General features: G+C 48.6%; 4 protein-coding genes and 1 non-coding gene across 16 annotated transcripts; 3 read left to right on the top strand and 2 right to left on the bottom strand.

Annotated features, from left to right (window-relative positions):
* The first annotated feature begins 5,795 nt into the window (after window positions 1-5,795).
* CDIP1 (cell death inducing p53 target 1) lies at window positions 5,796-30,696 on the top strand. 4 transcript variants are annotated; one of them, XM_043560682.1, is made up of 6 exons: window positions 5,796-5,915; window positions 27,229-27,306; window positions 27,776-27,880; window positions 27,982-28,137; window positions 28,966-29,239; window positions 29,349-30,696. In XM_043560682.1, exons 3-6 carry the CDS (start codon window positions 27,796-27,798, stop codon window positions 29,458-29,460), a joined length of 627 nt encoding a protein of 208 aa, XP_043416617.1. In that variant the 5' UTR covers window positions 5,796-5,915; window positions 27,229-27,306; window positions 27,776-27,795; the 3' UTR covers window positions 29,461-30,696. The 4 variants fall into 4 exon arrangements, with proteins under 4 accessions (XP_043416617.1, XP_043416618.1, XP_043416619.1 ...); XM_043560683.1 differs by lacking the exon at window positions 5,796-5,915 and adding an exon at window positions 6,146-6,254; XM_043560684.1 differs by lacking the exon at window positions 5,796-5,915 and adding an exon at window positions 6,816-6,840.
* Window positions 30,697-31,534: 838 nt separating this feature from the next.
* HMOX2 (heme oxygenase 2) lies at window positions 31,535-65,804 on the bottom strand. Of its 6 annotated transcripts, XM_043560674.1 has the most exons (7): window positions 61,920-62,022; window positions 46,904-47,100; window positions 35,602-35,728; window positions 34,272-34,389; window positions 33,366-33,857; window positions 32,380-32,506; window positions 31,535-32,289 (listed from the first exon to the last, which is right to left on the bottom strand). In XM_043560674.1, the coding sequence occupies exons 3-7, from the start codon at window positions 35,685-35,687 to the stop codon at window positions 32,162-32,164; spliced, it is 951 nt and encodes a 316-aa protein (XP_043416609.1). In that variant the 5' UTR covers window positions 35,688-35,728; window positions 46,904-47,100; window positions 61,920-62,022; the 3' UTR covers window positions 31,535-32,161. The 6 variants fall into 6 exon arrangements, with proteins under 6 accessions (XP_043416609.1, XP_043416610.1, XP_043416612.1 ...); XM_043560675.1 differs by lacking the exons at window positions 46,904-47,100; window positions 61,920-62,022 and adding an exon at window positions 65,692-65,804; XM_043560677.1 differs by lacking the exons at window positions 46,904-47,100; window positions 61,920-62,022 and adding an exon at window positions 62,290-62,309.
* A 186-nt stretch (window positions 65,805-65,990) lies between these two features.
* On the top strand, window positions 65,991-75,656 carry NMRAL1 (NmrA like redox sensor 1). Of its 3 annotated transcripts, none has more exons than XM_043560679.1 (6): window positions 66,264-66,282; window positions 66,816-66,888; window positions 69,867-70,105; window positions 72,476-72,725; window positions 73,774-73,964; window positions 75,370-75,656. In XM_043560679.1, exons 2-6 carry the CDS (start codon window positions 66,849-66,851, stop codon window positions 75,547-75,549), a joined length of 900 nt encoding a protein of 299 aa, XP_043416614.1. In that variant the 5' UTR covers window positions 66,264-66,282; window positions 66,816-66,848; the 3' UTR covers window positions 75,550-75,656. The 3 variants fall into 3 exon arrangements, with proteins under 3 accessions (XP_043416615.1, XP_043416614.1, XP_043416616.1); XM_043560681.1 differs by lacking the exon at window positions 66,264-66,282 and adding an exon at window positions 66,412-66,520; XM_043560680.1 differs by lacking the exon at window positions 69,867-70,105 and having other exon boundaries at window positions 65,991-66,282.
* A 3,995-nt stretch (window positions 75,657-79,651) lies between these two features.
* On the top strand, window positions 79,652-79,723 carry TRNAR-CCU. The gene has a single exon. It is a non-coding gene; the product is annotated as a tRNA-Arg (tRNA).
* Window positions 79,724-81,219: 1,496 nt separating this feature from the next.
* On the bottom strand, window positions 81,220-110,493 carry DNAJA3 (DnaJ heat shock protein family (Hsp40) member A3). Of its 2 annotated transcripts, XM_043560686.1 has the most exons (12): window positions 110,217-110,462; window positions 104,279-104,412; window positions 99,972-100,055; window positions 99,043-99,237; window positions 97,830-97,982; window positions 94,826-94,973; window positions 93,716-93,780; window positions 91,638-91,766; window positions 90,986-91,101; window positions 89,633-89,730; window positions 83,096-83,212; window positions 81,220-82,443 (listed from the first exon to the last, which is right to left on the bottom strand). In XM_043560686.1, the coding sequence occupies exons 1-11, from the start codon at window positions 110,425-110,427 to the stop codon at window positions 83,109-83,111; spliced, it is 1,437 nt and encodes a 478-aa protein (XP_043416621.1). In that variant the 5' UTR covers window positions 110,428-110,462; the 3' UTR covers window positions 81,220-82,443; window positions 83,096-83,108. The 2 variants fall into 2 exon arrangements, with proteins under 2 accessions (XP_043416621.1, XP_043416622.1); XM_043560687.1 differs by lacking the exon at window positions 83,096-83,212 and having other exon boundaries at window positions 110,217-110,493.
* Window positions 110,494-119,842: the final 9,349 nt, after the last annotated feature.

The following is a 119,842-nucleotide window of genomic DNA, read 5'->3' on the forward strand; positions in this document are numbered from 1 at the left end:
CAGTTTCCTGGCTCATGCTGTCTCTGGAGAACAGCTTGGGTGGTGAGGAGACCACTGGTCTAGAGTCACGTCTGCCAGCCACCGGCGTTGCAACTCTCTACTTAGGTTTAGGTAAGTGTGTGCAGGCTCTTTGTGGGGTCAAGAGAGGTGTGCGTGCAGAGTGCTTAGCACAGGACTTGGCACCAAGTAAGTGCTCAGTGATTGTTGGTTGAGTCTCCCAAAACGATCACATGATTTTGTTTGAGGCTTTTGAGCCAATGATGGGAGAGAGGGTGAAGGAGGAGGCAGAGGGTTGTGGCAGGAGGGCAGGGAGGTACCCTTGGTGATGCCTGGGGTTTGCTCCATTGGAGAGAACTGCACTGAAAATGCCCTTGGTCACTTGGGAGTGTTTGCTGCATGACAAAAACTGCACACTGCATGCTCCAACCGGCTCCAACTTGCAATGAAGATACAAATGCATGCAAACGAATCTACTCTTAGGAGTCGGGCTGGTGACTTCCTTGTGGGTGGACAGTGAATGGTGGGAGGGGGCACAGAGGAGCTTGCTGGGGATGGTCACTCTCTGTGTCTTCACTTGGTGTCTGCTGCACTAAGAGTGAGGTTCACGAAAACGCGTCAGCCTCAACAGGTAAGACACGGGCACTTTTCTGGGTCTCAATGTGAGAATGAGGTCTGGCTTAAACTCTGGTCTAAGAGAACTATGAGGGATGAACTTTACCTCCAGGACTCTGTAATGCAGGCTCCAAGTCCGGGGAGGAAAGGCAAGCAGAGGAGACACCATGTCCCCTGCACCACCATTTGGCCAGCAGATGGCAGTGGTTGTAGAGAGGATAGAGGAGCTCCCACTTTCCCCACCTTTGGGCTGATTCTGTAAAACGTGGGAACGCGCGGCGGGCTGGGTGGCGGGGAGGACAGTCCAGTTGAAAGCCGACAGGTGTCCATCTGGAGGCAAGGGCCAGCAGAAGGACCACTGAAGCTATGCGCTCCGGCTGACCCAGTTAGGGTATAATCTGGACTAAAAATAAAGTGCTGCTGGCTTTGCAGTACAGGTGTGAGAACAGGTGTGAGGCTCAGGGGCTGGAGGAGGGGGCAGTAGGTGATGTAGAAGCAGCCTCGTGTGTGCGTCTGTGAGAAAGGCAGGTGTCAGCAGAAAGCAAACACTCCTGGGAAAAGGTGAGATCACCAGTTATGCTGCAAGGCCACAAGTGACAGCTCCTGACGCTTCCTGGGACAGTCCTGGGATTCTGGTCTCAGATGCGCCCCATGAGGATTCGAGAGCAAATAACACGGATAACATCACTCTCCACAGAGGTGTGTCTTATGATGTGTCTGATTCTTCCTGATTTGCTTTGGGTAGAGTCTCTCCCTGGTTGTTTGTTTGTTTGTTTTGGTAACTGCTTTAAGATATAATCCACATTCATCCATTTAAATGTACAATTCAGTGGCTTTAGTACCTTCACTACGTTATGCAACAACCATCATGACAGTCAATCTTAGAACATTTTCATCACCCCAAAAAGAAAATCTGCACCCATTAGCCATCACCCCCTGCCGTTTTCCCTGCACTCCCCCAGCCCTAGGCAACCACTGATCTTCCCATCTCTACTGACCAGCCTGTTCTGAACATTTCATACAAATGGAATCATACAATATGCATGGTCTTATTGTCTGGTTTCTTTCACTTATGCATGATGTTCTCAGGGTTCATCCACGGTGTAGCCTGTGTGATCACATCATTCCTTTTTTTAAAAAAATTTATTCATGCATTTTGAGAGAGACAGAGAGAGAGAGAGAGAGAGAGAGAGAGAGTGTGTGTGTGTGTGTGTGTGTGTGCATGCATGCGCGTGTGAGCAGCGGAGGGGCAGAGTGAGAGGGAGACAGAGAATCCCAAGCAGGCTCTGTACTGACAGTGGGCCTTAAACCCACGAATTGTGATATCGTGACCTGAGCCAAAATCAAGAGTTGGACACTTAACCAACTGTGCCACCCGGGTACCCCAACACTACATTCCTTTTTATGGCTGACTAATACTCTACTGTATGGATAAGCCATGGTGTATTTATTTGTTGGTGGGTTGTTCCCACTTTTTTGGCTCGAGTGAATGTGAACATTCGTGCTATGCATATGAACAAATGCTATGGACGTTTGTATACAGGTTTGTGTGTGACCATACATTTTCATTTTTTCTTGGCCATATTCCTAGGAGTAGAATTGTTAGTGGCTCAGTTTAATCTTCTGAGGAATATTTGCCTTTAGTTTTTGTGTTTTTTTTTGTATGTATTTATTTTTGAGAGAGAGAGAAAGAGACAGAGACAAAGACAGAGTGTAAACTGGGGAGGTTCAGAGACAGAGGGAGACATAGAATCTGAAACAGGCTCCAGGCTCTGAGCTGCTGGCACAGAGCCCGATGTGGGGCTTTGAACTCATGAACCATGAGATCATGAGCTGAGCCGAAGTTCGATGCTTAACCGAATGAGCCACCTGGGCACCCCACCTTTAGTTTTTGTTTTTTTTTAAATATAAACTCTGCACCCAACGTTAGGCTCAAACTCACACCCCGAGATCAAGACTCACACATTCTACCCCCTGTGCCAGCCAGGTGCCCCTGCCTTTAGTTTTAAGTGCAAATACAGTTCATGGGAACGCAAGCTGGTGCAGCCACTCTGGAAAACAGTATGGAGGTTCCACAAAACACTAAACACAGAACAACCCTATGACCCAGCAATGGCACTATGAGGCATTTATCCATGGGATACAGGTGTGCTGTTTCGAAGGGACACATGCACCCCCATGTTTATGGCAGCACTATCAACAACCAAAGTATGGAAAGAGCCCAAATGTCCATCGATGGATGAATGGATAAAGAAGATGGGGTATATATTTATGATGGAGTATTACTCGGCAATCAAAAAGAATGAAATGTTGCCATTTGCAACTACGTGGATGGAATTGGAGGGTATTATGCTAAGTGAAATTAGTCAGAGAAAGACAAATATCAAGGATTTCACTCATATGAGGCCTTTAAGAGACAAAACAGATGAACATAAGGGAAGGGAAGCAAAAATAATATAAAAACAGGGAGGGGGACAAAACAGAAGAGACTCATAAATATGGAGAACAAACAGAGGGTTACTGGAGGGGCTGTGGGGGGGGATGGGCTAAATGGGGAAGGGGCACTAAGGAATCTACTCCTGAAATCATTGTTGTACTGTATGCTAATTTGGATGTAAATTTAAAAAAATAAAAAGTAACATTAAAAAAATACAGTTCAATAATCTCTTTTATTCTTTGATTCCTTTAACAGCAAGTTGGAGATGGAAGTTCCAATTTTGTAAGCAGGGGAACTGGGGCCCAGGGCACTCTAAGGAGAGCAAATAATAATAGCTACCATCTGGGTCAAGTGCCAGCCTGTGCCAAGCACTGTGCAAAGGGACCTAGCTACAGTAAGCCATTCCATCCTTATGAGAGTCCTAGGGGGCTACTATTATGTTTATCCCCACTTCCCGGTCAGAAGATTAAGTGTTCTCAACAAGGCCATGCATTGGTGTGGTCCAAGACTTGACTCTAGTTTGATCTTACTCAATTTTAGGCTCTCACTGGCCCCCTCTGCTATCGGGTGGACTCTGGAGGGTCAGAGCATCTCTCCTGAGCCTCTAGCATAGTGAGGTTTACCTGCCATCTTCTACTTGACCTGTATCACACAGGATACTCTAGACCACCCTTTGCCCTCCTTTCTCTCTGATCGTCCTCTTAGTGTCCCTGGATTTTCCTCTGGATCCTGCCTACAGCCCCTTCTCTTCCTAATGGCTCTTCCTGCCCACAATTTCCACCCCTTGCACATTGCCAGATGATTTGTAGAAAATGCAGGTCTGGTCATATCACTCAAGATACAATGCTTCACATCCCCCATTACTACGGAAGTGGATAAAGTTCTGTTTTCCATAGACTCGTCTATAAGACCCTCCTCATCTTTTCCCACCCACTACTCTCCCTTTTCACACCCTACAATCCAGCCATAAAGAATTGCTTGCATTTCCCCAGAAGCACCTCCATATGTCATTTCTCTGGGACTTTGCATAAGCAACTCTCACTGCTAGGAGTGCCCTTCTAACTTCTTTTACCTGGGGAATTCTTACACATCCTTCAAGTCCTATCTTAAATGTCTATCTCCTCTCTGAAGCTTTCCTCATCTGATTGCTCCCTCCCTGACCTCTCAGAGCACCTTGTTTTGATGTCTTCGATGTCTTCAACACAGACTATTATATTCGTCTCCCTAGCTGGGCTATGTGCACTTTGAGAACGGATATTGGGCTTTATTCCATTCTGTATATTTCCAGGCAGAGACCAAAACTTTGCACGGTTGAACAAGCAAATGAATAAATGTTCCATATCTGCACTGTTCAATATGGCATCTACAAGCTACATGTGGCTACTGAGCCCTGGGAATCTGGCTGATCCCAAATGAGATCTGTTTCAAGTCTAAAAACACACTGGATTTCCAATACTTAGGGTTGGAAAAAAACCCATAAAATATCTCATGGATAATTTTTTATACTGACTAAATACTGAAAAATAGTATTTTGCACGCATATTGGCTTAAATGAAATATATTAGTAAAATTAACACCACCTGTTTCTTTCTACTTTAAAAAAAGTTGATTTATTTATTTTGAGAGAGTCAGAGACAGAGTGAGTAGGGGAGGGACAGAGAGAGAGGGAGAGAGAGAATCCCAAGCAGGTTCTGTCCACACTGTCAGAGCACAGGCCGACATGGGGTTCGAACCCATGAAACTGTGAGGTCACAACCTGAGCTGAAACCAAGAGTAAGATGCTTAACTGACTGAGCCACCCAGGCACCCCACTTTCTACTTTTTTTTTTAATATGGTTAGAACTTTTAGAATTACATATGTGCTTGTTTCTCAGCTTCTTTTGGTATAAACCATTTTCCACATGGCAATCATAATGATTCCTTAAAATGTCAACTGATCATAAACAGTGGAGTCTCATTATTAGTGCTAGTTATATTGTATGAAGTCACTGTAACACTGGATTAGCGAGTAGTGAACTACCACTCCTAGGAGAAATACAGGGTAGGGTTCCTGCCAGCATCCGGTCACATTTGCATTAACCAATCAGTACATAACCATGTTTTATGAGTGTTTCTATCTAAAGACATCTTATTTACTCTATGCTGCTGATTCAGTAACACTGAACTAACAGCCAACACCACTGTAACATAACCGTAACAGTTTTTCTAACACAGGTATTTTCTCCTGAAGGCACATAACAGCCTTTCTGTGCTTAGGAACACTGGACGGTGCTTTGGGGCTATGCTCAGACACCATTTTAAACAGGAAAATCAACAAAAAGCGCAAGAAGGCAAAAGACGTGGTACTAAACATACACAAAGACACGACTTCACGGTATGAGAGCTAAAATAGGGCAGAATGTTGCCTTAACTGACCTCAGCTTGGCCCCTCCACACCAGGCATCTAAAGCTTCTCCCATTCTGCGCACATTCGCAGAACTCACAGCACCTCCTCTCAATAAGCATTTGTTGACTAAATAATGGAAGGAAGGTGCACCTTGCTTGGACGGATGCCCTGGTGCCCAGAAGGTGGGAGGGAGCGCTAATTGGGTCCTTCCCTTAGCTTCCGGCTCCTCTTTTGCTGGACACATTTATCCCGGCCCTCCCACGTGTCCAGCCTTCGCCGAAGCGCCTCTGCTCACCCTGACTTCACCAGGGATCGTCACGTGTTGCCAGAAGCCCCGCCCCCGAGCTGACCTCATGGCTCCGCCTCTCACCGTGACGCCCTGCTCCAAAGCCTACCCACCTCCTTCTGACAGACGCGCGACGGCGAGCTGCGGAGGTGGCCGTTCCTGCTGCTGCGGCCGCAGCGGGTGCCGCGGGGTCGGTGAGTCGCCTCGGCTACTGGAGACAGCTTCCCAGGGAGCCTCCCCCAGGAGCAGGGCTGGGCGTTTGCGGCCCCCGGGGGGAGGGGGGATGACCTCGGACCGCGGAGCCCCCAGCCCCCGCCTGCGGCGCCTGCGCGGTGCATGTCGGGCACTGTGGTCTCCCCGGCCCGCGGAGCGCGCCTCAGGCGCACAGACGGACTACATCTCCCAGAGACCTTTGGGCGGGCGGGGGGCGGCGTGCGCGCAAAGCCCCGCGGGGCTGAGGGTCTCGTCCTCCCAGCGCCTGGACCCCGGCCTGTTTAGGCGTTCGCTCGGCCTCGGGCGCCCGGCCTCCCGAGGTAAAGGGTCCCCGGGGGCGGCGCAGCGGGAGCTGATGCGATCCAGAGCGGCCCTCGGGGTTTTGACGTCGCACCGTCGCTGGGTTGGCCGGCTCCCCGCGGGGCTGTGGTTCCAGCTTCTCCAGGCCCGGGCGGGCGCCGGGGCCCGGTGCCCTGGGGGCTGCCGGCCCGCTCCTCGGGGTCCTGCTCGCTCATCACCTCTCGCACATCCCCAGTAGGGAAGGTCGGGGAAATACCGTCTCCAGCTTTACGCGGCGGCTGTGTCCTCGAGGAAAGGGGGTCGGGGGCAGGGTCCTTGTGACGGAAGCCCCTGCTGAGCTCCTCGGTGACCTTGGCAGGCCCGAGGGGCCCGCGCGCCTCTCCCTCCCCCGCCCGTCCCCGCTCGCCGACGTCTGTAGGTCTCCGCGTCCGCGCCCGGCCGGAGGCAGTGACCTGGCCTGGCTTTGAGCCCGGCTTCGTGCCGTCGAGGACCTCGGTGTAGTTGAACTCTCACAGCTTTTTCTAGCCCGGCTTTGGGCACTTGTTCGTGGGTGTGCGTTTCTGTTTTCCTCTAAATGTTCCCAGGAGGCTTCTCAACAGGTGTCAGGTAAGGAGCTAGCGACTCTTGAGTTTCTCCTGTGTGGGTTTGAGATCCTCTGCCTCAGAATCACCAGGGCAGGGCCTTTGTTAAAAGGGTTGGTTCCTGGGGGCAGCCCCCCCTCCCCCGGGTTCTGATTCAGCAGTTATGGGATGTGCCCAGGACTGTTTAATAAGCTCCCCAGCTAATTCTCAGTCACATTTGGGGTTGAGAAGCTTTATCAAAGTGAAGGACGGAGGTCCTGGGGCAGAGCATTTATACCAGGTTTGTATGTAACCTGGTCCCTCCTGCAAGGCGGGCAGTGCCAGGATAAGTGTGACCTCTCTCCTTGGCACTTGGTTTCTTATCTCCGGGCTGACTTAGGAGTTGGGTGGGAGGAGGTGTGCCAGCTCTGCCTTGCCCTCAATTCCCACATTTAATTATGAAGATTTTGAAAGATACCTAAAAGTTGAGAGAACTTTACGCTGAATGCCCATAGGCCACCACCTAAAATTTAGAATATTTTATTGGATTTTATCACAAATCTAAGCAACAGGCCACCTTGTTTGTTTATGTATGTCATAGTCAGTGTGGACATCAGTCTGTGTCCCTCCCAAATAGTTAAACACGTATATAATAGAGTCGTAGAATCTTGCGTGTTGTTTTTTAACTAACAGAAGCCCTGGGTGTTGAAGGTTTATCTCTCTGTCTCCCACCCCTGTGGAGCTGAAGGAGTTTCGAGGTTTTTCCTTAGGATAGGCCCGTGGAACCAGGAAAGAACTTTACACGTGCTCTTACAAAGACTTGGAAAACAGCGGCCCATGGCTCCAAAATCACTAAGAGCAGAAACATGGAGTGTGGGACGTAGAGTAATATGTCAGGGACCAAAACTGTTTTGAGGGGCCACGAATGAAATGTATCCTAATAGATTGCTCCGGCATATCATGCCAGCCATAGTGATAGGTTGTCAGCCTGAATACTCTGTCTCTGCTCTTCACAGAGTAAGCTTGCTTGGTTTGAGCCTGCCTGTTTGGTGTATTTTCTAAAGCTCCAAGGGAACAGCGCTGCATAGCCCAGTTGACAAGCTTTGAGTCCCCTGGGCTGAGTACTTTGTTCTGTAGCCACAAACACCAACCCTTAATCCTTTCTGGTTGTCTTGAGAGGGAGAGAAGTGACCAGTCCTGTGGAAATTTGTCTCCAGTTTCAGAAACACCATTCAAAGGGCATGCACATCTTTTTATCCATGTAGGACACAGGGGACTGTGGCGGTTAGAGTCACGGCACCTTGTATTGATGTTTGTGTCCTTACATGAATGGAAGCGGTCACGCTGGTGGGAAGGCAGCATGCAGGGGGAGCTTCGCAGCTAATGTTGGCCTTCAGTGGGGAGGAGAGAGGAGAGCCAGGCTCACAGGGGTGGCGTGAGGTTTATTATGCCTCCACAAAGGGATTTGGAAATGGAGTGTACAGAGGGGGAGCGTGCCAGTTTCTAGAACCCCACACACGGCTTCCGGCTTCTCATCCTTGCAGTCGGGACTCTCCCAGGCACGTCTCCCCAGGAGATGGGAATACTGCATTGCAATTTAGTGCTGCAGAGGAGAGGGGTGCTGGGCCTGGGCCTGTGGCAAAGCGTCTCCCCGGAGAGGGCAGCCCACCCAGGGAGAGGCAGGTCTGGTTGCTCTTGAGCCTGCAGACCAAGCACCTCTCCTGCTCTGTGAGTCATCAGGTTCTGGTGACAATGGTGGGGTTCTGGGGCCAGTACTGTCTAGACTCGGCAGACCGTGCTGGGGACACTTCTGTCGCTTCCAAGCTGTGTGACCGGGCATTTGCCCTCCCAGAACCTCACTTGCTACATCTGTGATAGGTGAAAAGCAACACCCAGGTGAGATAGTCCTGTGTCTGTTCTCACTAAAAGATTAGTGTCCCCTCATGTCGGACGAACTAAAACCAGCACAGAACCATGCAGTGCAGGGTAAGGAAGTCCAGTGACCTGATTGCTTCCATAAAAGTGGTTGTGATGTTTTTTGGGAATGTCGGATCAATTTTCCAGAAAGCGTTTGTCATCGTCATTTTGGTGCTCCTTATCCATGGGTACTATGAGCCCCTTCGTGTCCCCTTTGTGGTCTGGCCACTGGGAGTCCCAGCACCATTGATTCTTACCACGAGTTCTCATGAAAGTCCAGTAAAAACTGGGGATGTGCTGGATACATGATGTGTCCAATAAGTGTTGATTCAGTCTGAATTCACACCTTTTCAATGTCTTTGTTTTCCCTTGAAGGAGAAATAGAGGCCAGGGAAGGCAGAGGAGGTAGAGAGGGCTGAAGGTGTGTCCGGGGTGGGGTCTGGGGAGAATTCGAACCCTCTGTTCCTCCGGGAGGAAGTGAAACTTGTCACAGTCCTAATCAGTATTAAGGGCAAAGGTCTTAGAGGCTGGGGAGGCAGCAGCGAATGCAGCTGTGTTTGCAGGGAGTTCTCTCTGCACCTGCTTTGGGCCCACCTGGCAGCGTCCTCACCTGTGTTGCGTCTCACAGCTGAGGGATGATTCGGAAGATGGCCAGATAGTGGCACAGCAGGGCTGAAGGGGGTGATGCTGAGGGGAACATGGGCTGTCCTGGCCTCATAGTGAAAAGTGCTCCAGGGCATTGCCTGTGACTCTAGAAAAGGGGTCTTTTGGATTTTTGACCATAAACAAAGGCGCTTTCATCAGGAAATCAGGGACTCTATCTCTGCTACGGCTGTGTTCTGGCCCCGTGGCTGTGGGTGGTGGGCATTTGGGCCAGGAATAGCACAGGAAACCTGATTAGGCTGACCTCAACCCTCACGGACTCGCTTATTTTGTATACCCATGCCAGGGGCTGGGCAAGGCCTGTGGGGACCCAAGTGGGAGAGCCCCCCCAGTTGCTCTGGTTGGGAGATGAGTAAAGTGTGAAGGGAGTCACAGGGAAGGCAAGGGGTCCGGGGAGGTGTGTGGAGGTTGAGGGAGGGTTCTGGGTAGGGTCCTTTCGTAGGGGTGGGGTTTGCTTTGTTTGGAGAAGAGCGCATTGCAATCTGGGTGGCTGCAGTAGAGTGCAGTGGAGAGACAGGAAACATGGGGCCAGGTCTAGACTCTTCCCCCTTAGACCTTGACCAGTAGGTGACAAAGTGTATCTCAGACCTTTCTGAACCATGACATTGGCAGGGCTTGCCAGAGCAGGGCCAGAAAAGAGTCTGGAACACCTCTCAGACATCCGTCTTGGGGACGGGGGCACTGCTAATGACATAGGGCCTATGGGATGGGGAAGAGCCCCTGCCCAGAGTACCAGCCAGGCTGCATTACTTATCCACCGAGTCAGCCAGTATTTGACGTGCTTCCCAGAGCTGCGGAGATACTGGCCCCAGACCCTGTCTGTGCTATCCGGGAGCTGCTGGTTCTGCTGGGGAAGCTGAGCCCTTGACCCTAGTGTTCTGTTTCCCCTCTGCTCATGGTGACTCTGGTGTCCCAGGCCTGGAATCCCTACCCTCCTTCCTGCAGGGCCCACATGGCCTGAAGCCTCTCCAGTGCCCTGACCCACAGAAGCCCCTTCTCACCTGGAGCACCTGCTGTCCTGGGTTCTCATCTGGGTTTTGCTCAGTATCTTTTGCAAATTCTTCCTGAGTGTGAGCTGGCTTGGTCGCAGGATGTGCAGCTCCCTGAGGGCGGGGACCACAAGATGAGTGACCTCCATGGAGGGGCCCATGAAATGTTGGCTGAATTAAGGAGTGAAGAATCTAAGTCCCTTGAAAGAAAGAAAAGACAGACTTAGATAGTGACAGCTGTGCTGGTAACGCTGGCCCTCGCCGGTCCTGGGAGAGTTCCGCACTGCTCCAGGCTGGAAGGCCCCCTCGGACCCCTTCTCACCTCTTGGACTCTTGGGGCATTCTCTGCTGTCTGAGACTCAGGCCTCGGTTTCTGTCCTGTATAGACAAGCTGTGGTTATGTGTATTTCTGTGTGCATTTACCTGCTTTGCCTGTCCCATTTCTCTGTGGCCCCACTCAAACTGGCCAAAAAGAAGGCATGCCTCCTACAGGTGGGGGCTGAGTGCTAAGGGTTCCCAACCTCTAGCAGCCCCCTGTTGATGTCAGGACTTTGGGGACCCACATTAGTACACCAGGCATCGTGCAGGAAGTAGAGAGCCGTGGGACAAACGGACAACCTGATTTTCCAAGCCCTCCATCTCACTTGGAATAAAAGTGGATTTCCTCTAGCTGCCTGAGGACCTGGCCTGCCGAGGGCCGGTCTCTCTGCCCTCAGCTCCTCCCACTCTGTGGGCACACCGCAGGTCTCTGCACTTAACCCTCTTTGCTTGGACCTTCTTTGCACAGCTGTGCATGTGGCCTGTCCCATCTTTGGCCTGAGGGCTGCCCACTCTGAGAAACCCTCCCTGTTTAAAATTGCATCCCTGTAGCACTTCCTTCCCTGTTCTGTGTGCCTCCATGGCATGCATCACTGTCTGACAACTGTAATCTTTACCTGTTTCTGTGTTCTATCTCCCCCCAAATGTAAGGTCTGTTAGACATGTCTTTCCCCATCTTCAGGGCGTAGGTAGTGCCTGGCTTATAGGTGTGCTGGGTGTTTATGTATTGAAGAAAGTTGCATAGTGTGTCTGCATTTCAGCTGTCCTGTCTTTGTAAGGGCTGGGCTGGTAAAGTCCTGAGGTGTAGGGACCGTGGTCTGCGTGTGCCCTGGTGCTCCGTGAAGTACAGGTAATACATTGTTGAATACAGGGTTGAATTCCCAACTGAACATTCAGTGGCTGGGTTCTAAAGTCAGCTGGTGGAGCAGACACCTCATGGTCCACCTGCCCTGGAGAGGCCTTGAGTTGTCTGTGAGCTCAGAGGCTTGCAGGAACTGGGCTCCTAACGAGGCCGCGCGTGCTCCCACGTTCTGGTCCTCCCCAGCCCAGCCTTCACTGAGGGAAAAGCAGGGGGACTGGTCAGCTCACTTGAGTTGTTTTCTCTTTCAGTTCTGGGTGAGTGAAATCCCTGTAAACTCATGGTGGCATCCCTGTGTGCGCAGCCCTCTGTGGGAGTGTGGGATCCGCTGGAGCATACTTTTGAGTACGTGTGAGAAAAGAGACTGGGCTGAGACCAGTGCGTCGAATGCACATCGGGCACAAGGCCGGACCCCTCTCCGAGAAGCTGGGCCGGCTCGCAGTCCGAGAGCAGCTGGGGGGGGGGGTGGGCGCTGCCTGTCCTTGCCCATCACTAGCTGCGGCACTGCCCCCTGCCTCTGGTGGGTGTTTAGGCGATGTTTGAAGAGTAACGAATGTCAGCTGAGACTCTGGACTTTGTGATCTGTGATGATATTTCTCGCCTGAAAGGTGGTCTCTAGATGTGTGACTCATAGAGAAGTATGCACATGGCCATAAATAAGGCAACTCCAGATATAGTGTGAGCTCCCATTTTCCCAAGGAGAAGATCGAAAATAGTTCTTCTGTCCCAAGTGGCATGAGTAAACTCTTTGGGCCAGATGTCCGTTGACAGTGATAGGAATTTCGTTAACCTTCCATATACTGTTTCTTGTAAGGTAATTCAGAATACGGGTTAGGTGTATTCCTCACTCACGAGCGGAGCACTTTTGTTCCCACTCTTCCCTTTCACCTTTGTGGACATCATGTCGTCGTGGACACCAGCTCCGCCTGACTGGAACGCTTCAACTGGAGAGCGTATCCCTGGACTGTTCTGGTTTCTCAGCTTTTTCCATTGATCCTGCAACATAGCTTCTTACTGTGTGCTCCTCAGATGCTTGTCTCTGACAACATCCAACCATTGCAGTGGTCTCCAGGAAGAATTGCTCATCTGCGACATGTCGACTGGTTTTGGCTTTTTTCACTTGGTGCCATCCAGACGACCTCTAGCAGCATGTCACGCTGGCACTGGTGAGGTTGTTGCAACTCCTGTTCTGCACCCAGCAGTGCTTTGTTTAAGATAATTGGGAGAATGCCCTGGAACAGGAAGGATGTAAATGATGTACGAATACTTCCTCACTGCTCTGGGCAGGGAGACCTGGATAAGGTCTGGTTAAGCTCCCCTGCTGGGCCAGCAACGACGCTATAGTCATTTGTGTCTGAAGTAAGATTCTTCCAGCCAGGTGGCCGTGACTGTCGTGGCCATGTGGCTTGGTTGCACGTAGGGCCTCGTGCTTTTACACGGATCAGAATGGTATGTCTTGATCTGAGATAACTGATTAAAATGGAGTCAATGCAAAGACTGCTTTGTGTCAGCTCAGTGCAGGCAGAGGTAAGGATTCTTTCTTTTCAGGGCTTCATGGTTGTCTAAGTGATGGTTCTGTAGATTCTTCCTGCTTCTAAAATTAGCTGGCCCTTTAGTTCACAAGCCCTGCCTGTCGGACAGGTGCAGATGACTTGTTTATTCATTGGGGGCTGCGGCTCTGTTTTCCACCCTCGTTCCATCCTCCTTCTCCTCTGGTCTGCGTTTCCTCCTCCTCCTCTGTCAGGCTCCGGAGGCCCATCCTGCCGGGGGGCACCTTTGAAGGCGGAGGAGATGCTGGACCACAGGTCAGAGGCCTGGCCTGCACTACCAGCGCCTGCCCCAGCTGCTGGCCTCAGGCGAGCCCAGTAACCTTGTCCGTCTCGGTTTTACATGCGTCCATTGGGCTCTTCTTCCTGCCCTCCTCTGCCACGTGACCTGCTGGCTCCCCAGGCAGGGTCTCTGAGGTTAGAACTCCCTTGGATAGCCTTTATGTTCCAGCTTACGGGTCCGGACCCTCAGTTTTACTGGAGGACGCAAGGTGCCCTGGTCCAGAGAACCGGCTCCTGCTAGCAGACTCTTATGGGACCAGCGTGAAGACCGTCACACCGCTTCTGAGAGGAGAGCTGGGAAATCGACAGTCCTCGGGTGTGCTTCTTGGACTATTGCTTTTCCTGTAGGCAAAATTCAATTACAATTGGAGGTATCTTTCAGGATTGAGGAGGAATATGCCTACATTTATGAGCCTTTTGGGGAAGGAACCAGTCAAAGGAGCCGCTCATCCTAGAAAAATTAGAAACTACAGGTAAAACTTTCAGTATGTGTGTTTGTTTATAAACAAGTGATCCAAAATCTTATTACCTAGAGAAAACAATTCTTCACATTTGGTGTGTAATTTGTATGTAAATATATATCTTTAAAGTAGAATCACAGGGTGCCTGGGTGGCTCAGTTGGTTAAGCATCCGACTTCGGCTCAGGTCATGATCTCACAGTTCTTGGTTCGAGCTCTGCTCTGTGCTGACAACTCAGAGTCTGGAGCCCGCATTGGATTCTGTGTCTCCCTCTCTCTCTGCTCCTCCCCCACTCATACTCTGTCTCCCTCTCTCTTTCTCTCAAAAATAAACATTAAAAACTTAAAAAAAAAAAAAAGACAACCTTTCTACCTCTGAAATGGGTCTGTATCATGTTCTGGGGCGAAAAATATTATGCTGTATGGATAAACCACGTGGGTAACCAGTCCCTTGGGTGGAACACAAGATGTTGATACATACAAACACTTTGCATGTGACTCTTTGCTCACGTGTTCACTTATCTCTAGGACAAGTGCCTTGAAATGGAATTAGTCAAATAGAATGAAGAGGTAGCAAAATTGTCCTCCAGACAAGCCCTACTAACCTGCTCTGCTGTGGCCCGCGTGCTCCTGACACTCGGGGACTCAGAGTGGTTTGCCAAGGCTTTGACAAGAATTCAGCATGATGTAAATTGTACAGTTATTACCGTTGTCATCGTCACAGCTCCTGAAGATCTTACTGCTTTTTAGTTTAGACCCATTCTTTGAGTCGTGTCTGTCTGCCTTTTGATTTTGCTTCTAAGAGCAACCAGTGTATTTTCTCTCTTTTAATTGTGGACTTCTCATGCTCTGCTTGCGGCTCCATAAATACAAGTGACATGAGCAAGAATTTGCGTTGAGCACCGTGTGACAGGCTCTGAGCTGTGTGCTCCTCCCAGCCTCATTTATGCCTCTGCACACGTCTGCGGGGGCAGGGGCGGCTGCTGCCATGTTACACATGAGAAAGCTGGGGGACCAGACGGTTGGTGTGGGGTCTGGCGCCCGGGCACCGGGTGAGGATTCTGTCCTTTCAGCTCAACCTGGGACTTGAGGGCGCAGACCTCCCTGTGAAAGGGCACCGGTGATGGCTCGTGGGGCCATTGGCTTGGGCTGATGTACTAGCTGTTTGGCGCGGTGATCGTGATCAGGGAGGAGCGTGCAGGCTGGGTGGGATGAGAGAGGCAGATGGGAAAACCAGATCTGCTTTCTGGTCCTTTCCGTGTCTTTAGCTTGTTTTGAATATTTAGAATTCCCCTGGCATCAGATAAGCCCCTGTTCACGTGTAAAAATACGTCGTTCGCAGCCACCAGCGATGCTATCTGAGGGAAGGATTGTCTGTCATCCCGCCTCCATCGGTAAGAACAATGGAAATGGGCCACAGGCAGGATTTCCCAGGCCCTCTGGGGCTAGAACTTGGCAGCTCAAGGGCCTGCTTGGTGAACCTGTGCAGAGGCTAGAGAAAGCCAAGTCCATGGGAAGTCCACGATGGGAGCTTTTCAGCTATGGACCACTTGTCGACATACCTTCAGCCTAACTAGCACTGTACCTTCTTTTAAAGCATTTTTAATGTTTATTTTTTGAGAGAGAGAGAGAGAGAGCGAGTGCACGCATGAGCCAGGGAGGGGCAGAGAGAGAGGGAGACACAGAGTCTGAAGCGGGCTCCAGGCTCTGAGCTGTCAGCACAGAGCCCGACACGGGGCTTGAACCCACGAACCATGACATCATGACCTGACCCCAAGTCAGATAGTTAACTGACAGAGCCACCCAGGTGCCCCTAGCACTGTACACTTTTTTTTTTAATTTTTTTTAACATTTATTTATTTTTGAGAGACAGAGAGAGACAGAGCATGAGCAGGGGAGGGGCAGAGAGGGAGAGAGGGAGAGAGACACAGAATCCACAGCAGGCTCCAGGCTCTGAGCTGTCAGCACAGAGCCAGATGTGGGGTTTGAACCCATCAACTGTGAGATCATGACCTGAGCCAAAGTCGGATGCTCAACCGACTGAGCCACCCAGGCACCCCAGCACTGTATACTTTTAATGACACTTGTATTCCTTCCTTGAGAATAATCAACTTGAAATTTACCAGTCACAAGTAATTTCTGACTGTAGTATGAGAATTGCTGGAAAACTAGCACTTCTGTTTCTCTTTGATTACTGGAATTAGGTCTGGCTGCATTTACGAGGAAACCCAAAGAAACCAACTTAAAGCAAGTTTGTTTCTTTCTCACACGGAAGAGACGGGAAGTGGTAATCTCAGTGCCTGCATGGTGTCTCTGGGCTTCCATGCCCAGGGTCACCTCGTGGTCAAGCATGGCTCTGGGAGCTGCTGCATCCATATTCCAGGCAGCGGACAGGAGGGCAGGAGGACGAAAGGTGGCTCCCTTCTAGCACCTTCCTGCCAGTCCTTACATACATCACTACTCTATGACTCACTGGCCAGAGTGTAGTCGTGTGGTCACAGGTGACTGGACAAAAGGCTTGGGAGTATCTTAGCTAAGACGTTGTTGCCCTGAATAAAAATGGAGTGTGGTGGTCCACATAAGGAAACTGAGGCTCAGAGAGATTCAGTAACTTGTCCAAGGTCCTACAGTCTGTCATAGTGGGCAGGATGCCATTGAACCCTGTGCTCTCAAAACTTTATTGCTGGTTGAGAAAGAAAGTTGACATCTTTGTTCCTGAAGACTGAGTGGTTGGGGATGCGGGGCACCATTTAGGATCACAGGCCAGGAAAGAAGAGGCCAGGGCGCTGCTGTGGAGGTGCTGTGGGCTTCCCGGCCCTTGACCCTGCCTGTTGGTGCAGCTCCCCCATGGGGGTCCACCGTCTGTGTGCTCCGGCAGAGCAGCCCCCTGTGGCCGTGCAGCTTGAATAGGGGCTCCAGGCTGGGATCTGGCCACCCACAGCGGTGCGGCCTCTGTCCTTCACCTGTCACTCCCCATCCAGCCACTGCTCCCATCCCCTCCTTGGCCTGCTGGTCTCATTAACTCCACCTCCTCCTGGCCTGCTCGGAGAGCCATTCCCTGACCCCCAGAATGTGTCCAGTTTTTCTGTGCTTTCAAAGTCCCCTAGACTACACTGCACACTTTGTAATTAGGTTTGGCGTTTGGTGTGGTTATTTAATGCCTGTCCTCCCCGGTTGATTGTGAGCTTCTGGAAGGCAGGGACTGTGCCGTCACTTCCTGCATGCTACACAACTACCGTTGTGAACCAACAGTTGGTTACTCCCAGAAGAAGCACCGTCCCACCCTGCAAGGACCTCTGTGAAGTGGGGATCACACAGACTGTTAAGCCCAGCCCGGGGGGCTTGGGATAACAGAACAGTGCATGGTGTTGCCCCGGAAGTCTGTGACTGTCCCTGGCAAGTAAGTCCCCCGGTCATTGACACCTCCCGTTGGCCTCGTCCTTCCGTGGCTTCTCCATATCCATGTCTCAGTTCTCACACAGCCTCCAGGGAGGGCAGGTAAGGTTGGGATGATGCACTCACATGTGGGCCGGGCCTCCTGTGAGGGGGTTCAACAGGGGGCAACGCAGGCTCTCCTTCCCCCTTTTCTGGGTGGCTCTTGGACACCGAGAGGGTGTTTGGCTTGTGTACCCCAGGCCTCTAACCTTCCTGGGCAGCGGGTGCCCATCTGTCCAGCACGTGGGAGGCTGTGGGCAACGTGGAAAGCTGAGTTTCCCCAACAAATCCCAAAGTCCTGCTCCAAGCCAGGTACCTGGAACATGCATCCTGGGGACAGAGGAGCCCCTCTGGGGCCAGCTGGCTTCCTAGTGCCACTGCTGCCAGGAAGGTGGTTCCTCCAGAGGGGGGCAGTGTGCAGGCCAGCCCGCCTTCAGAAAGGTCCCGCAGCTGCTGCCGCCCGGCCACCTTGCCCCAGGCTTTCGGGCAGATGCCCAGAGTGTCCGGGCTGAGCACCCTTTCCAGGGGCGTCACTGCCTGTGAAGGTGGGCCCTTTGGGAGCAGCCGTCTGGTACCTCGTACATAGCATCTCTTCAGGAGTCCCACGGAGCAAGTGGCCTCAACTTGGCTCTGTCACCAAGGAACTCTGCGGGGCTGAGCTACTCAGAGGGGGTTTGATTCTGAGACACCCCAGGATCCTGTGGGGAGCACACACCGGGACCCCCACAGTTGTAGGGGCAGGAGCTGTGTGGCAGAGATTCCGAGTCACCCCAGGATCCTGTGGGGAGCACGCACCGGGACACCCACAGTTGTAGGGGCAGGAGCTGCGTGGCAGAGGCCTTGGTGCCTGTTTCCTTTTCTTTCCTGTTGCAGGTTGTTCAGAGTGAACGATGATAATAGCAGGTGCCATTATTCGGTGTTCTGTGCTAGGTCCTGAGCTACTGCACACACCGTTGACCTTAAACCTTGCTCCAACCCCCCGAGGTAGGCATGCTTTCCTCTATTTACAAACTCTGGAATCTGAGACACGGTGAGGGCACACAGCTGGAAAGTGGTCAGCTGGTGTGAGCTGGTCAGATGCTTCCTGGAAAGCCCACGTCCCTGGGCGGGGCGGGCTCACCGGCTGGGCCACTCCGGCTCTCCCAGCTCTCCCTGGCCGTGGAGCCCCTTCCAGTCTGCGGGCTCCCCTAGCCCAGCAGTACTCAAGCGGTGATGTGTGCGGTCTCCTGGAGGCTTCCGGGAGTCTGACGGTCACAAATCCAGTGACGCTAAGACATGGTATCGCCCTTCTCAGCATGCTGGCTTTGGTTTTGTGGTGCAAAAGCAGCGAGGGCACCAAACGGCTGTTGGGATTCTGTTCACCACACCCATGACTCCTACGAGAGAAAGCAGTAAAAATGATTAATTTTATTAAATAATCCTGACCCTCGAGTACACATCTTTTTAACATTCTACATGATGAAACGTGACAGATCAATGCACACACCAAGTATGATGGATGCCCCAGGAAGAAGCACATGTATAGTCATTTGACTTGTGAGCTGAACTAGCTTTTTCGTGGTGCTCCACGTTTCCTTAAAAGAACGACTGATACACAAACCATGGTTACCTAGGCTTGGAGATTTAGTGGGCATTTTCTTCAAAATGAACAGTGAGCCCGCTACTTCAAGGAAAACAATTGCCCTCTGTTTTTAGAATTGTCGCCAGTGATAAATTTGTTCTTCTGTTTGTGGCCAATGATAAAATGAACTTTCAAGGGGAAGTTAGAATTATGAGAAACTTGTATCTGCCACTGTGAGCTTGACAGTTTCCCATTAGTTACAGACTCTTCTGATGAGATTGGAGGTGTTACAGTGTGATTTGAGTGTGGGGAATGCTACGTAACGTAAGGTGTGTCCCCGCTGTTAGTTCTACGTAGTTGGGGCTCCGTGTTTTCCAGATGAGCCACGCGTGCCGTTAGAAGCCATGCATGTGTAAAAGAGCCATTCGAAATGCAGAGTAGAAGAATGAATTGTTACCAGGCATGGGAAAAATTCACTGAGGATTCAGATTCCATATTGTAGCTAACCTTTGAGAAGGTACCACTTGTCAGGTTTGGCTGTGGTATGGAAGAATGTCCACAATTACGGATCTGAAAGGACTATTCCAGATACTTATCTGTGGGAAGCTGGATGTTCTTTAGTACTTCAACCAAAACAACATAGCACAGCCGACTGGAGGGAGAGGCAGACACGAGAACCCAGCAGACTTCTCGTAGGCCAGAAATTAAAAAGGATTCCAAACATGTAAAACAATGGCGGTTGTCTCATTACAGTTGTTTAGGAAGGTAGTTGTTTGGGAAGGTAGTTATTTTAACTATTTATGTTGACATGTAATGCATTTGTTGTTTTTTAATGAATTAATAAATTTAAAAGTCCTCATTTTTCATTTCTAGTATGGCAAGTATTGGTAGACCACAAAAACAAAACCTTTTTGGAGTCCTCAATAATTGAGTGTGAGGGAGTCGGGAGACTCACAACACTAGAGAACTGCTCTTGCAGGCCCCTGGGGAGACTGAGGTCACAAATTACTCCTTCTGGGCACTGTCCTCCGCCTGTGCCCCTCCTCCGTCCTCCAAGAGAGCCCTCTCATGCAGAGATGGGTCTTTGCACCAGGCATTCTGTCCCTGCCCTGGGTCTGGGGTCCTGTGGGAGCAGGGCTGGGTAGCTCTTGGCGGTGTGCGGGGGACGGTTCAGGTCTGCAGGAGTGTGTCCTGTGGGCCTGGGCCCGGGTCCACCCAGCTCCCGTGGGAAGCCCGCCTTGGATCAGCAGCAGCTTCTGCAGCAAAGGGTGAACAGTTGGGAGCACAGTGGATCTCAGAGGCATTTCCCAGGGCCCCAAGGTCTTGTGCTTGTAACTCCTCCCTGTGATGTGAGGGGACAGAGGAAAGCAGCTGAAATTGGTGCACCAGGAGGTGACTGCCTTCTCTGTGTCACCAGGGACCAAAGCTGCCCATTGCTGCTCTGTCCTAAAAGTGTATTCTTTTCAAGATTTTAGTCAAGCAAATAATACAGATACCTCTTTGTTTAATAGATGTGTGTGTGCTTGCGCATGTGTGTAATGAAAGAAGTCTCACCTCTCTTGACCGTGACTGCCAGACTTCAACCCCAGAGACGATGATCTTGGTCTGGGTGTTTCTTCTCTGTCTCTTTGATTTATAACGGTGCACACACAGAGACAGACAGCTACACCTGGGTGGGTTTTGCTTTTGAGGGATGTAATTATAATTTCACATGCCATCCAATCCACCCTTTTAAAGTAAACAGTCTGGGGTGCCTGGATGGCTCAGTTGGTTGAATGTCCAGCTCTTGATTTCGGCTCAGGTCATGATCCCAGGATCGTGGGATCGTGCCTCAAGTCAGGCTCCATGCTGAGCGTGGGGTCTGCTTAAGATGCTCTCTCTCCCTCTGCCACTCTCCCCCGATTGCAGGCTCTCTCTAAAATAAAGATAAAGTGCCCAGTTCAGTGGCTTTAGTATGTTGAAAGAACTCTGCCACCTTCACCACTGTCTGATTCCAGAGCCTTATTGTTCCCCCCAGCAGACGTGTGTTTTGACCCTAAAGGGCTCTGCTCCCCTGCACAGTGAGTCTGCCAGGCACGTGTCATTATCACTGTTCATGCAGCCTGGTCAGGAGGCAGGGGTTCTAGTCCCAGGAAGACCGAAGCTCACAGAGGGTCTGTGACTCGCTCAGGGCCACCGGCTTCAAGGCCAGAGCTGACTCCAGACCTCCACACTCTCCTTGTATGCCCTGTTTTCCCGTTAACCGGTGACTGACATGAGGCAGATCCTTGCCGTGCTGTGAATGGGAGAAGGGGGTGGGGTCTTGGGTTCTTGCCTTCCTGCCCCCACATTGGAACCGTGTCCTGTCCTTGGAGCTATCCCGTTCCTCATCTGCTTAAAGTATTGTGTTGGATGCAGACAGGGCCTGGGATTGGTGGGGTGGAAGTAGGGGTGGTGAGGCAGTAAGACAGTTTTGCTTGGTTTCATGGCCCCACAGCCTAAAGCCCCTAGGAGGCACCTCAGGACATCATTTCTTTCCTCACACCTGGGGAAGCCTCACTTGGCCCCTCCAGCTCATCAGAGGAGAAGCAAGAACCTGTCCATGGGCGTTAGGCCTGATTATTCTCTGTGGTACGGCTTAGGGTGGAACCCACCTTGGGGTGCAGGGCAGAAGTTTGTATTCTGCAGTGGGCTTGCGCTGAGTGCCAAGTGGGGCCAGGCTCCAGTGGCTTCTGGTCCAGCAGGTGGCACTCAGGACTCCACGGGGCTGAGGGAAGCTGTGGGCAGCTTTGCAGAAGGGGCCTGGCTCTGTGCCCGGGAGATCCATGCCGTCCCCCCGAAAGCCTTAGCACCTGCTGCCCTTGGGAAAGTGAGATCACGGCAGAGACAGGCCAGCCGTAGGTCCACAGACAGACAGACGTGGAGGTGGCTTTCATCTCAGTTTAGGGTGACTTGAGTAATTCCATTCTACGTGGACGCACAGTGGGTCCTAGCCTATGTTGATTGTGGGTGTGGGGGCCAGGCTGGGCCTCAGGTGGCCCCATCCTGTCTCTCAGTGGGCCAAGAAGCATGTGCAGGCCTGCCCATGCATCTCTTGCCAGCGACCACTCGGGACCTCTCTCCTGGGCATACTGCCCCCGTCCTTTGGGGCTCTCCTGAATCTGTCCTCAGCTCCCCAGGGCCTTACTGTCCTGTGGCAGGCCATGGCCCTTTCCATTCTAAGGGTTTTCTTGCCGATCTCAAGGAAATGAGTGTGCAAAGAATCACAGTGGACAGTGCGGGGGGTGCTGCAGGCACAGGGTGTATCTTACAGTCCACAGCACCTTCTCAGGAGTCTTGAGCCTTCTAATTGATGAGCCACCTGGCCCAAGCTGCCTCCCTCCCCCAGCAAAGGTCAGGACTGTTACTTCCAGGGCAGCCTCAATCCTGAAAATGCAGTCAAGGGGACACTGATGTCCTCTGTCATTTTGACTCGAGGCTTCTGTGACCAGGTGCCAACCAGTAACCTAACCTCCACCCTGCACACATTTCCAGATCCTGCTTAGTTTCAGCCTCTGGAAAGCAGCTCTGTTTCCCAAGGGTCATTGGCTTGTAAAGTAGGAGCTGTTGGGGCTGGGGCATCACTTTAATCCAGGACTAAGTGGGAAATCCCTCAGTGTCCCTAGACCTTCACTGGAAAACAGGGAAACAGGAACTGAAGGGTAAAGAGAAGCCATTGAAAACACCTGACACCGTGATTGTAAGGATGTGTGACCCTAGGTGTGACAGGAGCGTGCTTACTTTCTCAAGGTGGGGGTGGTAGGAGGGCTTCCCTGTGGGACTGAGGGGGACAGGTTAGCACCCATAGCAAGCACCCCAGGAATGTCCAGAGACTGCCTCACCAGGTCCTCACTCAGGAACATCTCTTGGACTTCTGAGGTTGTGCAAGGTGTGGGGGGGTGTGTGTTCCTGGAGTACACTGCCCTTGAAGCCTGCATGGGGCGTGCCCCTGACTGGGGTGCCTGCACTGTGACTCTGTGACATGACCACTTCGTTTAAGAGTTGTCCTTTTTGGGGGGCACCTGGGTGGCTCAGTTGGTTAAGCGTCTGACTCTTGGTTTCAGCTCAGGTCATGATCTCACGGTTTGTGAGATTGAGCTCCGCATCTGGCTCTATGCTGACAGCACAGAGCCTGCTTGGGATTCTCTCTCTTCCTCTCTGCCTCTCCCCTGCTCACTCACTCTGTCTCTCAGATAAACAAACTTAACAACAAAAAGAATCATCCTTCTTGTGTGATGTGCTTTGGCTCACAGAGGGCACCTCTGCTCCCGTATGGAGTCCTGGTGTCCTGGGTGCCCCATCTCTCTGCCCTCACACCCGTGAGCTGCTGGGGACCGGACTGGGAGACTGAGAGGCCAGTCTTGGGTTTCCGGGACTGCATGTTGACTTCACTGAGCTCCCAGGACCCCTGGCCCCCAGACCCCCCTCTTCTGTTGGGAACTGCAAACCGATGGGGACGGGGTCTGGTGGCCTTCCCTAGCCTCTGGTGATACATGCTCCGACCAGGGTGTGATCTCAGATTACACGTTTGCGTTTGTAGCTTAATTTGAGCAGTGTGCATTTTTATTGGAAAACTTGTGCTTTTGGACATGTGGGTTGGGTTTTTTGTTTTTTTTTTTTTAAGATCATAGCAGTCTTACAGTTTTTATTACACCTCACATGATGCAGTTTTGTGGCATGCACATTGGCTTTATATTGGGAGGCGCTGGGGGGTGGAGATTGAATTCCAGAAAAGTTGATGATCCGTTTTTCAGAAACCTTTTTCCATACCGAAGGGGCCTACCCCAGTCTCTGCCACAGGACACAGTTCCAGAAGGCAGCTGGAAGATGGTTTGGTTTGGATGTAGAGGGGAGGGGAGGGAGTAGGGGTAAGGCAGTGAGACAGGGGAGCTACAGAGCCCTGCTGTGCAAGGGAGGCATGGAGGCAGGTGGTGGTACAGTCTGTGGCCTGAGTGGCAGTGTCCCTGTGCACACTGCAGGTGTCCATGTGGCTGGCAGCTGTGCCTGCTCTAGGAACAGCGGTCGACTCAGTCGGGTGGGTACCAGGGGAGGGCCTTGCCCTGTGTCGCGGGCTCGTGCCATCATTATGATGGTGGAATTCCAGAAGCAGAATCTCGTGCTCTCAGAAACCATGGAATTAGATCTAGTGATGGTGGTGAAAAGGCAGGCCACTCTTGTGTCTTCAGAGGTGGCACAAGTGCGCATGTGGCCCCGGGACACGGGGGTGCTTGGAAGACCCAGGCTGGTTCCTCTCTCCCAGCACCCGAGAAGCTCTTCTTCCTGGCCGGGTCCCTGGTGAGCTGGGACCTGGAGATAGACAGTGGTGCCACCTCAGGGGCATCCCAGATGGTTGTAGGATAGGAGTTTAAGGCAAGTATTGGCCCATATCAGAGAGACTTAGCGTAATACAGAGTGTTCCGCCGACGCAAGTCAAGTCTCTTAAGGAAAGCTGCCTTTTCCTGCCGTCGGGAGGGCGCCTGGTGGGCTGGTAAGGATCCCCAGGCCCAGCACACACATTCCAGTCCTGCCTAAGCAGACCTCGTGTGATGCCCTTTAGAGACTCTGTGGCCTCCCTTTCTTGACCGTGCACTATTGAAATTCTCCTGCAGGCAGGGTTGGTTGGTGGGAGAGTCGTGCCAGGGTCCTAGACTTGACTCTACCTCTTATATGTCATGTGACCTCAGATAAGTCTCCTCCTCTTCTTATATGCCACATGACCTTGGATAAGTCCCCATCTTTTCTTGGTTTCCATGTCTTTAAAGGATTATTAGAAGTAGCAACTCAAAAGAACAGGTCATAATATATAAACTCTTGGGAGATGTTCTGCTTCATAGTGGTCAAAGAAGTAAATAACCAAGTTGTCATTTTAACATTACACATTAGCAATTAACAGTAGTATCCAAAGTTTGTACTGTAAGTTGCCATCATCCTTCCCAAAAAGCACAAAGTGGCCATACCCTTGGACCTAATAATTTCACTTCTGGCAGGTTTGACCAAAGGAAATAACCCAAGAAAATGAAAGAGTGTTAGCCAAAGGTTTTCTGTCTCACTGTCTTTTTTTTTTTCCTGAAAGTAACAAGAAGCCTTCTAAATTTTTTTTTTCAACATTTTTTAAATTTATTTTTGGGACAGAGAGAGACAGAGCATGAACGGGGGAGGGGCAGAGAGAGAGGGAGACACAGAATCGGAAACAGGCTCCAGGCTCCGAGCCATCAGCCCAGAGCCTGACGCGGGGCTCGAACTCACGGACCGCGAGATCGTGACCTAGCTGAAGTCGGACGCTTAACCGACTGTGCCACCCAGGCGCCCCAACAAGAAGCCTTCTAAATGCCTTAATAAGGGTTGATAAACCGTGATGGGCCCATTTTAGGGAATATTAAAATTGATGGTCGTGGTGTCTTGTAAGATGGAGAAAATACACGTGATACACATTAAAACCGTCACACCAGCAACTATATAAAAATATGGGTGACTATGCATAAGACAGGCAGGGATATACAGAGAGACTGGCTGCGTGAGATCGGGCAATTTTTTTTTAATGTTTTGTTGACATAATCAAATATCATATGATTTCCCCATTTAATGTGTGCGGTTCACTCTTGTATTTTTAAAATTTTCTTTATTTTGAGAGAGCACAAGCTTGAGCTGGGGAGGGGTAGAGAGAGGGAGAGAGAAATAACCCTAAGCAGGCTCTGCATTGTCAGTGTGGAGCCTGATAGGGGCTCGAACTCTAGAACTGTGAGATCATGATCTGAGCTGAAATCCAGAGTCAGAGGCTTAACCGACTGAACTACCCAGGCGCCCCAATTCACTGGTTTTTAATATATTTTGCAACCATCATTACTACCAGTGTTGGCAAGGAAACCAAAAGGAAACTCCGTATTCATCACTCTCTGCCCACCCCTACCTCCTAAGCCCTGACACCCATGAATATGATTCTTGTGTCTGGATTGGCCGGTTCTGGATGTAAGGAATCACACCGTATGTAGCCTTTTGTGTCTGGTCTCTTTCACTGAGCGGCCTGTTTTCCAGGTTCATCCAGGTTGTAGCATTCCACTGTGGGCACACATCAGCACATGTACAGTTGGGCTATCGACCTATCAGTGGTTGGATGCTGTCAGTTGCGTACGTTTTTTGGCTACTATGAGGAATGCTGCTGTGAACATTTGTGTACAAGTTTCTGTGTGTTTTCCCCGTTCTCCTGTATACACACCTGGGAGGGGAATCACCTGGGTCATGTGGTAATTAACTGTATTAACCTTTTGAAGAACCACCAGGCAGTGTAAAGGTGCTGTGCTTTCGTGTGCCCCACCCCCAGCAGTGTGGGGGTTCCAGTTTCTCTACATAATACTTGTTACTTTCTCGTTGTGGTAACAAGAAATGGTACCTCATTGTGGTTTTGACTTGCATTTCCTTTTGGCTAGGTGTTCAGCTTCTCATGTATTCATTGAATATTTGTTTTTATCTTTGGAGAAATGTGTATTCAGATCCTTTGCCATTTTTTAATGGGTTTTTTTTCTTAATGAGTTAGAGTTCTTTATATAGATATTGTAAATACAAGTTCTCTAGCAGGTAGAGGATGTGTAAAAATCTGTGCCGTGTGCAGTCTCTCCACTTTCTTGGTGGTGCCCTTGAAACCCAAGCTTTTAATTTTACTGATACCCATTTTATTTCTTTTGCTGCTTGGACTTGGTCTCTCAGGCCCTGCCACTGATGTGTGAAATTTAACGAGGCTCCAGGCTCCCTCTGCCCCCCGTAGGGTCGTCTGGGGCCCTTCATCCCCATGTGGCTCTGAACTTCACTCGTGGGCCTCTAGGACAGAGATGGTTTCACTGCATGTCTCTCTGTCCTGTTTAGAGTTAGTTCCTATTATTTTATTTCACTTAAAAAAACATGAAGCCCTACTTCAAAATGCTAATTTCTAGCCTTCTATGCTGGGCACAGTGAAAAGGAAGGGCCTTGCTGAAGGAGACAGGATGCCAACACAGGGCAGGAAGGCCCCAGGTTTCCCCTTTCTCCCCAGGGCCGAGCAGCAGGTGCTCAGGGAGCCTTGGGAGGGAAAGAAGTGAGGGAAATGTTTCACTCTGCATCTTCTTTCCTACCCATCCTCAACAAGCACAAGGGCCTCTGTGCCGCATGCACAGCGGCTGTGAGAGCTGGGGAGTAGGGAGACGCCTGTTCTCATTTCTTCCTGCAGTGGCTGCGGGTCTATGGGGGCCAGTCTGAGCCTGCTGGGGAGGGACTTGGGACCAGACGCGGAGAGGAAGGGGACCTGAGTGGGTGGGCAAGTGGGAGGGTGCTGTGCTGGGAGGGGCGGAACCAGCCCCGAATGGGGGAGGGAGTGTGGCTGAGGCCTGCCTCTTCTCCCCCGCCCACCCCCCAACAGCTCCCCAGAGGCCTGCGTGTCTGCGTGGCAGTGGAAGGAGCCTCTCCTGCTTCCCCTTCTGACTGCCTGGGATTCGAGGTAACAATCTCCCAGATCCTCTCCCACAGGCAAGCCACGCAGTGCTCCGGCACGGAGGCAGCTTGCTGCCGTGAGGGAGGGAGGGAGGGTCTGCCTTACCATGTTCTGCCCTCACAGGGCACCCTTGCCCTCTGGCTCGGATGCAGGGGCATGGGTGATGGTGCAGGATGGTGGCTTTGGGCCTGGCATATCCTTGGCAATGGTGGGGCATCTCCAGGGCCTAGAGGGAGCCCACTGACTCCAAACCCCTTTCCTGAAGGAATTAGTCCTAGTCCATAAGCCCTGTCCCCACCCAGAGCACGGAGATTTACGTGGAGGAGTAAAATAGACTCGAGCTGCAAGGGCAGGGCACACCTGTGGGAGCACTCACGGGAGGCTATGTGCTTGGGCTCCGAGGACGGTCACAGGCCGATGCCAGACCAGCATGCAGAGGCTGGGAGCTTGGTTCACGTCTGGGTTTTTGTTCCAGGCCCAGGAGAAGCAGCAGAGATGTCCAACGAGCCACCCCCTCCTTATCCTGGAGGCCCCACGGCCCCCCTTCTGGAGGAGAAGAGTGGAGCCCCACCTACCCCAGGTAGGGCTCAGTGCCCCTGACGGTCCCAGCTCCTAGAAGCTGGTGCCTGACTCTGCAGCCACTGCCCTCTGAGCTCCCTCTTCCTGCCCTTCTCTGTCCAGGCCGCACCTCCCCAGCTGTGATGCAGCCCCCACCAGGCATGTCGATGCCCCCCGCAGACATCGGTCCCCCACCCTATGAGCCACCAGGTCACGCGATGCCTCAGCCCGGCTTCATCCCCCCGCACATGAATGCAGACGGCACGTACATGCCTCCAGGTAAGTAGGATAGGGGAGCACAGGGTCTGCCCTGCCCAGCACCCAGTGTGTTATCTGGACTGCCATCCACCCTTTGGTGTAGGCAGGTGGTCTGCCTGCCGTGTGTTCTCTAGTAAGGGGCGGGGGGGGGGGGGCTGCCTCTCAGTGTGGACGGTTGAGGGGTGGGGCACAAGTGTCCTAGAGCAAGGCGCTGCTGTGCAGGTATTGTGGGCAAACCATGTGAGCCCTGGGCCCTGCTGGGGGTAGGGTTAGCTCCTGGGAAGGCTCCTCAGGCCTGTGAGAGGTACTGACTCATGAGTGCTGCAGGGGCCTCTCCCTGCCAGGGCGTGGAGTCTGGTGGAGGTCTGGGCTCCTGCTCACCCAGCAGTTCTCCAGAAGGACTCCTCAGGCTGGAGAAAGTCCCAGGGCTCTTGCACAGGCGGCCCCAGGTATTTCAGTGCAGGATCTGACGCTGGTGGGAAGGAGAGCCCTGTGTGCGTGAGAGGGGCTTGGGCTGGTGTGCGGCGAGGCTTTCCCTCCTGTGGGACACAGCGCCCCGTCCCCTTTGTGCCAGAGGCAGGGAGCACACACATGAGGTGGAGACCAAGGAGAGATGAGGCCTTCTCCCAGCTCTGCCACGTCTGGCTGGACCAAGTAGCTGCTCTGTCCTGGTGCTCACAGGGTCGGGACCAGGAAGGGCTGGGAGACTGTCATGGTCACCTTGGCCCAGGACCTGGTCCCTGAGGCCTCATTTTGTGTCCTAGGGTCCTTGGGGCCTTGTGCTTACCTCTCACGTGGGGCAGGTGGCAAGCCAGCCACGTCTTTGTTCTGTTTTCTGTGCCATTTCAGGTTTCTACCCTCCTCCAGGCCCCCACCCACCCATGGGCTACTATCCACCAGGGCCCTATCCGCCAGGGCCCTATCCTGGCCCTGGGGGCCACACTGCCACAGTCCTAGTTCCGTCAGGGGCCGCCACCACGGTGACGGTGCTGCAGGGAGAGATCTTTGAAGGTGCGCCTGTACAGACGGTATGTCCCCACTGCCAGCAGGCCATCACCACCAAGATCTCCTATGAGATTGGACTGATGAACTTCGTGCTGGGCTTCTTCTGCTGCTTCATGGGGTAGGTGGTGTGGGCGCCTAGAGGGTAGGGGCTGGAGTAAGCTTGGGTGCCCTGGGTGCCCTCAATGCCTTCTCCTCTGACCTCCCTGCCTTCCCGGTCTCTGATTCAGGTGTGATCTGGGCTGCTGCTTGATCCCTTGCCTCATCAACGATTTCAAGGACGTGACGCACACGTGCCCCAGCTGCAAAGCCTACATCTACACGTACAAGCGCCTGTGCTAACGGAGCCGGGACTGGACTCCCTGCTGTCAGTCTGGCCCCCTGTGCTTCTGCTCCCCTTGCTCAGTGGCTCGCTTCCCCGCTCCCATTTGGGGATGGAAGCCGTTCCACCGGTCCCCTGGAAGTCCTGTCCTTTCTGGCTTGCCCTTCCCTGAGCATCTGACTCTTCGGCAAAAATTCTGTTGGATTTAAGGCCAAGGGTCAGCGAGTGGCAGGGGGGATGGCACTGAGCCGCATGTTGCTGGTTTGCTTGGTGTTTGTGATGAGGAAGATAAAAGTGGGAAGGGTCTCCTCGCACAGTCTCCCTGCTGGGGTCTCTCTCATTCCTCTTCTGTACAAAGTATAGATTTGGTCCTGACTCTCCCTGGGACCAAAAGCAGCCAGAGCAGAACTGGGGCCTGCACTGGGGCTGTATCTGTAGCCACGGTTATTTTTGATCTGCTGGGCTGAGAGTGGGGGAGTGGACCCAAGCAGGACAGGGACATAAGGCCTGGCTCTGTTTTGGGGTGCCAGAGGTGGGCATGAGTATTAGAAGGAATGACTCTGGCCCTCAGAACTCAGAAACTCAACACCTTTTCCAAGTGCCCAGGAGTCACCTGGGGTAAGGTAGAGAGGTTAGCACACCTGCAAATAACGGGGTAAGCAGTTAAGGCTCCCGCTTGCCAAGAAGGGACTTGCCTCTGGCCCCTGCCCAGCTCCCTTTCTGGCCACCCCTCCACAAACCAATCTTTGCTAGTGCCAGAAGGAACGCCCAGGAGCCTAGCTCATCTGCCTATACCACATCCTTGCTGTGTGTGAGCAAGACCTTTGCCCAGGGGCTGGCGTAGCCCGGCCAGGACTGGAGGGGACAGGGACCGCTTCGCAAACACGCTCAGATTTGCAGTGTGTTCATGGATCCTCTTCCCAGTAAATGCTGGGCCCCTTCTCCTGGCTGACTTGCTGTCACTGTGCTTGTTTCAGCAGCAGGTACTGCAGCAGGAGCAGCTGTGGCACTGGACTAGGACAGGCTGGGGATGAGGAAGGAGCAGCCACACGTGGCGGAAGTGCCCTGGTGGACACCTGCCCTGGGCCTGAGCCCACACTGTATTTCCTGGTTTGTCTGTGAACTTGATCACGTGGACCGCTGTACCCGCCGCCCCTCTCCTCGTCTCGCACTGCCACTGCATGGCCTCCTGTCACTGTGAATCATGGCTGCTCTCAGTTTGTAGTTTCTCATTAAATTGGCCCTTTCACTCCCCTCCCCTGGGCCTCTGCTCTCTTGCCTGGCTTCCTTCTTCAAGGGAAAGAGGGTGGGGCTAGAAGTGGTCAAAGGGCAGGGGCTTGAGTCCTCAGGGTCTTAGCGCTTATGACCCACTGACTGCCCAGAGAAGACAATAAGCCACTTGGGAATCCAGTGTGGAGGTGGACGAGCCCTGGGATGCTAGCTGTGACCTGGCTGGGATACGAGTCCACTTCACTGCACTGTAGGGTCACCTTACTGTCTCTGATCCTGGTCTCACCCGTCTCCACACCATGGCATCTGCCCACACGGTCTGCAGGCTGGAGCCCCCTGGCTTGAGCTCAGGGTCATCCCACCCTGCAGGCAAATACCCTCGCTCCCTTAAGCAAGACAGCAAGCCACTGGGGCTGAGGCTTCTGGTCTGAAGGCTAATGGGAGGTAGGCAATCGGCCCCCAGGTTGAGCCAGCTCCTTCCCTACCCCTCATCTTAACTGTGAAGTGGGTTGGCTTGGTCACGAGTTGAAGACAAGTTTTCCCCACCATTTAATCCTTTTTTGAATAAAAGTTTTGCAGATCCTCAAAATATAAAACAGGAAACAGATTCCTATCAATAAAAGTATTTAAATTCACATTTGTATTTTAGACCATGAATTGTTACATAATGCTCTTGATCCTTATTTATAAACAAACTATCTCAAAATGTAGGAAACCTTCAAAGCACTTCTGAGAGAAAATCACAAGACCAGATGATAGATTTGGCTCTGGGCAGAGGGCTGTGAGGTGACCAGGAGTGTTGAGAGCACAAGGCCAAGACTGGCTGCGAAGGATAATGTTGGCGCCAGGAAAGAGGGAGGCAGCTGTCAGAGTCCACTTTATTGAGTGCTGTAGCATTTACACAGGTCAAAGGAGGGGATGCGCCATAGCTAAACAGACCCCCTCTCGGGTTTCTGCTTGAGCAGGAAGAGGACTGGCTACTCAGGATGGAGCTCCCAGGGCCTCTGAGACAGGATGCAAGCCCCCCCCCCCCCCCCCCCCCCCCCCCCCCCCAAGGACAGGCCTCCTCCCTCCCACAGAGCTACAGCAACCTGGGCTTGCTGGATGCTCTGTTCCCACTAGGGGAAAAATACCCACCTAAATGCCAGCACGAGGAATGATGAAGGGAAGGAGCCTCAGGATAAGCGGTGTGGGTGCCCTGGGAGCAGAGCTGGTTCCAGAGACTCAGACTGGCCTGCTGAGCTGCACTGGCTGCTCCCGGTACCATGGCCCAACGGCTGCAGGAATGGAGGGCCTGCACCCTGCTCGGCATCTAGCCCACACAGAGGACGCTACAGGCAGAGGCTTTAGCGTCTGGCTTTTATTGGTTGCTTGTTTTCTCAAACCCAGCATTTAAAAAAAAAAAGTCACCTGAGGTGGTAGTTTAGTCACAGGTGGGGATGGGCCAGTGGTCAATCGGGAAGATGGCGCCAAGGCGGTATGATGGGTCCTTCACACGTAGTACCAGGCCAAGAAGCCGGCAACAAGGGCCGCACCAGCGGCCAGAATGAACTGGAGGCTAGGCTTACTCAGCACAGCCAGGGCTGTTCGGAAGGGGCAGCTGCTGCCCTCCAGGGCACCTGTGTGGCGGCACCAACAGGGGACAGGGCATCAGTGGAGAACGCTGACACGCCCACCCTGGAGGAGAGTTTTGGACAGGCAAGACCTACCTCCATCTTGTTTAGCAGCGTAGTAGGGGCATTTACGCACATCTCCTTTCCCATCGTGCATGGGGAGCCCATCCTCCAGGGTCTCTTTGGCCAACAAGAAGCCAGCCTGGTCCAGTTCATCGAAAATCTGCAGGAGCAGGGGATGAACAGCTTTCAGTGGACTCCAAAGTGCAAACCAGTCAAGGAGCAGCCCGAATCTGCAGCGGGGGCAGCCACAGGGACCCAATGCTGCTCCCTGGCACAAGCTCAGAGGTGGGGCCACACCTGTGCTGCTGACTGTGGGAGCTCCTCCCTGGGCACTGACCAGAGACACAGCCCACAGCTGGAGCTACCAGGGCAGAAACAGGAGAGAACAAAAGCGTTGCCCCAAAATACCACGTTAACATTGGTCCTTCCCCATTCGCAGTTGCTAGGTATTTTCAGCAAGAATGACGGAGAGGAACGTGGGAGAACTGAGGCCCCAGTAGGGCTGACCCATCCTAAGTGGCCCACGGAGGCTCACTGATGTGGGACTGATCTGATGGGGCTGTGTCGGGGCTGGTGCTTCCTTTCCCCGCCTCGGCCACCCTCCTGGTGCCGAGGGCCAACCTGGACTCCAGGACAGAATCTGCCTCCCCAGGCTTAGCCCCATTTAAAAAAAACTTGTCAGCTGAGTTCTCACCCTGCTTGGTTCTCTCCTTGAACTGATCAAGTGGGGCAGCCCTTGCTAAAAAGGAGGAAATCCACTCAAGACCAGAATCCTGTGGTGAGAGGGAGTGACCTCCCTCTACGTGCTAGGGCCTTGCCCTCCTCGGAACAAAAACACAAAAGCTGTCCACCAAAGTGAAGCCATCATGGGCTCATGCCCTCTGTGGCCTATTTGGTCCTACGATTTTCTCCCTGGAAGGCCGCCCCGTATCGGGCCTAAAGCACTGGTGCCTGTTACGGCAGCTCCGGATCACCCCCCCCCCAGTCAGGGGCCCCCTTCTGCCTGACCTCAGCAGTACCTGCATGTTGTACTCAAAGGCCTTGTTGGCCTCCTCCACGATCTTCTCTTTGGTCTTTAGGTTCAGGTCCAAGGCATTCATCCTGGCCCGGTAGAGCTGCTTGAACTGTTGAGCATTGTCCACGTTCTCAAACTTATAGAACTGGGTCCCTTCTCCCGTGCTGGGGAGTTTCAGGGCCCGCTGGGCCACCTTCTTCAGCACCTGGCCCCCTGAAAGGTCCCCCATGTAGCGGGTGTATGCATGCGCCACCAGCAGCTCCGGCTCATTCTGCCCCACATAGTGGATCCGCTCCACATACTTTTGGGCAGCCTGGGAGCACTGCACCTGCTCCTCCCAGTTCTCGCCAAAGAAATACTCCATGTCCTTGGTCAGTGCCTCCTTCCGGTGCAGCTCCGTGGGGAAGTACAAGGGGGCAAAGGCTGGGTGGTCCTTGTTGCGTTCCATCTCCTCCTCCAGGGCTGAATATGTGAAGTAAAGTGCAGTAGTGGCCAGCTGTTGAGGGTGACAGGGGAGACCACGGGGAGGGCTGCAGTTCTGGCAGCCCTTGACCAGCAAACACCCCTCCTGAGCCCAATGCCCTTGCGTCTGAGCAGCCATAGAGGAAGGCTCCATCCAGTCGCATGCCCCCTCTAATTCCCGCAGGCCCATTTTGACACAGTGGATTATTTCACACACCCAGGCAACTTTTTATGTTTCTTAAAGGAATGACACGGAACGTGGATACTTCTGCTTCACACCATCACTATGTTATTCTATTTAAGCTACCTGAAAACCACAGTCTGCTGTCAAAAGAATGGAGAGCAGGTGGCAAAAGGCCCAGCTTCCACTGAAGAACTGTTCCAAGGGGATGTTCCTGACACGACCGAGGCCCCCAACCTGACCCTATCCATGACCAAGGGCACAAACCTTAAACAGCTCCTTCCTGATGTTGCCTTTCAAGAAGTCCTTGACAAATTGGGTGTTTTCTGCCCGGTCATGTGCTTCCTTGGTCCCTTCCTTCAGGAGCTCGGAGAGGTCAGCCATCCTGTGGAGATAGAAGGTGTGCGCACACGCACGTGTGCATGTGTGAATTAGCCCTTCCTAGTTTCAGGGTGTCCCCTCGCTGAGATAGACGCAGGAGCTTCTGAGAAACTCAACCCCAGCCTGAATACAGGGTCTTGCTAGGGAGCACGGAACAGGCAGATGTGAGTCGGCCCCCAGGACTTGGATGACATGTGGAGGACTGTGGCCTACTTCCTAACAGTGTCCATGTCTGAACCACCTGAATGAACAATGCTTTGCCTCTGTGACCACCTAGTGCCTGATAAAAAGCCCACCTCTAATCCCCGCACAGCGTGTGCTGGCTTCTGCAGGAACAGCGAGCCTTTGGGAACGTGTCTCATGGAATCCACACTGCTGTGATGGACTGACTGTGGATGTCCCGGGGCAGCCTTGCTGCCTTCCTCCCACCTGGGACCCACAGCCTCTTCAGGACTGCATGTGGCTTGGCCCAGAGGCAGGAGGAGAAGGAGACAAAGGCTGAGGAAGTTGGAGCCAGTACCTGGGCTTGTACCGCTTAACAAAATTATACAGGATGGAGCTGTGCTGACAGGTGTCACAGGCAGCAACCAGCGAGGGAAACAAAGAAGCCATGACCCTGAAGACGGGAGGCGCTGCGCAGTAGCCCGTGTGGTCCACACGGTCCATCCACCAAAGAGATAAAAACGCGGCCCCATACAGCCCACCCTCTGCTGGCTTCTTTAGGAGATCGGGCTCCTATCACCTACATGCTGAGAATCATTTCTTACTAGCAATTATTTCAAGATATAAAAAAGCACTTTGTCAATGACAGGGCTCAATAAGATAAGAACAATGAAGAACAGGCTCTGGGAATTCATGAAGTGTCTCTACCCAGTAAGAAAAACCCCTGGAGTCAGAGCTGCTCCCACATCCTAAGGGGTGGAAAACACTGGAAAAGGTGCCAGTTTTGCCTGATTACCCTTTTTCACCACAAAAGAAACAAGGATCAGGGAAACCATCAAATTCTATTCCTCAGCACTCCTAGCAGTGCCTGTCCTGCTTCCTCGGGAACAAATGGGGAGAAAGCTGAGCAGCCCAGGGTGCTGCATGCCACTTCTCTCTGCAATCCCAATCAGGGGTCCCGGGGGAAACAGCAGCGACACTCCCCACACCCTGGTGCCTCCCACATACAAGGCCCCGGGCACATGACTCAACACAGCCAGCCACCACCACTCACCTGGTGTGGTTTTCTTTTTCTGAGGCCCCAAAGCTCTTTTTCTCCGACTCATCCACCCCCTCTGAGGTCTCCAGTTCCACTGACATGGTTGCCGAGTGAGATTCTTGCTGCTCTCACTCTTCTGGTCCTGTAGAGACACAAGGAGCTGGTGATGTGGCGCCCACAGCATCACTTCCCCCAGACACCTGCTGGTTCTGCTCTCCTCTGAGCCAACATAACGGAGGAGTCACCCACGCGCCTCAGGAGTGTTTTCTTTAAAAATAAAACTCTGCCATTACTGGGACCATTATCCGGATATGGACAAGATTTGAATATGGACAGGAGATGAGGTAATAGCGTCAAACTGATACTGAACTTGCTTTTTTTTTTTTATAATTGTACTGTGAGTATATAAGAGAATGTCTTTGTTTTAGGAAATACATCCTGAAGTATTCAAAATTAAAGGCCACACTTCTGCAAGTTAACTGTAAAATGGTTCAGAAAGTGTGCGTGCGTGCACATACCTGTTAGGGAGAGGGAGGGAGGGAACACTCAAGTCAAAGCAAATGAAACAAAACACTGGCAGTGAATTTGGATAAAAGGTACACAAGAGTTACTTGTATCATTCTTGCAGCTTTTCTGTATGTTTGAAATTATATCAAAATCAGAAGTTAACCTAAAACACAAAATAACAAATAACATCATAGATAAAGCTTAAAACCAAAAGCAGTGGTGCACCGAGCGGAGCGACTCTGAGTTGGGCAGCAACCCGTCCCAGCTGTCACAGGCAGGGTGGCCTTGTGCACAGAGCCGCGGGGCAGGGCAGTTAATTGGAACAGTGAGCCAGGCCATTTGAAGACGCTAAGAAGAGCAGCTGGAAAGGCACTCGACGAGCTGAGTCAGGTATTCAGAGTCCCCAAGCAAGTGGACTGTCCCCAGCCTGCTCCAGACTTTGAGGGGCTGAAGGAAGAAAGACAAGCCAGCCGCTCTCCCTTTGCTGCTGAACCTTCCGAACCTTCCTAAACCAGGGAAATACGGTCCCACCAGACAAGCTAACCCTCCACCCCTGGAGGCCTCTGCTCTGGAGCACAAAAGAGCAGCCCATCTGGGAAACTTTCCAGATGAACAGCAGCACAGTTCACCAGTTACTAATGTAACTCACGAAACCAGAACTACCCAATCAAGCCAAGGAAAGAAGAGGTCTTTATTTTCCTACCTCAACCAGTATCTATTTACTGAGATTTTCTACATGCTCTACCCAGAAACAGGTTTTTTTTACACAAAAAAAGTGTAAGTAATGGTCCTTTGAAGGTTTAAAGAAGAAAATAAAAATCAACCTCTAATTCACTCCACAGATACACTCACTGTTAACGTTAGTACGTATCCTGAGTTTTCTCCAGACATGTAATTACATCTTATCTTTTGGGATATTATAATACATGGTTTGCTCAGCATGCTCTTTCTGAACCTTTATATTTAGCATTTATACAGTGGGATTGACAGGATTAAGTGAGAACAGGGAAGATAAGGCTTTTAGCACAGTGCCTACCACATGGTAAGCACTCACTAAATAGTAGATATGATTGCCTTTGTATTTTGACTGAGGCTTAACTGCTGTTGTCCTAGAATGCTTAGAAAATAAATAGCAGAAAGTGAAATAAGCCAGACAAAGACATGCAGGGTATCATTTGTATGTGGAATCTAAAAAAAGAGGCTTAAGTCATAAAAACAGAGGGTAGAATGGTAGTTGCCAGGGGATAAGGGTGGGAGCAATAGGGAGATGTTGGTAAAAGGGTACAAGTTTTCAGTTATAAGATGAATAAGACCTGAGGATCTGTGAACAGCATGGTGACTAGAGTTAATAATACTTTACTGCATAACTGAAATTGGTAAAAAATGTAGCTTTTAAGCGTTGTCACAGAAAAATATTTGAGGTGATAGATGTTCATTCAATTATGAGAATCCATAATTATAAATCACATCGTATACTTTAAACATATTATAATTTAATTTTTTTAATAAAATTTTTCATGTTTATTTAATTTTGAGAGAGAGAAAGAGAGTGTGATCTGGGGAAGGGCAGAGAGAGGGAGACAGAATCTGAAGCAGGCTCCAGGCTCTGAGCTGTCAGCACAGAGCAGGATGCTGGGCTCACAAACTCACAAACCGTGAAATTATGACCTGACCAAAGATGGATGTTTAACCGACAGAGCCACCCAGTCACCCTCAACAAAAAAAATTTTTAATGCTTATTTATTTTTGAGAGAGAGAGGAAGAGAGACAGAATGCCAGCAGGGGAGGGGCAGAGAGAGAGGGGGAGACACAAAATCCAAAGCAAGCTCCAGGCTCTGAAGCTGTCAGCACAGAGCCTGACACAGGGCTTGAACCCACAAACCACAAGATCATGACCTGAGCTGAAGTCGGATGCTTAACCAACTGAGCCATCCAGGCACCACGAAATATATTATAATTTTACTTGTCAACTATACCTCAACAAAGCTGGAAAAAGAAAAACAGAATATATAGAAAATGGGACCTTCCCTTGACTCCCAAATCACATATACTTTCATCTCTAATAATGCTGATGAAGGCTATGGTTCATTAACGTTAAGTCCAGGATGTGAAAGTAGGTGGTCATCACATGGAGAGAAGGCTATTCAGAAAGGCTTCCTGGAGAAGGGGGGGTGCTTACCCAGCTCCCTCAACACCATACAGGATTTAGGGTGGAGGAGAGGAAGGGCCTCTGGATCAAGGAACAATGTAAACAAAGTAAAATGGGACAGACCATAGAGATGGCCTAAGGGTGCCCAGCTATACATCCTGTGTCCTTTTACCAAGGGGCCAAGGCAGACTTTGTTGGCTGCAGAATAGGTCTCACACCAGCTTGTCCATGCTGACCTCCTTTTACAGACTTAAGAAAGAACATCTGAGCTCTATGCCCATGAGGACCCTCAGAGCCAAGATTTATCTCAGGCCAGTCGGCCCTCAGGCTGCTCAGAGAAGGTGCTGGATGGGCCACCCAGCAGAGGGAAGAGGGGAGAGTAAAAGGTCCCAGAGCCTCTAGACAGGTGGCAGGCCCACATGGCCATGCTGAAGACATACCCCAGGTACCTGAGGACTGCACCTCCCATGCTGCCTGCAGGTGAAACTGAAAGTAGGCAAACACAAGAACAAGTGTGCAATCGGGCTGCCCTAGGTTACCAGCTGCAGTAACTTAGGTAAACTTTCTGCACCTAATTATCATGCTGCACAACAGTCATTATTTATGTAATTCAATCTGATCATTAATTGTTTTGTTTGATAATAACTGCACACTCTGGGAGGGTGTAGTCTTGCTCAACCAACAGGACCTTTTGCTTCTCTTACAAATATGAAAGGGGGAGGGAAAGCAGGCTGCCACAGATGCCTCCTCATCAGCACTTTGTGCCAGTCTTCAGGCACACCTTCCTCCCACCTTCTTCAACCTCAGTCCTGCCCTAGAGCCCCTAATCCCCTCCTCTCAACTCAAGGGAGGTCCAACTCTGGCCCCAGGGGCAGGGCCACAGGTGTCTGTTTCATTGCTGGAGCTCCAGAGCCTGGGAAATAACAAGTTCTCAACAAACACTTGTTAAATTAAAAATCCAAAGGTGGGGGAAGGGGGGTGTGCCTGGCTGGCTCAGGCGGAAGAGCATGCGACTCTTCATCTCGGGATCGTAAGTCCAAGCCCCATGCTGGGTGTACAGATTACTTACATAAATAAAAACTTTAAAAAAATCCGAAGGAAAGAAAGCAGGCAGGCAATGATCTCATGCATCCTGCCAACAACGTGGCACCTGTGGACAACAAAAAGTACTCTGGTGTTGACTACTTCAATAGTTTTCTAAACTCAAAACATGATTTAACAATTTCGTTTTTGAAGGAAAGATAGGTACTGGCCTACTCCACTCAGAAGGAAGAATACAGATGGGGCACCTGGGTGGCTCAGTCAGTTAAGCGTCCAACTTTGGCTCAGGTCATGATCTCATGGTTTGGGAGTTCGAGCCCCGCGTCAGGCTCTGTGCTGACAGCTTGGAGCCTGCTTCGGATTCTATGTCTCCCTCTCTGCCCCTCCCCTGCTTGTGCTCTCTCAAAAATAAATAAATATAGGGGCGCCTGGGTGGCGCAGTCGGTTAAGCGTCCGACTTCAGCCAGGTCAGGATCTCGCAGTCCGTGAGTTCGAGCCCCGCGTCGGGCTCTGGGCTGATGGCTCGGAGCCTGGAGCCTGTTTCCGATTCTGTGTCTCCCTCTCTCACTGCCCCTCCCCCATTCATGCTCTGTCTCTCTCTGTCCCAAAAATAAATAAAAGTTGAAAAAAAAAAATTAAAAAAAAATAATAATAAATAAATAAATATATTTTAAAAAAGGAAGAATACGGAGTCCTTAATGTGGACTCAAAACACCATCTGCACAGATGGGAAGAATGCTCTGAGAAAGGCTCAATTAGCACATTCAACCCATACGAGCAGGGCCCAGGCAGGGCGGCCTGTGTCCATCATGTGGCCTGGTCACTGTTCCTCAAGGGGGTGGCTGGGTAGAGTACAGCATTCAGAAGCCACCTTGCAATGTCAGAAAAAGAATTCACTTCTGAAAAGCTACGTGTCCAAATTTGGTCTGACTGGCCCCCTATGCCTGAATCCTTTTTTCTTTGCAGGAGCCCCTGGAATCCCTAGAAAATCAGAGGTCAAATCATAAATGTAGACTTTCTAGACTTCAACCTCTCATTATCAAGAAGCTGCCTCACTCCACCAGGAAAAACAACAACAGAAAATATCCCAAAAGATTAACAGTAATCTGTACCAAAATGATAAGTAGCCATAATATGACGTTAGAAAAAAGTCACACAGCCTAACAATACAGGGTTGGACTGCTCAAACAACAGCAAACAATAGAATCCTGGCACAGCTGGGACAAGTTGATAGGCTGCAACCACTATGGAAACGTCTACACAAACTTGTTTTAAATAAAGGACTCAAAACGCTGACTACAACCATGCACAAAAGTATGTAAGTAAAAAAAAGAAAAAGTACTGAAGTATACTGACAGTAACAGGAAAGCTATTTAAGAGTATAAAACGCACAATAAATTATATTAAAGAAAAAAGAAAAAAATAAAGCTCAATGTACCAGTTCCAATCAAGCAATCAATCAATAAAAACAAAAGAGTATAAAACTTGTTATTTGACTTTTTGGCAAACTGGCTACTTCTTTTATATAAAGTGGCCAAATTCTCTTGAAAAGGGGGAAGAAAGGCAGGGGAGAGAGGAAGAGGGGGCGGGAGAGGGAAGGAGAGACAGAGACAGAGACAGAGAGAGAGAAAGAGAGAGGAAATGGACCAAGCAAACCAGCTAAGGTAAGATCCTGCACTACATGAGTCCACAGGAAGTCACCTGGGCCATTACTTTGCTCTTACAAATTTCAGAAAGGTCCACCTGCCCTCTGTGTTTTAATTCCAGAAAACTGTGACCCTCTGTTTATAAAATCTACCTCCATACCTCCATAACTCCTGTACTACGTATTCACCTGACTGATAAAGGTTTTCACTCCCATATCAGGTCTGATAGAAGCAGCAACAATGTCCCTATCGCCAATGTTCCTTCCAGCAAAGTTCGTTCCTGTGGACCTGCCCAGGAGTTCCAGAACACTCAGTTCAAAGCCTTTGCTCCTGCTAATTTGCAGGCTCAAGGCACTAGGGCTTTTGAAAGAACTCATGTGTTCAAAGATGTTAAATCCTCCTCCATGGACACACATCCTGCAAACCTCAGAAGTCAGAAAGCTCAGTGCAATGATACCAGACAGACTACATTATCACTCATTCCCCATTTGGTGATTCAAAAAGGCACAAAAAAGACCTAACCTATAACAATTCTTTTTCATTTTGATTCTTCTTTGCCCTGGAAAGCCAAGGAAGAAGGGAGCAGACTGCTGAGCTCAGCCAGCACTAAAGAGCAAGGTGGGGGAAGGGGGAAGAAAACGCACTGCAACCAGCTCCCTGGAATTAGAACAATTCTCCCACCTGACTCTGGAATTGACAGTGACCAGCTACCAGCTACAGATGCCCACAACATGAGCTAGTGTTGTTATTCCCATGCACAGAGAAGGAAACAGCCACAGGGAAAAGGAAAGCGGCTGCTCAGACATCTGTATGGCTCTGCCACAGTTCCCAACCCTCCCCACTAAACAGCTTGTGGTTGGGCACCAGGAGTCCCTGCCTGCTTACCAGAAGGCTGTTCCCAGCTCAGTTTACTCCTGTGTAGAACTAACATCACATTAATAAGAGATTATTCTTTGGCTTTCACAAGTGCTGTCATCTTGTTTCCCCAGGTAAACCAGAAGCTTCCTACAAGACAGATCATCAAGATTCCCGTAGGCTCAGTTTCTCAGAGTCCAATGCCATGTTCCAAATCACTTAGAACCCACCCTGGGGAGTCTCCAACCTGAACTACAACTGTTATAGATGCAGAAACAGAATGCCTACTGAGAAAGCTAACTTAAATGGGTGTGGGACAAGAAAATATTGGTTCAATTCTAAAATACCAGGGGCATGGAGTGCCTGGGTGGCTCAGTCAGTTGGGTGTCCGACTTCGGCTCAAGTCATGATCTCACAGCTCGTGAGTTCCAGCCCCGCATCGGGCTCTGTGCTGACAGCTCAGAGCCTGGAGCCTGCTTCAGATTCTGGGCCTCCCTCTCTCTCTGCCCCAACCCACTCTCATTCTGTCTCTCTCTCTCTCTCTCTCTCTCAAAAATAAAAATAAACATTAAAAAAACTTTTTTTAAATACCAGGGGCACCTGGCTGGCTCAGTTGGAAGAGCATGCAACTCCTGACTTTAGGGCTCTGAGTTTGAGCCCCATGTTGGGTTTAGAGATTACTTTTTTTTTTTTTTTAATTTTTTTTTTCAACGTTTATTTATTTTTGGGACAGAGAGAGACAGAGCATGAATGGGGGAGGGGCAGAGAGAGAGGGAGACACAGAATCGGAAACAGGCTCCAGGCTCCGAGCCATCAGCCCAGAGCCTGACGCGGGGCTCGAACTCACAGACTGCGAGATGGTGACCTGGCTGAAGTCGGACGCTTAACCGACTGCGCCACCCAGGCGCCCCGAGATTACTTTTAAAAATTAAATAGATAAAATACCAAATACAATAAAAATTTTAATTAGGAAAAAAAATTTTTTTTAATTTTTTTTTAACGTTTTTATTTATTTTTGAGACAGAGAGAGACAGAGCATGAGCAGGGGAGGGGCAGAAAGAGAGGGAGACACAGAATCCGAAGCAGGCTCCAGGCTCTGAGCTGTCAGCACAGAGCCGGACGCAGGGCTCGAACTCACAGACCACGAGATCATGACCTGAGCCGAAGTCGGACGCTCAACCGACTGAGCCACCCAGGCGCCCCAGGAAAAAAAATTTTTAATTGGGTATTATGCCTCTAACTGGTATGAAATTTAGTTTCATCTTTCTTCAGATTGCCCTCCTTCTTTCCCTTCCTCTCTCTCTTAGGGTCTGGATTTTCTAACTAAGGATTTGTTTGTATTTCCCATGCCTCAGGCTGGCCAAGACCATTCTCACCCCTTAGGGCCCAGTGAGATTAGCTTCTGCGTTTATCTGGCTGTGTTATGTTTTCTCTGCTGCTCCCCTCCCTACAGGTCTCCCCTGTAGTCCCTGCCCTCGGCTGCTGTCTCCACATCAGAGCTGGGCACTGGCTCCCTGCCCCACTCCAACCCCTCCAAACAGGCCCATTTCCACATCCATCCTCTCCTTGCCCAGGGAGGCTGCTCCTTACCCATGTGCCTCTAAGGGCAGGCACTACATTGGACTCTGGTTACTTTTCTTAGCCAGCATTGGAAGTAAAGAGGACTCTAGTTTCTTTTGTCCAAAGGTCTACCTCTGGTCATTGGTGCAGCTTCTTTTCTGCAGCCCATGGTTTTCTGTGTGTGTGTGTGTGTGTGTGTCTTCCACTCTTTGGTTTCAATAAATACCTTTCAATTATATACATCTTCGTCTATGATCCCACCTCACCCACTTACATCTTTTGACATTTAGGAGGGTCACAGTTCAAAAATAATGTATTACCTCTTGCAGAAACCATGTACATTGTGTGCCCCATAAATGATTTTAGATAAATACAGAATACAAGAATCCCAGACTCTCTTTCCTGGATTATAAGATCTGTTCCTTCTTTATATGCCCTAAAGGCTTTTCACCTTTGAGAGAATACCTGTTTTTTTTTAATTTTTCTTTTTAATGTTTATTTATTTTTGAAGGAGGGAGGGAGAGGGGGAGAGAGAGAGAGAGAGAGAGAGAGAGAGAGAGAGAGAGAATAAGTGGGGGAGGGGCAGAGAGAGAGAGAGGGAGACAGAATCTGAAGCAGGCTCCAGGCTCTGAGCTGTTGGCACAGAGCCCAGTGTGGGGCTCGAACCCATGAGCTAGGAGATCATGATCTGAGCCGAAGTCAGCCACTTAACCAAATGAGCCACCCAGGCACCCTAGCCACCCAGGCACCTGGAGAATACCTGTTTCCATTTAACAATACCATAATCAAGGGCGCCTGGGTGGCTCAGTCAGTTAAGCCTCGGACTTCAATTGAGGCTATGATCTCATGGTTCGTGAGTCTGAGCCCCATGCTGGGCTCTGTGCTAACAGCTCAGAACCTGGAGCCTGCTTCGGATTCTGTGTTTCCTTCTCTCTGCCTGCCCCTGCCATTCCTGCCCCGCCCCCCAATCCTGCTCACGCTGTCTCTCTCTCTCAAAAGTAAATAAACATTTAAAACATTTAAAAAACAACACCATAATCAGGCCAAGTTAATTTTTTCTTTTTCTTTTTCTTTTTTTTTTTTTTGAGAGAGGGAGAGAGGGAGGGGCAAAGAGCGAGGGAGAGAGAATCCCAAGCAGGCTCCGTGTTGTCAGTGTGGAGCCCTATGAGAGGCTCAATCCTACAAACTGTAAGATCAATGACCAGAGCCGAAATCAAGAGTGGGACGCTTAACCGACTGAGCCACCCAGGCTCCCCAGGCCAAGTCAATTCTTAATGGCTCCACATAGTCCCATCAGGCCTCAGGAGACATAAATCAACTGGTTGTTTACCCAAAAGTTCTTTTCGGGGGGGAAAAATTCTTTTCTGGATACGTGCTACATAAATAGAGTAAATTCTAACATCCTACTTACAAACCCTGTATGTGATCTGGGAACAAAGAACCGTAGAGCTACTATGGAGGGCAGAAACCGGGCGCAGGAAGGCAAATCTCTTCAGAGCCTCCAAATCTAGCTCTACATTATTCACCTGCAGCCCAGTGTCCCATACCACAAGACTATTTGGAGGATCAAATAAGATAATGACCGTGAAACCACTTCCTAACAAGCGTTACAAAAGGAATTGAGGACGGACTCAGAACTGTTTACCAGCTGGTCTGCGTGGAGACACTCCCAGTGAGCTTTTCAAACCTTATCAGGACACCAGGAAACTCTCAACAGGGGGAAGAAGCCCTGTTCCTGGATGTGGTGTGAAGAATTTGTTTTCCTTAATACTGTTTGAAATCCAGCCCCTCACCAAGCACCAGTTTTGCATGCCACTCAGGAAACGGACAGGCAGAGAAGTGCTATCTGCCTCAGGTCAACAGCCACTTAACTGGCTCTGCTTTGCTCCCAGACCTCAGGGAGGCTAGAATGCAAGTGGGGCCTCCCCAAAACTCTGAGGAAACCAGGCTGTCTAAGTCAACAGCTTCTGAGTTTATACAATACATGGCCTGAGGTCTCCTCTGAACCCTGGCACTGCCACTGCTCAGGAAATCTTACACACAACCTTCATCCTTTTCACTTTAATCACTGGGTGAATTCAATCCCACAGTTCACTGACTGGATGACTATTAACCTCTTGATAAAGAGCAGTTTCAGACAAAGAATCCTGGAAAAGTAGAGACTCTAGGGACACAAAATTCTTGCATCAGATTTATTAAACACACATTTTTTGCACATCTGGACAATAAGCAACCAGAATGCAATACAACTACTAATTAGTCCAAGAGTACCGGCATCTTAGTAACCCCAACAACTGACATCGCTCAGAAGTTCAAGACTGCTCTGGCAGGCTTTCTTTTTACTGAGGACAGGGGTGTGCTCATCTGTAGCATGTCCAAATACAAGAGAGCAAGCATTCAAAGCAGACACCAGGGAGGACACCTGAAGCACTGAAAAGAGCTCAGAGTACGGGCCAGGAGTCTACTGTTGATGCTGCCAAAGTCCTGGTAAAGAGACTCCCTACTACAAATGAAACAAATTAAGACTTGCCCTGTTCTGAGTGTCTCCTCACCTCATATGAGAGACCAGACCTCAGGGCTGAGAGGAAGAAGACTCTTTCCCACGAGAGGCATCTGGGTGGGATCAGAAGCCCTGACTGAATTCTGAAATGGGTAGGACTACATTTTGTAAGAATAAAGCCCAGGCATCAGACATCCCACAAGGGCTGGTGTTAACAGAGGAAATGCTGACATGACCATGGGTCACCCCTAGGTACTATCAAGTGAAAATGATTCTAACTTTGGAACAATCTTGAAAGCATGTGTCCTGTGGCTTAAGTAGAGTCATCATATTCCCTTTCACTAAGGTGCAACAGTTGTCACATGTGGCTTCAGCTTCTCTCGTGGATGAGGACTGTGAACAGCATTTGGGGGTGGAGGCAGAGAGTGGCTCAATAGGGTGCATTCTGCTGGATCCCCCTTTTGGAGAACCTAGAAGTGCTACTAGCTTCCAGATGTGTCCCTCTCTACAAACAGACTCAACAGAACCTCAAAAGCACCCCTTGAGTGCTTCAAAACCTCAAAAAGCACAGAAGGTCCTTGAGTTCACCCTGGGAGGGTGATACAGACAAAGCACCAGACTGAAGTCTAACACACCTGGGCACACCAGGCTAAGTCACTTTCAAGCAGGGTCCCATTGACCATGAAGGAATGAAGAGTGAGAGATTTAAGTGATATGTCCAACGTCATTTAGAAAGTTAACAGTGGAGTTGGGACCAAGCCGGAGTCCTTCTGAATGCAAGGTCATTCGTCCTATGTCCCAGCTAACATGCATGTGAAATCAGTATGATGTCACCACAGACTACTAACAACATGGAAAATGAAGCTGTACTATACTGCATTTATGTGTGCAGTGGAGGGGTTTTCTAAACCACTGATTGTCGTTTGGGTTTTTGTTTTTTGTTTTTGTTTTTGTTTTTAGTATGAAACATTAGCTCAATCCTTTGATTTCTGAGAAGTAAATGCCCAGGCTCCCACTGGAAGCTTCAGAAGCTGCTGCTGCCCATCCTACAACACTTACCTTGGCTCACTCAGATTACAGGCAACCCGAGAAGATTGTTCCCTGGCGAGCCCTGCTTTTAATGGACCAGCAGGGCAGGGCAGGCCAAGACTGGAGACAGCTGGTCCCAGAGGGGAAGACGGCACCTCCACCTCTCAGGGCATGGAGGGAACCAGCCAGACTTGCCAGGCCCAGGTGGACAATGAAGCCAGGCATCCCTGCACCAAGAAGAGGTCACAGTAAGGTCTGCACATCTCTATAGCACCCATCGCCATGGTAACTACAGAAAAACAGGAGATCTGGTTTCAAGAATCTATAAGTGTGTCCTCCATGTGTTGTGTTTAAAATCTATTCAGTCCCATCTTTGTCTACTGAAAATATATGTCTACTTGGAAAAAGTAGTGCAATGGATAGAACTGTGTCAACATAAACTTCATATAAGATTAGCAACTCCATAGGCCAAGGTATTGGTCAATCTAACAAGGTGGCTCCTATAATCTCACTTTGGACCTATAAGGGATTTTAACATGTTTCCACAGGCCTACAAAGTCAAGTATTATTCCCAGGCTTTTTCACAATGACTGTCTAGATTCTGACAGCAGGGGAAGAGGTGGGTGGGTGGAGTGGGGGGCAAGGAAGCAAGCCCAGACTCAGAATTGCTAACTCCAAGAGGCTGGTTCCATCCTACAAAGGCTTGGTCTACGGCAGCAGGGGACCAGCAACAGTGGCTACTAGGACTTTCTCACAGTAAGGAGTTCAGCTTTCCCAGCAGGCCCTACCTCCACTGGTAGAAGGGTAAGGGGTACAGACCAGTCAGCCTGCTGCTGCCTACTCTGGCTCCCTGTATTAGTGAACAAGGTGACAAGGGCTCCTTGGAATGGACGCTCTAGTTATTTTCCTCTCTCAGTATACCTAGCCTCATTTGTACACGAATGACTAAGTCCCATAAGAGTAGCCAGGGGCCAGAGTATGGAGAAAACATGTTGTAAGTAATGTGAAATTACCACAGTTAGTTCTAACAGTGGCCCTCTCTTCTATCCTAAAAAATCTCTCAGAATAAGAGCCAATTTACAGGGATAATCCTTAAAAGGCAAGACAGTCATAAACTTTACTGTAACCTCAAAACCATGCTCTTTTATTTTTCTTTAGTTTTTAACATGTTTATTATTCATCTTTGAGAGAGAAAGCACAGGCAAGGGAGGAGCAGAGAGAGAGGTAGACAGAATCTGAAGCAGACTCCAGGCTCTAAGCTGTCACCACAGAACTGAACACGGGGCTCAAACCCATGAACCTTGAGATCACAACCTGAGCCGAAATCGGACGCTTACCCAACTGAACCCCCCAGGCGCCCCAAAACCATGTTTTTTTAAAAGGCAGAAAAATCAAAGTGATACAGGGTGTTACTTAGCAAAATGCCCTTAAACTCTAGATATTCCAGCTGTTCAAGGAAGCCTTTTAGCATAGAGGGGGAAAAGTAACAGATCATCATGAGTTAATTACTCTGCCTTATCTGTGAAATTTCTACAACCATGAGGTTTCTTTTCCTCATTAGTATGAAATTCCCAGGACATGATCTCCCCATGCAACAGTTGTGGCAATAACTCAATGTCTGCAAAAATGCCATATGTGCCTGTTAATTCTTTTCTTTTTATTCAAGTATAGTTGACATACAATATTGTGTTAGTTTCAGGTACAACACAGGGATTCAACATTTATATACATTACAAAATGATCACCTTGTTAAGTGTAGTTACCATCTGTCACCATACAAAGTTATTACAATGTTACTGACTATAATTTGTAAACTATACTGTACATTCCTATGACTTACTTATTTTATAACTGGAAATTGGTACTGCTTAATCCCCTTCACCTATTTCACCCATCCCCTCTCCTCCTTCCCTCTTACAATCATTAGTTTGTTCTCTGTATTTACAAGCCTGTTTCTGTTTTATTAGTTTTGTTTTTCAGATTCTACATATAAGTGAAATCATACGTTATTTGTCTTTCTCTGCCTGATTTATTTCACTTAGTATAATACCCTCTGGGCCCAACCATGTTGATACTATTAATTTAGACACAAATGTAAGTATCTGTATCTCAGTATACATCCTATGACATGGAGACTGAATGCCTCCACCTGGAAGTTTCTATAAGATGGGTTCAACACATCTAATAGCAGACATATCCATACAAGTCCTTTCTACACAGCACAATGCTAATATGTTGACATGACATAGAAGGAGGTGAGGCAATGGCTGAATTGCATGATCTCCAGAGTTGACCTGTAGCAGGCACCTAACAAATGTTAACCTGAACTGAGCTCAGCCAAGAAAGAATACACTGGCACACAAGCCAAAAGGTAGAGTAGGGATATGGTTAAGGCACAGGCTCAGGGCGCCTGGGTGGCTCAATCGGTTAAAGCATCAGACTTCAGCTTACGTCATTATCTCATGGTTCGCAGGTTCGAGCCCCGCATCAGGCTCTATAATACAGCTCAGAGCCTGGAGCTTGCTTCACATTCTGTGTCTCCCTCTCTCTCTGCCCCTCCCCACATGCACTCTGTCTCTCAAAAATAAATAAGCATTTAAAAAATATTAAAAAAAAATAGGGGCGCCTGGGTGGCTCACTCAGTTAAGCGTCCGATTTTGGCTCAGGTCATGATCTCGTGGTCCGTGAGTTCAAGCCCCGCGTCAGGCTCTGTGCTGCCAGCTTGGGGCCTGGAGCCTGCTTCGGATTCTGTGTCTCCCTCTCTCTGACTCTACCACATTGATGCTCTGTCTCTCTCTCAAAAATAAATAAGCGTTAAAAATAAATAAATAAATAAGTAAATAAATAAATAAATAAATAAATAAATGGCACAGGTTCTAGTCAGGCACAACTGAGAGCAAAACCTGGTTCTGCCACATACCAGCTGGGTGGCCTTGGACCAGGTACTTAACTTCTCAGAGGGTCAGTTTCTTTATCTGATAGTAATAACAACTATGCAAGGTATGTAATGAGAATTAAATGATAAGTTACTTATAGAACTGCGACATATCATATAGCATTGATTAACAAACTGAAGGGCCACTTAAAGTTAACACATGTTCCCATATACTTTTACACAAGAAATGGAAATACCCCTGTCCGTGAAAACCCTTACAGACAACGTCAAATCTGTACTGGGGTCACAGACTTTGAGTTGAAGGCTCACTGTGAAGAACCTCTGTTTTCACTGTGACAACACTAGATACCAAGAAAGGAACACAAAAATCTTGGAATTTCTAGCAAAATAAACTTTGCAAAGGCTCTAAAAGAAGACGATCACCTAAGTTCAAACTCTTTCAGGGACACTCTGAACATGAGTTAGATAAAGGCCCCTTCATGCTGTGGAGGGTCAGGATGGAGGCCAAGGGCATGCTATTGTTTTATTTCTTTAGAGTAGCTCATCACTATAAATAAAGGTTTAGATAACTGAAAAATTTACTTGACTCTGTAATCAATTTGATTTGCACTTATATCTTATGACACTCAATCCCCAACCCAATGGTTCTCAGCTTGGGGACCATTTTGGCAACACCCCCCCTTCCCCCCCACCCCCACCCCACCCCGCCTGCCCTGCCCAGGGGTTATCCGGAAATGTCTGGAGACACGTTTGATTATCACAAGTGGGAGGAGGAGGGGGTTTGGCCACTCAACTGGTATCAAGTGGGTAGAGGCCAGGGATGCTGCTCAACATCCTGCAATGCACAGAAAGCACAAACACAAGCACATTCATGCACACGTGTGTACACATACTCACACACCCACCACCACTACAAACTGTTATCCAGCCCAAAATGTCAACAGCACCAAGGCCGAGGAACTCTGCTTGAATCTCAGAAGCAGTGCTAAGGTCATTCAAGAAAGGACATGCATCTAATACTCTTCCTGTCCCTTCAGTAGTTTACAGAGACATATGAGATTCTGGCACTATGCTTCACACTGTTTGTCACACCTTTATCAAATATCCTTTACAGAGATTTCTGGGGAAACTGAATTTCAACCAGAAAACAGAAGAGGCTGTTACCAAATGGGGCAACTTGGCACTGTCCACAGATCACAATGAAAGGGGTCACAGTACCTTCCTGGGAATAGGACTGATTTGTATTTGGATCACTAGGAGGCAAAACCTTTAAAGCTCTGTAACAAAGCCAGGCAGAGGTGAAGCCCCTGAAAGAAATGTGTTTACTGACTTCTTTGTGGAATGGAACAAAAAACTGGAAGAAATCTAATGACTGTTTAGCGGTCTGGTGTGTGACTGACAAGTAAGCTAGGAATCAGGAGAACTAAAGTTCTACGACCAGGCCCACACTGGCTAACTACATTTTATGACTTCCCTAGAACTCCAACATCCTCATTTATAAAATGAGAGGCATTCCTCAGGAAGCTGCAGGGAGGATGGCATTTAACATGAGGCATAGCAGGAAAAGCTGTGGGCTTCCCCCATCTGTTTCAGCTGGAGCAACTCCCCTATTCCTTGCTATACTTCCTCCCAAAATGGGGTTGTGCTACTTCTAAAAATAAGGCCAAAAAACAACGAACTGATCATCTTGGAGGCCTGATATTATATTAACAGCGACCTAAGCAAGCCTTTTACAACCTACCATAGCACTTGTATCCCATGACAGTATTTATTTATTTCCATTCCAGATTATAGTTCATTTATCTTTCCCTCCTACTACCCAACACAGGGCACCCAATCAGGGTTTGCTGAGTCAATGAATGATTTCCAGAATTTGAGGTATTCTCAAAATCAAGATTATTCTCAAAGAGCGGATGACAAATACGACAGTTAAAAATGAAGCCCGGAAATAAGAAAAATGGCTGGTGAGTAAGCATTTTTGAGCAGCGTTTTTACTGGAGAAATTTCTACTGATGGTGAGAGATGAGAATGGCCATGTGGGGAGACCAAGCATATAATACTTTGTGCTCAAATAACAGTTTCTGGGTGGCTCAGTCGGTTGAGCATCTGACTTCGGCTCAGGTCATGATCTCACAGTTCTTGAGTTTGAGCCCCGCATAGGGCTCTGTGCTGACAGCTCAGAGCCTCGAGCCTGCTTCAGATTCTGTGTCCCCCTCACTCTCTGCCCTACCCCTGCTTGTGCTCTGTGTCTCTCCGTCTTTCAAAAATGAATAAACATAAAAAAAAATTTTTTTTAATTAAAAAAATAATAGTTTCACGTTTGAAGGAGAAATGTTGGGTTTGCACTGGTTTCAAAGCGGCTTCCTTACATGCCACGGATACAGATACTGAGAACACACCTTTTAGATTTTGTTTTAAGGACTGTGAAAGCCTGACTGGGAGCAGAGCATTTGGCCTTACTGCACCACCCCCTCCCCCACCTTCTTTTTAAAGAAATGATAGGCAAAATTTTAACAGTCAAGGTAACAAACACTTGCCAGCACTCCACCACCCCAGGCAAGCACAAACTACCTGAAACTTCCTGATGTCTACCTCCATATAAAAACGCTTTATTCCTCCAGCTGGCTTTAGAGAGAAGGAATGCACAGGAGCATTTTCTTCATGTTTGCTACTCCAGCAAAGGGGCCAACCTAAAGAAGGCAATAGCTGTACTACCTCCTAATAAGCCCATATCCTGTTTCTAAGCACATTTTGGAGGAAATACACCAAGGAATTAGGTTATCATTATTGCCAGGGCATAAAGCAAAATGCTACAGGGATCACAACTTACTGAAAAAACAACAGCAGCAGTTTGCCACTATAAAACTGAGTAAGTTCCTCTTCCATGAGGCAGCCCCCAAAACTACATGAGTTAAAGATACATGAAGTAGGTTCCTATAATTCTGATGAGTTCCCAAGAACTGGTCAAACATCACTGTCTCTATTAATCATTATCAAAAAGAAATTCAAATAGCCCAGAACATCCACTGTTGCCCAAGGACATCATTAGGCAATAATGAATGAATAACTTTAAGGTTAAAGAGGTAGGCAAGATAGGGAGGGCAAATGTTCAACAGCTTATAGGCCAAGAAAGGCAGGGACTGTGTGCTCCTCGGCTCTGAGAGGTATCTCAACCCTTTTTCGAAACCAAACCCTACACAAAAGGCCAATATGGAAAGCAAGTACTGTATAGTGAATGGAGCATCCACAGTTAAAGTGGTGGTGCAGGGTGCCTGGCTGGCTTGGTAGGTAGACCATGCAACTCCGGATTTCCAGGTCATGAGTTCAAAGCCCACGTTGGGCACAGAGCTTACTTAATTTAAATAAATAAAAAAATAAAGCCTTGGTAGCGGTTTGGTGGCAGGTACTCAGGAGCTCAGCTCCTCCATCACCCTTAGGAATTCTGAGCTCAGCCTAGTTTGCCGGCTGTGGTCTAAGGCAACTAGGTTACTTGCTTTGAAACAGACGGCTTCCATTTCCTGCTACATGTGCTAAGTGACAGTGGCTCTTGGACAGTCTCTTAGATTGTGTGTGTCCAAGCAACAGAAGGAAACTGGCCCTGGATTAGCCACTGTTCTCAGAGCTGCCCATGGCTTTCTGACTGCTGGGCCAGGGCTCCGTATACTCTTTCACACCTTGTTTCCAACAGTCCATCAGCTTCTTGAAAACATTTTGACCTTCCCAAAAACCTGTGGTTTCTGTGTCTTCAATTCACTCCATCCCAATACTCCTACTTAACTGTACCTCTGTATCAGCTACACTTGACTGTAAGGTCTCTGAGGCCAGACTTGGAGTCTCAACCACGCTAGAAAGTGAGAGTGCTTAGCTGCCCTGTTCCTGGGAACCAGTGAGAACTCACTGTCCTTTCCATGTGCACTCTTGCAAGTCCCATGACAGTTGGTATTTAGTTAATGTCTGTTTGTTTACAAAGGAATCCTATGGTTTCTGTCTCTAATCTTTCACCCAACTACTTCCTCATCTGAAGACAGAAATTCAGAGACATGTACTTCTAAAGATGGGTAGGAAGGGTATTTGCCAGAATAGAAAAATCAGTAACTTTTTTGGTTGCAAATCCCTTTGAGAATCAGATGACAGCTTCAAATCCTCCAGGACAAATGCATATAAAAAATGTGGTCAATGCCATTCCAGAGCAACCACAAGCCCCTGAAGTTTACCCATGGACCCAGAATTCAGGTTAAGAATCCCTACTCTAGTAGAGTCTCTTTGTGAGAGACATTCCCTTTGTGAGTAATGTTTTTAAGGAAACCATGAATAGTTATTGAAGAGGGGTTTCCCCTCTCTTTAGTTCCCTTCTTTTCTGTTCGAATTCTTTTACCTAACCCCAATGGGTTCAGTTCAAGTTCTCCTGTCGTTTCTCTTTCTCAGCCCTTCACTTCCCTGACCTCCCAAAATACGTGTGCAAGGCACTATCATAAACCTTACAATTTTACACAGTTTTGAGTCTCCCCAAGGTGACAGCCAACTCCATGTGAACAAGGACTATGCTGGGTTTGTTACTGTTTTGCACACCCCCTCAGTGCCAATTCTCTGTACACCACAGAGGCAATACATACTGCCAAAGAGGCAGATGCCACTGCTTCTTTGCCCTTCTACCTTAGGCATTTGCACCTGAACGTTAGCTTCTTTAAAACCGGACATATGCCCTGGAAAAGCCAAATATAAAAGCAAGAAAGAATAACCTGATCAACCCCTCTTCTCCTTTCAGGTCCTCTAGTATGACTCCACAAACACAAAAAGCAGGACAAATATGACACTGAATACAGACACCTGTAAATTTTGCTGAGGGTGTCAAAAACACAAGTGTGTGGTACAGGAATGGAGTGTTTTAAAAGTTACTTTCCAAGGGCTCCTGGCTGGCTCAGTCGGTGGAGCATGTGACTCTTGATCTCGGGGTTTTGAGTTTGAGACCCACACTGGGTGTAGAGATTACTCAGAAGATAAAAAAAAAAATCTAAAAAAATGTTTAAAAGTTATTTCCTAATTAGTGAGATACCTATTACTAAACAAAGAGAAAGCCTGAATCTCCCCTTGCCTTCCTGTGGAAAACCAAGGGAGTGAAGGTCAACGACAACTCACTACAACTGCCTTCAAATACTACCTAGATTCCTCTCCCAACCCAAACACAATTCTGCTCACCAATTCTTTCCCTTCACCTGCCCACCCTCCTCCAGCCTGTCCTGGAAATAGTTCCAGGTGACAACAGCTCCTCTGCAGCAGTGTGTAGTGGTCCTGCTATAGAGAAGAGCAGATCCAATAACTAAGGAAGGGGATGGCTACACTTGGGCAAGTGACACACCACAGCATCATCACCAAACATTTATAATGCTCATGGGCTCTGTGACTTAAGACCTTAAGAGGCCTTAAGGCCCTGTTTTGAACTTTAAGTACCTTTCAATCAAGAAAGAGAAAGAAGATAACACAAGGTGTACCACAGTATAAACATTAATTGTACAGTGCAGACAACAGTGCTAAAGACTGAGCCTTAGGCGGAGCCTAACGGTGGCTAAGTCTGTCAAGTGTCTGACTTCGGCTCACGCCATGATCTCATGTTTCATGAATTAGAGCCCAGCATTGGGCTCTGCACTGACAGTGCTGAGTCTGCTTGGAATTCGCTCTCTCTCCCTCCCTCCCTCTCTCTGCTCCTCCCCAACTTGAGCTCTCTTTCTCAAAAAACAAAACAAACAAAAAAAAACCAACAAAAACCCTGAACCTTATGTTCCACATTTTCCAGGACAGTTCTGCTTCAAATCAAATATCCTGTCTCATCAGTTCCTTTAGTACCTTAGTGCACCTGTATGGTCAGACTATGGGTCCCAGTGTTTGGCATAAAAAATCTGCCCATCATAGCAAGTGATGAGGCAGGCCAATCAATCAGGTTAGCAAAAACATAATGGCAGATTGTTTAAATCATGCCAGTGCCTTCCCACAGCCCTCAGGTAATTGTGGCATTGACCCACAGAACAAGACCGTGAAACTTGAGTCTTCTGAGACTGAGAAAGCTCATCAGGAGAAAGGCAGGACACTGGGAGTACTTAGAAAAAGTCAGGCACGCAGGGTGCGAGTTACCTGTCTCTGTTATGCCATTCTTCTCCAAAGCCCTTTTAAAGTTACTGAGAACTATGACAATAATTAGGCCTATGATACTCCTGGGAAAGAAACAAATCTGTTCGTGTGACAAAAATTAATTTTTCCCCTAAACAGAGAGAAGAGACTACTTGCTTGGCCTCTGGCATACAAGCTGACAGCAGTTATCGCCAGGCAACAATTAGCCCTTTCTTTCCTCTTCTGCTGTCCCCTTCCTCATGTACCCCATTCACTTACTTCTCTACCCTCTTGCCAGTCCATTCCCACTTCTGTCCAGCCTGTGTTTGTGACAGGTGGCCCTAAACAAGAATCACATGAAAAACCTTAAAAAGCACAGATTCCCGGGCCCCCAAACTTACCCAAATAGAAAAGTGTGAAAACCCCTGCCCTAGATTCCATAAGCAGCATTCAAGGCACAAAAGGTATTTTAACATATTAACTTTAGCTTCATTAAGTATTAACCCCATTTTTCAGACACAAAAACTGCAGCTCAAATGATTTAAATGTTTTTCTCATGGTCAAAAATATATCATCACAACTTCCTTTTTTGGGAGAAACAAACCATTTATTTTTCACTCTAATACAAATGAATATGTATGTATTTGGATACATACATGTACATGCAAAACAAAATTGTCTAATTTTGAACAGCTGTGAGTGAAAAAGATTGTTACCAATTGATTAGCTTAATTTTGTGCTTAACAATTCAATCACTTTTTTTTTTCTTTAAGTAAGCTCTAAGCCCAACATGGGCCTGGAGCTCACAACCCCAAGATCAAGAATTGTGTGCTCTACTGACTGAGCCAGCCAGGCACCCCAACAATTCAACCACTCTGAAGTACAAACAAAAAGTCAGTCTATCTGTGTATGTTCATAGAGTGAGGCATTCAAGCACACATTTGAAAAAAGAACCTTCCTCAACAACACATCATTAAACAGCAAGAATGCATGCACTCTGATGAAAATCCTACTCCACAAATGGACTAGACAACTCTTGGATAACTATTACAATATCTGCCTAAAGAAATCTATCACAAAGACAAAGCCATGTTTGATAAAAAAGCCTTTGAAAATTATATCAAAGCAATAAGAAAAAACCTGTTCACTGATAAGAGCCTTATGAATTTAATTGCTATTTTGAAATGCTGAGTTCAGAGTTTAGAATATTGCCTTGCAAGGTCTGAATACAGATGCATTGATATGACGACCCAGAAAGCATTGTTGGCTCCATTTCAGTACTCCATGATTGCGATTTGGATGTAGTTCTCTGATGGGCTGTTTGTAAATGGATTCCCTTTACAATAGGTGTACACCTTTAAATTATCTATAGTGAACTCCAATAAACAGTGTTACTCTTAAATGGAAAGACAATGGTCATTCAGAAAAGATTCCTTGCAATATATATAAATAAATGTAACCGCATATTCATAAATACACATAACGTTCCTAGGCCAGATCATCAGCTATGGGCTGCTGTAGTTCAACACTGTGTGTCAAATTTATTAGAAATTTAGAAACGAAATTTCTGAGGGACCTAGCTGCCTTGTTAGTTGGCTTTAAAATGTGTAATACAATGTGAGACATCTCATGGTAAATAAACTCAGTCAATATAAAGAAGTAAACCAGAGACGCCTGGGTGGCTCAGTGGGTTAAGCGTCTGATTTCGGCTCAGGTCATGATCTCGGGGTTCGTGACTTTGGGCCCTGCGTCAGGCTCTGTGCTGATAGCTCAGAGCCTGGAGCCTGCTTTGGATTCTGTGTCTCCCTCTCTCTGTCCCTCCTACACTCGCACTCTGTTTCTCTTTCTCAAAAATAAATAAACATTAAAAAAATTAAAAAAAAAAAAGTAAACCATACGGTGAACAATATTACAGGGCACCTGAGTGATCACCAGAGTGAAATATTTTCCAGCATTTAAAAAAAAAGGAAAGACATTGGTACAAGCAATTAACTGTTCCAATTAAAAATTCCCCCTCCCTTCCTCCTTTCCCTCCTCCTCCTCCTCCTCTCTCTCTCTCCCTCTCTTCCTTCCTCCATCTCTCCCTTCCTACTTTTCCCTCCTTCCCAAAAACTAATCACTAGTGGCACTGCTTCTCAGTACTGCAAAAATATCCTGAAAAATTATTCAGATTACAAAAGACAAAGCTTTCATCTTATGTTTTTGCACAAACCTAACAGACACAATACATTTAGTTAAAAAGCACATAACTCACACTGTGTTGAACACAAAAGAAGATGTGATCTAGAGCTCTTAATTCTCTCATTGACTACTGTAAGAAAAAAATATTGGGGGGCGTCCAGCTGGCTCAGTTGCAAGAGCGAGCACTCTTTATCTTGGGGCTGTGAGTTCCAGCCCAACAATGGGTGTAAAGATAACTTAAAAATAAAATCTTTACCAAAAAAAAAAAAATTGCATTAAATGTCTATTTATAACTTTCTAGTTAACTGTGGCCAATAACATACCAGTAGGTAATTTATAATTTTTCATCTCTTTTCTCTCCAAGGAGTTACAAGCTGAATTCTAAACTTATTATAAATACACAATTCCAATTTTCTTTTTTTTTTAATTTTTTTTTTTAACGTTTATTTTTGAGACAGAGAGAGACAGAGCATGAACGGGGGAGGGGCAGAGAGAGAGGGAGACACAGAATTGGAAGCAGGCTCCAGGCTCTGAGCCATCAGCTCAGAGCCCGACACGGGGCTCGAACTCACGGACCGCGAGATCGTGACCTGAGCCGAAGTCGGACGCCCAACCGACTGAGCCACCCAGGTGCCCCCACAATTCCAATTTTCAAAAGTATCTTTCTCCTGAAGGAGTGATATTCTAGTTTTTGGTACAATACTGATGCAGAGTTCAACTGTCCTATGAAGAGAGTCAGCTATAGAAGGAAACCAGGGGCACCTGAGTGGCTCTGTCGGTTAAGTGTTTGACTCTGGATTTTGGCTCAGGTCATGATCTCCACATTGTGGAGCCCAGCTTGGGATTCTCTCTCTCCCTCACTCTCTGCTCCTACTCTCCTCAAAATAAATAAACATTTAAAAAAAAAAAAAAAAAAGGGAAACCAAAAAAATCAAGGTAGCCCAAAGGCCCCAGCTGTCCAGTTATACATTTCAACAGACTTAATAAAGGGCTAGCTAAAGGCAATGAATGCCATCTTCTCCTGAGGCAATGTCATTTCTAGGGTAGCTCCTACTCCTGACTCTGGTAACACAGCATCTCACCTTACTGGCCCAAGCAATAGAAAAACGCAAAGCAACTAAGACAAAAAGAGAACCACAGATTTTCCTCCTCACATTCCCAGTTAAATGGGGTTATTTAGTGAGTGTTTCCAAGGCCCCTCTAATTTCCACACCCTCACCAGTGTTTCGCCTTAAAGGTACTGTATTTGAAAGTTTTTCCAATGTCACCACGTAAACTTTTAAATGCCCAAATGAGCTATGAGCTTCTGGAAAGCTTGTGATGTTTTGTCTTGTGATGATTTTGAGGGAGAGAGAGAGAGAGAGAGAGAAAGAAAGAGACAAGGAGAGAGAGAGAGGGGGAGAGGGAGAGGGAGGAAGGAAGGAAGGAAGGAAGGAAGGAAGGAAGGAAGGAAGGACAGACGGACGGACATGCGCACACACACACACACACACACACACACACACACACACACACACCCCTGGGTGGCTCAGTCAGTTAAGCGTCTGGTTTCGGCTCAGGTCATGATCTCACAGTTTGTGGATTCGAGCCCCACATCGTGCTCTGTGCTGATGGCTCAGAGCCTGGAGCCTGGAGCCTGCTTCGGATTCTGTGTCTCCCTCTCTCTCTCTCTCTCTCTCTGCCCCTCCCCCGCTCACGCTCGCATGTGCGCGCGCTCTCTCTCTCAAGAGTAAACATTAAAAAAAATTAAAAAATAAAAGAAAGCAAGAAAGATCCTAAATAAAGCATATATTGGGGTGCCTGGGTGGCTTAGTCGGTTGAGTGTCCGACTTCAGCTAGGGTTGTGATCTCATGGTTCCTGGGTTCGAGTCCCACGTTGTGCTCTGTGCTGGCAGCTCAGAGCCTGGAGCCTGCTTCGGATTCTCTGTCTCCCTCTCTCTCTGCCCCTCCCCCATTAGCGCTCTCTCTGTGTCTCTCAGAAGTGAATAAATGTTAAAAAAAATTTTTTTTTAGGGGCGCCTGGGTGGCTTGGTTAAGTGTCTGACTCTTGATTTCGGCTCAGGTCATGGTCTCACGGTTCATGGGTTCAGGCCCCACATCCAGCTCTGTGCTGACAGTGCAGAGACTGCTTGGGATTCTCCCTCTCCCTCTCTCTCTGTCCCTCTCTGACTCGCTCCATCTCTCTCTCAAAAACAAATTTAAAAAAATTTTTTTAAATTTTTTTAAAGAATAAAGCATAGATTTACTAATGTGTATTCTTTAATCCACTCCTTGCAAAAGAAAAACTAACATTTTTATTACTGGAGCTAAAATTTTAATCGAAACACACTGGTTGGGGCGTCTGAGTGGCTCAGTCACTTGAGTGTCTGACTTCCATTCAGGTCATGATCTCACGGTTGGGGAGTTCAAGCCCCACATGTGGAGCTCACTGCTGTCAGTGCTGAGCCTGCTTGGGATCTTCTGTCCCCCTGTCTCTCTGCCCTTCCTCCTCTCAAGCTTTCTCGAGGCGTGCTCTCTCTCTCTCTCAAAACTAAATAAATATTAGAACAAAACAAAACAAACAAACAAAAAAACACAGTAACACCATACCAGAAACTCAAATACACAAAACCACTAAGCTCCTCTTTCCTTCTACTTGGACTGACAGTTAACAGGGAGAGGGACGAGAGTTTAAATGACATAACCCAACCTCTACAACACTATTTAGGAAAGAGCGTCAGATCTTGTAGGCAAGACGGCCAGGATCAAGACCATGTGTGGCATCGTGTCAGTTGTGCGATGCAAGTGAAGTCACTTAACCAGTTTCAACACTAATTCCATTTTATAAGTGAAAAACCTATCAATTCGCAAGGTTTTGGAAGGGGATGACAGTAAACAGCAGAGCCTTATACGGGGCTGTCCCCCAATCCCATCCTGCCTTGTCTGGTTCACAGAGCCGTGAACAAGAACAGCCACCGGCCACAACAGGTTCATCAGAATCCTTTTTTTTTCCCCCCCAAGTCTATTCATTTATTCCGAGAGAAAGAGACAGGGGGTGAGAGGGCAGCCCAAGCAGGCTCTGCACCACCAGCACAGAGCCCCATGCGGGGCTGGAACCCACAAACCGCCGGGTGACCTGAGCCAAAATCAAGAGTGAGACAGATGCTCAAACGACTGAGCCACCCAGGCGCCCCTCCTCAGAATCCATTTAAATAGCATGACACACGGGCAGACATCCTCCTGCAAAGACCGTGCAAGGCGTTCCTGGCAACTGCAGGCAATCAATACACCTACATCACCGCGCCGACGAGGTGACCGGTAAACTCCCTGCCCAGACTAACCGGCTGCCCCGGGCGTGGATCCCTCCCGATCGCTTGGCGGCCGCGGGTCACCCATGAAGTCATGACAGTGACTCAATGCGCCCTTCCGAGTGAGGTGAGTCAGGAGGAAGGGCAGAGCCCGCAGCAGCCGCCACGCGGGACACGGATCTCCGGCGCCGGGCCAGGCCCGGGTCCCGGCGGGCCCACTGCGGACGAAGGCTGCAACCTCCGCCGGGACACCCAGTCCACACGCGGCGCCCCTGGGGTCACCTCGCCCAACGCACTCGTGACGCCGCGAGGGGCTGGGCCCAACGGGGACCAACGCTGACCGGCCGTTCGGCCTCCCCGGCCCTCCCAAACGACGCGCAGGAAGCGGGGACCCCCAGCCCAGCCCTCTTCCCTCTCACCCCGCTTCCGGCCGCCCCCCGCCCCGGCCCACTGGGTCTCCCTCAGGACGGCGCCGGGGACGCGGAGTGCCGCGTTCGGCCTGGCCCAGCTCCCGAAAGCTCGGGCGGCTAGACTCGCTGAGGAGCCCGAAAAAAAGCCGGAAAGGGCGCCAGCCACTCACCCGCCGCGGGTCCGCTCCGCCGTCGGTAGGTCCCAGCGTCCGCGCGTCAGTCACCTACTCCCTGAGGCGCCGCGGCCGCCGCAGCCAAGCGGGCGGCGCGAGTGCGGCCCGACGTGCGCACGCAGAGGGGGCGGGCCCTGCAGAGGACACGCCCCTGCGGCGGACACGCGTCCCTTCTCGCGGGGCCCGCGGCTGCCAGGGTATCGGGGCCCTCCCGAGAGAGTTCATTGATAAGAGCAGGTGTTAATGACGACGATCCGGGGTACATGCTTTCCATGCCCGGTGTCACCACCTTCCAGGCTCCTCTCCCTCTGGACTCCAACCTTGCCCTTTCTGTTCCAGCCACACTGGCTTCTCGTCATTTCCTTACCTTTCGGGCTGGCTGCAGATTAAATGACCGGTGCAGTCAGCTGTTGACAAAGATGTGCGCAATATGCGGTGTTCGTGGGAGTTACTGGGGAACGGGAGACAATTTATTGAGATCTGTTAGAGTTTAGAATGGGTCTTCTCTGTGCTCAAACAATTCCACTTCTCGGTAGCTATTGGAGAGCAACGCGTGCAAGAACCCAAAGAGACGCAACAACGAAGGTCGTTGCACCATGCAAAGGGATGCATGCGCCATTTGGGTGAAAATCTGGAAACCATCTTAACGTTGTTTGAAGGAAGATGGGGTGGGGATTGACAGGGGGACATCTGTTCAACGAAGATGTGCCTCCGTTAAAAAGGGAAGGGCAGAGACCACCTTAGGATGTTCAGCAGAAAGGAAAAGCCAGATGTACGAAAATACAAAAATAACATTTGATAGTGTGTAAATTTAACCTAAAAAAATGCATTGAACTCTAGTGTGTATGTGAACTGTTTAAGGGTGAAGAGCACTGATGTCTGCAATCTACTTGAAATATATCAAAAAATAAGAAAGTTGATGAATAATAGGTGTCTTAAGGATAAATATTAGCAAAATGCTTAGAATTGTAGAATGTGGGTGGTATTTGTATGGGTGTTCATTATACAGTTATTTCAACTTTTCTATATGTCTACATATTTTCACAATAAAATTGGGGGAAAATATATCCAATATGATCTCTTTTAAGTTTTTTTTTTTTTTTTTTTTTAATTACAAAATGTTCTTTCCACACGTTCATGTTTAGGTATCTAAATGCATCCAAAAGCCAGGAAGATTTACACACTAGAATGACAGAGGGAGGTCGAGGGCCACTTGTGGTTTATCTGTACCATTTGCATTTTTTTATGAGATGCATAAACGCATTATACATTCCTTAGCTATCAAAACCCAACTTAAGGGGCACCTGGGTGGCCCATGTCAGGCTCTGTGCTGACAGCTGGGAGTCTGGAGCCTGCTTTGCATTCTGTGTCTCCGGCTCTCTCTGCCTCTGCCCCACTCATGCTCTGTCTCTGTCTCTGTCTCTCTCTCAAAAATAAACATTAAAAAAATTTTTTTAAAGCAACCAAAATTTTAAAATAATGAATTTTAAGAAAGTAAAAATTGGAAGTACACACTGTACTGTCCCCTGCCTCAAACACATACACAAAAAAATGGAATTAAACCAAGTGGCACTGATTGAAGGAGGGGTTGCTCTGAGGGTTCAAATGAGATAATGGGGGGGGGGAGCGCTTGTTGGGTGTAGAGAGTACTCAAAAATAAAATCTTAAAAAAAATAAGGGGCACCCAGCTGGCTCAGTCAGTAGAGCGAGCATGAGACTTTTGATCTGGGGATTGTGGGTTCCAGCTCCACACTGGCTGTAGAGATTACTTAAAATCTTTAAAAAGTAAAAAAATAATAAAATGCATGTATTTATTTTAATATACCTCACTCGTGTTTATATTTATAAATGAAGATTTTTATCTATGTTTTTATTTTGCACAACTCTCTTGCAGTTTCTTCCATGCCCTGTTATGTTATGCCTCTCTGCTCAGACTATAAAGTTTGCCTGGACAGGGCTCACCACATTAGGGCTAACTCATACTCATTCCTTATGACTCCACCTAACCATCACATCCTCCAGGAAGCCCTCCCTGATCCCTAAGCTAGGCTAACTATTCCTATTCTACTTTCATCTCCATCCCACTGGTATAATTGTCTACCATAATAGGAGAGCTTCCTGAAAGCTGGCCTATGTCTTGTTTCTCTGTATCTCTCTTTTCCTGGCACAATGCCCAGCACTTACTAGAAGCTCAATAAGTACTTATTAAATGGAACCCAAGTGCATATTACTGTGATAATAAATGAGGGTTTTTTAATGTTTATTTTTGAGAGAGAAAGAGAAATCGGGGGACAAAGAGAGAGGGAGACAGAGGATCCTATGTGGGCTCGATGCAGGGCTCAAACTCAAACCATGAGATCATAACCTGAGCTGAAGTTGGATGCTTAACTGACTGAGCCACCCAGGCGCCTCTATAGATGATGTTTTTCTTTAAGAAAATAAACCCAGGGCCACCTGGGTGGCTCAGTTGGTTAAGTGTCAGACTCTTGGTCATGATCTCATGGTTCATGGGTTCAAGTCCCGGGTCAAGTCCCAGGTCAAGCTCCAAGCTGACAGTGCAAAGCCTGTTTGGGATTCTCTAACTCCCTCTCTCTCTCTGACCTTACCCCACTCGTGCTCTCTATCAAAATAAATAAGTAAACATTAAAAAGAAAAGAAATCCAAACAAGCAGTAGGACCAGCTACAGAATTTGCACGACCTGGTGCAAAATGAAAACTCAGGATTCCTTGTTTAAAAATTATCAAGAATTTCAAGAAAGCAATAGCAGAGCCTTAAACCAAGCATGGGTGTCCTTCTCAGAGTGGGATCCTGTGCAACTGCTCAGGTTACAAGCCCGTGAAGCCAGCCCTAGTGCCCAGGTTTAATTGAGTAGCACAGGGCCACAGTAGGACACAAGGAACTCCACTGCCTTTTGGCCTTGCTGAATCTACAGCTTGGAAATCAGAGCAGGAAAGAGTGGCAGAGAATGGTGTCTCTGCCCCTGGGCTTCTGGTCAGTGGTGCGGGTGCCAGGGGTCTCTCTGGAAGTGAGCGGGCATTATTGGTAGCCTGGGCAAAAGTTTTGTCTCTTGAAGCCCCACCCAGCCCACAACCAAGCGGTCTCTTGAAGCCTGAGGGGAAAGATTTGGGTACCGACTGGTGTTCTTAGCTGAGACTCTGTGCTTCCTGTGGGACTTTATATCTGAGGAAGACTTCCTGCAAAGTTCTTGCCAATTCACCCAGCCCAGTGACATGCTCATAATGATAACAGTGGGAATCCTTCTCTGAGCTTCCCCTGTGTGTCAGGCATAAGCTAAGCCCCACATTATCTCATTTGAATTTCATTGATTTATTTCCTTTTTTAAAGTAATCTCTAAGCCCAACGTGAGGCTCGAACTCATGACCTGGGAATAAAGAGTTACATGCTCTACAGACTGAGCCAGCCATGCAAAACTTTATACATGCATTTTATAATAAATAAAGACCGATATTTTACATATAAATTACACATTACAAAAACATTTAAAAATGATAAAACAGGGGCACCTGAGTGGCTCAGTCGGTTAAGTGTCTGTCTTCGGCTCAGGTCATGATCTCATGGTTTGTGAGTTCATGCCCCGCGTCAGGCTCTGAGCTGATAGCTCAGAGCCTGGAGCCTGCTTCAGATTCTGTGTCTCCCTCTGTCTGCCCCTTGGCCGCTTGCACTCTGTCTCTTGCATTGTCTCAAAAATAAACATTAAAAAAAAAAGTAAAAATGATAAAACATAAGGAAGCCTAAAATGCACACTACCTTGTGGGTTAGTTATCTCCACCAGTAGATTGGGGGAAACAGCAGCAGATTTAGTTGGGTTTCCCGGTAACTCCAGTGCCAGGGTATTTAGACAACAGGTCAATCAACAAATATTTACTGAGCGCCTACGTGCCAGGTGCTCTGCTAAGTGCTGGAAATTTAGCAGTGAATACAGAGATGTACCTGATGTTATGAAGATGACATTCCTGGACGGGTCAATACATTTTGGAAGGAGTGAGTGAATGAAAGAAAAAAAAATGAAAGCTCTTATCCATTAATAAATTTTCAGGTGAGGAGCGACAGGAGAGGAGTGTTTTAGTTGAACACAAAGAAATCTCACTTTTTCTGTAAAAAAATAATTCAAATCCGTACAACTAGAAGCAACCTCAAACATGAGTTCAGGCCTTGGGTGTTGAGAGTCCCAGATGCAGATTTAATTATCCTTAGGTGACACCTACATCTGCAAGCTCAGATGTTCATGCAGGATAAAGACGTGCGTTTCTGTTTCTGGTCTTGGTTTTCGGCTTCCGCAGGCTTCAGCGCCAGCATCCCGCTAACCCGCTCCGCACGCGAACTCAGAAGAGCCCCGAGGTCGGCAAATCCGGTTTGTGCACGCCAGTGGGGCTGCTCGCAGCGAGAATTCTAGCCTGGGTGGAACGAACCATCCGCGCCCGCCAAGGGGGTGGTGGGTCAGCTCCGCGCGCCAACAGCGCCGGGACGGTGGGAGTTCAGAAGCCGCGCGGCCTGGGGTCCCCTCACGCAGGACGGCCTAGAGGGCGTGGCTTTTCCAGGACAAGGCTGGAGCTGCGGGCGGGACCCGCCTTCTCAGGTTCCACCCCTCCTCCCCCCCCCCCCCCCCGCGGCGGTGGACTCGGCTGCAAATTCCGGGGCCCTTGTTCCCTCCTCCTTAGTTTCCCGCCTGGTCTGAGGCAAGGAGGTACCGCAGGCCCGGGCCACCGCGCCGGGTTGTCCGGCGCGGAGAGGGGGCGGAGCGGGCCGGGGGTCGCGGGGTGCCGACTTCTCCCGGGCTGGCCTCCCGTCGGGCCCACACAGTGCGCTCCCGGGGTGGTCCCAGGCGGGGACCCCTGTCCTCTTCGCCAACCCGAGCGTCCCACGGTTCCCAGGCTTCAGGGACCGCACTTCCCGCTCCGGCCCGCATGGCGGACAAGAAACTGGTGGTGGTGTTTGGAGCCACAGGTGAGCGAGCCCAGCGCCGCCCCGCAGAGCCTGGGAAACCGAGGGTGGGGGGTGGGGGGTGGGGGTGGGGGTGGGGCAGGGCTGGAAGGAGGGTCCTGTGGCTCGGACCCCTGACCTGGCCAGGGACCCTGGAGCAGGACCTGGGAGCACATCCTGTTTGAATTAAAAAAATAATAATAATTACTTTAACTTCTTGAAAAAGTGACAATTGCACATAATACCAAAATTAAATCTCCCTCCTACTTCTGTCTCAGCAACCCCATCCATCTCTGTCATCGTTTCTTGAGTATCCTACCAGATTAGATATGTACAAAGATTTTTTTTTTTTAATGGCAAAGTGTCTTGCCATCATGTTTTGTTCTTTTTTGTACTGTATGTTTTTAAATATGTGTACCAGCTTAAGATCTAAATCTCATATACATTTCACCCATTTAAAGTGTGCAGTTCGCTGGTTTTTGGGAGCCTCGTTGGCTCAGTCGGTTAAGCCTCCGACTGTGGCTCAGGTCATGATCCCCAGGTCGGTGAGTTCCAGCCCCACCTGGGGCTCTGCACTGACAGTGCAGAACCTGCTTAGGATTCTCTTGCTCTCCCTCTCTCTGCCCCTCCCCCACTTGCTCTCTCAAAATAAATACTTATAAATATTCTTATTCATAAAAAATTTTTAATGTTTATTACCTTTGAGAGAGGGAGAGACAGAGCGTGAGCAGGGGAGGGGCAGCAAGAGAGAGAGAGACAGACAGACAGACAGATCCAAAGCAGGCACCAGGCTCTGAGCTCTGTGCTGACACAGCCGGTTGCAGGGCTCGAACTCACCACCCATGAGATCATGGCCTGAGCTGAAGTTGGAGGCTGAACCAACTGAACCACCCAAACTTAAATAAACTTAAAAATAAAGTGTGCAATTCACTGGTTTCTGGTATATTCACAGAGCTTTACCCTCATCCTTGGCAGTTTTGGAACAAGGTCATCTCATCACTCCCAAAAGAAACCTCACACCCACCAGCAGTTACTTTACTCTCGGTTTCTTCAACTTTCCTCAGCCTTTGGCAGCCATCAGTCTACTCTCGATCTGTAGATTTGTCCATTCTGGACATTTCATATAAATTAAATCATACACTCTGTGGCCTTTTATGCCTGGCTTCCTTGACTCGGCATTGTGTTTTTGAGGTTCATCCATTTTGTAGCAGGTGTCAGTACTCCATTCCTTTTTTATGTCTGAATAATATTCCATTTTATGGGTAGACTGCATTGTGTTGATCTACTCTTCCATTGCTGGATGTTTGGCTTGTTTCCAGCTCTTGGCTGTGGCAAACAATGTAGTGAACGTTCATGCACAGGTTTTTGTGTGAACATATTTTTAATTTTCTTGGGCATATATCTAGAGTGGAATTGCTGGATCATAGGGTAACTCTGTGCTTAGCACCTTGAGAAACTTCCAGACTCTTCGAAAGTGACTGCCCCATTTTCTGTTCTCACCAGTACTGTGTGAAGGTTGTTGTGGTTCTGCAGCTTCCCTTTTCCACTCCAGGATAGGTCATGTTCACCTGTCCAAGTCATACGCACAGATCTGCCAATCTGCCAGTGATTACTTTGGCGTGGATTGATCACTTCCTTAACCAGATTCTTACCAAAGGACATCTTGTTTCTACAAATTTCCACTATTGCACGTAGTACTGCATTCACTTTTCTCGTACATGTATTTATGGATGATTTTTTATTTTCTTCCTTTTGATGATTTTACTTTTTGTAATTTTCTCCTAAGTAATCTGTGTACCCAACATGGGGCTCAAACTCACTACCCCAAGATCAAGAGTTGCATGCTCTTCCAGCTGAACCAGCCAGGCGCCCCTCAGTCTTTTAGAGAAAAGATGTAGGTAATACTTTATTTCTTAAGCTAAGCAGTGGGTACATGGGTGTTGGCATGCCTTTGTGTATGTGCTAAATATTTTATAATAGATTTATTTTTTTTACAAGTAAACTCTGCTCCCAAAGTGGGACTTGAACTCCCCGAGTTTGAGTTGCATGCTTTATTTACTAAGCCGGTCAGCTGCCCTTGTAATACATTTTATTTTTTATCTTTTTTTTTAATGTTTATTTATTTTAAAGAGAGTGAGCGTGAGCAGGGGAGGGGCAGAGAGAGGTACAGAGAGAGTCCCAAGCAGGCTCTGCATTGTCAGCAGCGAGCCCGCTGCGGCGCTTGAACTCAACAACCGTAAGATCATGACCTGAGCCGAAGTCAGACACTTAACCAACTGAGCCACCCAAGCGCCCATTTTAAACATTTTACAAAAGGTTTGATGCTAAAACATTGATGAACTTTGGAAACCATATGCTGAGTGAAAGAAGCCAGACACATTAGCTACATGTTATATGATTCCATTTGTGTGAAATGTCCAGAATAGTCAGATCCATAGAGACAGATCAATACAGACAGAAGGTACGTGAGTGGTCTGCCAGGGCTGAGAGGGAGGGGAATGGAGAGTGACTGCTGATGGGTGTGGGTTTTCTTTTAGGGGGCACGAAATATTCTAAAATTGACTGGGATGATGGTTGCACGCTCTGAATATACAAAAAAACAAAAACCCACTGCACTGTACACTTTCCTTATTTATTTAACTTGAAGCAGTGAGTCTTACCGGTGAAATTCCAGGCAAGTCTGGTGTGTGGACGGCAGCACAAGTCTCAGCTGCCTCATAGAGGTATCTGTTTACTCTGGCTAAAATCGGCCCACTAGTATGGATTTGCCAAAATATTTTTTAAATAAATATAAACCGTATACCCTGTAAAAGGTGAGCGGATTCTATCTCAATAAAGCTGTTATTTTTTTTAACGGTGTAAGGCACTTCATGAGGATCACAGGTGGAAAGGGCCTGGGCGTCTGGCTGTAGTGGAGCCTTCCCTGAGGGGCTTTGAGGGGCTTCCCCTCAGCCGGACTCCCAGGCAGGCCCATCCCCGCAGGCCTTTCTGACTCTTCGCAGGTGCTCAGGGAGGCTCAGTGGCCCGGACGCTCCTGGAAGATGGGACATTCAGGGTCCGAGTGGTCACTCGAGACCCTAGGCAGAGGGCAGCAAGGGAGCTGAGGCTGCAGGGTGCAGAAGTGGTGCGGGGAGACCAGGATGACGAGGCCAGCATGGAGCTGGCCCTGACCGGGGCCCATGCTACCTTCATCGTGACCAACTACTGGGAAAACTGCAGCCAGGAGCAGGAGGTCAAGCAGGTGAGGGCAGGGGGGAGGGCGTGGGGAGGCCAGGCTAGGAGCAGGGCATCTCACTAGGAGCTCCCTGGGAGGCAGCTCCAACTTGTTAGAAAGGGACTGACCCTGCCTGTGACCCACTGACCACTGCAGACCTTTCCCCTCCTCTTCCATGCAGTCCACCTGGACTTTAATGAGGATAGGAGGCAGCTGCTTTCTTTTCTGGTGGTTTTTATTTTAATTTTAAAAGTGTATTTACTTATTTTGAAAGAGAGTGAGTGAGCGGAGAGGGAGAGAGAATCCCAAGCAGGCTCTGCGGTGTCAGCACAGAGCCTATTGCGGGGTTTGAACTCATGATCTGTGAGATCATGACCTGAGTCAAACCAAGAGTTGAGTGCTCAATCAACTGAGCCACCCAGGCCCCCTGATTTTTTTTAAGATATCATTCAAGTACTATACACTATGCCTTTTCAAAGTGTATAATTCAATGTGTATGTATACATATGTATATATATATACACATACATATATATATGTATATATTGTGCAGCCATCACTGTTACCTACCTAATTCTAGAATGTTTTCATCACCACAAAAAGAAACCTTTATCTATTAGCAGTTATTCCCCATTCTTCCTTCCCCCCCAGCCCCAAGCAACCAATAATCTACTTTGTCATCCATTGACTTTTTACACTTTCTAGAAAAACAACTCTGTTGACCCATAATTTCCTGGAAATAAGATGCACACATTTTAATTGTATAGTTTGATGGAATTTGAAAATCAATATACTCATATATATATTTTTAAGCTTAGTTATTTATTGGGGGGGTGGGTATAGAGGGGGAGAGAGAGAGTGAGAATCCCAATCAGGCTCTGTGCTGTCACTGCAGAGCTCAACATGGGGCTCCGTCTCATGAACAGCAAGATCATGACCTGAGCTGAAATCAAGAGCCTGATGCTTAACTGACTGAGCCACCCAAGCACTCCTAAATAAACCCACATATTACCAATCTAATCAAAATACATTTCCATCATCCCAGAAAGCCCATGTCCCCTTTGTATGTTGTATGTTTCTGTTTATTGTTTTCCACCCACATTCTCTCTAGTTATGGAGCCCAGGTGGCAGGGGGAGGAATATGGGACGGAGAACATGAGATATAGCCATCTTTCGCTCTGAGGATGGGGACACTCTCACAGAGCCTGTCACATAGACTCAGGTATCTGTGGGACGTGTTGTTGGTGGCAGAGGAGAGGCCCCGGCTGTCTGTCACTTCATCTTTCAGCCCTCCCTCGTCCATGACCAGCTGCAGCTCTGCTCTAGACATGGACCTTCCCTGCCCTGGGCTTTATTAGGGGAAAAAAAGGCCTTTGTGAAATAAAGGGAGACTGGACGGGCCCACTGGTCTTTAAAGTTGTTTTCAGCCTTGACATTTTCTTTGAATCCACTTACAGGGGAGCCCTTCCCACAGAGTAGAGAAGGACAGCTTCTCTGGTTGATGGAGGGAATGTTAGGTCATTATCCTGATGGCCTGGGTTCATGTCCCGTGGCTGCCATAACCAGCCAGCTGGCTCAAACGACAGGAATTTACTCTCATTCTGGGGGCCAGAAGTCGAAAATCCAGGAACCTCCAGAAGGAGACTCTAAGGGTGATTCCACTCCTTGCCTCTTCCAGCTTTTGGTGGCTGCTGGCTCTCCTCATGGCCACCTCACCCCAATCTCTGCCTTCACGCAGGGCCTTCTCCTCTGTGTGTTCTCTTCGGTCTCTTGTAGGGATGCTTGTCATCAGATTGAGAACCCACCTGGAATCATCCTTAGTTCTATCTGCAGATTTCTGTTCCCAAGTAAGGTCACGTTCACACGTTCTGGAGGTTAGGACATGGACACATCTTTCTGGAGGCCACCATCCAACACATCCTTATGCAGCAGGTGGTGTGGCTCTCCCTGTTTAACTGACAGTTAAGTGCATCACAGCCCCGGGTAGCACCTGAGCAGTCTGTGTGCCTAATTGCTGAGCTGTACCACCTCCCTAGTGGACTACTGGGGCCTTCCATCGATGGTGGCTTTACACGGAGTAGGCCGAGCTGGGAGACCTCTGTGGCCCTCTCCCGACCTTCCACCCCTCCTGTCATAATGCACACATGTGGGCCGCAGTTGAGCATATTGAGAAGTAGGACAACCCAGATGATCTAGAGAAGGGACGCTAAGGTAGAAGGCTCACAGTCCACGTGTGGAACCACGTGTGAGCATCGTTCCAGGAGAGGGACAAGGGTGAAGTGGTGTTGGCCTCTTTGCATCAGGCACGGTGGCAACCAGGGCAGGAGAGCCAGGGCTGTGGCTGGGTATACACTTCTTCCCTCTCAGCTCTGTGATTTCTCCTTTCCTGCCCACCAGGGAAAGCTGCTGGCCGATGTGGCGAAGCGCCTGGGCCTTCGCTACGTGGTCTACAGTGGCTTGGAGAACATCAGGAAGCTAACGGCCGGGAGGCTGGCAGCGGGCCACTTTGACGGCAAAGGGGAGGTGGAGGAATATTTCCGGGACATCGGAGTTCCCATGACCAGCGTGCGGCTGGCCTGCTATTTTGAGAACCTGCTCTCCTACTTCCTGCCCCAGAAAGCTCCGGATGGAAAGAGCTACTTGCTGAGTGAGTGCCCTTCCTCCCTTCTCGAGCATCCGCTGTCACCGAGGGGAGCAGTGGGTGTTGGAGAAAGCTGGCTAGTCCTCAGATGGTTCCGGGTCCAAGGCCTGGTTCTCTAGTGTCAGGCCTGTGACACTGGGCCTCTGCTTCCTGCTCTGTGAAATGGGCATAACTGACCTTTGCAGGGGCGTTGAGAAAATCTGCCAAGAGGCAGTGATGCGATGCTTTACAGAGCGCACTTGTTATTTTTCCTTCAGAAGTAAGAGAGTTGGGAAGATCAGGTCCAGTGAGGTCGGTGTCCTGACCCAACCACCCCTCACCCTCTGCATGAACACAGGCTCACCCTCGCTTGAGTCCTGCCCAGCAGGGAGGGTGAGCAGTCTGGTCCTAGTGTTGGCACACTGGCACCGCCCTTTATAGTTTGCAAAACTGGTCGGGGATCCCTCTTGTGTTCCGTCTCTGGTTGGAGCTCTGTCCCTACAAGGTCTTTGGGTGACCTGAACGGGCAGCTGCGGTGGCCCCTTCGCCTGGGCGAGGAATGTGGCGGGACCCACGTGCTCCTGGCGCTAATCTAGACATTGCCCTGCTCTCCACCAGACCACCGTGGCAGGTGGAATCACTAGTAATTCAGCACATTTATGGAGCACCTGCCATGTGCTGCTCTGGTCCAGGCCCTGGCCTTGACTCTCTAGCACTCCTGTTAGCAGACTTGGTTTTCCACGGCAGGAATTCCAGATATGACCAGGTGCCCTGGGTCCAGCGCCTTGGGAGCAGCCCCTCCATTTCCTTCCTGTTCTGGTCTTAGCCCTGAGGGGGTCGTAGGTCCCGGGTTCCCTCCACTCTATAAATGGAGTAACAAGGGCTCAGGGTGTCAACAGGGGACCGTCAGGGTGGCAGAGCTCGGATTGGATCCCGTTTCCTTACTGAGCTGCACTGCCTTGCTGCCGCCACAGACACCGGAGGGTGCTGACGTGTGCACGTGTCTGGGCGATGGGCTGGTGGGAACATCAGCCACAACCCCAGCACATCCCTCTTCCCCCCACTTCCCTCCCAGGCTTGCCCATGGGTGATGTGCCCATGGACGGCATATCTGTGACCGACCTGGGTCCCGTGGTGCTAAGCCTGCTGAAGATGCCAGAAGAATACATCGGCCGGAACATCGGGCTCAGTACCTGCAGGCACACGGCGGAAGAGTATGCCACCCTGCTCTCCAAGCACACCGGCAAGGCCGTGCGCAGTGCTAAGGTGGGCCCCTGCTGGCCCCCGGGCCCGGGCTGGGTGATGTCCCAGCTCCCACCAGGGTGCTCCAGCAGCCCGGGTCTGGTCGTTCTGATCCCCAGAGGGAGCTATGGTTGGTAGGAAAGTGGTATGGTATCTAGGGCTGCCCCACTCTCTGGGCAAAGTCAATCTGAATTCGTCACTGTGAGCATTTGTTATGCTGTTCTTGGGAGCCACGGGTGGCCACTGAGAGAAGTTTTTGGCCTAGGCAATTGACTAAGTGGCAAGGAAGGTTTCTAGGAAGAGGGGACACTAGGGGCCAAGGCAAGGAGTGAAGGAGGCCAGAGAGATGGGCCCCACTCCTGCCTCCTCCTGGCCTGGCTGTGTCCCCGCTGACCCTCCGTCTTCCCCTTAGGTGCCTTGTTTCTTATTTGTCCTTCCCATTATGGAAGTAAGACTTATTAAAGTCTGAGAAGCTCCCACGTTATTAAAAGACAGAAACCACCTATAGAGTTCCAAGACACGAGCAGAGCAGTGATGGGGAGGCCATGGCAGGGCATGTCTCAGGTGGGTCAGACCCCCAGAATGGGGTCCTGCTCCCAGCCCTTACGGCCCACCAGCATGCAGGCCTTGGGGCACAATCCCTGACCCTCTCTGCCTCAGTAGCCTCATCTGTAAAACGGGTGGATGAATAGAATTCCCTTCCTTGGTTGTCAGAATTTAACAGAATAATCAAGGTAAGCACTTCCTTAGTGCAATGAGGTGCTCTAGAAAACGTGCCCTAAATGGCCATGCATTACATCTAAACAAAAGTCTGAGGCAACCATGGAGGATTTCAGGAGCTGAGGAGTTCAGGTTCAGTTTGGTCAGGAACTGGGAACAGCTTTGGTTTTTGAGCAAGAAAGTGATGTTTGCAGAGTTCTGGTTTGGAAAGGGCTGAGAAGTTTCCATCTTCTGATCTTAAAAGAACAGCATTTATGATTTTTTTAAAGTAATCTCTACACTTACTGTGGGGCTTGAACTTACAACCCTGAGATCAAGAGTCACACGTTCTTTGGACTGAACCAGCCAGGCACCCCTTGAACGATTTAAGTTGACTTAAAACAGTGGTTTTTTAGCTTTAATCTTTTTTTTTTTTTTTTACATTTATTTATTTATTTTGACAGAGGGGGAGACAGGATCCAAAATGGGCTCTGTGCTGACAGCACAGAGCCTGATGTGGGGCTTGAACTCACAAACCGTGAGATCACAACCTGAGCCAAAGTCAGATGCTTAACTGACTGAGCCACCCAGGTGCCCCTAGAACTTTAATCTTTTTAGTAGAGGGGTTTTCAGATGAACTTACTGGTAAGGACCTGGGCTGGTACTGAGTTGCCAACAGCCGGGGTGCTAGTGATGCTGACAGACCCAAAAGACTCCCCTCTGCTTCCAGACGACCCCAGAGGACTACGAGAAGTATGACTTCCCTGGCGCCCGAGACCTTGCCAACATGTTCCGTTTCTATGCCCTGAAACCTGACCGTGACATCGAACTGACCCTGAGACTCAACCCCAAGGCCAAGACACTGGACCAGTGGCTGGAGCAGCACAAAGGGGACTTTGCTGGGCTCTGACCCTGCCATCTCTCAGCCCCGTCTGGGGGCACAGGAGATACAGTCACAGTGATCCGTTCTCGTGTTGCAAAAAGTTATTTTTTTAAATAAAGGCCATTGTTTTCACAGATGGCTTCCAAAAGAAAAGGGCTTTGTTTCAGGGACTGGGGTTGGGGTGGCAGCTGCTGAGGCATGAATATCCCAACAGGAAGTATCAAGTGGTGGAGACGCAGCCCCCTCCCTTTGCAGGGGACTCGAGGGCTGAAGACACACAACTTAAATGCAACTGTAAGTTTAGTCCGGCAGGTGGGAGACCATGCTGTGACCACAGCCCAGAGGAGCGGCTCTGACCACTATTTGTACTACGTTTGAGGACAGAGGGGATTCCGCATACCAACCATAAGCAATGCCTTTTGACATCGAGGCAAATACAGCCTTCATCTCCAGAGAGCTGGTGAGGCCAACCACACATTCTTTCTTGAAGCTTGAAGGCGGCCACACCGGCCCTTTCTCCCTTTGTCTCTCCTCCCCCCAGTGGCAGCAGCCCTAAGTAGGTCATCTTCAAAACAGGCCAGGCAAAACATCTGGAGGGCAGTGACAGACCGGACCAGAGGTCACCATAATTGCACACCACTGAGAAAAAGTAACACGCTGCTTACAGCAAAGGCTGGGGAATAAAGCCAAGGAAGGGAAAGCACTGCCTCGCCTGTAGTGTCCACATAGGACCGGGAAGGTAGGGGTGGTTCAACCTCTCCTCTCCTGCTCACTTTACAGAAGAGGGAGGAACATCCAGAGAACACAGGTCAGATGCCCGAGGTTGCACGGCAGGCATGTTTTTCCTGTATGGATTTGCGTATCGTCCGTCACAGCTCTTTACTACCCTGCCTTAGCCTTGGTACCTGCAGTCATGAAGACTGACAGCAGTCCCACCAAATTCATTTGATCCATGGATTGATGACTTGAAAAAGCATCTGACAGCTTACCACTGTGCCAGGTGAACAATGTTAATCAAAAAAGTTATGGTCTTTACCTTGAAGAGCTTTGGTTGGTGGGAGAACCAGATACAGATATGCATGAATAGTTATAGATTGACATAGGGCTGCAGAAAATAGGAACCACGAGAGCACCTGGGTGGCTCAGTTGGTTGAGCATCCAACTTCAGCTCAGGTCATGATCTCGTGGTGTGTGAGTTCAAGCCCTGCATTGGGCTCTGTGCTGACATCTCAGAGCTTGGAGCCTGCTTTAGATTCTGTGTGTGTCTCTCTCTCTGTCCCTCCCCCACTTATTCCCTCTCTCTCTCTCTCTCTCTCTCTCTCTCTCTCAGAAATAAACATTTAAAAAAAATTTTTTTTAAATAAGCACAAATAATAATGGGAGGAGGGGGCCTACTTTAGGGGGACAGGGACAGACTGAGGTATAAGGGGAGGGCAGCAAGCCCCTAGACAGGGCGGGAAGGCAAGCAGCATCAGCAATAGAATGTGAGAGGCCATCTGCGTCCAGCCCTATGTGATGCCCAAGCCTCCCATACCCGAGGTTGGGAAACTCACCAGCTTGGGGCTGAGTCACTGTGATGAGATCCTGGAGTGGCCTGTGGTCAGTACAGAGCCTGGGAGGAGTCCACTGTGCCCAGATGCAGAGCAAACCAGCAAGCCTGCGTCGGGTTCCAGGCGCGCCTCGCCCAAAGGGATAGGAGCTGGGCACATTGCTGAGCCTTGCCAGTCCGCTTACCTGGCCAGGCTGTTGTGAGGATGCCATGAGATCATTTGTGCAGAGCAGTGTCTGACATCCCCGGGTCACTCTCCCCCTCCTTCTGAGACACATGGTCAAGCCCTGCTAGCCTCCAGTGCCCTCAGCCTGTTCCCTGCCCCCATCCCAAGTGTGGCCAAAGCAGTGGATCTCAGTGGGAACAGCCCAAATCCAGTGAAATAAATAGACAACAGTCAGGATGCTCCATGTGCTATGAGCTGTCCACACTGCACACAAAAACCAGATCCTAGGTGGTAGAACCATTCTGTAGGATATTACAACGGACACACGTCACAATAGATTTGTCCACACCCATAGGATATACACCACCAAGAGCAAACCGTAATGAAAACGTGACTTCGGAGATAAATGATGTTCATCAGTTGGAACAAATGTCCCACTCTTGTGGAGGTGCTGGTAGTACGGGAGGAGGGGGGGCTGTGCACGTGGGGCCAGAGGGTTAAAAGACAACAGTCCTAGTATTTAAACCATCTGATCTGTAATAGACATTCATGTCAATCCTCTTCCCTTGGCCCCCATCGATCCCCAAATGGGGCTGGAGAGGAACTGGCCCTTCCCATACCCTGGATACTCAAGTCGAGGTGCCTGCCTGGCCCAGGGTGCTCCTGCCCCGCCTGTGCATCACTACAGGAAGGAAGCACGTGTGGATCACAGCTCACAGAGCCCTGGGGAGTCTGGGTCAGCACCGCACGGAGGGGATGACTCCTAGCACCATGACATCTGCTGGTGGAGGCGTCCCCAGCTGGGTGGATGCCACGTGTGCCTGGTTTTCTGAAATTTGGTACCTGAAATACATTAGTTCGCTGCCAACATTTTTCATTTTCTTAACTGGTAAACTATACAGAAAATTTACCATTTTAGTCATTGTTAAGTGTATGTATAATTCAGTGGCATTAATTACATTCACAGTATTGTGCTGCCCTCACCAGCATCCCTCTCCAGGACTTTTTCATCTTCCCAAACTGACACTGTCTCCGTTAAACACTAGCTTCCCGTTCCCCCTCCCCCAGCACGAACCACTCTACTTTGTCTCTATGAGCTTGATGACTCCCAAGTACCTTATGTAAGTCGCTGCCAACATCTTAAAATGAGACAACTCCATAGCGTTGTTGATGATAGCCAAATGCTGGAAATAACCCGAATGTCTATCAGTGAATGGCTGGAAAACAAAAGTGGTCTATCCACAGAATGGAATTGACTCAGCCGTAAAAAGGAACAAGTACCCATCCGTGCCACAACATGAATGAAGCCTGAGACATCGTATTAAGTGAAACCAGAAGGAAACAAGCCACCACATATTGTATGATCCCATTCACATGAAATGTGCAGAGTAGATGAATCCTAGAGATGGGGCGTGGGTTTGTGGCTGCCAGGGTCTGAGGGACCCGGGGAAATGGGGAGGGACTGCTAATGGAATTGGGGTTTCTCTTCAGGGTGATGAAAATGTTTTAAAATGGATTGTGGTGGGGTACCTGGGTGGCTAAGTCAGCTAAGCATCTAACTCTTGGTTTGGGCTCAGGTCACGATCTCATGGTTTGTGAGTTCGAGCCCCGAGTCAGGCTCCACACTGAGTGTGGAGCCTGCTTGGGATTCTCTGCTCCACCTCTCTGCCCCTACCCTGCTTGCTCTGCCTCTCTCAAAACAAACACAACAAGATCCAATTAAATGTCTATAAGAAACCCATTTTAAAAAATATTAACTGGGGCATCCAACTTCGGCTCAGGTCATGATCTCGCAACTCCTGGGTTTGAGCCCTGCTTCAGGCTCTGTGCTGACAGCTCAGAGCCTGGAGCTTGCTTTGGATTCTGTGTGTGTGTATCTCTCTCTCTGCCCCCCCTCCCCACTCACCCTCTCTCTCTCTCTCAAAAATAATAAACACTAAAAAATTCTTAATAAAATAAAAAAATAAAATGGAATAATAATTCCATTAATTCCATTAATAATTCTTAATAAAATAAAAAAATAAAAGGTGGTGATGGAGGCACAACGTTGGACTTAAAATCCACTAAACTGTATGCTTTAATGGGTGAATTGTACAATATAGGTAACCCCAAAAATGAGGTAACTAAAATCTCCACAGGAGAATCTGGATGCCCAGCTTCTCTTGCAGAGCACCAGACGATTTGGTAGCACAGGGTCTGAATTCCCACATGGCCCCCTCGGGTGGAGCCGAACAGCCACCCCCTTGAGACAGGGCAGCCAGTGTCCATCACCCCCACCGCCTCCTGGGTTCTGCACAACTGGGAAGCACGTCAGGGCCCACTCGCTTTATGTAAAGTTGCCGGCTGGCTCATCTGTGACCCTTCATGAGGATCATGCCAAATAAAATACAACTTTTGGTTAAAAGATCTGGGGCGCCTGGCTGGCTCAGTCGGTAGAGCGAGCGACTCCTGATCTCAGGGTGTGGGTTCGAGCCCCATGTTGGGTGTAGAGATTACTTAAAAATCTTTCTATAGATAAATAATCACAAGATACAAAGTGCGGGTTTCCCAGTGCTAAAACACGCCTTCTGCAAGAGGTGCGAGTGTTCACTTAATTCGGGGACAGGCCCCAGGGTGGCAGGAGAGCAGAGTGAGGGCAGGGCCATCCTTGGACACACGGTAGCCAAGAAGCTTGTGGGACTGGAGAGGATTCTCGTCTTTGAGGGGGGTCTTCATGACAAGGAAGGCGGAGTTCAAGTCCACCTAAACCCAGAGGCCTCAGGAGAATGGCCCAGGTCAGAAACATATCAGAGCAGAGACCCACCGGTGTGATAGAGCCAAGTTCCGGCGCCCAGGTCTTCATCACCCACACATGACCGTGCCTTCCCCCATCCTCCCTACCCACCTACCTTTCCACTCCTCTCAATCCCCAAAGGCTCAGGGGCGGAGTTACTTTTTTATATTTTTGAGGGCCTCGTCTCACGTTCCAGCCTCAACTCAGAGGCTGCAAAGTCTGGAGACCAAAGCCTCGAGACCCTCCTGTGGGAAGAAGCCCAGTCTGAGTCTTGAGTGGGACTTGATTGGGCAGGCGTTGCACTGCCCCCTTCCGGCCAGCAGGGGAAGGACGGCCTGGTGCAGCAGGGATGGTGTCTGGCCAGCAAGAAAACCACCTTTTTCTTTCAAAGTCTCCCTCCAGACTTGTGCTTTCAAAGGCAGGACATGAATGGGATTTGGCTGGACTTCTCCAGGAAGAAAACTTAAGCTGTCATGAGGCACTGCCCAGGTCCCACCGCTGGACCTGGGATCTAGGACTGTGCCGGGCCCATTCTGGTGAAGGGAGAAGTATCTGATGCTGGCACGAAGTCACCGTGCAGCCTCTTTGTGCCCACAAGGTCTTCCCCAACGTCTTCACCCGGCCCAGCAAGTGCTCTCACACCTCATGTGCACAGCCTGGAACCCTGGGATGGGTCTGAGCTATGTGCTCAGGGTCACTGCAGCTGTGCAGCCATCAGGGCTTCTGTGGGACAGCCTCTGCTGGGAGCCCAAACCAGTTAAACTACAATCAGCAAAAACTTCAATGTAAAAAACAACAACAACAACATTCCTCTGAAAATAATGGAGGAGAAAAAAAAAATCTAGTGAGGAAGAGAGTGACATGCAGGGTCCCAAGTAGGCCAACACTGCACATCTTCTCGTGGCCCCCAAAGAAAGTTACACGCCGAGAATTCCAGAACATTCAATCAAATAAACATAGTCTCATGGAAAGCGCCCCCCCCCCCCCCCCCGCACTGGGATCTTGGAGGGTCAGTGTTTGTCAGAGCACCATGTGGCCATCATGGCGCGTGTGCTCTTGGGCTGGAGTGACTCAGTGGATGGGGGCGGCCCCAGGAAGGCCAGAGGTGACGCGGGATGGCCCCCATGTGTAGATGAACATCAGCAACCCCACTGCTGAGCCCCCTGTGAAAAGTAGTTTGAACTCTTTCAAAGAAGAATATGACCACAATTTAGGCTTTAAATAACTTTTTGCAGTAATCTTATTTACATGGATACAGAATCATTTTACATTCTTAGATCACAGTAATAGATGCTTTATTTTGTAAATTATGAAGGAAAACAAAAAGGAAACTATTTGTAAGCCTTCTCCATTAGCCTGTCTTACCAGTGGGAGGATCTGGAAGCATGGGGAGCCCGCACACCCTACAGGCTGAGACTGGGGACAGTGTGTTTTGCTCTGGCTGGACGGTGAAACCTTCAACCTCTCAGACTGTGCTTCCCTTTTCTGAACAAACATTTATAGAGACGACAGCAGTTCTCAACACTGAGTAGTTTACACACACTTCTAAAAACCAATGTCAGCAATGTGAGTGGTGAGAACCAAGCCACTGGCAGGCAGAGGGGCAGGCCTCGGGGTGACAGGCTGTTAGTCGGCCCTGGGCTGTAGCTGTGACCATCTGGGGTTGAGCAGAAGGGCAAGAGTCCCCCTTAACGCCTGCCCCAGGACAAAAGAACTCAACAGTCAGGGACGAGAAGCCACCCCACACAGGGTGGAAGGAAGGATTATCCGTCCTGATAAAGATCTCGGCCCATATGGTCAGGAATGACATCTTTGGGGACCCCCTTGGTAGGTGCGTCCCCAGGCCCCAAGGCGCCTACGTTCCAGCTGTTTGGGATCTTTGGGACATAAACTCCGACAAGAGCACAGGGTGTCCTGGCTGAGGGGTGGAGGACACTGTGGGGCGTGCAAGCTCCAGGTTCCTCAAAAAGACAATCTGGCAGAAAAGACTCATTCCAGAAGCTCCTGGAGGTTTGCTGAGAGGGAAATTAATCACTTCATGACTCAGTGCAGCTTAAGGCTTCATTTTTAAGCTGTAAGCATGGCCTTTAATTCTTTAACTAATATCTCCACCACTTTTGATTCCAAATTAGAGTTTTAGCTCTGCAAGAAATGTCCAGTTGTTTTACTCTGCCTGAGCTAGAAGAGGCCAAGTTACCTACCCATGGACGGGAAACTTCCACCATCCCTTATGGGTGCCACGCCCTACTGCCCAGGGGCTGTCCCCTATGACTAGTCCGTGGAGAGGTGTGTTGTCACATGGTTTTGCTGTCGCCAAGGTGGTCCAGGGCCTCTGCAGGCAAGGGCACAGTGTTGCTGTTCCGGAATCCTTCCAGGGCCCTGGCCACACGGAGGGGCTGCTGCTCCCGGCCTAGTTCCCAGTGGACCGTTTTCCTGAGCCAAGACACAAATGGTCACAGTTCACTAGCACTGCAGGAAGAAGACGCCCTGCGGGTGAGCTTCTGTCATCCCTGGGAAGGACCTGCATGAGGAGTCCCAGGCACCAGGGACCAGAACAAGAGAAGAGTGAGTCCCGAGACACCACAGTGAGCGAGCACGACTTGTGGCAGCCCCCTGAGGTTTACACGGCCCTGCGGCTCCCAGGCAGGGAACATGACTCCACAGGAGGTTGGGGGGGAGGGGGGTCTGAGTTCTAGGCCTGGCTCTGCTGTGACTCGCCCTCTGTGACTGTGGGCAGCCTGGTTCCCACCAGTGTGGTACGCGGCCCCCCTGGAAGCTGGCGGAAGGAGGACTGTGAGGCAGCCCCCCGTGCAACCTCTGCAGAAGTGGACATGGCAGAAGGCCGGCCGCTGCAGGCTGGTTCCACCCAGCACCGCCGGCCAACGCCACCACCCTGCCCTGATTCAGGCCTCTCCACGGGCCGGGAGGCCTGGCTCTGAGTGGAGCCAGATACGCCACACTTACACTGGCAACCCTTCCAAGCCTGGGAGCAGGGAGACGGGGTATGATATTGGTTAAGGTGAAGGAAAACAGGGTTAGTTCACAGAGGGAAACAAAGGGGGAAGAAACCTCGGGGTTTTCCTACCTCGGCTGGGATATCAGGAGGTAAACATTTTCTTAAGTTTGGAAAGGAATCCCTCCTTGTCCTCCCCAGCCTCAGGCCTAGCCTTGCCTCCTGCGGAGCTATCCATGGTCCTGCCACCTGGGCACAAACAGCAGAAAGAACTGGGGTCAAGGGAGCCACCTCCAGGAGTCCCATCCCTGGCCCCGCCTACCCACACTGGCCACCCAGGGGCTTGCCACTCAAGAAGCCAACAAGCACCACCCCGAGAGGGGAGGGAGTGGCTCCCAGGTCAGCTAATGTGGCCTCGCCTGTTAGATGACTGAAGCAGAAGGGCCGCTCAGTGCTTTATTTAGTGTATCCCGACTGCTCCTCGAGTCACTGACCCACAACAGGGAAACAAGACAGAGAGAAGGACAGTGACCAGCTAACTCCACCTGAACAACTGTAACAACTGCCAAGTGCCACATGCCTTCCAGGTCAGGCCACACAGATCCCACAGTAGCTCACTCAATCCTTTACACACAAATTTCACACATTAAAAAACAAAACAACAACAACAGAAACCACAAAAGCACAGAGAGAGTTATATTAGATAGTTTGCCCAAGGTCTCAGAGCCGGTAGGTGGTGGGGAGAATGGAGTTCAAACACAAGCAGCGAGGGCCAGAGCCCAAGCTCCTAACAACCAAGTCACTGACTTCAAGCAGGTGAAGAACACGTACCAAGACCAAATGACCAGCTTCCACGCTCCGTACGTGTGCACCTGGGGTCTCTGGGACACCCAGGGAAGGGACTCGCTGCCTTGTGGAATCCCACGACACGTACACTTCTTCCCTGTAACAACAGCAGTTGGGCACCCTATGCATCCCTGGGCAAACTCCCTGTCAAGGGCATGTGACCCTACATGCCCTAGAAACAGGGAAGCTACTTGGCCATTTTTTCAGGGCCCAAGCTGAGATTATGGAGATCAACTCTGCTGCATAAATCTGTCCTTTTCAAGATCTGCCAACCACTAGGCAGGCAGGACAAGCTTCTGCCATGAGCTCCTGTACTCAGCACAGGGCACGATTCTAACATGCTAGGTTGTATATGCCAAGTACAGTGCATAGCGCAGTAAAAAAGGATCACGGTTCCCAAGATCTCAGTCTAAAATGCCATCATTAGTGAGGGGCGCCTGGGTGGCTCAGTCAGTTAAGCGTCCAACTTCAGCTCAAGTCATGATCTCACGGTTTGTGGATTCAAGCCCCACATCGGGCTCTGTGCTGACAGCTCAGAGCCTAGAACCTGCTTGGGATTGTGTGTCTCCCTCTCTCTCTGCTCCTCTCCCCCTCGCACTCTCTCTCAAAAATAAATAAACTTTTTTTTTTTTTTTAATTGAAAAAAGAAAAAAGATGCCTTCATCAGTAAGAGGCCCAAAGCTCTGGGCACCAGGCTCCAAGCAGGGGTGGGTGGAGTCGCCCCTGGGTACAGCACCCTGGGCAGTCTCATGGACCTGGCATGCTCTCAGAGCTCAGAAACGTCTTCAGAGAGAGCAATAGCCCCAAACAAGGATGTGCTAACCAAGGTGTGAGCTATCACCAAAGTTAAGGTGGCTGAGTGATCCCCGACTCCCAGGGTTCCCCAGCAAAGGACCCCGGGCACTGCAGAGTCACCAGAGCAGATCCCCGTGAGAGGTGCCCACCGCCACAGGTTGCAAGGCCATGTGTGCCTTCCCTTAGTCCCTCACATCCCCCGTTCTGACGTGATGGCTTAAGTAACAAAGAGCCTCCTCACACAAAGCAACCCGCAAACCAGAAATTTCCCATCACTCCTGGGCCTCCCTGGACACAGGAGAGGAGAGTACAGACTGATTTTATCGTGCCCTTGCTCTGGGAATGGCAGACCTTTGTGCGTGCGCATGCATCACTATGAGTTATAGCTGACGGAGCTTTTAATGTGTGCCACGTACTGTGTCAAATGCTTTACCTACGTGATCTCATTTAATCACGTAAGAACCCTATGAAATACAGGCTGCTATCATTTCCAACTTACAGATGGTAAAGCTGAGGCCTGGAGAGCTGAAGTAATTTGCCCAAGTCTTTACAGATGATAAGGGCAGAGTGGGGCCTTGCCTCGTCCGTTGCCAAGCTGTTAACTACGAGTCACAACAGGGCACAGAAACTCAGACTGCCGTCACCCTCCTCCCCGCAACTCTGCTGTCATCATTATCCAGAAGGTGGGAAACGGTGATGCCCCCATGGCTACACGTATGTGAGCCACAGTGGCCAAAGGCCCCAGAATAAGCAACCAGTTAACAGGTTAATGATTCACAACAACAAAAATAAAACAACAAAATGCAAACATGCCAGATCACCCCCTACCACCAGGAACTCAGGTCTTATCTCTATTTTAAATCTGGATAAAAGGACTCCTTCAGGAATAAGGTTTACTGGCAGGGACATCAAAGGCTATAAGCACTAAATTTAAAATTCTAAACCAAATGTCAGGAATAAACTACACACATAGATGACAAAGTCTATATACACACTGTTTCTCTAACCTAGGACAGGAGGAGGGATGTGTCCTTACGGATGTCGTGGACACTCAGATGCCTTCTGGTCTCAGGACAGGATACAAACAAAGGCACTGTGCTTCTAAAGCTTCTTTAAATACAGCCAGCATGTCACTTGTGCCTTTAGAATAAAGAGGAAATGCCCACTCCAGCTGAATGGGCACTACATGACCATTTCTAGTCTACACCTTCAGAAGGTGACCACACCCAGAGGGGCTGCTCAGCCAACACAGAGGTCCAGCCTGAGGCCACAGGTCTCTTCTCTCCTGGGGAAGAGCTTATACTCCCATCTCTCAGAGTATCTCCCAGCGACATGAAAAAACGAATTCAAATAAACTCAGTCAACATTTGAACTGTGAACCAGCCCTGTGCCAGGTGCCATGGAAAGTGTTGGGGGATTCAAAGAAGAAACACGCCAACTTATTAGGCAGGGATTCCAAGTTAGAGCTGCCTGATAGCTGTTTATACTGTGATCCCAGGGGAAGAGTAACAATCATCCCAGGAATATGGGCCACCTTTTTGGGCCAAAATGTTTTTTCCATCGGCACAAGCTTCTCTTAAGAGAAGGGTTCAGCACGTATCTGGGGCTCAATGCTTGCTGTCTTCTCCCGTTATCTATAAGCTGGATGACGACACGGACTCTGTCTCTCTGTGTGTCATCTCTTAGCACACGTAACAAATGCTAAAGGAACGTATGTTTGAAGAAACAGAGACCGAGAGGACTCCAGGACCTGACTTCTGGGGACCGGGGCCGCCCTGCAGGTGGAGGTGCAAGTCTATACACACAGCCTGACTCCCTGAGCCGACTACACACACAGGCTGAGCCAGCAAAGTACCTCTCGTTCTACTAAAATTTTGTCTTTTCCTTCATCTTCCTCCTGCCAGCACCCTGTGTGAAGGTCAACGCTGCCAACTCTGTCGGAGAGGAGAAACGGCAGGTGGGATTCCCAGACAGTGAGCTCTGGAACTGCTTTCTACATCTCCAGGTAAATGTATGTGTACTGTCACCAAGAGTTAACGAGGACCCAGAAGCACAAACCCTGAGCCACACTGTTTCTAACTCAGTCTCGCAATAATAGACTTTGCCGACTCCCTGTGTCTTCTATGCTCAGCCCTGAGTACTGAGAGTCCCTGAGTGCACGGTGTCTTTCTGGACTTTCTGATTCACAGAATGGGGAAGAAGCAAGGGTCAGCTGTTAAGGTTTTCACCAGCTGTACTAGGGACCAAAAATAAGCAAGGGATATTAAATCCCCCAAACCTTTTGGGTCAGTTTCCTATGTAATTATATCTACTCCAAATGCCCTTCAGGTGCCCTTTTCCCTAATGAAAGTATAGACGCCCAGAAATCAGTTTGTACCTGACAGCTCCTGTCAGGTTCTGAGGGCTCCCTGACTCACGTGTACTTGGAGGCTACTAAAAAAGTGATCTGAGGGGCTCCTGGGTGGCTCAGTCGGTGAGCGTCCGACTTTGGCTCAGGTCATGATCTCATGGTCCGTGAGTTCGAGCCCTGTATCAGGCTCTGTGCTGACAGCTCAGAGCCTGGAGCCTGCTTCAGATTCTGTGTCTCCCTCTCTCTCTGCCCCTCCCCTGCTCATAGTCTGTCTCTGTCTCAAAAAAAAAAAAAAAAAAAAAAAAAAGTGATCTGAGTAACACTTTATTCCACGAAGCAATGATACCTGAACATAACTGTTTCTTTTTTTTTTATTAAAAAAAATTTTTTTTTAACGTTTATTTATTTTTGAGACAGAGAGAGACAGAGCATGAACGGGGGAGGGTCAGAGAGAGAGGGAGACACAGAATGTGAAACAGGCTCCAGGCTCCGAGCTGTCAGCACAGAGCCCGATGCGGGGCTCGAACTCACGGACTGCGAGATCATGACCTGAGCCAAAGTCAGCCGCTTAACCGACTGAGCCACCCAGGCGCCCCTGAACATAACTGTTTCTGACATAACTTCAGTTTAAGTTTTGTTAAATGCTTGAAATAAGAGATTCAGACTCTACTTAAATAAATATGACCCACTGTTAGTGAGGTTGTCAGGAAATGAGAATTATAAGTACTGTCATATTTTCACACGCATTTTGCAAAAATAACTGTCGTCACAGTATAATGAAATTTAACCATGTCTGGGCAGCATTCTTTGAAGCCAATTCTAAGATTCTTAAATGCTATTTAAAAAATTATGTCCAGGGCCCCTGGGCGGCTCAGTGGGTTAAGCGTCTGACTTCGGCTCAGGTCATGATCTTGCAGTTTGTGAGTTGGGCTCTGTGCTGATGGCTTAGAGCCTAGAGCCTGCTTCAGATTCTGTGTCTCCTCCTCTCTCTGCTCCTCCCCCACCTACACTCGGCCTCTCTCTCTCTCTCTCTAAAATAAACATTAAAAAAAAAATTACGTCTGGGAGCCAAATTTCCCATGAGAACACAGCTCTGAAATGACAATGAAAGTGAGTAGGGAAAAAATAATTTGACGTACTACGTCACTTTACAACAACTTTTCAGAAATGCGCTCAATTCATGCATCAAAGTTAAACTATACTCAACAAAACTATGTCAATAAAAATTTAAAGGAAAGAAGTGACAAAGTGTCTGGCACACCAGAGGTTCCCAATAAATCCAGGCTGAATGAGGGCGGGGAACTAGCTATGAGGACAAGGAACCACAGAAGTCACGAGGGTTCAAAGGATACTCATAAGCTGACTGTATGATCAACTCTCAAGTTAAACTACCAGAAATGAGTTTAACAAAAACACCAATGTTCTCATCTAGTGAACAAGGCCCGCGTCACGACTCACAGGGCCGACCTCAAGTTCTCCCGTGGTTGGGAGAGGAGGAAAATCTCCCCTGCCAGGTGACTGGGAACATTTGCAATTCAGGAAGCACAACTACAATTACGTGGAACGGCTATTTCCACTTTTCAGTACAAGGGCTGTAACAAGAGTGTAAGAAATCCTGGTACCAAACCTTTCCATGTTTGGTCAGGCTCCCGACAGGCTTCATGGTGGCTGCTTTGTCAGAGACGACTTGGCCCCCTGGACTCCACAGAAGCCCAGCAAGTCCATGCAAAGGCAGTTGCTGCTGGGACCTCCAGCCCTAGGCTCCAAGACCAGCCCTCCCTCCCTGGAAACCCACCCCTGGCTGCCATCACCTGCTCTGAGGGACCACACACTCTCTAGTGCCGTTCAGGCTCTGAGGACACGGGGGACATCCACCGCCTGCCCCGAGTGACCACACACTCCCTAGTGCCGTTCAGGCTCTGAGGACAAGGGAGGGGCATCCAGGACCCACACAAGCAGAATGATGTAAGGGGGGAACACCTGTACAGCTGAGGCCAGTTCACCACGCAGCTTGCCCCATCCCGGGCCGAGTCCCCACCAGCGGAGGACCAGCATCTCCTCCGCAGGGCCCCCACCTCCCACGGGAAGAGGCGCTGCAGCAGAGGCGGCCATCAACACAGTCTGTGCCTGCCAGCATTTTGGTATCAAATAGCTAGTATTTAAAAACACTCTATAGATACAGCCTGACATCCGAGCTCAGGGTAAACGCAGCATTTGTTCGCTGCCGGACGAACTCAAAGTTAGACCTGCCGTGCACAGGCAGGTTTGCGCTCAGTCGACTGGCTTTTTTACGGCTTTGGTAGCTGTCACTTACAAGACACTCTGAAATCTTGGGGAGGCATTCTGGGTCAGGATTGCATAAAGCCTTCCAATCTGTCTCCTCCTTAAGCTGTTACAAGGAATCTCATGTGGGGATGTGCCCAAGGTCACAGGGCGAGCGGCAGAACCACGGATAGAACTCAGAACAGCTCTCGTAGACACACAGCTGCCCTCCAGCAGGAGGCGAGCTGACACTCTCTGACCTCTGCACACATGGGGCAAGTTAGAGTGGCCGGCAGGAGGCTGTTCCTGGCTCCCAGCGCCCCTCTGTCATGCTCCCCGCAAGGGCAGACCCCAACGTGTTTCTGAACCATGCACCCTCCAAGGACTGAGAGGCCTTCCACGTGTTGCCACCTTACCCGTGCTTGTATTGGTGACACCATTCACCGTCCCCTCCACGTCGGTCTCGTCCTCGGCATAGCTCAGGATCAGGCTCTGCTGCCGGCTTGTGAGTCTCCTGTGGAGCAAACAAATTGAGTGTTTCCTCTGGGCAACCCTTTAAATGATGGGCTGGGCCGGTTTCCACGTAAGCACGTGGAAAATGTGGGGACACAATAAGGCAGAGGCACACACCCCGAACCTAAGAGCCACCCCCTCAAAGCTTCAATAAAGAAAACCTGAATTACACTGATCATGGTGAGCACTGCATAACATATCAAACTGTTGAATCTTTATGTTGTACACCTGAAACTAATATAACACTGTAAGTCGGTTATACTTTGATAATAAAAATGTTTAATTCTTTGTTTATTTAGTTTGAGAGAGAGCACACATGTGCATGCATGTACAAAAGGACAGAGAGAGAGGGAAAGAGAAGAGCCCCGACGAGGACCTCGATCTCATGAACTGTGAGATCATGACGTGAGTCAAAATCAAGAGTTGGATGGTTAACCGACTGAGCTACCCAAGCACCGTGATAAAAACAAAACAAAAAACAAAAAACAAAACAAAAATCTCTTAAAATACCTTAAGTTGAGGGAGGAGGGGCTCTTATAAGTGTCGTATGTAGAAAGTTAACTAATTAAAAGGAGCACCAGGGGGCACCTAGGTGGTTCAGTAGATTAAGCGTCTGACTTCCGTTCAGGTCATAATCTCATGGTTCATGGGTTCGAGCCCCACGTTGGGCTCCCTGCTGTCTGCGCGAGCCCACTTCAGATCCTCTGTCCCCTTCTCTCTGCCACTCCCCTGCTCATTCTCTCTCTCTCTCTCTCAAAATAAAACTTTTAATTAAAAAAAAAGTAGTGCCAGAAATTTCGCTCACCCTCCCCAACAGGGTGAGCCATGCCTATCCTGGATGCCACAGCACTCGACTCAAACCTTTCTCCCAAAGAACGGAGACATCATGTGCTATGATCCAGTTACAAATTTGTGTCTCCCACGAGACCCCCAGTGCCCTGAGAGCAGTAATGATAAAACCAACAACAGCAGCTATGGCTAAGTGTTCCTTAGGTATTATTCAATTTTCCAGCAACTAATGAGGGTGGCCTTATTATGCCCACTTTGCAGATGGAGAACCTGGGCAGGATACATCTGACTGTAAGGTAGAAATAACTGGCACAAGCCTCAGTGCTTACGGCAGCGGACCCACAACGGGCCGGGCGGTCTGGCTCGGCATAAGGCCTGGCACGTAAAAAGCCCTCAAAACCGGGTCCTGCTGGGTGGGGAAAATGCAGAGATTGGGCGGACCTCACCATGGTTACGTGGGCACGCACTTTGGAACTCTTATCTTGATGTGAATGTAGTGATCTCCATAGCCGTAGCTGTTAATCCGGGGGATACCTTTCCCACTCATCCGAATCTTCTGGTCTGTCTGAATCCCAGGGGGAATCTACAAAGCAAAGAAATCTGTGGTTTTCCTTGGTCTACAGTTGCTCAAATGGAAACATTTCACTACACTAAGACTCACTCCTTGGAAAGAACTCCCATTCAGGTTTCCAGACATCCACATGGAAGCTGGCTAAACCGGGGTCCACCTGGAGCAGAGCCCAAAACAAGCATGTGGGGGCAGGCAGTTCGGGAAGCTGAGCCCACAGCAGGAGTGAGGGAGCACAGAGAGTGTGACCTGGGAGGGGGCAAAGCCAACACAGGGGCACAGTGCTGGGGCTGCTCCCTGGTGCCAGCAGAGGCGTGGATGTGACCCAGGACCTGCCTTCACTGGTGATTCCTTCATCAGGGTCTACAGTCTGTGATTCACACCCAAGGAATGGCCTAACATTCCTCTACTTCCCCCAGACCCCATCACTGAGTCTCCAACAGGCTGCTCGGCCACAGGTTCTAGCCACTTCTCAGCCGGTTCACAGAGGAAAAAAAAAAAAAAAATAGCAACGAAGGACAAGAGTGGCAAACACGTTCTCGGCCTCTTACCGTCACGTTAATTGTCTCGTACAGGCCTTGCGCTCTGGCTGTCCCCCCAAGAAGAGCCTGAGCTATGGAAATAAAGAGGTCGGAGTGGATGTCTGCACCGTCCCTCCGGAACACGGGGCTTTTCTGCACCTACGGTCCAAGCAGGAGAGATGTGGTTATGCGTGCAGAAGTCCTTCTCGAGACTGGACAACAGCCCATCTCAGCAGCCTGGGCACAGGGTCTGGCGTGCGCTATGCCGCTTCTTTGCTGAAGAGCATAATATCAAGGGAGAGGATGTACTTTCGCCAAAGCAGAACATGACCCCAGGCTCCGGGAGTTACAGGTCAGATTCATTTCTACATAGCGACACAAGAGTGTCGGTCTCAGATCAAGCCGTCCCAATGGGGCAAATTAAAAAAAGTAAAATTGGCTTATTAAACATTAAAAAAAAAAAAAAAAAAGCTTACTCCACTGGCAGGTATAAGGAAACAGAGATTAGTACATCTACAAAGGCACAGTTTATTTTCCAAACAGTCATCTGGTACAAACCACCTTCAAGACAGGCAGCAGTGGAATGATTCTGAGGCACAAGCACTACTTTTGGGGCCTCAAAGACACTTCTTGCCTCGCATTGATTTCCCCTCTCTCTGTTCTTGTCTATTATCAGGTGGGAGCAGGGTCTGAAACCCCCACCAAGCCCACTGGAGAGCCTGACTGACAGCTGGCTGCCTTTGTCTTTGATTCCTCGTCTAGCACTTCACGCTTTACAGTATTTTTATCTGTGTTTTAAATTACAAAATATTTCACACACGCATGAACAGGAAAAGTAGGGGCGCCTAGATGGCTCAGTAGGTTAAGCGTCAGACTTTAGCTCAGGTCATGATCTTGCAGTTCGTGGGTTCGAGACCCGTGTCGGGCTCTGTGCTGACAGCTCAGAGCCTGGAGCCTGCCTGGGATTCTGTGTCTCACGATGGACACATCCTCTCTCTGCCCCTCCCCCACTGGTATTCTGTCTCTCTCTCAAAAATAAATAAAACACTAAGAAAAAATTTTTTGAACAGGCAAAGTAAATTACATCACACACGCAGAACGCCCACAACCCAGTGGAGGTAATAAAACATCGCGAAGCAGTGAAGCCCCTGGCTCCTCCCCCTCCAGAGTGGCCCCATGCTGAATGTAGCAGTTCTCATTCCCACATATGTATGTGTCCCCAAATAATACGTAGCACCCTCTCACGTGCTTTAAAAGTGTTTATACACAGTCTCCCTCCCTGCATCCACTCGTAATCTGCTTTCTTTCCCTCAAAGTAACTGAGAAGTCTCAGTTGTGCTGAACGTATGGCTCTGGTTTCTTCCCGTGGCTGCTCTGAGGCACTCTGGCCACAGCACGGTTCTCTCATTCACTCTCTTGTCCGAGGGCAGCAGACTGTCGTCAGTGTCTTGCTATTATGAGTGAGGGTATCTTGCACACAGCCCGTGCCTTCCCCTGCTGCGCTCACATGGCTTTCCTGGGGCACCCGGCAGAAATGTGGGGACAAGAACTGTATCTCCTTTACCATCTCCTGTCTCAGAAACCAGGTCTGTCTCTGCACACAGTAGGTAAAACTGCACCTTTGGCCCTTACCACCCCCACGAACAATTTGATACATAAATTTAAAATCACAAGGAGGGGGGGTCTGGGTGGCTCAGTCAGTTGAGCATCCAACTCTTGGTTTTGGCTCAAGTCATGATCTCATGGCTTCGTGGGATCAAGCCCCGCATCAGGCGCCCTGTGCTGGCAGTGCAAAGCCTGCTTGGGATTCTCTCTCCCTGTCTCTCTGCCCCTCTCCCACTTGCGTGGTCTCTGTCTCTCTCAAAACAAGTAAATTTTTTAAAAAATCACAAAGAGATGCATTCTATATTTTTATGTGTCCTATGTTTTCCAACTTACAAAAATCTTGAGGAAACTGTTCTGTCCAAACGTAGCACAAAGGCTTGACATGATACATGCTTCATAACCCCACCGAGGTGGCCACTGTTTCCCTTAGACACGCCCCCATGAGCGCCCACCTCCCTGCAAGAGGGCAAGGGCCCAAGAAGCTGTGCGAGCAGAGCACCCACCCTGAATGTGATGAAAATTTCTCTTTTTCCGACAGGCATCCGCACCGTCTGGCCATCTTCGACTCCTGTAAGAACAAAAGTTCAAAAGGGAACATTTATTTGGGGACCTCCCATGGAGTTTCCTGCCCTAAATCCATTTACAAACCACTGACTTCCTTACCCGTTCCTATTAATGAGGAACAACACAACTATCCACAGTACCTCCAATGGGTGTAACTTCTCAAAGGAGCAAGTACAGCAAGTGATACCCAAACAAGAGCGCCTTCTGTTCGTTTATACAAGTTCCCTGGACACCTGCTCCTACCAGGTCTGTGTAGCATGTCGGTGAGTTTAGAATTTAGTAGGGGAGACAGCTATCACCCAAATAACAACACTAACAAGTGCATCATTACAAACAGAAATGTGTTCGTAGAAGCAAGGACAAAGGACATCTAAGGAACAGGGAGAGTTCCAGAAGCTGCTCTAGGGAGGCAACACTCAAGCTAGCAGCTCTGGGAGAAGAGTTAACCCGCTGAGAAAAGAAGGTGGAAAGTGAGCTTCAGACACAGGGAGTGACATATGGCAAGGCTCTGTCTAGAGGCATTATGGCCCGTTCGAAGAGCTGGCGTGAACATCAGGAAGGCCGCAGGGCAGGCAACAAGAGGAGAGGCTGCAGAGGCCAGAAGGGGCGGAGACAGGTAGCATTTCTCACCCCAGGAGTCACTGCACAGGCTTCAGGACAAGTGACACGATCAGACTGCCCTGCACAAAGTCCATCCTGGGAACAAGACCCAGCTGGCGAGAGCAGTCACAGGCGGCCCCTGGGGGCTAGGAGGAAGGGGTAGTGGTGCAGACAGGGCTGGCCACAGTGACAATGCCGGCCTCGTTGAACGAAGGTAGAGGAGCTCCACAGGGGAGTAGAGCGGGTGTGTCAGGTACCTTCTGCCCACGCGGCATGCAAGGGTAGATTTGAAGGACAACTAGTACAGAGAGGAAAACGCAAGGAGATTCCAGTTCCCCCTCCAATCCGGGCTCCAGATCCTTCACCACAGCTTTTACAACAGCCCAATCACAGGGAAACAAAGGCCCCAGCTGTCCCAGCCCCGGTACGTGGAGGAGCCCAGGACCCACCGGCAGGCACAGGGATCACCACTTTCTTCTTCTGCTTGGCCTGTCCGGCTCCTCTGCATATGACGCAGGGAGTTGTGATGATGGAGCCTCGGCCACCACACCTCCGACACGTGGAGCGCATCACAAAGGGGCCTGTGTTTATGGTTTCCTGATAAAGAGACGAAAAAGACGGAACCCTTAAGTACACAGGTAAACTCTAATGGCCAAGCCTCTGGGAACACAATGCACGGCAGAGAAATGTTTCATCAAAGACTCGTGTTCTGTGTGAACACGCACTAAAACATACTGCCTAAGAACACAGGGACCCAGACCTTTCTCCCAAAGGATGCAGACGTCATGCAAGATGATGCAGTCACAGACTTGTGGAAAACACTCTGGCAGCTATGAGAACTGTGTGTACATCTGTGGGGCTGTGCCCTACAGACCACACTCGTGCAACAGCGTACGTCCCTCGCAGCCTGGGTGGCCACCAGGAGTGAGCTGCCTGAAAAATCATGGTGTAACCATGTTAACAGAACACTGCACATGGGTGAGAAATGCTTTCTGAGATCAGAGTTGTAAAAACCAAAGCAAATGCTGCAGCACCATGTACAGAGTGCTAACTTGGGTTACTGGAACCTCCATACAGATGGCTTGAAATGTGCGTGTCCGTCTAAAGCAGGATACACAAGAAGGTCACCAGAGCTGTGCCTCTAAGGAGGATGCCTGGAACCATTAGGGGGTGGGGCTTGGGGAGGAACACTTAACTTTTCACTGTACTTTTGTTTTTTCCTTCAGAATTCTGTACCGTGTGCAAATACAGACACGTACATTTTTAAACATGATAAATTTTAAATTAAAGACATTTTAAATGTAAGGATTATTTGTCCCAGCAATTCCACCTTTGGAGGTCTGTGTCACAGAAAGTAGAGGCATCAGATGGAAGGCCATATGTGTAGAGGGTTTTCCTGTAGCACTGAAACCTAAGCATTAAGTTGGAAAATGAGATCTGCATGCATCAGCCTGGAGGAATGGGCATGATCCATCAAAGACCAAAGCAAGTTGCACAACAAAGAGTATGTGTAATATACTCTCATTAGAAAGTTTTTGCTTTAAAAAGAAATTTTTTTGTATGGAGACAGAGACTGAGTTGTGGAAAGAACACCTCAAGTTATGAACTTGGGAGTCCAGGCAAGGGGCAATTACTGACGTTTTCTTTATGTATTCCTCCGACTGTTGTGTCAGAACAAGTACTTTTCGATAATTTACAAAACAGGCAGGGGGACGCCTAGGTGGCTCAGTCAAGTGAATATCTGACTTGATTTTGGCTCAGGTCATGATCCCAGGGTCGTCCTATGGAGCCCTTGTTGGGCTCTGTGCTGAGTATGGAGCCTGCTTGGGATTCTCTCTCTCCCTCTGTCCATCTGCCCACTCGTGCACGCACTCTCCCGCCCTCTCTCCCCCTTTCCCGCTTTCTAAAAAAAACAAAACAAAATGAACAAACAAACAGTGCAAAGAAGTTAGGTTAAACAAAAAAAGTAACCACTTTCTACCCAGTGAGGAGCTGGGGGTAGTGGCCACAGACCACAAGGCCCCGCCAGCTGTGGGAGGGGCTGGGGGCCAAGAGGCCCCTGAAGGATGGGGGTGCACAGGGAGGATGGGGGAGAGGACACTCGGTGGGGGGGGGAGGGCAGAATGAGCAGGACCATGCCAGGAACAGGGGCTGCCTGCCTCCTTGCTCCTGGGGCACCAGTGGTGGGGGCCGGGGGAAGATAGGGAGGACCCAGCCCCCCTCTTTCTTCCCACATGGCCCTCAGGTACAGTGAGAACAGGGCAGTAGTGGCCTCAGGGACCAGACTAGCTGCTCTGGGTGGTCAGGTTTCTCTTTTGTTTTCTCAGCAATCGCTGTTGTAATCAGAGGGGCACTACTCTCTTTAAAAGGTAACTGCTCAGCTCCCAGAGGTTTCAGGAACACTTATAGAGAGGCAGTACACCCCATTTTTCAGTCTCCTACAATCAACGCGGTGATCTGGAGTTCAGGAGTCAGTATGTGCCTCACCACAACTTCCTCATTAATCTCAAAGGGAAAATCAACAACTTTACAGTGAAGAAACCTGGTGGGCACTATCTTAACTAACTACTCATGATCCAATGTCACGTCATCACTAATGGGACAAACTGACACCTCACGACTCCTGACGTGATCCACTGTCAAGGGCACTACCCCTCTGTGGCGTTTCACCAAAAATGTGTGGTCTGAATCTGGTCATGAGAAAATATCAGATGAACCCCAAATAAAGGACATTCTACAAAACAGCTGGCCTGTAATCCTAAAAAATGTCAAGGTCATAAAGAAAAAGAAAGGCAGAGAAACCGTTCCCAGATTAAAGGAGACGAAAGATATGACAACCAAACACTATGCAAAATCCCAGCATGGATCCTGGATCAGGAAAAAAAGGACATTGTAAGGACAAGTGAACACATGAGAATGAGTACAGAAAATGGTATTCTAGCAACATTAAATTTCCTGATAGTGACAACTGTGTTGTGGTTGCATAAAAGAACATTCTTGTTCCTTGAAAATACACAACAGATATGACAGTGCAAATGGGACAGAATGTTAACAACTGGTGAATCTGGGTAAGGAATAAGGGAGTGGCTCTTTATACTGTTCTGTATGTTTGTATTATATAAAAACTTACCAAGAAAAAAATGATTACACTTCAAGCAAAATTTAAACCCCCCGCCCCCCAGCAACGGTTTCAAATTACCAAAATTTTCAGGGAAGTGTATTTTCAGGGAAGACAGCACAGGATCACTGACCAAGACAGAGTACTCTTGGGAAAAGAAAGATCTAGATAAAACAGTCCCACCTAGTCACGGACACTCAAAAGCACCAAGCACTGCCAGATAACTCTCCAAGGCTATCCACAGGAGCGTAGAAAAAGAGCCGGCAAGGGGTGTGGGGGGGCCAGAGGCGGGGGATCCCGGGGGGGGGGGGGGGGGGGCTCTGCCACACTCTCACCATGCCGGAGCCGCCGCAGTAATGGCAGTTCTGCATCTTGGTGCCAGGCTCGTTCCCCTTGCCGTCACACCGCTCGCAGGTGTCAGTGATGTTCACGGTGAACTCCTTGTTGACCCCCTTGGCAGCCTGATTAAACGTCAGCTCCATGATGTACTAAAGAAGTCAGAGGGCAGCCTGTCATCTTTGGTTAATTACCAAAGTGATCCTCCACTTTGAAAGTAAAGGAGGACAATGGTCAGCGGTTTTCATTCACGTTACCTCTTCTTTTAAACTGGGCTTTATTCTTTACGATGGTTTTACACGTTTATAAAATTGAGAGGGAGGTCAGGATCTCCCCCTGCCCCCACACATGCACAGCCCCCACCAGGGTCAGCATCTGTCCCCGGGACGTCCATTTTTTATCAAGGATGAACCCACATGGACACATCAGAGTCCCCCAAAGCTCGTCTTTCACTTTAGGGCCCACCCTTGGTGGTGTATTTCCGAAGGGCCCGAACAAATGTATGACACGGGTCTGTCGTTACAAAATCATAAAGGACTTTCACTAAATGTGAAATTTCACCAAAAATCCTCCATGCCCCCCCTGTTCATCTCTTCACCCAGCTACTTATTTTTTAACTCACCTGTCCTCTGCCAAGTAGGAATGGATGGGACTCGACTGACTCTGCCCTACATCTCAGGATTTTCAAGAGGGAATGCTTGTTTTAAGTGAAAATGTACTTTTCAACAAACTGTTCACAGATAATATTTGTACATAGTCCTTATAGACAGCTCGAATGATCCCCAAACATAATTTAAGTCATAAAACATGCTCCCTCTCTCAGCTCTGATAACGTCTTATTAGGACATAAATATGCAAGAGGTAGAATTGGTGTTGTGTCTCCGTTCCGGCACCGAGCTCTTCTACAATAATGCAGCAAGCTCCAGACAAAATGCACCCGAATCATGGACCCTCAAAGCCTTCGCCTCAGGCTGCCTGATTAAGCAATTGTACAGCTAAAAAGGATTACCTACATGGATTACCTACATGGTTTTTCTTAAATATGGGAATTATTTCCTACCAAAATGGCTGCCTTCAGATCATTCCATTGAAGATGCTTTGGGGTTTTTTTGTGTTTTTTCTGTTGTTCTTTTTTGCGAAAAAGAAACATAAAATGTTTGCCTCACAATGAGCGGCTAAAGTGTGAATGATTCTTTAAAACAAGGAGCTTACCTCCTGAGGCTGACTGAACACACTCTGGAAATCCCCAAAAGAAGAGGATGAGAATTCCCCGAAGATCTTCCTGAAGAGCTCCTCGGGGTCGACAGTGGGGCCCCCTTTCCAGTAGCTCTGTCCGGAGGCGCCGGCGTCTGAGCCCGCAGAGCCGTAGGTGTCATACTGTCTCCTCTTCACTTCATCACTCAGCACCTACCGGAAAAGGCCCAGCGGTCAGGCGCCACCAGGTCTCCCGAGCCCCAGGACACGGCACAAGTTCACACCGTGTGTACAGGTAAGGGTGCTGGATCAGCATTACATTTCCTGCTTTTGACAAGTGTACTGTGGTTAATGTAAAAGAATGTTCTTGGTCTTAGAAAATTCACACTCAAGTACTGAAGAATAAAGAGATACGGCGTCTGTGACGTACTCTCAGATGGCTGGGGGATGTGCACACTCATACAGCAGGTACACGATACTCTACGTATCGTGAGTCCCTACAGACCCTCTAAGTCTGGGAAGGTCGCTCTGCAACGGCTCGGCAGCCCGCCACAGTGTGCGCTTCATCCCTCTGACTACATTTCAAGTTCCTCACGGGCGGCCTCCTACTTTTACAATATGCACCATCCCACTAGACAGAGATGCCCTAAGGAGGGGGGCCAACAAATAAGTGTGGAATTAATTAATCCAACCAGGAGCTCCCAGACCCGGCTATAAATCAGATGACCTGGGAGCTCTGTTAATACAGATTATCAGACCGTTTCCTACTGAGATTCCAAGTGAGATCTAGCAGGAGACCTGGGAATCTTTTCTTCAAGGAGGTAATCTGGTATGGGGACAGTCTTCACAATGGACCTTATGACATGTCAGGTTACCCTGGGCAGCACACTGTGATGTACCCACACAGCTGAATGACAGTGACTGCACACACAGGTACGTCGCATTACCTCATAGGCTTCTGCCAGCTGGGAGAACTTCTCCTTGGCTTTGGGATCATCCTTGTTTGTGTCTGGGTGGTATTTCTTGGCCAGCTAAGGGAGAAAACCATAAATTACAATGGACACATGATGATTACTAACACTGGACCTCAAATTACAGTCATAATCTCACCTCCCTTACAGCATTGGTCTGTTTTGAGATTTTGCAACCAACAGCAATTTTTTTTTTAATGTATGTTTGTTTGTTTATTTATTTTTTGAGAGACAGAAAAAGACAGAGTGCAAGGGTGGGGTGGGGAACGGCAGAGAGAGAGGGAGACACAGAATCTGAAGCAGGCTCGAGGCTCTGAGCTGTCAGCACAGAGCCTGACGTGGGGCTTGAACTCACGAACTGTGAGATCATGACCTGAGCCAAAGTCAGACACTTAACCGACTGAGCCACCCAGGAGCCCCATCAACCAACAGCAATTCTTAAAACAAGGCCTTAGACTTTAAAATAAACCATCTCTTGCAGCAACTGGGTTACTCAGTCAGTTAAGTGTCTGACCAACTCTTGGTTTCGGCTCAGGTCATGATCTCACGCTCTGTGAGATCGAGTCCTGCATTGGGCTCTGCGTTGGCAGCATGGAACGTGCTTGGGATCCTCTCTCCTCTCTCTCTGTCCCTCCCCCCAACCACATTCGCTCATGATCGCTCCCTGTCAAAATAAATAAATAAATATTTTTAAAATGTCTTTAAAAAATAAAATAAATAAAAGTAAAATAAAATAAACCATCTCTTCAAATCTGACACATATACACATTTTTTAACCACAACAAATCTCTGCCAAAAAGAACAAATGCTTTAGAACTTGGGCACCTTTGTGAAAGCAGTGGAAAACAGTGTGTCTGATATACCATCAACTATGTAAAAAGAGAAGAAAATAACTGGATACGTAGATGTATCTGCTGTACAAGTTATTTTGGAAAACATATAGCAAGCTAGTAACATTGGCTGCAAAAGGAGGGATGTAAGAGAACAGGAGGGAGACTTTCTACCGAATATACTCTTTTGTATTTGCTTAATTCTGAACAAAGGAAATGTATTGCCTCTTCAAAACACAAGTTTAAATATTAAAAAAGAGTAAAATCTCACTAGGTTGTCTGCAGCTGAGCCGAGCCGCTCTAAAACTACGGTTACCCTCCGGGCACTCTGAGCAGTGCTGTGCTTTGCAGGTGGCTCACTGTTGGCTCACTGTTTGCTGTGGCTGCTGACCCCTTCCAGGTCTGGGTCACTACAGGTCCCTCACGTGAGGGAAGGAGGCACACGGAATCCAACCGCGGACCGGAGAAGCCATGTGGCTCGGACGCCACGCCACCAGCAGCTGGCTGAGGTTAGGGTGCAGGAAGTGAAGTGCACAGCCTCCGGGTCAGAGCGTCCGGATCCACTGTCTGTAGCCCTGAGACCCCAGACAGAATGTGACTAAGCACAACTTCCTCGTCTGTCAAATGACGATAACGGTACCTACTCCACAGGGTTGTGGCAGGGATGAGATGAGACACCACATATTCTAAAATGAACACAGGGCACGGCCCACGGCGACATCAGCCATTATTAGGACACAGAAGGGAGCAGAGGATGTAGTCAGGAGGTGGGGGCATCTGGCAGGAATTTCAAATTTTCAACGACAAGCCAAAAAATCACTGATACTGAGTAACAGTATGCCCCAAATCACCAGGATGACCACCGGAAAATACAGCACTGAGGCAGAGAGCCTCAGAGCTTGCACACGAGATACCACGTCCATGGCTTAGGTGAAAAGAAAGAAAGGAGATGTCACATGCAAGTAGTGCATTTGAGCCAAGACAAGATGAGACGGTGTCATGGCTCATAATGCCAAACGAGGATGCAAAGGAGTTCAAATTCAGAAAAGTACAAGGAGACATCACAGGGCTGCACGGGCCAGGCCGACTCCCAAAGACCCATGCTGGAGAAACAAGTACAATGACCACAACATGAAACAGTCGGATTTTAGACAAACATGATCACATGAGATTAATATGGCTTGAAAGGGAGTTGAGCATATTTTAACACAATTTTTAAACATCTATCGCAATTAAGAAAAAAAAAAAAAAAAAGGAGGGGTGTCAGGACATTACCCACATCTGAGAAACATGATGGGATTATTTTCTGGGATGGGGAACTCACTTCTACCCAAGGTGGGTTGTATCATGATGGACAGCCTTCACTGTTAGAAAGCTCTTCATCAGAATAAGCCTAACCACCCCTGCTTTTGGTTACATGGGTGACTTTAATCCTCTTCAACAAAACAGCCCAGCAAATAACTGAGGCTGGATATCATGATCCCAGAGAGTCCTTTCTTTATGCTAAGAGCCAGACAAACAGCTCTCGATCTTCCACAGGAGCAAAAGAAGAAATACGCGTCACCAAGCCTGCAAAGAAAGAACTGGTCATGTGCCATGCAACTCTGGTTTCCGGGAGGAGTGAGGATGGTGGCAGGTGGCCAGAAACATCCACCCACTCCCCAAAGGCAGGCCGACAGAAGGAAGGCAGCGCCAGCCATCCAGAATGAAGAGAGCCATCAGTGGAAAGGCAGAGTACGGCTCCAATGGCATCTCTGAGCTCAGTCCTGCTTCCGGAGACGCTGGTCTTCACAGCAGCTCGTGGGAGCACACCAGAGGCTGCGTGCTAAGCCCCGGATCAGGGTCTCAGGGCACAGCCAGGACATCACGGTGGGCCACGAAGGCTGGTCCCAAAAGCCACGGCAAGAAACAATGGTGTACTCATGAGATTAGCTTAAGGAAAAGAGAGGCCTTTTTGCAGTATTTTAGTCTCATGTGTGACACATAGTGACTTACGGGGCCTTGGGCGTAGGTCACAACCTCTCCAAGCCTCTGCCATGAGGATGAAATGATGCAATACACACAAAGCTTTCATCAAGTCATGACCCCAGAAATTGCGTTGTAAAGACTACTTTAAAAATGTCCAGTTTTAAATTGCACAGTTTTACCTCATCTTTTTACTTCCACACCTAAAAACTTGAATGGCTCCCTACTCTCTTAAATTAAGTTTCTAGGGGCGCCTGGGTGGCTCAGTCAACTAAGTGTCCGACTTCAGCTCAGGTCACCATCTCGCAGTTTGTGGGTTCAAGCCCCGCGTCAGGCTCTGTGCTGACAGCTCAGAGCCTGGAGCCTGTTTCGGATTCTGTGTCTCCCTCTCTCTGACCCTCCCCTGTTCATGCTCTCTCTCTCTGTCCCAAAAATAAATAAATGTTAAAAAAAATTTTTTTTTTTTTAAATTAAGTTTCTAGTGCTTGCAGAGGGACTCATGTGCTCCCTTGTGGTCCCGGCCTCCATCTTTTCACTGCTCTCCCACCCTTACATCAGGTACCTTACCTTCCAGTTCAAAGAGGAGAGACATGATATTCACTGTTCCCAAGCCAGGGTCTGTTTCCTAACCCCGTGCCTTTCCTCATTCCATTACAACATAAGTCTACTCAAAACCTATACCTGGGGTTCACAGCAGCACTACTCATAAGAGCCAAAAAAAAAAAAAAAAAGTGGAAACGATCCAAATGTCCAAATGGATAAATAAAAATGTAGCCTATCCACGCATGGAATATTACTCGACCACTGAAAGGAATGAAGAACCGATACATGCCACAGCGTTGATGAAGCTTCTTTCCAGAGTGAAAGAGGCCATCACAAAAGTTCACACGATGTACGGCTTCACTTCTATGAAATGCCCAGAACAGGCAAATCCATAGAAACAGAAAACAGGTTAGTAATTGCAAAGGCAGAGGAAAGAGGAAACTGGGGAGTGAATGCTGATGGTACGGGGTTTTTTAAGCAGTTGAAAATGTACCGATTGTGGGGATGGTTGTAAAGCCTCTATGAATACATTAAAAACCAGTGAATTGTACGCTTTGAAAAAACATTAAGGGAAGGGATTAGCTATCCAAGCCATGGCTGTTAGGTTTGGTCTTGATCAGTATCAGTTCACAAATATTAGGTTCAAAGTTTTTGCCGTCCTCCCCCGCCCCCCCCCCCACAAAGGAACACAAAATTTTTTAAAAAATCAAGAATCTTGTAGTGAATTTTCATACAAGTTACAAGGCACAGAATAATTTTAAATACGAACACAGCTTTGGAAAAAGATTTTTTAAAATTTTGGGTTCTGCCTCTTTTTCACCTCATTCTACACTGTGAGCCACATGTCACCTACACGTATGGGCACACACGCTGCACTGGTGAGCAGACTAGACTGACAGCATCCCTTCTACAGTCTTGTCCCTAAAATCTGGCTTCCATACAGACCTGGTAATACGCTTTCTTGATCTCCTTCTGGCTGGCATTTCGGGGCACTCCTAGTATCTGGTAATAATCCTCTTTGGCCAAAGGGGAGCTCGTGTGGAAGGATGCAGTATGAACAAAAGGGTAACTTTTTACTCCTAAAAAAGAAAAAAAAAGGAAAGACAATCATTCTGGGAATGTGCTCAACAAAAGGAAGCTGTGAGTAAACACCCAGCCAGGTTACACCTGTAAAGGAACGGAGGTCACAGCTTAGGGTCAGCTTTCCCCTCAAGCCCGTTGGAGACCAAACTCACTGCACTTCAAAGATGGCCAAGGCCACTGTGTACAATGAACATAAAATGAAGAGTACTGGGCAGGGCTAATTCTGCTGGATCACGACACAATGAGGTCGTACCCTCATGTCTGCACCCCGGATGGGGGCTACACCGGGGGCGATGACTAGAAAGGGACCTAGCCCCACTGTCACACTACCTGAGCACCTGTCATGTGCCACGTACCTTCATATGCTGTCTTCCTTAATGCTTAACAATTCTCCAGGTTCTTTGCCTCCACCATACAACCTTGGGGATGTGGTTCTGGGGTGGTTCTCAGAGTGTGGTCCCTGGACCAGCAGCATCATCAGCTTGTTGGAACTGTCCATTTTCAGGCCCCACCCCTGACCTGAATCAGAGACTCTGGAGGTGGGGTCCAGCAGGCTGTGTTTAATAAGCCCTCCAGGTGACAATTCTGCCACATGCTCAATGTGAGAACTAAAGAACTAAAGAAACGGTACTCAGGATGCTGGGTGGCTCAGTCGGTTGAGCAGCCGACTTTTTTTTTAATTAAAAAAAATTTTTTTTTCTTTCAACGTTTATTTATTTTTGAGACAGAGCATGAGACAAAGCTCTGAGCTGAGCTGTCAGCACAGAGCCTGACACGGGGCTCGACCCACGAACCACAAGATCATGACCTGAGCCGAAGTTGGATGCTTACCCCCTGAGCCACCCAGGTGCCCCTATTTTTTTTTAACGTTTATTTATTTTTGAGAAAGAGAGACAGAGTGTGAATGGGGGAGGGGCAGACAGAGGGAGACAAAGAATCTGAAGCAGGATCCAGGGTCTGAGCTGTCAGCACAGAACCTGATGTGGGGCTCGAACTCACGAACGACGAGATCATGACCTGAGCCAAAGTCAGACGCTTAACTGACTGAGACACCCAGGCACCCTGAGAGGCTGACTCTTTATTTCAGCTGGGGTCATGATCCCAGGGTCATGGGATCAAGCTCTACACCGGCTCTGTGATGAGTGTAGAGCCGGCTTGGGATTCTCTTTCTCCCTCTGCCCCTCTTCCCCACTCGCACTCTCTCTCTCTGAAAGAAAGAAAGAGAGAAAGGAAGAAAAAGAAAAGAAGAAAAAATGGTTCTCAGTGTTTAAGGTCACAGATCTAAGAGAATCTGATAAAAGTGCTGCCCCTCTACTAAAACAAAACAAAACAAAACAAAAAAAACCACCTAAATAGACACACGGGGTTAAAAGGCCGTATGCCTGAAACTAACTAACAGACAAATGGGGTCAAAGCCCAAGGCAGAGAGCCACATGCCCTGCCCCCCTTCATGCCTCTGGCATCAGCAGTAGGAGGAACGTCCACTGGCGGACACATCCACTCAACTGCCCTCTGTGCACAGAGCAGAGAACTAACTTGGACTGGTCTGTCACCAAGTGAAGCAGGGGGAGCTGCCCCACAACTTGAGCCCTGCCTAACCTCCAACCAATTCCGTGACAACTGAAGACACGGGGCTGGGAGTGGAAGGGAGCCAAGTAAGAAAGAGCATGAAGATCATGACAGCTCCAGGTTTCTAAGTCGAACTTCAGCCTACAGAGAAGGTTCTGGATGCACCATTCATTCATTCATTCATTCATTCAGTAAATACTCACTGAACATGTACTACTTGCCAGGCACTGAGTTCTGTGCTGGGAACAGGCAGCAGACCATTCAGACACTGCCTTCCTAGAGCTTACATTATTCAAGATATTAATACTGTAGTGGCAGGGAGGATACAATGTGAAGACAAGATGAAAGCCAGTGCCCTCAAGGAGCTTACAGTCCACATGGGAGCGTGGGAGAGAGTGTACAAACAAACAGTACACAACGACATGCACAGTGAGAACACACATAGGGTCACCTAACCAGGGTTTCTCAACCTCACAATGTTGAGGATGGTATTGGATTCCTCTTGGTGAAGGGGCTTTCCTATTGTTATGGGCTATGTCTCTTAATTCATACGTTGAGGCTCTAATCCCCAGTGCCTCAGAATGTGACTGTTATTTCGAGGTAGGATCCTAATTTTAAGTTTTCATTTATTTAAGTAATCTCTACACCCAACGTGGGGCTAGAACTCACAATCCTGAGATCAAGAGTCTCATGCTCTTCTGACTGAGCCAGCCAGGTGCCCCTGGAGGTAGGATGTGTAACAACTCTGCCAAAACATTGATCTTGGACTTCTAGCCTCTAGAAATGTGAGGATAAATGTGGTTCTCTCTTATGGCATCCCTGGCAAACTAAACTACTTATATGTCAAAGGATGTTCAGCAGCACCAACAACTTATAAGTAGTACACTCTACTGCCCCTCTACCCCTGGCACAAGAGAGCAACTCAATGTCTCCAGACATTGCCAAGTGTCCTTTGCAGGGCAAAATCATCCCCAGTTGAGAAGCACTGACAACCCAACTGAAAAAGTTCAGGAAAGGCCTTTTAAGGCAGCTGCTGTTAAACTGTAGAAATTAGCTAGGCTAAGGGAATCTGCCCAGAATTACACCTGTAGTCCTTATGTCATTTGCAACAGATTCCCCTTATATTTTCAAAAGTGCCTCATTTGGCTGCTAAGTCATAGATCATCTTTGGTTCACATGAAAGTTCACATGCACCTAATAACTGCATGATGTAACTTGTATACATTTTATACAAGTAGAGATGTGGTTAGAGATAATAATGCTGATTAATGAGGCCTAGGAAAATGGCAAAGGGCCGTTGAGCTATCCTAAGGAGTCAAGATTTTATCCTGAGGGCAACAGGGAGTCACTGCAAGGGTTAAACAGGGAAGGGAACACCTTTGCATGAGAAAGAGCTCTCAAAAACAACCCACAACAAACTGGAGGACTGGGAGACTACTTAAAATTAATCTGAGCACAAAACACAACCAGGTGTGTTGAGGGATATCCAGGAAGGGGGCCAAGGTAACCAGACAGGAGGACGAGTAGGAAAGAGTCAGAATGATGAGAAATCAGAAGCACCAAGTCAATCTCGACCTTCAGTATCCCCATACTGTTTCCTGTCCCGCACCCTAGACCCCCCAGAACACAAGGAGCAGACAGCGTGGAACCAGTGGGAGTTAGGCGACCACAGAGGTCTTTCTTTGGTCAGATTTGAGAGAAACAGAGCTAGCGGCCTAGTGCTCCTATACTCAGTCCCTCTTCACTCAGGAGTGAGGGGCTGCCCTGGTCCTGTCAGCCCCCACCACCCCCAGGCTCCTTCCAATCCAGGAAGAGACTGGTAGTGGCAGCTCCAAGAACGTGAGCAGAGACCTTGGACTCAAGAAACAATGGGATGTAACAACGTAACGTGCAAAACTGCATGCGAATAAAGACGCATCACATTTAACTATTACACATTTGATGACTTTTGACATTATCCAAAAAGTACCAATGGTTAACAATAATTAAAGTTCATTTGGGGCGCCTGGGTGGCTCAGTCGGTTGAACAGCCGACTTCGGCTCAGGTCACGATCTCGCGGTTTGTGAGTTCGAGCCCCGCGTCGGGCTCTGTGCTGACAGCTCGGAGACTGGAGCCTGCTTCGGATTCTGTGTCTCCCTCCCTCTCTGCCCCTACCCCACTCACACTCTGTCTCTCTCTCCTTCAAAAATAAATAAACATTTAAAAAATTAAAAAAAAATAATTAAAGTTCATTTAATGGACAAACTTTCCCCCAAGAACAATGTCTTGCCCTTTTTAGAACCCAGAATAGGATCAGCCTCCAAGTCACTCCAAGAATGACTAACCCAGAGTCAAATAACTACATTTTTTTCTGCCCTGGGAGAAAAGTTGTAATTAAAGTGTTGTTTTATGCCCTCTAATTGTACTACTAGATTTGAGAGAAGATCAAAAACCCATGTTTGGGAGCTGAGTTGATGACTTTAGATGTAATAACAAGAGTGTGTCTTGAAGGATGTCATCTCTCAAAAATATTCATCATGTGATACAAAACATGCCCATTCTGGGCTATGTGCTGATTGCGGTTCCTTAGTAAGGGTCCCCCAAAGGCTCAGTACTCGGTGTCTGCCTATCTCTCTCATATATACACAATCAACAAAAATGCTCCCCAAACTTGTACAAATGTACTATGAACAGAAATAGCTTAATAATTACCTAAGGAATAAATGAACAAAAAGATGCAGCCAAATTGTATTTAAAACAACACTGACATTAGAAAAAGTTAGCAAAACTTGAAACTTACCACTTTTGCTCATACTGAGAAATACAACATGACATAGCTCCGAATAACCCTGAAGAAACCTGAACAGACTACTGCTCTACCCATGAGGAAATACTGGTGGCAAGAGCAGAATTAAAAAATGGGATCACTTGACCAAAACCTCATCCAATCTCTCTGTTCTCTGCTGTATCCCTAGTAACTAGAATAGTGGCCAGCATATGGCAGACTCTCAATAAATACCTGAGTCAATGAACAAATTTTCACAGTTAAGGAAACAGGGGTTCAAAGAGATTAAATAACTCACCCAGGTCCCCCCCCCCCCACACACACACACACTGGTAGAGGTGAGTTTGTTCACTTTACAAAAGAATAACGATTACTGATGCTTTAATGACTTCCTTATTACACAAGCGTTACAAAATTGCACCCCAACAGGCAATTTATCTTGTGTGGGTTATCTTGTCAGGGCCTGTTAATTAATTACCTTTGTAAATATATACATAAATATCACTTGCACAAATTGTAGGGAACACAACCAATAAGACAATTCAGACACATGGTTGGTTATTCAGTGTTTCCTCCTTCCTCCTAACAGAAGTCATCCAACACAGAGCAGAAGAACCATCACAGACAAGCACCTAAAGGCTTAATATGTATCACTTCTGTATCGCCTCCATCAATTAAGAAAGCTGGTTTTGAATGAGGGCTCTACCATCTTTTCACTTTGTCACTTTCTACAAGTCGTTTAATATCTAGACTTAAGCTTCTTTGTCTATAAAATGTAATAGCATCTATCACATGGAAATGACCCATGCCGGGTACACAGAAAAGCGCTCGATAAATGTTAGTTTGTATTTTTATTACAGTTGCCAATTTAAGAACTTATAAAAGACTACTAAGTGTATCCTTCAATTAAAACCACGTGACGGAAAGAGCGTAAGCTATTAAAGGACAACTCTAGTCTTTTAGCTTTATGACCTTGGGCGGGTCAATTCTTCTTGCTAGAACCTCAGTTTCTCGTTCTTTAAAATGGGGATGATGACTCCATTCTTGCAGGGTTGTTACCACCAAGTGAGATGGGGCACAAAGTACCTAGCACCATAACAGGTGCTCACCGAATGGCCGTTACCTCCTCCCTTCCGGCTATAAGGTGAAAGGAGGAGACGGGATCGGAATAGGGTAAGGGAGCAGTGGCAGGCTGGAAAGAGGCTTCTAGAAATGTTGATAAAGAAGAGAAGACTGTAGGCCTACGGAACATTTCACTACTGCCGCCGAGGGCTCCATGCAACTCTCCCTGGTTTACCATTTCTCAGTAGCCATCTGGGCCTCTCTGCCTCCTGTTCGCCGGTCTCTCCAAGCAATTCTGCATACAGGTCAGAAGATACCGTCCACCCCGCTACCCCCGTAGCCGAATCGAGTCAGTCCCTTCTGGGCCTTAGAGCCCCTACTCGGGCGCTGGAGCCTGCCCTCACCTTTGAAGCTGACACCAGTTCTCAATGTCAGCAGCGCCCCGGAGCCTCGAGCTCTCAGGGAAGGCGAGAATGCAGTGACGTTCAGCTTGTGGCCCAGTGAAGCCCCCACCACGTCCCCCCTGGGCGGCCGGGCTCCTCTCCCCGCTGTAGCCGGCAGCCGCGGGGACCCCACAGCCACCAGCAACCAGCGCGTGGGGCACCGCGCCGCCATCTTGGCCCAGGGACACTGCGCCTGCGCCACCCGGCTCAAGGAGGTGTCGCGAAGACAGCTCGCCGGCGCTGCTATGGCGCTTCCGGAGGCGGGGCCCGTGCGCGCGCACACGCACAAGCGCAAGCGTTGCGCATGCGCAGCAGCACCCAATGCGACTTTCTGGTGGCCAACACCGAAATGAGGCTTCCTCTGAGGAGTGCAACTAGGTATGCGTGCCGTGAAGGACCTCGTCATTCTGTGATGGATGGCCAATATTGTACCTTATCTATGTAGAGACGTGGTTGAGTGTGTTCGGGTATAACTGGTCTCAGGATCCCCGCGAAGGGCCGGACTACATATCCCGGCGTGCAATGCTGCCGTCAGTCGCGCAGTCCCAGCATGCAGTGCGCGGTCTTTTTCCCACTGACCTGATGCTGTAAGTGTTGCGTGAGTGTTGCTCACTTTGTGTCAGCGTGAGCTCGTGGGGGCCTCTGCCCTACTTCCAAAGCCTAGCCTCAAGCTCACTTTCTCTCTAGCTGATTCTCCGCGGGGCTGACTTTGATCACTCGGTTCTGTCCTGAGCGTGTTAAGGCTCCTGCACACCTGTGATGAACTTGCCAGTCGCCAAGGGAGAGCCGAGGCCGCACAAACGAATTTAATAAACGTGGTGAGCACCTACTGTGTTTCACGCACGTTGTAGAGTACTGGGGATACAACGGTGAATGACATGCCATCCCTGCTCCGGGGGAGCAAACTCTGAATCGAGAGAGACCGGCTCCTTAGCAACTGACATAACGTGATCAGTGCTGTTGTAGATATAAACCGTGTTAGAGACACGGAAGTGAGGGGTTTCTGGAACAAGTTGCGGAGACTAGAGTGTCAGGGAAGACATCTGAGAGGTAACATTCCAGTTGGACTTTGATGAAAAGTGCGTCAGATAGAGGTGGAGGGGAGAAGTATTCCAAGCAGCAGACACTTCAAAAGCAGATGTCTCAGAGGTGTGAAAGTGATTGCCCTGTTTGCCTAAACCCTAAATTTAGGGTGTGTGACTGGAGATGAGGCTGGAATCTGGCCCAGTAAGCGTTACTAAGGAGTTTCAGCTTACACACCCCCGACCACCACCCCAAACAATAAGAAGGAAACCTGAGGATTCACTGATGGGTTTAAGATGAAGTGTGCTCTTTGCCACTTCTACTCATTGTACCCAAATTTTTGTGGATGTGGATGTTAATCTGCATAGATAGCCATAGCTTTCATTGATCAAATTCTCCACAGGCTCTGAGATTCAAAAAGGTTTAAAAACCACCGGTGTAGTGAAAAAGTTACAAGGCTACTGTAAAATATAAGGAGAATTTGAGAGTTTGGGCTAGGGAAGGTAGCAGTGAGGCCTTTTAGAGAAGGCAAAGCTTGTCATGAAGTGAGAAGTGGAGAAACGAGTTCATTGAATATATTCAATCGATACTTAAATGTTTTCAGCATAGTGATTAAGAATATGGGCCTTGGGGGTGCCCTGCATGTGGCACTTGATCTCTGGGTCGTGAGTTCGAACCACACATTGGGTGTAGAATTTGCTTAAATAAACTTCTAAAAAAAAAAAAAAGAGGGGTGCCTGGGTGGTGCAGTTGGTTAAACGTCTGACTCTCAGTCTTGTCTCAGGTTATGATCTCACAGTTCATGAGTTCAAGCTCTGCATTGGGCTCTGCGCTGATGGTACAGAGCCTTGGGATTCTGTCTCCTTTCTGCCCCTACCTCCCTTGTGTGCACGCACTCGCTCATGTGCTCTCTTCTCTCTCTCTCTCTCTCTCAAAATAAGTAAATGAACTTAAATTTTAAAATTAAAAAAAAAAAAAAGATTATGGGCCCTGGAGTCAGATTGCCAGGGACTGAATCCCAGCCCTGCCACTTACTGGCTGTGTATCGTTGGACAACTTAGTTTACCTCTCTGTGTCTCAGTTGCCTTTCGGTAAAATAGGGACATATTGGTAACTACCTCAAAGGACCATCTGAGGAATGAGTTGAGATAGTCCTTGTGAAGGCTTCATACAGTATTCGGCATATAGTAAGTACTCAGTACATGTTAGTTGTATGTACTAGGCTCTGTGGTAAGCACTGAGAATACCAAGCAGGATTCAGGCACTTTTACTTACCAACAGGGAGCCCAAAACCTAGGGGGAAAGAGTGGGGCAGGGTTTTGGTTGAGAAGTACAGGGTTTTGGTTGACTTTGGTTGAGAAGTCAGGAATAAATGCTGACAGCAAGAGGCAAAGAGACTTGCATTTACCACGTCAGAGGGAGTTAGGAACCAGAGAAGAGCTCACTAATATGAAAACTTTTGTCAGCTTTGTAACTTCCTCATATTTTTGGTATTTTAGTTTTCCCCCCATCTATTTCCGCATCGTGATTAACAGTAAAATTCCACACTAAAAGGGGATGTGCGTTCTTGTTTTAGGGGATCACAGGAAGGCTGATTGCTGGGGAGCCCACATCCCCTCTCAGGAAGCGGAGAACCCCAAGGAAATGGAGTGGGTGCTGGTGGCTACCCAAGGAGAGGAAGACAGGTTTTTGGGAGGCCTCTGGAAAGACTCCCTGATGAGAGCAGCCTAGGTCTGTACGAGGTCCCCTTCACTGCTAGTCCCTATAGAGAAGCCAGAGATGATACAGTTAGTAAACATGGGTAAGTTACAAGCCTCTGGAAATCTTCACAACAGAGGTCCTTGGTCCATGGTAGCTGGATCACCTTGATTTGATAGTTGTTGGGGGCCAGTGAATAAGCAAGCGTCTTTATGTTCCCCCACCGCTAAGCTGAAAAACCCAGGAAAGGAGCTGGTTTGGGGAGAAAGATGGTGAGTCACTGTTGTTTGGACGTGTCATGTTTGAAATGTCTGTGGGACCGATTTCAGGTACTTGGTGGCTATGGAGAGATCTGAAAACTTCAGTTGTGTTAAGAACATTCTCTTTCCAGGGGTGCCTGGGTGGCTCAGTCGGTTAAGCGTCTGACTTAGGCTCAGGTTGTGATCCCACAGTTTGTGAATTTGAGCCCCGCGTTGGGCTCTGTGCTGTTAGTTCAGAGCCTGGAGCTTGCTTTGGATTCTGTGTCTCCCTCTCTCTCTGCCCCTACCCACTCATGCTCTGTCTCTCAAAAAATGAATAAACCTGAAAAACAATTTTTTTAAGAACATTCTCTTTTCAGTTCACAAAGAACTTTGTCATATTTTCTATTTTGATCACAATCCTTTGAGGTAAGGCAAAGACTAATATTCCCATGTTTAGATATGGACTCCTCCCCCACCCCCGCATCTCTGCGCAACCCCGCCCCCCCAGCCCTGCCCAAACAAAAACATCCACACACAACAAAACAAACTCTGAAAGATGAGGAACTCATCCAAGGTCACAGAGCCAGTGTATAGGTGAGCCAAGATCTACACTCAGGCCCCTAACAAAACCTGGAGCTCTTCCCTTTAAACCATGCACCTTCTTGTCACTGTGATCAATAACTCTGGTTGAAAAGCCCTTACTACGCCTGGTTGGCTCAGTCGGTTGAGCGGCCGACTTTGGCTCAGGTCACGATCTCGCACTCTGTGAGTTCGAGCCCTGTGTCGGGCTCTGTGCTGACGGTTCGGACCCTGGAGCCTGTTACGGATTCTGTGTCTCCCTCTCTCTCTGACCCTCCCCCGTTCATGCTCTGTCTCTCCCTGTCTCAAAAATAAATAAACGTTAAAAAAAAATTTTTTTTAAAAGAAAAGCCCTTACTAGTTTACAATGTACTTTCTCATGCTGAATCTCCTCTGCTTCTCACAACAAAAGCGGGGCAGGGCGAGTATTTATTACCACCCCACCTACAGAATGTTTCACTGCCTTCCAAGGACTTCAGCTGTTAAAGGACACAAAATGACCCATCCTCGGCTTGTTGCCAAAAACTAGAATGAGCACACGGGCGGGCCACGCCTCCCCATGGCCCCCAGGCAGAGTGTGTCATGTGTCCATCACCCACCCACCACCCTTCTCCAGTCTAAAGCCCAAGCCTTAGCTTTGAGGAGAAACAAATGCTACTTGCAAAAGGCGCACAAGACTCACTCCCCCTCTGCACTTGTCGCTACACTGTCCCACTGGGCTCTTTGCCACCCTCCTGAGGCAGTGAGATCGGTGAGAGCTAGTAGGGAGTTTGAAGTATGGTCTAGTCGGTGATTTCCTGCAGACTCTGACTATCCAAACCACAATGGGACTAGAGTCCATGGCTACCCCATGAGCTGGCTGCTCTCCTCCCTTGGTGAGTGAGGGTCCCTTCCAGGGAAGACAGAAGGGCCTGAGCCAGTCTCTTCGGAGGCAACAAGAGGCAGCTGCTTCTCTAGTTGTAGCATTTCCTTTCCTCTCCAAGAGGATACGGGACAATTCCAAGGAGGTGTGGAATGTGTAACCCTGCATGAATGACATCTGTGTGGGTGCAGTTTCCTTACAGAGCAACAAAATAATCGAGGTGCAGTGTCACACTGGGATGGGGGATGGGGCGTCCTCGCCTTGATCACCTGGGTGTTCCCCAGTGGGACCTCCATGCTGATAATTTCCTAAACGACCTTTTAAATAAACCACAGGTGTCTCTGGCTCGCAGCTAAATATTATTCTGCCCAAATGAGGCTTAAACTTAATGTTTCATAAACCTGAGAAGTGAAAGGGGCCCTTTTAATGTTTGGTTTTTTTTGACAGAGAGAGAGAGTGGGAGCAGGGGAGGGGCAGAAAGAGACAGAGACACAGAATCCAAAGCAGACTCCAGGCACTTAAGCTGTCAGCACAGAGCCCGTTGTGGGGCTTGAAGTCAGGAGCCACGAGATCATGATGTGAGCTGAAGTCGGTTCCTTAATGGACTGAGCCACCTCCGTGCTCCCGAAAGGGACTCATTTAAAGGAAACAAACAAGGATCACAGACACGGAGAATAAAGCTCCAGATCCTCTGGTAATCAGTGGCTTCCAATGTGAAAAACATCACCTTAGCAAATGACAGTCTTTTCTATGAAAATGCCCTTTGGTTGTAAATTATCACCACAAAAGTCAAATTTTGTGTCTGTCAAAATATTTCACGTGTCACTGTAAAAAATCAGATCACTAGGTATAGTAAAACTTCAGAGCTCCAAGAATACATGGGTGCACCTCCATTTGAGACACAACGAAATAATAATGCAGGTTGCTCTGTCTCTCTGGGATGGGATATGGAGTGTTTTTCCCAATTTTTGTGATGTATTTTGCACATTGAAAACATTTCAATGCGCTCACACTGTCTCCCTCTCTCTCAAAAGTAAATACACATTTTTTTAAATTAAAAAATAAATAAGAAAATAAAAACATTTTTTGGGAGGGTGGGGGGACACCTGGGTGGCTCAGTCAGTTAAGTGTCCGATTCAGCTCAGGTCATGATCTCACAGTTCGTGAGTTTGAGCCCCACATCGGGCTCTGCACTAACAGCTTAGAGCCTGGAACCTGCTTCAGATTCTGTCTCCCTCTTTCTCTGCTCCTCCCCCACTCACTAGCTTTCTCTCTCTCTCTCTCTCTCTCTCTCTCTCTCTCTCTCTCCCCCCCCCCCCCCCTCTCTCCCTCTCCCTCTCAAAAATAAACAGACATTTAAAATTTTTTTCTTGTTTTTCTGAAGTTTTATTTATTTAAGTAATCTCTAAATCCCAGGTGGGGCTCGAACTCATGACTCCAAGATCAAGTGTCGCACACTCTTTCAACTGAGCTGGTCAGGTACCCCCAACATGCATCTTAATAAACAGTCATTTCAGGGGCAGATAACTAGATCTAAGAATTTGTTTGCACTGAATCTGGCCTCATCTATCCTCTTGCAAAAATTTTGATTTTTGATTCAAAATTTTGATTTTGATTCACCACCATCCATTGAAACTCTACACTCATAAACAACAAACTCCCCATTCCCTCCTCTCCCTAGGCCCCTGGCAACCACCATTCGACTTTCTGTCTCTATGATTTTATTTATTTATTTATTTATTTATTTATTTATTTATTTATTTATTTATTTATTTAAATTTTCATCCAAACTAGTTAACATATAGTGCAACAATGATTTCAGGAGTAGATTCCTTAGTGCCCCTTACCCATTTAGCCCATCCCCCCTCCCGTAACTCTCAGTTTGTTCTCCGTATTTGAGTCTCTTCTGTTTTGTCCCCCTCCCTGTTTTTATATTATTTTTGTTTCCCTTCCCTTACGTTCATCTGTTTTGTCTCTTAAAGTCCTCATATGAGTGAAGTCCTATGATTTTTGTCTTTCTCTGACTTATTTCACTTAGCATAATATCCTCCAGTTCCATCCACATAGTTACAAATGGCAAGATTTCATTCTTTTTGATTGCCGAGTAATACTCCATCACATATATATATATACCACATTTTCTTTAAAAAAATTTTTTTTAATGTTTATTTATTTTTGAGAGAGACAGAGACAGAATGCGAGTGGGTTAGGGGCAGAGAGAGAGGGAGACACAGAATCCGAAGCAGGCTTCAGTCTCTGAGCTGTCAGCACAGAGCCCAACGCGGGTTTGAACTCATGAACTGTGAGATCATGACCTGAGCCGAAGTCGGATGCTTAACCGACTGAGCCACCCAGATGCCCCTATACCACATTTTCTTTATCCATTCATCCATCAATGGACATTTGGGCTCTTTCCATACTTTGGCTATTGTTGATAGTGCTGCTGTAAACATTGGGATGCATGTGTCCTTTTGAAACAGCACACCTGTATCTCTTGGATAAATACTTAGTAGTGCAATTGCTGGGTCGTAGGGCAGTTCTATTTTTAGTTTTTTGAGGAACCTCCATACTGTTTCCCAGAGTGGCTGCACCAGCTTGCATTCCCATCTGTCTCTGTGATTTTGTCTAGTCTAACTACCTCATATAAGTGGAATCATACACTATTTGTCCTTTTGTAACTGGCTTATTTCACTTAGCATAATGTTCTTAAGGTTCATCCATGTTATAGCATGTGTCAGAATTTCCTTCATTTTTAAAGCTGAATAAAATTCTATTATATGTATATACCACATTTCGGTTATCCATTCATGTGTCAACATACACTTGGATTGCTTCCATGTTTTAGCTTTTGTGAATAATGCTGCTATGAATGTGGTTGTACAAATGTGTTTTTTCTGACCCTGCTTTCAAGTATTTTGGGTATATACCCAGAGGTGGAATTGTTGGATCATACGATAATTCTATTTTTATTTTGTTGAGGAACCACCATACTCTTTTCCACAGTGGCTGTACCATTTTACATTCCCATCAACACACTGTGGATTCCCAACAGCACAAATGTTCTGATTACTCTACATCCTTGAAAGCCCTTGTTATTTTCTAGGGTTTTTTGTTTGTTGGTAGTAGCATCATCCTATTGGGTGTGAAGTGGTATCTCATAGTGGTTTTGAGTCATTTATTTATTTATTTATTTATTTATTTATTTATTTATTTGAGAGAGAGAGAGAGTGGAGGAGAGGGGGAGAAGGACAGAGAGACAGAATGCCAAGCAGGCTCCACGCTGATCCCAGGATCATGACCTGAGCTGAAAGCAAGAATCACTCAATTGACTGAGCCACCCAGGCGCCCCCATGATAGTTTTTTTTTTAACTGTTTATTTTCAGAGAGAGGGAGAGAGAGTGCACAAGCAAGGAAGGGGCAGAGAGAGAGGGATAGAGGATCTGCAATGGGCTCTGCCATGACAGCAGACCAGGACCTGAGCCGAAATTGGATGCTCAACTGACTGAGCCACCCAGGCACCCTGATAAACAGATTTTTAAATTTTTCATGATTTTTTCTTTTTTGCCTAGATCTTTTGGTGTCATATCCAAAAAAAAAACCAAAAATCATTGTCAAATCCAGTGTTGTGAAGCTTTTGCCTTGTGTTTTCCTCTAAGATTTTTATAGTTTCGGATCTATAGTTGATTTACATTTGAACTACGATGCATAATGTCTGAATGTCCCCTCCCAGGAGACTATAAAGCAAATTATGCTGATGCAAAAAGAGATTACTGCATACCATAGATTTAAACAATCTACATTAGCAGATCATATTAAGCTGTTAATAATTGTAATTCTAAAAGCAATATCCGGTATGGAGGAACCTCAAAAAAATGTAAGTACTATATGATCCCACAACCTCACTTCTGGGTATATATCCCAATGAATTGAAAGCAGGGCTTTAAAGAGATATTTGCACATCTATGTTCAGCGCAGCATTATTCACTACAGCCAAGAGGAGGGAGAACGCAAATGGCTGTTGCTGGATAAACAAAATGTGGTATATTAATGATATATATTCTGTGGTAAATACAGTGGTATAATAATCAGACTCAAAAAGAAAAATCCTAAAAAATAATAATGATTCGAAAAGGGGGGTGGGGAATTGCCTGGCTGGCTCAGTCGGTAGAGCACATGACTCTTGTGTGGGTTTTTTTTTTTTCTTTAAGTTTATATTCTTTTTTTGTTTGTTTATTTTGAGAGAGAGGAAGAGAGTGTGTGTGCACATGCATGCACAGACAGGGTAGGGGCAGAGGGAGAGGAGAGACAGAGAATTCCAAGCAGGCTCTTCAATGTAAGCACAGAGCCCAATGTGGGGTCCGATCATGAACCTTGAGATCATGACCAGAGCCGAAATCAGGAGTCACTTAATTTTTTTTTTCAACATTTATTTATTTTTGGGACAGAGAGAGACAGAGCATGAACGGGGGAGGGGCAGAGAGAGAGGGAGACACAGAATCGGAAACAAGCTCCAGGCTCTGAGCCATCAGCCCAGAGCCTGACGCGGGGCTCGAACTCACGGACCGCGAGATCGTGACCTGGCTGAAGTCGGACGCTTAACCGACTGCGCCACCCAGGCGCCCCAGGAGTCACTTAAGAGACACTTAAGCAACTGAACTGCCCAGGTGCCAGGAGCATGTGACTCTTGATCTCATTCATGGTTGTGAGTTCATGCCCCACACTGGGTGTAGAGATTACTTAAAAATAAAAAAAAAAAAATAATAAAAAAAGATAAAGTCAAACTAATAGAAAGTAGAATGGTGGTTACCAGGGACTGGTGGGAAAGAAATGAAGGGCTGTTGTTTGACGGATATAGAGTCTCAGGATTGCACAATAAGGTTGTGCACAACAGTGTGAATGTCCCTAACACTACTGAACTATACAGTCAAAAATAGTAAATTTTATATGTTGTTTTTCACCACAATTTTAAGAAAAAGAAGCAATATTGGCAGTAATTGAACATCATAGCCATCCCAAGACTGCACTGCTGGTGCCTTTTCCAAAGCTGCTGCAATTCCAGAGTCTGAAGAGTAGCAGCCTTGGGAAAGCTGTACTTCAGCAGCAGCCGGACTGCTTAGAATTCCAAATTCCAGGCCTCCCTCAACTGCACTGGCATCCTATTTTTAGTATATGGAGATCAAAGT

Source organism: Prionailurus bengalensis, chromosome E3 (assembly GCF_016509475.1).
Source record: "Prionailurus bengalensis isolate Pbe53 chromosome E3, Fcat_Pben_1.1_paternal_pri, whole genome shotgun sequence".
NCBI classification, from domain to species: domain Eukaryota; kingdom Metazoa; phylum Chordata; class Mammalia; order Carnivora; family Felidae; genus Prionailurus; species Prionailurus bengalensis.

Bases quoted from the DNA above. Each gene is read 5' to 3' on its own strand.
- HMOX2 (XM_043560675.1), bottom strand. From the start codon at position 35,687: ATGTCAGTGGAACTGGAGACCTCAGAGGGGGTGGATGAGTCGGAGAAA. The intron at 34,390-35,601 runs GTGAGTGGTGGT...CTATCTCCACAG, and splicing joins GAAAAAGAAAACCACACCAG to GATGGCTGACCTCTCCGAGC. The intron at 32,290-32,379 runs GTAGGTCTTGCC...GCCGCCACACAG, and splicing joins CGCTGCTAAACAAGATGGAG to GTGCCCTGGAGGGCAGCAGC.
- CDIP1 (XM_043560682.1), top strand. From the start codon at position 27,796: ATGTCCAACGAGCCACCCCCTCCTTATCCTGGAGGCCCCACGGCCCCC. The intron at 27,881-27,981 runs GTAGGGCTCAGT...TTCTCTGTCCAG, and splicing joins TGGAGCCCCACCTACCCCAG to GCCGCACCTCCCCAGCTGTG. The intron at 28,138-28,965 runs GTAAGTAGGATA...GTGCCATTTCAG, and splicing joins CGGCACGTACATGCCTCCAG to GTTTCTACCCTCCTCCAGGC.
- NMRAL1 (XM_043560679.1), top strand. From the start codon at position 66,849: ATGGCGGACAAGAAACTGGTGGTGGTGTTTGGAGCCACAG. The intron at 66,889-69,866 runs GTGAGCGAGCCC...GACTCTTCGCAG, and splicing joins GGTGGTGTTTGGAGCCACAG to GTGCTCAGGGAGGCTCAGTG. The intron at 72,726-73,773 runs GTGAGTGCCCTT...CTTCCCTCCCAG, and splicing joins TGGAAAGAGCTACTTGCTGA to GCTTGCCCATGGGTGATGTG.
- DNAJA3 (XM_043560686.1), bottom strand. From the start codon at position 110,427: ATGGCGGCGCGGTGCCCCACGCGCTGGTTGCTGGTGGCTGTGGGGTCC. The intron at 104,413-110,216 runs GTGAGGGCAGGC...TTTCTTTTTTAG, and splicing joins AACTGGTGTCAGCTTCAAAG to GAGTAAAAAGTTACCCTTTT. The intron at 89,731-90,985 runs GTGCGTGCCCAC...TTTGCTCCACAG, and splicing joins ATCAAGATAAGAGTTCCAAA to GAGACTCACAAGCCGGCAGC.